The 144,179-nt window shown below is 45.7% G+C and overlaps 4 protein-coding genes across 7 annotated transcripts in view; 2 read left to right on the forward strand and 2 right to left on the reverse strand.

Moving 5' to 3' along the window:
* The first annotated feature begins 9,949 nt into the window (after positions 1–9,949).
* On the forward strand, positions 9,950–42,671 carry ercc3 (excision repair cross-complementation group 3). Its single transcript, XM_052014334.1, is given in 18 exon segments — positions 9,950–9,987; positions 13,985–14,193; positions 15,159–15,239; positions 15,241–15,396; positions 18,102–18,151; positions 26,217–26,358; positions 27,843–28,010; positions 29,627–29,831; positions 30,990–31,148; positions 31,151–31,257; positions 31,260–31,305; positions 34,539–34,723; positions 36,008–36,210; positions 38,619–38,715; positions 39,392–39,509; positions 39,785–39,903; positions 41,400–41,549; positions 42,158–42,671. Coding segments are annotated over 18 exon segments (2,349 nt in total). The 5' UTR covers positions 9,950–9,959; the 3' UTR covers positions 42,284–42,671.
* A 2,463-nt stretch (positions 42,672–45,134) lies between these two features.
* On the reverse strand, positions 45,135–52,091 carry pecr (peroxisomal trans-2-enoyl-CoA reductase). The gene is given in 9 exon segments (XM_052014886.1): positions 45,135–45,271; positions 47,414–47,434; positions 47,436–47,525; positions 48,238–48,303; positions 48,305–48,335; positions 48,615–48,696; positions 49,497–49,662; positions 50,794–50,927; positions 51,970–52,091. Coding segments are annotated over 9 exon segments (819 nt in total). The 5' UTR covers positions 52,082–52,091; the 3' UTR covers positions 45,135–45,154.
* A 5,286-nt stretch (positions 52,092–57,377) lies between these two features.
* LOC127569843 (glial fibrillary acidic protein-like) lies at positions 57,378–115,986 on the reverse strand. The gene is given in 10 exon segments (XM_052014820.1): positions 57,378–57,527; positions 58,875–58,943; positions 59,709–59,743; positions 64,173–64,233; positions 64,236–64,365; positions 70,125–70,211; positions 74,067–74,225; positions 86,050–86,145; positions 106,695–106,755; positions 115,320–115,986. Coding segments are annotated over 9 exon segments (975 nt in total). The 5' UTR covers positions 115,649–115,986; the 3' UTR covers positions 57,378–57,527; positions 58,875–58,926.
* A 14,538-nt stretch (positions 115,987–130,524) lies between these two features.
* Positions 130,525–144,179, forward strand: part of LOC127569523 (ATP-binding cassette sub-family B member 6-like) — a 549,089-nt gene continuing 535,434 nt past the window's right edge. For 3 of the 4 annotated variants that reach the window (XR_007956208.1, XM_052014249.1, XM_052014269.1), the window contains exons 1-2: positions 130,525–130,782; positions 133,155–133,686. Coding sequence is in view for 3 of the 4 variants with exons in the window: in XM_052014249.1 (XP_051870209.1) it covers positions 133,171–133,686 (516 nt within the window). In the remaining variant the exon portion in view is untranslated. Of the gene's footprint in view, positions 130,783–130,813; positions 130,973–133,154; positions 133,687–144,179 lie in introns of those variants that run through there. The other variant, XM_052014261.1, reaches the window with a different exon arrangement.

Consider the following 144,179-nt stretch of genomic DNA (forward strand, 5'->3'; position numbering starts at 1 on the left):
AGCTTCATCCACGTTGCTCTTTACCCCGCCCTTCAGTGTGTTAAGGTGCCACACCTTTGAAGAGCTGCCCTTCCGGGTGTGTCAGTGGTACGTTTGAGGATTCAGATGCACCTTAAGTGTAGAGGAGCACCTTGTGGAGCTCCTTCTGCTAGGGAGCCAATGCCGCCTCTGAGAACCTGTGATGGTCCAAATAGAAGGTACTTGGGCAACAAACTGTCTGCTGGAGGAGCTCAATGGGGCCAAGCATCAGGTTTCGACCCGCAGTGTCGACAATTCCTTCCCCCCCACAGACGCTGCTCGACCCGCTGAGTTCCTCCAGCAGATTGCTGCTACAGATTCCAGCATCTGCAGTCTCCGGTGTCTCCAGAAGGCACTCGGGGCTGTATTTCATGAAAAGGTACTGGCTCATGGATTTGTTTTCCTTCGCCTGCTTTGATAACCGGTACCTTGATTTCTTCTTGTTCTAGAGATTGTGCAATGTGAGTCTAGAGGCAGGAACATTTTGGGTTATTGCCCATTCCGAAGGGAGGTTATTGCAGATTGGAGTGGGGGTGCTGGGGGTGGTTACATTGGGGTACTTGGGGATTACTGGCTGTGACGTAATTGAGAAGGATAGTGAGAAGGATTGCCCCTGTTAGGATCTCACAATGATCAGGACAACTTTCCCCTTCTCTTCAATAAACATTCCAGTTCTACTGGGTTTCCTTGAATTGGTTCCTTCTCTTTCCCAACAACCCCCCCCCCCCACCCCACCATTCTCCCTTCTCCCCCCTCTCCCAAAAAAATGAATTATATTTAATTCAAATGTTTAGATTTAAGGCTGTTAGAAAATAGCACTTTTTTGTCATGGGGCGGTAAAGTTTGCAACGAAGGCACAGTGTAATTCTGGTACTGAAAGAGGCATCCTTCCAAGGGAAGGATAGTCAATTGTATTGTATCCTAGAGCCCATTCAATGAGTGCAACAGAAAAGTGTGTGCGTGTATGTGTGTGTTGTGTATGTCTGGAACTTACTGAGTGATCTCCGTGTATAATGGCTGTAGAGTCCATATGTCTCCATTCAATTAGTAGAGAGAGGATTTTTAGACAAGCCCTTGTCTAGCATGAGGGTGTGGCTCACAGTAATTTTTTTTTTCTTTTTTGTTCAATATGGACAGAAGTTTTGCCTCATGAGCTTGCAAATAAAACACAGGCTCAATCCAAATATTTTTCCCTTGACAAGGCGTAGGACAGGATGGGATGGTCTGATACACGGTGGCATTGAATGCACTGAGAGACCAGCTGTCAAACGCCACACATAAACAGTGTCAGGCCGGAATCCTTGGCTGGTTGTACATTTTGACTGTATTACATTTAATTGTATAGGTGTATAAAATGTTTGGGATTTTTATTTGTAATTATTCCCGATTGTATTTACCTTCACTGCTTTTATTGGTTCTTTGTACTTATTGTAAAAGAAAGCCATGTTTATATTCGGTTTGTTACCAATAATCTTGTTTCTATGAAATCTGTATATTGATGGTACACATTCTTGTTCCAGTCTGATTCTGCATGAGTTCAGTGGGACTAGTTCACAGGAGATTGCCTTTTATGTTAGTCCGTGCTATTGGTCCTAAGTGCACAGGTTACTGCTCTGAACTGGAACCATTCTGGTCAAAGAGTCCATGGTATTCAGCACTTTGCAGAGCATTAATAAAACTATTTATTTCACAGCTCTCTGCATTTATTTGCTTAATTGGCTTGTCTGTACAAGTTGTATTACCTTCTGGATCTGGGAATCAGCAAAGGGACAACAGCAGGAGGCAGCTATCACACCTGCTGCACCTTTCCTTTGGAACTGATTGTCCCTTAACTCCATCTAACCCTTCTTGACTCCCTATCCCATCAGAAATCCACAGTCCCTTTTTGTTATTGACCTACAGCCTCAACAGCAACTTGGGGGAGAACTCTGAATTTCCACTATTCTTCGTGTAAAGAAGTGCTTCCTGGCAGTATCCCTGAAGATCAGTCTTTTGCGTAGAGTGTTCTGGGAGGCAGCCCGAAGTGTCGCCACGCTTCTGGTGCCAACATAGCATGCCCACAACTTCCTAACCCGTACGTCTTTGGAATGTGGGAGGAAAACCAGAGCACCTGGAGGAAACCCACGCAGTCACGGGGAGAACATACAAACTCCTTACAGACGGCAGCCAGAATTGAACCTGGGTCGCTGGCTGCTGTAAAGCGTTACGCTAACCGCTACACTACCATGCCTGCCCATACCAAAGGCCTGGTGCTGATTTAAGACTACATCTCCTTGCCCTGTGGGACTCCTTCTTAGAGTCAGATTAATACAGCACAGAAACAGGGCCCTTTGGCCTGACTGGTCCATGCTGACCAATATGCCCATCTAAGCTAGTCGCATTTGCCCACGTTTGGCCCATAGCCTTCTAAACCTTTCCTATCCATGTACCTGTCCAAATGTATTTTAAATGTTAATGCACTGTACCTGCCTCAACCACTTCCTCTGGCAGCTTATTCCATGTACGTACTGCCCTCTGGGTGAAGAAGTTGCCCCTCAGGTCCCCTTTAAATCTTTCCCCTCTCACTTTAAACCCATGCCCTCTAGTTTTTGATTCCCCAACCCTGGGAAAAAGACTGAGTGTATTCACCCTGTTTCTGCCCCTCATGATTTTATACACCTCTATAAAGTCACTCATGAGTCTCCTCTGCTCCAAGCCTGCCCAACCTCTCCCGATAACTCAGGTCCTCTAGTCCTGACACCACATTCGTAAATCCTCTTTGCACTCTTTCCAGCTTAATGACATCTTTCCTACAACAGGGTGACCAAAATTGAACACAATGTCCCTCGTCATAAGAAATATTCCCTCCCTCTTTATATTCTATTAATCCCTTAAAACACCATAGTTACCTCGATTACTGCTGAATTAAATTCAGATATGGACTTCAAAGATAACTTCAACAACACCCATTTATTCCACATTTATTTTACCCGTCCAATCTTCTCTGATTGATCTGTTGATTAATTTCCTGCCTTTTGCCCAAAGTTATCTCAGCCAAGCCAACATTGTTCACGTGCAAAATGTACTGTATAACTGCAGTGTTAAATCATAGCAAGGAGGGGACTCCAACACAAATTAAATATCTGTCTCACCTTCACAGTTCCTGGTTAATATTGAGGCACCAGGATATATCTTCTGCTTTAGCTGCAGTCAAAAGTTGAGTTTATTGTCAGATGCACAAGTCCGTGTGTGCACAGGTGCAATGAAAACTTACTTGCAGCAGCATCACAGGCACAGAGCATCAGATAAGCAGCATTCACAAGAAAAACATAAACAAATTATACACAATTAGAACAAAAAAATACAAAGTCCATTTTAGTGCAAAGTGGTCATAATGTTGCTAAACCGTAGTGATTAGGGTTGTGCCATTTGGTACAAGAACCGAATGGTTGAAGGGAAGTAGCTGTTCCTGAACCTGGTGGTGTGGGGACTTCAGGCTTCTGTACCTCCTGCCCGATGGGAGCTGTGAGAAGATGGCATGAGATGCAATCATAAGGAAAGTGCGTCAGCGTCTTTACTTTCTTAGGAGGTTAAGGAGGTTCGGCTTGTCACTGAACACTCTAACAAACCACTACAGATGTACTGTTGAAAGTATCCTGATTGGTTGCATTGTGGTCTGGTACGGCAATTCGAATGCACAGGAACGTAAGAAGCTGCAGAGAGTAGTGGACTCTGCCTGACACATCAACGGGCACATCCCTCCCCACCATCAGGAGTATCTACAGGAGGCACTGCCTCAAGAAGGCAAAATCCATCATCAAAGATCCCCAAATTGCAGTTGTTTCGGACTGTTTTATCTCAAGTTTCTCTTTATTGGTGAGTACGGGTACCTGACCTTGAACCATCTCAATCAAGCAGAGTTTCTGAATATATTGTAAATCTGCTTTTACATAATTGTTGATTTATTACAAAGCCAGAGTGATATTGGTTAAACTAATATGGCTGCAAATGGGTTTACCACATCATTTTTTTCTCCATTTGTGAATGGCCACATTTCAAATAAATGAAAATGAGTTTAAAAAAAAATTACAGAGCTATTTTATATTAATCAGATGGGAAAAGGTAGCCTAGATGAGGAGTTTAATGGTGTTTTGGGGATAGAACAAGTTCTGGATCCAACCAGGGATCAGAATCAGGTTTATTATCACTTATGTTGTGAAATTTGTTGTGTATTGCAGCAGTACAGTGCAAAGACATAAAAATTACTATAAGTTACAAAATAAATAAATAGTGCAAAAGAGGAATAACGAGGTGGTGTTCATGGGTTCATGGACCGTTCAGAAATCTGATGGTGGAGGGGAAGAAGCTGTTCCTGAATCATTGAGTGTGGGTCTTCAGGCTCCTGTACCTCCTCCCCGATGGTAGTAACGAGAAGAGGGCATGTCCCGGATGGTGAGGATCCTCAGTGACGGATGCTGCCTTCTTGAGGCACCGCCTCTTGAAGATGTCCTCGATGGTGGGGAGGGTTGTGCTTGTGATGGAGCTGGCTGAGTCTACAACCCTCTGCAGCTTCTTTCGATCCTACACATTGGAGCCTCCATACCAGGCTCTGATGCAGCCAGTTAAAAAGCTTTCCACTGTACATCTATAGAAATTTGCAAGAGTCTTTGGTCACATACCAAATCTCCTCAAACTCCTAACAAAGTAGAGCTGCTAGCGTGCCTTCTTTGTGATTGCATCAATGTGTTGGGCCCAGGATGGATCCTCCGATCAGACTATCAGTCTTGTACAAGAGATGGGACTAATTAATCACCCCATCATGAAGATACTCAAGGATGCAGTGAACATATGATTGAATTTTACAGTTGGTTTGGTGTGAGAAGAACGTTTCCACCATTAGTCTTTTATACATTAGGGCAACGATAAGGATATGAAAGCCAAAGCAAACTGGCAAATAAGGTTGAGGGATACAGTAGGTCGGTCAGGTTGTATTGGGAGTGGATCTTTCACTTGCACAGGGTACATCTAATGGGAAAGAAAACTTTCAAGAGAAGGATCCATCTGTGGTTGACCGAAAAAAGTTAAAGGTGGTTTCAGACTTAAAGAGCCATATAATTGCACAAAGCTAGGTAACAGGTTAGAAAGATTGGAGAGATACGAACACAGCAACGGATAACAACATAAGAAAGAAAATGAGAGTAAGAGAAGATCGGCAACAGAGGCGGGGAAGAGGACCTACCCGGGCAGGTGCAGGAGGCGGTGAATATGTTGAGCGGGAGGCTGCAGCAAAGCCTACAGAGGGTGGGCAGAGCGAGGACAGAGGACAAATGAGGGAGAGAAGACCACTGGCGGAGTTTGGAGGTTCCCATCACACTTCGGAAAGGCAGGGAGGCAGCTGAACAGGTGACAGCAATAGGTGAGCGCTTCTACCTTTCTTTCCTACTTTCACTTCTGAAGTTAAAGATGGGGTTTCTGGGGTTGTAGTAGGTAGTAGACATTCTCTCTTCTCCCCCTCCATTGGGTAGAAGGTACAGAATCCTGAGGGCACGTACCACCAAGGCTCAAGGACAGCTTCTATCCCGCTGTTATAAGACTATTGAACAGTCCCTAGTACGATAAGGTGGGACTCTTGGCCTCACTACCTACCTCGCTATGGCCTTGCACCTTATTGTCTGCCTGCACTGCACTTTCTCTGTAACTTGTAACACTTTATTCTGCATTATGTTATTGTTTTGTAGAATATAGAACAGTACAGCTCAGGAACAGGCCCTTCGGCCCGCAATGTTGTGCCGAACCATTTACATTAGTATTAAATACCCAACTAAAACTAATCCCTTCTGCCTACACAATGGTCCCTCACATTCATGTGCCCATCTAAGAGCTTCTTGAATGCCCTATTGTATCTGCCTCCACCACAAACCCCAGGCAGCGCTATTACAGGCACCCACCACTCTGTGTAAAAAAAAAACTTGCCCTGCATATCTCCTCTGAACTTTCCCTTAAATGCATGCCCTCTGGTATTAGACATTTCAACCCTGGGGAAAAGATACTGGCTGTCTATCTATACCTCTTATAACCTTATAGACCTCTATCAGATCTCCCTCAGCCTCTGCCACTCCACAGAAAACAACACAAGTCTGTCCAACCTCTCCTCGTAGCACATGCCCTCTAATTCAGGCAGCATCCTGGTGAACCTCTTCTGCACCCTCTCTAAAGCCTCCACATCCTTCCTGTAATGGGGTGACCCATAAAAAACATTGAAGCAGAAAACGGAAATATACAAAAGACTGGAAAATGGTGAAAATTGTAAAACTTTTATGAAAGAATTCAACAGTGTTTCTCAACAATTTATAACATTATAACATAGAGCAGCAAGGAAAGGACTTAAGAAGGGGCTGAGTGAGAGCGAGAAGGGGACATGAAAAAGGCTTTGGCGAGTAGGGTTAAGGAGAATCCCAAGGTCTTTTTCTCGTACATGAAGAGCAGAAGGATGGCTAGAGTAAAGGTAGGTCCGATTAGAGACAAAGGTGGGAGGATGTGCCTGGAAGCTGTGGAAGTGGGTGAGGTTCTCAATGAACACTTCTCTGCAAGTATTCACCAAGGACAGGGACCTTGATGATGCTGAGGACAGTGTTGGTAAGGGTAATGTCTAGAGTACGTAGATATCAAGAAAGAGGATGTGTTGGAGCTGTTAGAAAATATTAGGACAGACAAGTCCCTGGGGCGTGACAGAATATTCCCCAGCCTGCTTCATGAGGCGAGGGAGGAGATTGCTGAACTGTTGGTTAGGACCTTTGAGTCCTCATTGGCCACGGGGATGGTACCGGAGGATTGGAGGGTGGCGAATGTTGTCCCCTTATTCAAAAGAGGTGGTAGGGATAGTCCAGGGAATTACAGACCAGTGAGCCTTACGTCTGTGGTGGGTAAGCTGTTGGAAAGGATTCAAAGAGATAGGATCTATGAGCATTTAGAGAATCATGGACTGATTAGGGACAGCCAGCATGGCTTTGTGAAGGGAAGATCTTGCCTCACAAGCCTGATAGGGTTCTTTGAGGAGGTGACCAGGAAGATTGATGAGGGTAGTGCAGTGGATGTGGTCTGCATGGATTTTAGTAAGGCGTTTAATAAGGTTCCACATGGTAGGCTTCTTCAGAAGGTCAGAGGCCAAGGGATCCAAGGAGGCTTGGCAGTGTGGATTCAGAATTAGAACCATAGAAAACTACAGCACAGAAAACAGGCCATACGGCCCTTCTAGTCTGTGCCGAAACATTATTCTGCTAGTCCCATCTACCTGCCCCCAGCCCATACCCCTCCAGACCACTTTTGTCCATATATCTATCCAATTTACTCTTAAAAGTTAAGAGCGAGCCCGCATTTACCACATCAGAGAGTGGTTGTGGATGGTTGTTTCTCAGATTCGAGGCCTGTGACTAGTGGTGTGCCTCAGGGATCTGTGTTGGGGCCATTGTTGTTTGTTGTATATATCAATGATCTAGACGATAATGTGGTAAATTGGATTAGTAATTTTGCGGATGACACTAAGATTGGAGGTGTAGTGGGCAGCGAGGAAGGCTTTCAAAGCTTGCAGAGGGATCTGGACCTAATGGAAAAATGGTCCAGAAAATGGCAGATGGAATTTAATGCAGACAAGTGTGAGGTGTTGCATTTTGGAAGGACAGATCAAGGGAGGACATACACAGTAAATGTTAGGGCACTGAGGAGTGCGGAGGAACAAAGGGATCTGGGAGTTCAGATACATAATTCCCTGAAAGTGGCGTCACAGGTAAACAGGGTTGTAGAAAAGGGGAAAGGTTTAGGGGGAACATTAGAGGGAACTTCTTCACTCAAAGAGTGGTGGGAGTGTGGAACGGGCTGCCATCTGATGTGGTAAATGTGGGCTCACTCTTAACTTTTAAGAGTAAATTGGATAGATACATGGACGAAAGAGGTCTGGAGGGGTATGGGCTGGGGGCAGGTAAATGGGACTAGCAGAATAATGTTTTGGCACAGACTAGAAGGGCTGAATGGCCTGTTTTCTGTGCTGTAGTTTTCTGTGGTTCTATGGTTGAGAAATGCGCAGTTGTACACTTTGGAAACAGAAATAAGCGGGCAGATTATTATCCAGAAGGAGAGAAAATTCAAAGTACAGAAGTACAAAGGGACTTGGGGGTACTCGTGCAGGATACCCTAAAGGTTAACCACCAGGTCGGATCAGCGGTAAGGAAAGCGAATGCTATATTGTCATTCATTTCGAGAGGTACAGTGTATAAAGGTAGGGAGGTGTTGATGAGGCTCTACAGGGTACTAGTGAGGCCTCATCTGGAATACTGTGTGCAGTTTTGGGCCCCATATCTTAGGAAAGATGTGCTGATGTTGGAGAGGGTTCAGAGGAGCTTTACGAGGATGATTCCCGGAATGAAAGGGCTTACGTATGATGAGCGTTTGTCGGCTCTTGGACTGTACTCACTGGAGTACAGAAAAATGAGAGGGGACCTCATAGAGACATTTAAAATGTTGAAAGCACTGGACAGAGTAGATGTGGCCAAGCTGTTTCCCTTGGTGGACGAGTCCAGGACCAGAGGGCACAATCTTAGAATTAGAGGGTACAGGTTTAAAACAGAGATGAGGAGAAATTTCTTTAGTCAGAGGGTGGCGAATTTGTGGAATTCCTTGCCAGGTACGGCAGTGGAGGCCAGATCATTGGAGGCGTTTAAGGAAGAGATAGATATCTAAATAGTCGGGGTATCAAGGGATATGGGGATAAGGCCAGAAACTGGGGTTAGAATAGTGTGTTTTATTTTCACCTGCCCCCCCCGCCCCCCCAAATTTCTCATTTCTTTTTCTTTTTTCCCTTTTCCTCGGAGCAGACCCGATGGGCCGAATGGCCTACTTCTGCTCCCTTGTCTTGTGACATGACGGTGGTGTCGTCAACTCCAGCCATGTGTTGATGATTGAAAGTAGACTGACAAAGCAGTAATTTCTTTTGGGCCTATCATTGTACATCTAATCCAATCCCCTGGGTGAACTTCTACAAACTTATGTCCTCTGAAAACTGATTTTCTTACAATTATGTTTTCTGTTGTACTACCTGTGTATCTGCATGGATGGTATGCACAATAAAGTTTTTCACTGTACCTTGTGACATTAAAAATAAACGAATTATTGAGAGCAAAGGAAGGTTCTGAGCCTAATCGGCACTGTAAATTAGAGGTAGTGACTAGTGTGCTTCATCCAAGGATGGGCCACGGCAGAAACAGCTCCTCTGTGGAATGCTCCTCAGAATGTAGACGAGTTCACAGGAACAGGCTCTTCGGCCCAGCATGTCCGTGCTGACCATGATGCCAATCTAACTAACCCCATCCGCCTGCTCTTGTGTTGACGTTCTGGTCCCACTGCGAGGAAGACCGAGGAAGTGTTGGGGCCATGATGCCGCTTCCCTTGGGTTTGGTTTGGATCCATCGCTTTGGATCACAGCTTGCAAACCATCACAAAGCAGACATGAGATGGGGTGGAATTTCTACAGACCACCAGATTCCAGCATAACAGAATCACAGAGCACTGAGACAGGCCCTTCGGCCCACCGAGTCCGTGCTGACTCATTTACACTGATCCCATTTTATTCCACCCCCCCCACATTCCCATCAACTCCCTCCAGGTTCTACCTCTCACCTACACACCAGGGGCAATTAACAGCAGCCAATCAACCCACCAACCTGCATGCCTTTGGGATGTGGGTGGTGGGTGGAAGCCCCGGCTCCCCGCCGCTCCCCGCTCAGAGCCGGTGGTGGGCATCGAACCCGCGGCGCTGGAGCTGCGGCGGCCCCGCCCACTCCCGCCCAGGGTCACGTGCCCTGCGGCAGCTCCCGCCCCGCCCTAGTCTCGCGATGTCTCGCCCAGCCCGCGCCTGAAGGCGGCTGGAAACACCGCGCATGCTCAGTGGCGTTGCTGCGGCTGCCGGCGCCATGGGCCGAAAGGACCGGGGGGAGCGAGGTGAGGCCCGGCCGCTGCCCCCCGCCCCCGGTACCCCGGCCCCCAGCGCCCCCGCCACCGGCCGATACCGCCCCACGGTACCGTCACCCACCGACAGTCATCGTCCCGCAGCCCCCGTTTACCGCCCGCAGAGCCCCCGGTCCCCAGTCCCTCCCCACTCCCTGGCTCCACTCTTTCCCCTCCTCCCCCCCTCCCCCCCTCCTCCCCCCTTCCCCCTCCCCCCCTCCTCCCCCCTCCCCCCCTCCTCCCCTCCCTCCTCCTCCCCCTCCCCTCCCCCCTCCCCCCCTCCTCCCCCTCCTCCCCCTCTCCCCTCCTCCCCCCTCCCCTCCCCCTCCTTCCCCTCCCCCCTCCGTCCCCCTCCTCCCCCCTCCTCCTCCCCCCTCTCCCCCCCATTCCCTCCCCCCTCTCCCCCCCTCCTCCCCTCCCCCCCTCCCCCCTCTCCCCCCATCCCCCCTCCCCCTCTCCCTCTCCCCCTCACCCTCTCCCCCCTCTCCCTCTCCCCCTCTCCCTCTCCCCCTCTCCCTCTCCCCCTCCCCCCTCTCCCTCTCCCCCTCTCCCCCTCCCCCCCCTCCCCCCCCCTCCCCCCCCTCCCCCTCTCTCCCCTCCCCCCCCCTCCCCCTCTCCCCCTCTCCCCCTCTCCCCCTCTCCCCCTCCCCCTCTCCCCCTCTCCCCCTCCCCCCCTCCCCCCTTCCCCTCCCCCCTCCCTACATCCCTACCCTCCCTCCCCCCTCTCCCTCCCTCCCCCCTCTCCCTCCCTCCCTCCCTCCCTCCCCCTCCCCTACCCTCCCTCCTCCCTACATCCCTATCCTCCCCTACCCTACCCCCCCTCCTCCCCCCTCTCCCCCCCTCCCCCATCCCAGGACCACGGGAGTCACCCTGTCCCATTCCAAGCTCCAGCATGACCGCCACCCTCCTCCCCATCCCTCTGCAGAGCCCACGCTCCGGGTCCGACCTGAATCTTCCCATCGCCCTGGTCTGATGTTGTTGCGTATGGAACAAGTGATGCCCCCTCTCCTCTCAGGATCTTTGGTCAGTGGTCGGTCTGGTTCCATGATACGAAAGTGCCTGTGCCTTGACTGGCGTCAGGTCCTGCTCACTGTCTGTCATTAGCTCCTGGTTAAATAATTAGTTCATTTTAAAATTCTCACGCATATTTTCAAACCCCTCCATGGATTCAACCCTCCTTTTCTCTGCGAGCTTTCCTAGACTATAATAACAGTACCATGTTATTAATTGGATTGAGCAGAATGAACAAGGATTTATGAAAGGAAAATCACATCTGCTGGACTTGTTTGAGGATGTGACCTGTAGATTATAGAGTCTCAGAGTAATATAGCACAGAAACAGGCCTTTCGGTCCAACTCATCCATGCCAGCCAAGATGCCCATCTATTGAGAGCATGGATTGTCATTATCAGTGATGGTGTGGGAGGGGAATTTGAAGTGACTGGCAACGGGGAGATGCAGATCGCGGTCACGGACAGAATGCAGGTGTTCTGCAAAGTGGTCACCTAGTCTGCGTTTGGTCTCACCAGTGTAGAGGAGGCCACACTTGGAACACCGAATGCAGTAGATGACATTAAAGGAGGTGCAGGTGAATCTCTGTCTCACCTGAAAGGACTGTTTAGGTCCATCTAAGATGCCCATCTAAACTGGTCCCATTTGGCCCACAATCTTCTAAACCTTTCCTATCTATGTACCTGTCCAAATGTCTTTTAAATGTTGTTATTGTGCTTGCCTCAACCACTTCCTCTGCCAGCAAGTTCCATGTATGCACCACCCCCCTGGGTGAAGAAGTTGCCCCTCAGGTCCCTTTTAAAATCTTTCTCCTCTCACCTTAAACCTATGCCCTCTAGTTTTTGATTCCCCAACCCTGGAATAAGGTGGAAGCAGTGGATGTGGTGTATCTGGGTTTTCAGATGACACACAGGAGTTTTGCCAACAAGGTATGAGCATGCGCAGTTGGGGGTTATATATTGGTGCGGATTGAGAATTGTTTAACAGATGGAAAACAAAGAATGGAAGTAAAATCATATTTCTCAGAGACTGTGACCGTGACAGTGGGTACTGCAGAATTGGTTCTTTGACGTCGACTGTTCAGAATCAGGTTTATTATCAATTATGTCTTATATGACATGAAATTTGTTGTTTTGTGGCAGCAGTAAAGTGCAAAGAGATAAAAATCACTATAAATTACAAAATACATAAATAGTGCAATAAAAGGAATAACGAGGTAGTATTCCTGGGTTCATGGACCGTTCAGAAATCTGATGGCGGAGGGGAAGAAGCTGTTCCAGAATCGTTGAGTTTAGGTCTTCAGGCTCCTGTACCTCTTCCCCGATGGTAGTAACGAGAAGAGGGCATGTCCCGGATGCTGAAAGGTCCTTAATGATGGATGCCGCCTTCTTGAGGCACCGCCTCTTGATGTTCTCGATGGTGGGAAGGGTTGTACCCGATTTCTCATCTGAGGGGACCAAATACCATTTTCTTGTTTTCTGATGAAACACAGATAGGAGGAATTGTGGGCTTAGACTAGAACGTAAAGAGGCTTCAAGAGAAGATAGGATGAACTGATTGGGTGGGTGAGAACATGGCATGCATTTTGCCGCACAAATCAGAAGAGCAGAATAATAGATAAATGGTGAGAGATTGGGTAGTGTTGATGTACAAAGGGAGTTAGTACATAGTCACTGAAAGCTGAGGTGCAATTGGAATTGGTTTATTATTGTCACGTGTACCGAGATACAGTGAAAAACGTTTTCCATGCCATCCATACAGATCATTTCATTGCAACAGTGCATTGAGGTAGTACAAGAGAAAACAATAACAGAATGCAGAATAAAGTTTTAGTTACAGAGAAAGTGCAGTGCAGGCAGACAATAAGGTGCAAGGTCATAACAACATAGATTGTGAGGTCAAGAGTTCATTTTATCATACTAGGGAACTGTTCAGTAGTTTTATAACAGCAGGATAGAAGCTGTTGCAACAAGTGAATAGGAAGGTAAATAGTGTCTTAGGCTTTATGATAAAGATTTGAATACAAGAGTAGGAAGGCTGGGGTATGGTGTACAGTTGGCCTTCTTACCTAAGAAAGAATATACTTGCTAAGGATTCCTTATTTCCCTAATGAGGAGAAATTGAGTAGGCTAGGGTTGTATTCTCGAGTTCAGAAGAGTGTTAGGAGATCCCATTGAAACTTAAAAAATTCTTACAGGACCTGGCAGACTGGATGCTTCCCCTGACTGAAGAGTCTAGAACCAGGGGTCACAATCTCAGGATAAGGGGTTGGCTGTCACTCTGAGTGAAGATATTTCTTCTCTCAGTCCTAGGGAGTGGTGAATCTTTGAAATCCTCTACCTCAGAGAGGCACCGAGTCATTCAGGCTGGGGGTCAGTAGATTTCTGGATATTTGGGGATTAACAGCAGTTAAAAGACATTTGGACAGGTAGATGGATATGAAATGTTTAGAGGGATATGGGTCAACTGCATGTAAAGGCTACTAGCTAAGATGGATATCTTAGTCGGTACGGACAAATTGGACCAAAGGGACTCTGTGACTATGAGATACATTCTTGCTAAGCAAGGATGTGAAAGGTTATTGTGGTACACAGGAATGCGTTGGGATTACAGTGAGACAAGCCATTATCTTTTTGAATGGCTGAGTGGACTAGAGGGGCTGAGTGGATATGGAGTTGTACATCAACGTGATCAGGTAAGGATGGTAGATTGCCTCCCTTGAATGAACCCAGTGATTTCTGTGCCCATCCATGTTCACATTCACCAGATTTATTTAATTAGCCGAATTTAAAACACCTCACCTACAATCCAGGTCTCTGAATCTTTGATCCTATAACATTATCTCTCTGCCATTTTTCTGGTGAAGTCTTATTATTTAGATGCTTTTGTTGTGGTTTACTGAACTGGTAATGTAAGCGCGATGTTACAGTGTATAAGTTTTGGAAATATGTAATCGGTTTTGTGGATTATTATTTCTCCAGAGAAGAGGAAGTCGAAGAAGCGGCGTAATGACGATGAGGAGGAGGAAGAGGATGACCTGGTGATGGGAGCAGACTCCGAAGAAGCTGTTCCGTCTGCGGCTGGCAAACAGGTGGAGCAGTCTGTAATTAAGGAGGATGAGTATGGAGCCAAGGACTACAGGACCCAGATGACTCTGAAGGATGACCATTCCTCCAGGCCCCTTTGGGTGGTAGGTCCCGGCACTGAACGGGGGTTTATTTGTATCCAGGCTCGTTATTGAATGTCTGAAGTAGTCTCAGTCACCAGGATAGTGCTGGGCTGACGACATCATGGTGCATCCCTGACGTTCTCAGTGCACCTATTGGGTGGGGGAAGGTGGGAATGATTTGGTTGAAATCCTTCTGCAGTCCATACCTCCGTGCTCGAGGACAGCTGAAAGCACGCGCCTGGGGGACGGCCAAAAGGCGCAGCACTGGGCTTCTATCTCGCTCTCACCCCCATTGTCCATGCTATTTAGTACATGCAAGGTCAGTGGGCGGGGAGGAATATATTGAGTCTATTTGAGTTTTCATGATTGAAGCCTGATAAATTTCAAAAGGGGAGTTTTTTGGAGCAGGTTCCATGATTTTGGAGCAACAAACAATCTGCTGGAAGAGCTCAGCCAGTCGAGCAAACACCTGTGGAGGGGAAAGGATTGTTGACATTTCAAGTCAAAAACCCTGCATCAGAATTGAGAGGGGAGGTCCCCCTCCCCACTCTCAGTCCCGGTGCAGGGTTTCGACCCTAAACATCGACAGTTCCTTTCCCCTCCACAGATGCTGCTCGACCCCCTGAATTCTTCCAGCAGATTGTTTCTTGCTCCAGATTCCAGTATCTGCATCTCATGCGTCTCTGTCTAACATGATTTAGGGTTACCAAAAAATTTGTTACACCCTTGATGCACAGTCATTAATGTATTGAAAAAGTGTCAGCTGTTACTTTCAAAATGGAATTGATGATTGCAAAAGGGAAAATTTGTAGAGCTAATGGGAAGAGAGCAAGAGAGGGAATAATTGAGAGATCTTTCAGGAGTCAGCACAAACTTGGGCTGAATGCTTCCTTCCTTGCAATGTGATTTACCGCTCATTTCTACGTTGAGTTGTCCATTTTGCTTGCCTTATTGCTTTGCTGAAATGTTTTATTTCATGTCCACAGGCTCCAGATGGACACATTTTCCTTGAAGCCTTCTCTCCAGTGTATAAGTATGCTCAGGACTTCCTGGTGGCCATCGCTGAGGCCTGTCTGCAGACCCACGCATACCCACGAGTACAAGCTGACCGCATACTCCCTGTACGCAGCTGTCAGTGTCGGCCTGCAAACGAGCGACATCATCGAGTATCTGCAGAAACTGAGCAAGACTTCCATTCCTGATGGGATCCTGCAGTTCATTAAGGTGACATTTTTCAAAACTTGTTTGTGTGATGTGGGGGCACTTGGCATTGTGTATTCAGTAAAGTCATGGAGTTATTAAGAACCTATCTGCTGCCTGCGTGTGCTCCTCCCCCTCCCCCCACCTTCTTATTCTGGCTTCTCCCCTCTTCCTTTCCAGTCCTGATGAAGGGTCTCATCCCGAAATGTTGACTGTTTATATCCCTCTATGGATGCTGCCTGATCTGCTGTGTTCCTCCAGCACTTTTTTTAAAAAATAAGATATCTTTATTACTCACATGTATTTCACAGTGTGTTTTGATGTACATCTTTTGCGTGGAGTGTTCTGGGGGCAGCCCGCAAGTGTTGCCATGCTTCTGGTGCCAACATAGCATGCCCACAACTTCCTAACCCCGTAGGATTAGGAGATGTGGGAGGAAACCAGAGCACCCGGAGGAAACCCATGCAGACACAGGGGAGAACGTACAAACTCCTTATAGACAGCGGTGGGAATTGAACGTGGGTCGCTGGCGCTGTGATAGTGTTACGCTAACTGCCACACTACCCTTACATATTTTACTCTCCCCACATTCCCATCAACGCCACCCCCCCCCCCCCCCCCCCCCCCCAAGATTAAAATTGGAATTGGGTTTATTATTGTCACATGTACCAAGATACAGTGAAAAACTTTGTTTTGCATGCCATCCATACACGTAATTTCAAAACATCAGCGCATTGAGGTAGTACAAGGGAAAAGCAATAACAGAATGCAGAATACAGTATTACAGTTACAGAGAAAGTGCAGGTAGACAATAAGGTGCAAGGGCCACAACGGAGATAACTTGTGAGGTCAGGAGTTCATCTTTAACATACGAGAGGTCCGTTCAAGAGCCTTAGAACAGCAGGATGGAAGCTGTCCTTGAGCCTGGTGTGCGTTTTCAAGCTTTTGTAGCTTCTGCTCGATGGAAGAAGAAAGAATGTCCAGGGTGGGTGGAGTCTTTGATTATGTTGGCTGCTTTTCCAAGGCAGTGAGAAGTGTAGACAAGAGTCCATGGAGGGGAGGCTGGTTTTTGTGATGGACTGAGCTGTGTCCACAACTCTCTGCAATTTCTTGCAGTGTCGGGCAAAGCAATTGCCATACTGAGCTGTGATGCATCCAGCTAGGGTGCTTTCTATGGTGCATCTATAAAAATTGGTGAGGGTCAACAGGAACGTGCTGAATTTCCTTAGCTTTCTGAGGAAGTAGGAAGTGCTGGTGAGATTTCTTGGCCATATATGGTTGGACCAGGACGAGCTATTGGTGATGCTTACACCTAGATTTTACCACTCACCACTAGGGATCATTTACAGTGGCCAATTAACCTACCAACCTGCTGGTCTTTGGGATAAGGGAGGAAGCTGGAGTACTGAGAAGAAACCCATGGGTCATGGAGAACGTGCAAACTCCACACAGATAGCACCGGAGGTCGGGATCGAACCTCAGTCCCTGGAGCTGTGAGGCAGTGGCTCTACCAGCTTGGCCAGTGCCAACCACTAAACATGCACTTACGATTGCTCCAAGGGCAGAGAGCAACATGTAGGCAGAATAACTGAGGACGAGAGCGTCCTCCTCTGAAAGGAACAAGTTGGCACAATTTAATTGTTTCATATTTCATCTGGTGCCTGTCCACAGATCACCATTGAATTCACTTTCAGATGTCATAGGGGGATCTGGTGACTCAGTCTCTAGATTGCAAATCCCCTACCAGATGTGTCTGTGTATTGTGCTTGTACAGGAGCCAGCGCAGGACCTCCTGTAAGCTTTTACTTATCTGATTATCTTAATGTACAATGCTGCAAGGTGCTCCATTGGGGTAAATATCAAAAGAAAATTGACAGGAAGCCAGAGGAGAAATTAGGACAGTGACCAAAAGCAAGCTCAAAGATTGGTTCTCAGAAGCATCTGAAAGAAGGGGAGAGAGATGGAGATACTCAGGAGGGAACTCCAGAATTTGTGACCTACACTGAAGGCATGGCGACCACCAGTAGCCCATCAGATCCGCCACCTAGTACATATCCCATATGCATGGGATCCAGGTTGAGCAGGTACCATCAGACAGAGGGAGATTTTTCTGGAACACCACCCCCAGAGCAAGATTCTTTCACTGTCCAGGTGAAAGTCGAGTTTATTGTCATCTGCACAAGTCCATGTGTGCACAACACAGAACATAGAACAGTACAGCACAATGTTGTGCCGACCTTTAAACCTCGCCTAAGACTATCTAACCCCTTCCTCCCACATATCCCCCTATTTTAAATTCCTCCATATGCTTATTTAGTAATCAAGTGCAATGAAAAACGTACTTACAGCAGCATCACGGGCACATAGCATCAGAGACACAACATTCACATGAAAAACAAATAAAACACAAATTATCCACAATTTTTACAAGAAAGGACACAATTAGAACAAAAAAATACAAAGTCCATTTTAGTGCAAAGAGGTCATAGTGTTGCTAAACTGTAGTGATTAGGGTTGTGCTGGTTGGTTCAAGAACCGAATGGTTGGAGGGAAGTAGCTGTTCCTGAACCTGGTGGTGTGGGACTTCAGGCTTCTGTACCTCCTGCCCGATGGGAGCTGTGAGAAGATGGCACGGCCCGGATGGTGTTGCTTTCTTGAGTGGAAAATAATTAAAATTATCTTCCAGTCTTCAAGTGAAGTGAGTGTGAATATTTTGTTTGTTCCCACAGCTCTGCACCGTTAGTTATGGGAAGTTGAAGTTGGTCCTTAAACACAACAGGTAGGGAAATTGATCATCATGTTCTGTTTGACTACTTGGTCAATGTGATCTTAATTTTTGAAGAAGTTAGAGAAGGCCCAGAGTTAGGTTCTTGGAGCATCCCAAATCACTTCACAACCAATGAAGTACTTCAGAAGTACAGTTACTGTTGTAGTGTAGCAAACTTGTTAGAAATCTCCCACTTACAGTCATGTTTTGATGGTTTTGGTCAAGGAATGAAGTCATTGAGGGGAAATCCTGTCTCCACTTTAGAGACTGCTATGGAATCTACCACATCTCATCCAAAAGTCTAGTTCATAGAGTCATACAGCACAGAAACAGGCCCATGTCGACCAAAATGCCCATCCAAGATAGTCCCATTTACCATCATTTGGCCCATAACCTTCTAAACCTTTCCTATCCATGTACCTGTTCAATTGTCTTTTAAATCTTGTTATTGTACCTGCCTCAACCACTTCCTCTGGCAGCTCATTCCACATAGATAAATGTGTGTGTAAAAAAAAAGTTGCCCTTCAAGTTCCTATTAAATCTTTCCCTTCTCATGTTATCTATGCCCCTCATGATTTTGTACACCTCTGAGATCACCTCTCAGTCTCCTACACACCAAGGAATAAAGTCCTGGCCTGTCCAACCTCACTTTATAACTCAGCCCCTCGAGTCCTGGCAACATCCTTGTAAATCTTTTCTGCACTCTTTCCAGTTTAATAACATCTTTCCTATAGCAGGACGATCAAAACTGAACACAGTACTCCAAATGCAACCTCACCAGTGTCCTGTACAGCCACACCATGACCTCCCAACTTTTATGCTCAGTTTCCTGACTTATGAAGGCCAGTGTGCCAAAAGCCTTCTTCACCACCCTTATCCTAGTTCGATTGGTAGCAAATATTCCTCTGAAAGTTGAAGTCACAGGACTCATATTATCCACGTGTATTACCAAGGGTGTGCTGCTTTGTTGGAGGGATTATTTTCAGGATGTGTTAATGAGCTGAGGCCTTGACTGCCATAGAACCATACAGCACAAAACAGGCTCTTTGGCCCACCATGTTGTGCCGTCCATCAAACCACCCTCACACTACCTAACCCCTTCCTCCCGCATATTCCCCCATCCCACACTCCTCTATATGCCTATCCAACAAGCTCTTGAACCTGTCCAGTGTATCTGCCTCCACCACCACCCCAGGCAGTGCATTCCATGCACCAACCACTCTCTGGGTGAAAAACCTCCCCCTGACATCTCCCCTGAACCTCCCACCCGTAAACTTAAAGCCATGCCCTCTCGTCTTGAGCATTGGTGCCCTGGGAAGGAGGCGCTGACTGTCTACTCTATCTATTCCTCTCAATATTTTATATACCTCTATCATGTCTCCACTCATCCTCCTCCTTTCCAGTGAATAAAGCCCTAGCACCTTAAGCCTCTCCTCATATTCAATACTCTCTAATCCAGGCAGCATCCTGGTAAATCTCCTCTGCACCCTCTCCAATGCCTCCACATCCTTCCGATAATGAGGCGACCAGAACTGAACACAGTACTCTAAGTGTGGCCTAACTAGAGTTTTGTAAAGCTGAATCATCACCTCGCGGCTCTTAAACTTAATCCAGTGATTTATGAAAGCCAACATCCCATTGGCCTTAACTGCTCTTTCCACCTGTGAGGCAACTTTCAATGAACTGTGAATATGAACCCCTAGATCCCTCTGCTCCTCCACACTGCCAAGTACCTTGCCATTTACCCAGTACTCTGCCCTGGAGTTTGTCCTTCCAAAGTGTACCACCTCACACTTCTCCGGATTGAACTCCATCTGCCACTGGTCAGCACAGCTCTGCATCCTATCAATATCCCTCTGTAAGCTCCGACAGCCCTCCACACTATCCACAACACTGCCGATCTTAGTGTCGTCCGCAAACTTACTAACCCAGCCCTCCACCCCCTCATCTAAGTCATCTATAAATATCACAAAAAGTAGAGGTCCCAGAACCGATCCCTGCGGGACGCCACTAGTCACTGCCTTCCAATCCGAGGGCACTCCTTCCACCACAACCCTCTGCTTTGTACAGGCAAGCCAATTCCTAATCCACACAGCCAAGCTTCCTTGGATCCCTTGGCCTCTGACCTTCTGAAGAAACCTACCATGAGGAACCTTATCAAACGCCTTACTAAAATCCATGTAAACCACATCCACTGCACTGCCCTCATCAATCCTCCTGGTCACCTCCTCAAAGAACTCTATCAGGCTTGTGAGGCAAGATCTTCCCTTCACAAAGCCATGTTGGCTGTCCCTAATCAGTCCATGATTCTCTAGGTGTTCATAAATCCTATCCCTTAGAATCCTTTCTAACAGCTTACCCACCACAGACGTGAGACTCACCGGTCTATAATTCCCTGGCCTATCCCTATTACCTTTTTTGAACAAGGGAACAACATTCGCAGCCCTCCAATCCTCTGGCACCATCCCCGTGGACAACGAGGACTCAAAGATCCTTACCAGCGGTTCAACAATCTCCTCCCTAGCCTCTCGAAGCAGCCTGGGGAAAATCCCGTCAGGCCCCGGAGATTTATCTGTCTTAATATTATTTAACAACTTCAACGCATCCTCTCTCTTGATATCTACAACCTCAAGAACATTACCCCTACCAGCGCACCCTTCTGCCTCATCAAGACCCCTCTCCCTGGTGAATACTGAAGAGAAGTAATCATTGAGAACTTCTCCCACTTCCGCCGCCTCCAGGCAAATTCTCCCACCTTTGTCCTTAATCGGACCTACCTTTACCCTAGCCATCCTCCTACCCTTCACGTACTTGAAAAAGGCCTTGGGATTTTCCTTAACCCTACTAGCCAACGCTTTTTCATGTCCCCTTCTAGCTCTCCTCAGCCCTTTCTTAAGTTCCTTCCTCGCTACCCTATATTCCTCACGGGCCCTGTCTGAACCTTGCTGCTTATACCTCACGTATGCAACCTTCTTCTCCCTAACAAGTCATTCCACCTCTCTCGTCACCCACGGTTCCTTCACCCTGCCATTCTTTCTCTGCCTCACCGGGACATATTTATCCCTAACATCCTGCATAAGATCCCTGAACATCAACCACATCTCCATGGTACATTTTCCTTCAAAAAGGATATCCCAATTTACACTCCCAAGTTCTCTCCTTATAGCCTCATAGTTCGCCCTTCCCCAATTAAATATCCTCTTGTCCTCTCTGCACCTGTCCCTGTCCATGACAATTTTAAAGGTTATGGAGCAATGGTCACTGTCTCCCAAATGCTCACCCACCAATAGATCCTTCACCTGCCCCGGTTCGTTTCCTAAAACTAGATCTAACATGGCATTCCCTCTAGTCGGCCTGTCAACATACTGCGTCAGGAATCTCTCCTGGACACATTTAACAAATTCCGTCCCATCTAAACCTTTGGCACTAAGCAGGTTCCAGTCTATATTTGGGAAGTTGAAGTCTCCCATTATAACAACCCTGTTATTTTTGCTTCTTTCCAAACACTGCCTGCCAATCTGCTCCTCTATATTTCTACTGCTACTGGGGGGCCTATAGAATACTCCTAGTAGAGTAACTGCTCCTTTCTTGTTCCTTAATTCCACCCATACAGACTCTAGAGATGATCCTTCTACAACATCCATCCTTTCCACAGCCGTAACAGTGTCCCTGACCAGTATCGCCACCCCTCCTCCTCTTCTCCCCCCTTCCCTATCCCTCTTAAAACACCGAAAACCAGGAATATTCAATATCCACTTCTCTCCTGACGTCAGCCACGTCTCAGTAATAGCCACGATATCATAGTCCCCCATACTTATCCAAGCCCTCAGTTCATCCCCCTTATTCCTGACACTTGCATTTAAGTAAACACACTTCAGTCCATCTACCTTACTACTTTCATAGCCTGTATTCTGCTTCTCCTTCCCCAAAGCCTCTCTACCTGTTTGATCTAACTTTTCCCCATCCCCTTCTTCCTCTGACCTACTCCTCCGGTTCCCTTCCCCCTCACAAATTAGTTTAAACCCTCCCGAACCACCCTAGCAAATCTTGCCGCAAGGATATTGGTCCCCTTCTGGTTCGGGTGTAACCCGTCCTCTCTGTACAGGTCCCACCTTCCCGAGAAGAGATCCCAATGATCCAGAAATCTAAAACCCTCCCTCCTGCACCAACTTCTCAGCCACGCATTGATCTGCCACCTCCTCCTATTCCTACCTTCACTATCGCGTGGCACCGGCAGCAATCCCGAGATTGCTACCCTTGAGGTCCTGTTCCTCAATTTTCTGCCTAGCTCCCTGAACTCACCCTTCAGGACCTCATCCCCCTTCCTACCTATGTCGTTGATGCCAACATGGACCACAACTTCTGGGCTGCTCTCCCTCCCACTCAAGAATCCTGTGGACCCGATCAGTGACATCCAGACCCTGGCACCTGGGAGGCAACATACCATCCGGGATTCATGCTCACTGCCACAGAGCCATCCTATCTGTTTCCCCTGACTATCAAGTCCCCTATCACTACCTACCGCATGTCTCTTTCCCCACCCTTCCCTTCTGAGCAGCAGTACCAGTCCCAGTGCCAGAGACCTGGTTACTGCAGCTAGGCCCCTGCAGGTCATCCCCCTCAACAGCTTCCAAGGCAGAAAACTTGTTACTGAGGGGAACAGCCTCCGGGGTTCCCTGCTCTGTCTGCCTGCCTGACTTCTTCTTCCTCTTCCCTCCCCTGACAGTCACCATTCTATCTGCCTCCTGAACCTCAGATGTACCTGCTCTAAGGGGGGGTGACTGCCTCCTGATGGACTGTGTCTACATAACTCTCTCCCTCCCTTATGCTGCGCAGTTTGTAGCTGGGGACTCCAGCTCATCAACTCTGAGCCAAAGTTCGTCCAGCTCAAGCACTTACTGCAGATGTGGCCATCTTGGACCGCAGCAAGGTCCACGAGTTCCCACATCAAACGGCTGCAGCACACCACCATGTCCTCCATCTGAGTACCTTTCTTTTTTCCCTAGTTAGTCCCACCTACAAATCTATAACGAACAACAGGTAAACCTTGCCTTTACCTACTTACCAGTTGCTTACCCTCCTTGCCCCTTCACGCCAAAGCCCCTTGAGCCAAAGCCCAGAACACTGCTGTCACTCACTCCGCTGCCCGCTCTATAGGCTGTTTGCTTTTTAAAATGTAAAAGACATCTCGGCAATGTTTCATTAAAACTGGCAATTCTCTTGGTGAGAAATAAAGGACTGCAGATGCTGGAATCTAGATGAAAAACAGCAGGCCAGGCAGGATCCGTGGAGAAAAGCAGGTGGTCAACATTTCGGGTCAGGACCCTTCTTCAGGACTGAAGATAGGAAAAGGGGAAGCCCAATATATAGGAGGGAAAAGCAGAGCAGTGATAGGTGGGCAGAAGAGGGGAGGCGGGGTGGGCACAGGGAGGTGACAGGTAGATGCAGATATGAGATAGTGATGGGCAGGTGCGGGGGAAGAGGGGAGAGCAGATCCACTGGGGGATGGATCAAAGGTAAGGAGGGAATAAGGGTGTAGAAAAAAGAGAGAGAGGCTAGGAAAGGGAAAGAAAGAAGAGGCACGGGTGGGGGTGGTGGTTTGTGGGGGTTACTTAAAGTGGGAGGATTCAATGTTCATGCTGTTAGGCTGCAAGGTTCCAAGATCGAAAATGAGGTGCTGTTCCTCCAGTTTGTGCTTGGACTTCTCCCGGCAGTGGGAGGAGGCGAAGACTGACATATCAGTGATGGTGTGGGAGGGGGAGTTGAAGTGACTGGCAACGGGGAGATAGAGATCGCAGTTACGCAGGTGTTCTGTGAAAGCGGTCACCTAGTCTGTGTTTGGTCTCACCAGTGTAGAGGAGGCCACACTTGGAGCACCGAATGCAGTAGATGATGTTAAGGGAGGTGCAGGTGAATCTCTGCCTCACCTGAAAGGACTGTTTGGGTCCCTGGATGGAGGTGGTGTAGGGGCAGGTGTCCACACCTATGGCGGGGGGCAGTGGAAAGTCCCTGGGGTGGGAGCAGGATGGGTGGGGGGGGGGGGGAGTGAACTAGGGAAGTCACAGAGAGAGTGGTCCCGCGAAAGGTAGAAAGGGGTGGGGAGGGGAAGACGTGCTTGGTGATGGGGTCCCGTTGGAGATGGCGGAAAGTGGCGGAGAATGGTGTGTTGGATACGTAGGCTGGTGGGATGAAATGTGGAGGACAAGGGGGACCCTATCCCTGTTGGGGATAGGGGTGGGGGTGAGAGCAGAGGTGTGGGAAATGGCAGAGATGTGGGTGCGAACTCCCTCGACCACAGCTGGGGGGAAGCCCCCAGTTAGAAAAGAAGTTGGACATCTCGGATGTCCTGGAGTGGAAAGCCTCGTCATGGGAGCAGATGCGCAGAAGTTGAGAAAAAGGGGATCTTGCTCTTGCAAGAGACAGAGTGGGAGGAGCTGTAATCGAGGTAGCTGTTGGGGGTCAGTGGGTTTGTAGAAGATGTCGGTGGATAAGGAACCTCCTGAGATGGAAAGATTGAGGAAGGGCGTGAGAGGTGTCAGAGATAGTCCAAGTGAATTGGAGAGCAGGGTGAAAATTTGTGGCGAAATTTATGAACCATGTCGAGTCCCGCACGGGTACAAGAGGTGGCACCAATGCAGTCATCGATATAGCAGAGAAAGAGTTGAGGAATGGGGCCGGAGAGACTGTTCACGTAGCCAATGAAGAGGCAGACATAGCTGGGCCCATGTGAGTGCCCATTGCTATGCCCTTGGTCTGTAGAAAGGGAGAGGAATCGAAAGTGAAGTTGTTTTGGGTGAGGACAAGTTCAGCCAGGTGGAGGAAAGTGTTAGTGGAAGGGGACTGGTTCTGTCTCTGGTCAAGAAAGAAGCAGTGGGCGGTGAGGCCATCATGATGGGGAATGGAGGTATATAGGGACTGGATGTCTGTGGAGAAGATGAGGTTGTGCATGCTGGAGAACTTAAACCTATGGAAGAGGTGGAGAGTGTGTGATATGTCACAGAAGTAGGTGGGAAGGGATTGGACTGGGGGGGACACGATAGTGTCCGGGTACAAGCTCCATGGGGCCAGGAGCATGCAAGAAATGATAGGTCTGCCAGGACAGTCCATCTTGTGGATTTTGGGGAGGAGGTAGAAGTGGGCCAGTCCTAGGTTGTAGTTGACCGTCTGCTTTTCTCCACGGATGCTGCCTGCATGCTGAGTTCCTCCAGCATCATCGTGTTTTTCCAATTTTCTTGGTGACCTGGCCTATGTTTATTTAATGATGAACTTCACCAAAATCACATTATCTCATCGCAGTTTGGAGCAGTGGTTTTCCTACATTAATACTGAGAACAATCCACACTAAATCTAAACCCATCCTATCTCTACCCTCAGAGAATGTGATGGACAGTGTAGAGGGAGCTTTATGTTGTATCAAACCCATGCAGTCCTTGCATGGGGAGTGTGTGATGGGACAGTGTATAGGGACCTTTACTCTGTATATAATCCAATCCTGCTCTAGCAGTGTTCAGTGGTGAAAAATTTGATTTTCTACCTCTGTTCCACCTTTCAGCCAAATCCAAGTTTATTTGCTATTTACTGGCCGATGTTCTGTTTTAGCCACAATCTTGTTAAGAGATGGAATTTGAGTCACTGGCCTATCCCTCATTCAATCTAATTTGGGAGGACTCTATATGAATCCTCATTGCATGGAGATACACGGCTGATGGAATGTTCAGGCAGGTGGTAGGATCCGAGGGCACAGCCTCAGAATAAAGGGACGTCTCTTTAAAGCTGAGGTGAGGAATTTCTTCAGCCAGAAGGTGATGAATCTATGGAATTTGCTGCCACAGAGGGCTGTGGAGGCCAAGTCGATAAGGCAGAGATTGATAGAGATAGACTTGGATTGGTTAAGGGTTACAGGGAGAAGGCAGGAGAATGGGGTTTAAAAAAACAGCCATGATTGAATAGTGGAGCAGACTCGATGGGCTGAATGGCCTAATTCTACTCCTATATCTTATGGTGCTGAGAGGCTGCTGGGCTGTTGCTCCATGCTGCAGTCACGTTCTGTGACTTGATTGAGCTCCTGTTCCTGCAGGTACTTTGTGGAGAGCACTCATCCGGACGTGATCCAGAAGGTGTTGCAGGACAAGGTCATAAAGCAGTGCCGGCTGCGGACAGGTGAAGGAGATGAGACTGAACTCATCATGGGCACCATCTCCAGTAAATCTGCCATGTTGGTAAGTGTCCTGAGCTCAAGGAATTGTGAACCCAGCCCAGTCCATCACGCAAACCAGCATCCCCTCCATTAACTCCGTCTACACTTCCTGCTGTCTCGGAAAAGCAACCAACATAATCAAGGACCCCGCCCACCCCAATCATTCTCTCTTCCCCCTCTCGTCAGGCAGAAGATATAAAAGTTTGAGAACACGTACCACTAGACTGAAGGACAGCTTCTATCCCGCTATCAGACACTTGAATGGACCCCTCATGCATTGAAAATGAACTCTTGATCTCCAAGTTTACCTCGTCGCGGCTGTTGCATTTTATTTGTCTACCTTCGTAGAACACTACAGCACAGAAAACAGGCCATTCGGCCCTTCTAGTCTGTGCCGAAACTTTATTTCGCTAGTCCCATTGACCTGCACCCAGTCCATAACCCTCCACTGCCCTTTCTCTGTAACTGTATCACTATATTCTGCATTGTTTTCTCTTTACTACCTCGATGTATTTATGTGTGACATGATCTGTCTGGATGGCATGCAAACAAAAGCCTTTCATTGTATCTCGGGACTCGTGGCAATGATAAACCAATAGTTCAGTCCCCTTTGGCTGCTCCTTCACTGCGAGAAGGTGATGGAGCAGAACAGACCAGAGCATGGCCCAGTTCATTTGAAAGTGCAGGGAAAGGTCACATTGTAAACCAGCCTCTCTTCCAACTTGCTAATAGTGTTCCTCAGCACTCTTTCAGTATAGGTTGGACACAAAGTAAAGCTCTCTCAGTACAGTCATACACTCCCAGCACAGGGACAGACACAGAATAAATTTCACTCTACACTGTCCCATCACATGGTTTAGACACAGAGTGAGCTCCTTCTACACTGTCCCATCACCTACTCCCAGGGCAGGGACAGCATGGGTTAGACACAGTAAATCTCTCTCTACACAGTCCTGTCACACACTCCCAGTGCAGGGACAACGTGATTTAGGCACAGAGTTGAGCTTCCTCTGCACTGAACTGTCAAGTGCTCTATGACAGGGATATGCCTTTGGCCTGGCATTTTTCAGTTTTTCCCTAGAACATTGCTGTGACGTTGCTCTGTGCCATTGCCAGCTGACTTTGAATTAAATGTTCTTGATAATGGGTGGCACAGTAGCGTAGCGGTTAGCACGATGCTATTACAGCGCCAGTGATCGGGGTTCAATTCCCGTCGCTGTCTGTAAGGAGTTTGTATGTTCGCCCGTGTCTGCGTGGGTTTCCTCCGGGTGCTCCGGTTTCCTCCCACATTCCAAAGATATACGGGTAGGTTAGTCTGGGTTTAAAATGGGCGGCGCGGACTCGTTGGGCCAGAAGGGCCTGTTACCACGCTGTAAATATAAAAAAAAATCTTCAGCCCATGACAAAGTTTGGTAAGAAAGCTTTTGTCTTGGTCTGAGCTCTCGGCAAGAGTCAGTGTTTTGGAATTCCTTCCTGGCCAAGTCACAATCAGCCGTCTTTCCACAGATGCCCAAATCCTCACAGAATAATGGGGCAGCCTCAACCTCGCGGAGTGGAGAGCCCGAGCCCCCTAAGGCTGATGTCCCCGCAGACCTGTTTGATTTCTACGAGCAGATGGATAAGGAAGAGGAAGAGGAGGAGGAGTTGCACACCGTCTCCTTTGAAGTCAAGCAGGTAACCAGCTCAGCTAATGAATCCAGCAGTTTAGGAGACACTTCTGTGGTGAGAATGTGTAACCCTCTACTACGAGCAGTTAGTTAGTTTAATTTACAACTTAGAATTTAACTAAGAACTTTAATGTAATACCTTTCGCAGTTTCAGTAAACGAGGAGGTGCAGTGGGGAGCAGGAGGTGCACCTTTGTGTCTCCATTGTGGTTTGAGATTCAGTGCAAGTTGTTTTTAAAAAGCTTAGAGAGTGCTGAAAGGCAGTTTTCAGTAATAAAGATTATTTATTACTTGATAGATTAGTTAGTTAAAAAAATAAATCAAACAAATGGAAAACTCAACTAACTGAGAGGTATTAAGCAACATTTAACACAGTATGATGGTGAAGCTGCACTGTATGAGTTGTAAGTTGCAGGAATTCTCTCCCTCAGGGCTGTGAATACTTTGTCATTGTGTGTGTTCAAAGCTGTAGCTGGTTGAATTTTGGATCCTTTGGAATTCAAAGGGTGATAGGATCAGAAAGTAAAATAGACTTGAGGTACAAGCTGACCTTATTGAATGGTTACTGCTGGTTTGAGTGGCCGAATGGCCGACTGTGTCCATTTTATGTTCATGAGGTCGAGGTGAATACTATGGATACGTATGGACACACACGCAGCACTTAGTTCGAATGACTTAGAACATATGACAGTACAGCACAATACAGGCCCTTTGGCCCACAATGCTATGCTGACCTTTAAACCTCACCTAAGACTATCGAACCCCTTCCTCCCACATATCCCTCTATTTTAAATTCCTCCATATGCTTATCTAGCAATCTCTTGAATTTGACCAATGTACCTGCCTCCACCAGCGCCCCAGGCAGCGCATTCCATGCCCCAACCACTCTCTGGGTAAAAAAAATCTTCCTTTGATATCTCCCTTGAACTTCCCACCCATTACTTTAAAGCCATGCCCTCTTGTATTGAGCATTGGTGCCCTGGGAAAGAGGCACTGGCTGTCCACTCTATCTATTCCTCTTAATATTTTGTACACCTCTATCATGTCTCCTCTCATCCTCCTCCTCTCCAAAGAGTCAAGCCCTAGCTCCCTTAGTCTCTCTTCATAATCCATACTCTCTAACCCAGGCAGCATCCTGGTAAATCTCCTCTGCACCCTTTCCAACGCCTCCACATCCTTCCTATAATGAGGCGACCAGAACTGGACACAGTACTCTAACACACTTGTTTCTGTGCCTGAACTTAAAGGTATCTCAATGGCCAATAAACCAAACTGGAGGCTTTCAGTTACATTTATACCATTAATGGTATCTGTGGAGGAACCCTGGCTCATTGAACCTGGGCAGTTGGTTTATTTAGTTTCAGGTTTTGGATATCTATATATTAATAATCAGCCTGTGTGTACTTTCCGCCCTGTTTTGCCACTTTAGATTCCACTGCCTGTGTTTACAATGGAAGGCACCAATGTAAATGTGTCAGATGGTGATTACAGCCAGGGGCTGTCTTCCAGTCGGCCCTGGGCAGCACTGGTCCCTGAGACGTGATGTGGACCTGTTTGTTTCCTTGTGCTCTGCACTTCCCCCGCCTGCTCGGGTGTCTGGTTTGAAACTGTTGCTTCCCCCCAGGAAATGATAGAGGAGCTGCAGAAACGCTGCATTCATATGGAGTACCCTTTACTGGCAGAGTACGACTTCAGGAATGACACCATCAACCCCGATGTCAACATCGACCTCAAACCCACGGCTGTGCTCCGGCCCTATCAGGAGAAGAGCCTCCGAAAGATGTTTGGGAACGGCCGGGCCAGGTCAGGAGTTATTGTCCTTCCCTGCGGTAGGTGACCAGATGTGGTGAGCATTTCATGTCTTAATGCTTGCTTCATACTTTAAGAGATTGCAATAGCGTTTTTAAATCAGGAGACCTCTGAAGAGCACTTATCTGAAAAGCTATGCTCAGTCTATAATAGTCTCAAGTTCAGTACATCTCTGGCACTGCAGTACAGCCTCAGTACCGCCCCCCCCCCCCACAGTGTGACCCTCCCTCAGTACCACCCCCCCACAGTGTGACCCTCCCTCAGTACCACCCCCCCCACAGTGTGACCCCCCTCAGTACCACCCCCCCCACATTGTGACCCCCCTCAGTACTGCCTCTCCCACAGTGACCCCCCTCAGTACCACTCCCCCACAGTGTGACCCCCCTCAGTACCACCCCCCACAGTGTGACCCCCCTCAGTACTGCCTCCCCCACAGTGACCTCCCTCAGTACCACTCCCCCACAGTGACCTCCCTCAGTACCACCCCCCCCCACAGTGTGACCCCCCTCAGTACTGCCTCTCCCACAGTGTGACCCCCTCAGTACCACCCCCCCACAGTGTGACCCCCCTCAGTACCACCCCCCACAGTGACCCCCCTCAGTACTGCCTCTCCCACAGTGACCCCCAGTACCACTCCCCCACAGTGACCTCCCTCAGTACCACCCCCCCACAGTGTGACACCCCTCAGTACTGCCTCTCCCACAGTGTGACCTCCCTCAGTACCACCCCCCCACAGTGTGACCCCCCTCAGTACCACCCCCCACAGTGTGACCCCCCTCAGTACTGCCTCTCCCACAGTGTGACCCCCCCTCAGTACTGCCCCTCCCACAGTGTGACCCCCCTCAGTACCGCCCCTCCCGTGGTGTGACCACCACCCCCCCCCCCCACCCCAGTACCACCCTTCCCATGGTGTGACCCCCCCCCCCCCCCCCCCCCCCCCCCCCCAGTACCGCCCCTCCTTCAGTACAACCGTCCATCAGACCTGCTCCCTTTCACCAGGCGGAGCTCCGTGCCCCATCAGTTCAAATCCAAACACTGCTTAAGGATTTGAATGAAGTAAATTGGGGGATCAAACAGCTGCCAGAATGTTGTGAAGTATGTTGAAGATGTCCCAGGGAAGGACGTGCACACATATGGAGCCTATATCTGATGATCTGTGTTGGGTTTGGTCTCCCCAGGTGCTGGCAAGTCCCTAGTGGGCGTGACGGCAGCCTGCACTGTGCGGAAGCGATGTCTGGTGCTCTGCACCTCGGCCGTGTCGGTGGAGCAGTGGAAGTCTCAGTTCAAAATGTGGTCGACCATCGACGACAGCCAGATCTGCCGCTTCACTTCGGATGCCAAGATAAGCCGATTGGCTGCTCCATCGCCATCAGCACTTACTCCATGTTGGGGCACACGACCAAGCGTTCCTGGGAAGCAGAGCGAGTGATGGAATGGCTGAAAAGCCCAGGAGTAGGGGACTGATGCTGCTGGATGAGGTGCACACCATTCCCGGTAATGCCCACCGCGCTGTGCAAGGACCTGTCAAAGCTTCGTTGTGCTGCACATCAATGTTAGACTCTTTGTCAGAGTAACTGAGAGCAAGATTCCAAACATAATACTGTGAATGGCCTGAGAATGTGTGATGAGACAGCACAGAGGGAGCTTTACTCTGTCCAACCCATGCTGTCCTTGTGCTGGGGGCAGAGTGAGCTCAGTATCCAACTGATCTGGTTCCACATCACCTTGCAGATTTCTGCCTCCGCCTCCCCCCACCTGACTACATCTGCCCCTCATCCCCTTCCTCACCTGGTTCCATCTATCTGCCTGCCAGCTCCTGCCTCACCCCTCCCTCTCCCTTCTTTATACTGGCTATCTCCCCTCTACACTATCAGTCCTGATGCAGGGTCTTGACCCGAAACATTGACTATCCCTCTGCCTCCACAGATACTACCCGAGAGTTCCTCCAGCAGTTTGTTTATTGCTCTGGAGTACAGCATCTGTAGTCTTTTGTGCCTCTTTGTGCCTTAATTGGTTTATTAATGTCACATGTACCGAGGTACAGTGAAAAAACTTGCCTTGCATACCATTCATACAATTTCATTACAGTGCATTGAGGTAGTACAAGGGAAAACAATAACAGAATGCAGAATAAAGTGTAACAGCTACAGAGAAAGTGCAGTGCAGGCAGACAATAAGGTGAAAAGTCACAACGAGGTAGATTGTTCATCTTATCGTACTAGGGAACCATTCGATAGTCTTATAACAGTAGGATAGAAGCTGTCCTTGAGCCTGGTGGTACGTGCTTTCAGGCTTTTGTATCTTCTGCCCGATGGGAGAAGGGAGAATGTCCAGGGTGGGTGGGTTCTTTGATTATGCTGGCTGCTTTAGAACATAGAACATTACAGAACAGTACAGGGCTGATGTTGTGCCGACATTTTATCCTGCTCTAATATCTATCTAACCCTTCCCTCCCACATAGCCCTCCATTTTTCTATCATTCATGTGTCTCTCAACTCTCTGTGTGGGGGGAGAAAAAACCTTGCCTCTGACATCCCCCTATACCTTCCTCCAATCACCTTAAAATAATGTCCCCTCGTGTTAGCCATTGTCACCCTGGGAAAAAGTCTCTGACTGTCCACTCAATCTATGCCTCTATCAAGTCACCTCTCACCCTCCTCCTCTCCAAAGAGAAGAGCCCTAGCTCACTCAACCTATCCTCATAAGATATGCTCTCCAATCCAAGCAGCATCCTGGTAAATCTCCTCTGCACCCTCTCTAAAGCTTCCACATCCTTCCTATAATGAGGCGACCAGAACTGAACACAATACACTAAGTGCGGTCTGATCAGAGTTCTATAGAGCTGCAACATCACCTCGTGACTCTTGAACTCAATACCCCAACTAATAAAGGCCAACACACCATATACCTTTGTAACAACCCTTTTGACCTGCACAGCAACCTTGAGGGATCTATGAACATGGACCCCAAGATCCCTCTGTTCCTCCACACTGCTAAGCGTCCTGCCATTAACTATGTACTCTGCCTTCAAATTTGATCTTCCAAAGTGTATCACTTCACACTTTTCCGGGTTGAATTCCATCTGCCACTTCTCAGCCCAGCTCTGCATCCTATCAACGTCCTGTTGTAACCTACAGCGACCATCTACACTATCTACAACACCACCAACCTTCGTGTCATCAGCAAACTTATTAACCCAACCTTCCACATCCTTATCCAATTAATTTATAAAAATCACAAAGAGCAGGGGTCCCAGAACAGATACCTGCGGAACACCACTGGTCACCGACCTCCAGGCAGAATATGCTCCATCTACCACTACCCTCTGTCTTCCTTAAGCGAGCCAATTCTGAATCCACACAGTCAAGTTTCTCTGGATTCCATGCCTCCCGACTTTCTGAATAAACTTTCCATGAGGAACTTTATCAAATGCCTTACTAAAATCCATGTACACCACATCCACTGCTCGACCTTCATCAATGTGCTTTGTCACATCCTCACAGAATTCAGTCAGGCTTGTGATGCACAACCTCCCCCTCACAAAGCCAGGCTGACTGCCCCTAATCAGCCTATGCTTCAAATGCCCCTGAATCCTGTCTCTAAGAATCTTCTCCAGTAACTTGCCCACCACTGGAGTAAGATTCACTGGTCTGTAATTCCCAGTGTTATCCCTACTCCCTTTCTTAAAGGAACAACATTTGCCACCCTCCAATCATCCGGCACTACTCCTGCATCCAGTGAGGACGGCAAGATCATCACCAAAGGAGCAGCAATCTCTTCCCTAGCTTCCCGTAATAACCTTGGATATATCCCATCTGGCCCCGGCGACTTATCTATCCTAATGTTTTTCGAAAGTTCCAGCACATCCTCTTTCCTCACGTCGACATGCCCTAGCGTATCAGCCTGTCGTACACCATGCTCACAAATGGCAAGGTCTCTCTCACTGGTGAATACTAAAGCGAGGTATTCATTAAGGACCTCCCCTACCTCTTCCGACTCCAGGCACATGTTTCCTCTTTTATCCCTGATCGGTCCTGCTCTCACTCCAATCATCTTCCTATTCTTCACATATGTGTAGAGTGCCTTGGGGTTTTCCTTAAGCTTACTCGCCAAGGACTTCTCATGCCCCCTTCTAGCTCTCCTAAGTCCATTCTTAAGCTCCCTCCTGGCTACCTTGTAACTTTCCAGAGCCCTGTCTGATCCTTGCTTTCTAAACCTCAGGTAAGCTTCTTTCTTCCTCTTGACAAGATATCCTACATCTTGTGTCAACCACGGTTCCTTCACTCTACCATCCTTACCCTGCCTCAATGGGACAAACCTATCCAGAGCCCCATGCAAGTATTCCTTAAACAACCTCCATATTTCTGCTCTGCACTTCTCCAAGAACATCTGTTCCCAACTTACGCTCCCAAGTTCCTGCCTAATAGCATCAGAATTCCCCCTCCCCGAATTGAATAATTTCCCATATCGTCTGCTCCTATCAGTTATGGGCACTGTCTCCAAAGTGCTCTCCCACTGAGAGATCTGCAACCTGATCAGGCTCATTCCCTAGTACCAGGTCCAGTCTGGCCTCTCTGTACATAAAATGTGTTGTAACCAGCACATTGTTCCTCGCTGACCCTTTGAAGCTTAATTTGTGAATGGATTCTTCAGTGTTGCTTTTATGTTGTTCGATGTGTACTTGGTGTTGTGGCGGTGGCAGTGATCCAGACCTGTGTTCTGTGCAGCGAAAATGTTCCGCCGTGTTCTCACCATCGTCCAGGCACATTGCAAGCTGGGGCTGACAGCCACCCTGGTCCGGGAAGATGACAAGATTGTGGACCTCAATTTCCTCATTGGGCCCAAACTCTTTGAAGCTAATTGGATGGAGCTCCAGAATAGTGGATATATTGCCAAGGTGCAGTGTGCTGAGGTGAGTATCACACAGAAGAGTAGGAGGCATCTGTATGGACCCATCTTGCAAGATATTACATCTGGTCATTTTCTCACGAGCTACAAGCTGCTTGTTTACCTCCCATGCCTCCACATGCAGCCTGGAACAGGACCAGCACTGTAACCAGTATATCACTGACCTCACAATCTGCTGCATTCCCTAGGACACCAGGCTCATCCAGCAAGATGGGCGAATGTCCAAACTAGTCGCAAATACACGTAATTGTTGCCAATTAAACCAAATTAATTGCAGCACAGGACAAACCACACCAGACAATGACTTTGCCTATTAACTGTATTTTTATATTAATTGCGATTAGTTCAAACAACTCAAGGTTCACTACATAGTACCAAGTAAAACTTTAGTTACACAGCAGTCCAGAGGTCATTAAGTCTATCATACACAATTTTTACAAGAAAGAACAGAATTAGAACAAAAAAAAGTCCATTTTAGTGCAAAGTGATCAAAGTGGTCACAGTGTTGCTAAGCTGTAGTGATTAGGGTTTTGCTAGTTGGTTTAAGAACTGAATGGTTGAAGGGAAGTAGCTGTTCCTGAACCTGGTGGTGTGGGACTTCACGCTTCTGTACCACCTGCCCGATGGGAGCTGTGAGATGGTGGTGGTGGGGGATCTTTGATGACGGATGTTGCCTTGTTGAGGCAGCACCTGTAGATACTACTGATGGTGGGGAGGGATGTGCCTGTGATGGATTGGGCACACTCACAAGGCTGACATTTGTTTTGGCCCTCTCCTGTTTGCCCTGAGGTACAGCTGGTGCCTGAATAAATGAATGCCTTGCTGGACTACATAAGTGAACAAAGGGACTGGAGTCACAGGGAGTCTGGGTAAGAATCCTGGTTCCCTTCCCGCTGGGTTGACATGTTAGGCTCATATAGGATTGATTGTTTTCTCAGCTCACCAGCTGGTGTGCACCCTATCTAGAATTCCCCTTCAGGGCACAAGATGGAGGAGAGTTACAGGGAATAAGGAGAGTCCACTGTTTTTGGGCAGTCTGGACAAGTTGTCCCATGCACTGAAGTAAACATTGAACCAGTTTGAGAAGTTCAGGATTTAGAGTTTTCAAGGCAGCTGCAGAGGCAGGAGGTTCTCCCAGTATCCGGGCGACGTTCCGTTTTATCCCAGCACTGAAACACGCTCTCTGTTCACAATCTGTGACGTGGTGTTGGGTGCCTTCAGTCTCTAGCTGAAGGTGTGTGGGAGAGGTCCTCGGGCACTGCCTTGATAATCCCTGTTTGTTGTGCAGGTCTGGTGCCCGATGTCGCCTGAATTTTACAGGGAGTACGTGGCAATTAAGACAAAGAAGCGGATGCTGCTGTACGTGATGAACCCCAACAAGTTCAGAGCTTGTCAATTCTTGATTCGTTTTCACGAGCGGAGGAATGATAAGATCATTGTGTTTGCAGACAACGTGTTTGCACTGAAGGAGTACGCAATCAGGCTAAACAAGTAAGGCATTTTCAACACCTTTTACACACCCGGCTTGCAGTGAAGCCAAGGTCAGTGAGAGTGGAGTTGGCTTCAGCAGGGTGTCAGATGTGACTGCGGTGCCTCTTGGCTGACAGAAGGTGATGGTGAGGTGCTGGGAAGGAAGGAAGCTGCCCCTGATTTATGAACACATGCACAGTGAGTGAGCTAGCACAAGCTTGGAGGGGTGAACTCCCCACTCTGCCCAGTGAACACATCATCACAACTCCCAAATCCTTGTCCGTTCTTCCTCGGATGTTCTCCCTGGTTTGTTTCCTCCGCTGCTGGAACCAGCTGCTCTGAATCCAGGTGCTTCTGGTGCTGGGTGAGGTGACGTGATCTCCCCGGGCAATTACACGGTGAACTCTCTATCACCTCAGGAGCTGCTGCTGTTTGAGTGCTTGGCCTTGCCCATGGTTCAGTTCTTTCAGCCCCTTGAGTCTCACTCTTATTATAGGAGCCATTTAGCACATAGAACAATACAGCACAGGAATGGGCCCTTCATTCCTTAGCAGTGTGGAGGAGCAGCGGGATCTCGAGGTCCGTATCCACAGATCCCTGAAAGTTGCCTCACAGGTGGATAGGGTAGTTAAGAAAGCTTATGGGGTGTTAGCTTTCATAAGTCGAGGGATCGAGTTTAAGAGCCGCGAGGTAATGATGCAGCTCTATAAAACTCTGGTTAGACCACACTTAGAGTACTGTGTCCAGTTCTGGTCGCCTCATTATCAGAAGGATGTGGAAGCGTTGGAAAGGGTGCAGAGGAGATTTACCAGGATGCTGCCTGGTTTAGAGAGTATGCATTATGAGGAGAGACTAAGGGAGCTAGGGCTTTACTCATTGGAGAGAAGGAGGATGAGAGGAGACATGATAGAGGTGTACAAAATATTAGGAGGAATAGATAGAGTGGACAGCCAGCGCCTCTTTCCCAGGGCACCAATGCTCAATACAAGAGGGCATGGCTTTAAAGTAATGGGTGGGAAGTTCAAGGGAGATATCAGAGGAAGGATTTTTACCCAGAGAGTGGTTGGGGCATGGAATGCGCTGCCTGGGGCAGTGGTGGAGGCAGGTACGTTGGTCAAATTCAAGAAATTGTTAGATAAGCATATGGAGGAATTTAAAATAGAGGGATATGTGGGAGGAAGGGTTTAGATAGTCTTAGGCGAGGTTTAAAGGTCGGCACAACATTGTGGGCCGAAGGTCCTGTATTGTGCTGTACTGTTCTATGTTCTATTCTGCCATGTCTGATGCCAATTTAAACTAATCCCATCTGCCTGCGTGTGGTCTATGTCCCTCCACTCCCTGCCTCTTCATGTGTCTGTCTAAATGACTCTTAAAACGCCAGTATCGTATCTGCCTCCACCACCACCCCTGGCAGCGTGTTCCAGGCACCCACCGCTCTCTGTGTAAAACAAAACCTTGCCTCGTACATCTCCTTTAAACTTTCCCCCTCTCATCTTAAACCTATACCTTCTCGTGTTTGATATTTTCACCCTGGGGAAAAGACTCTGACTGCCTACCATATCTGTGCCTCTCATAATTTTATAAACCTCCATCAGGTCTCCCTTCAGCTTCTGATGCTCTAGAGAAAACAATCCAAGTTTGTCCAACCTCTCCTTGCAGCTCATACCCTCTAATCCAGGCAGCACTCTGGGTAATCTCTTCTGCACCCTCTCCAAAGCCTTCACATCCTTCCTGTAGTGAGGCCACCAAAACTGCATGCAATACTCCAAATGTGGCCCACTAAGGATTTATGCAGCTGCATGATTTGCCAAATTTTAAACCTGACTTTTAAAGCCTTTTTAATGCCCAGGCCTGGATCCAGGCTTACTCCCTCTCACTGCAAGTTTCCTGTTCACCTGATAGCCATTGGTGTAATCCACTGATGCCCAACCAGTACCCAGAGGGAGGCAGATGCTGTGCACTGAATCCTTCCGGTCTGAGGCACCAGATAAATGGGAGGATAGCTTGGCCAGTGCAATAAAATTGAACGTCTCCTGTCCCTGAAAGTGATCACATCAGTGAGAGTATCCGTCAGTAAAAGTAGAAATGTTTCCCTGACACCTATCTGTACCGAGAGGTGATGCTGTCTGTCAGCCTGGAGGGGTGGGGTAAAGAATGGGGGCTTTAGTTGTGGTTAGTGGTGGGGAAGCATCAATGGCCCTGCATGTTAGGAACATTGACCAATAATTGCGTCACCTTTGATAATTGACTGGAAGATCTTACTGGGTTTGTACCGTGTAACTTTCTAGACTGTTCAGAGTGTGGAGTTTGGATTATACTCGGGGCGCCTCATGAAATGGCCTGTTCTGTGTAGTGGCTGGACTCTGGGGTTGTTGGTGGTTGCGTTGAGTTTTGATGTAACTGTTCATTGGAGGTTTCCTTCATTTCAGGCCTTACATTTATGGCCCCACATCCCAAGGGGAAAGGATGCAAATTCTGCAAAACTTCACTCACAACCCGAAGATCAACACCATCTTCATCTCCAAGGTAAATGGGAATTGTCTTATTATTCTCATGTGTACCGAGATGCAGTGAAAGGCTTCTGTTTGCGTGCCATCCAGACAGATCATTCCAAACATAAGTACATTGAGGTAGTACAAAAGGAAAACAGAATGCAGAATATAGAGTTACAGTTACCGAGAGAGTGCAGTGCAGGCAGACAAATAAAGTGCGAGGGCCGCGACGAGGTAGATTGAGAGATCAAGAGTTTGGCTTTTCACGTGAGAGGTTTGTTAAAGAGTCTTATAGAGGCTGTCCTTGAGCCTGGTGGTACGTGCTCTCAAGCTTTCTTATCTTCTGCCTGATGGGAGAGGGGAGAAGAGAGAATGTCCGGGTGGGAGGGGTCCTTGATTATGTTTTCTGCTTTCGCAAGTGATTGGAGAGGAGGCTGGTTTTTGTGATGGACTGGGGATCAGAAGCTCGATGGAATGAGCTGCTGCCTATCATTGGTAGGTGCTGTGTGCATGGTGTATTGGAGCCACTGATGGCGGGTGTTGGGCGTGGGTGGGGTGGGTTGGGCTGTACTGGTCCATGCTGGGTCAGCTCCTCTGTGCATTGCCTCGGCTGTGGTTGGAGCGGTGTGTGTGTGTGCGTGGGGGGGTGGTGGGGTGGTGGTGGTGGGAGACGGCAGGGACGGAGAGCTGACACTCTGATCACTCGGCAGGTGGGTGACACCTCGTTTGATCTCCCCGAGGCCAACGTGTTGATCCAGATCTCTTCACACGGAGGTTCCCGGAGGCAGGAAGCCCAACGATTGGGTAGAGTGCTGCGGGCAAAGAAAGGTGGGTGAGGATCCATGCAGTGAGTGGGGTGTGGGGTGCGGGGAGGCTGATGGGGGGGCGGGGTGTGGGTGCTCCCTGTCACAACTCTCCCCACTGAGCTTATATTTTTCACCAAATAAACCCTCCATGGTGGTGATGGACAAATTGGCCTCTGTTGGGATCTGTTTGACTCCATGATCCTAAATTACCTGTGAGTGCCAAAGCTGGATTGCGTTTTGTCTTCTCCGTGCAGCCTCTGACTCTCAAGCGGTGTTCGGTCCTTGCCTCTTTCACAGGGATGGTCGCTGAGGAATACAACGCGTTCTTCTACTCACTGGTGTCCCAGGATACCCAGGAGATGGCTTACTCTGCTAAAAGACAAAGGTTCCTGGTGGACCAGGGCTACAGCTTTAAGGTAAATTATACCGAGAGAGGGACAGAGTTGCCCTTGGAGTGGGGTAAGGGTTAAGCTCGGGCACCGTCTGTTACCTTTGAGGTAACAGGGCTTCCTCTTTTCCTATCTTCAGTCCTGAAAAAGGGTACTGACCCAAAACATTGACAGCCTGCTTTTCTCCACGGATGCTGCCTGGCCTGCTGAGTCCTCCTCACATCGTCGTGTTTTTCACCTGGAAATTTATCTACCTTCATACATTATAAGAAATTCAGCACCTTCTGTGCTGTAATGCAGACTATCCCCAGGACCTCCCCATTAAATGTCTGAAGGTCCGAAGTCTGCATATCCTTCTCCACGGTAAAAACAGAAGAGAAGTACTCTTTGAAGATCTCACCCATCTCCTGCGGCTCCGCACAAAGATGTCCACTTTGGTCTTTGAGGGGCTCTGTCCTCTCCCCAGTTACTCTTTTTCCCTTAATACACCCGTATACCTCACCGGATTAAACTCCACCTGCCATTTCTCCACCCAAATTGCCAAGTGGTCTGTCTCCTGCTGTATCCTTTGACAACCATCCTCGCCAGCCAAAACTCTACTGATTTTTGTGTCGTCTGCAAACTTACTATTCAGCCCACCTACATTTTCATCCAACAGAGGTCCCCAACACTGATCCTTGTGGAATACCACTGGTCACAGACCTCTCCACAGTCAGAAAAAACTCCCCTCCACCACCACCCTATCGAGTAGGCTCTTTCCACCTAGATTAGGAGAGATAAGTACGAGAGGACATGGCTTTAGGGTGAAAGGGGAAAGGTTTAGGGGGAACATTAGAGGGAACTTCTTCACTCAGAGAGTGGTGGGAGTGTGAAACGGGCTGCCATCTGCTGTGGTAAATGCGGGCTTACTCTTTAAGTTTTAAGAATAAATTGGATAGATACATGGACGGGAGAGGTCTGGAGGGTTATGGACTGGGTGCAGGTCAATGGGACTAGCAGAATAACGTTTTGGCACAGACTAGAAGGGCTGAATGGCCTGTTTTCTGTGTTGTAGTGTTCTATGGTTCTTCTATGACCAGCCCATTTTGTATCTAACTTACCAGCTCACTTAATCTTCTGGATCAGCCTACCACGAGGAACCTTGTCAGATGCTTTACTAAAGCCCATGTAGACAACATCCACTGCTCTCCCCTCATCGACCACTATCATCACCTCCTCTGTGGTGTCCCTGCCCTTCATTTGCTGAACAGCAGCTTGTTGTGCTATGGTAGCAGTGATGCCTCCAGGTCCGATCATACTCTCTCCTAGAGTTACTCTCACAGAGCACGAGACCCTGTGACCTGGAAACTGTGTCGGCCAGGGTGTACGGCCCTTTCACCACGGACAGAGCCGTCACCGGGTACTGGCGTGTGCTCGGTCTCTGGAATAGGAGGGGGTTTATGCCTGGGACTTTGCCTGTCACTGATGACCTGGAGTTACTGCCTCAGACTGAACGAGAACCGTGTGCCGCGCTGTCTCTGCAGGTGATCACGAAGCTGGCTGGGATGGACGAGGAAGATCTGTCCTTTGGTACCAAGGAGGAGCAGCAGCAGCTGCTGCAGAAGGTTCTCGCTGCCTCCGACCTGGATGCAGAGGAAGAGGTGGTGCTTGGGGAGTTCGGCTCCAAGGGACAGGTAAGGGGTCTGGTCCGAGCCCTGGGCTACTGCAGGAAATGGTGAAGCTACAGGAACAGCACCATGGTGCGGCAGGTAGTTCTACTGCCTCTCCACTCCGGAGACCCAGGTTCAGTCCCGACCTCGGGTGCTGTCTATGTGGAGTTTGCACGTTCTGCCTGTGACGGGTGCTCCGGTTTCCTCCCACATCCCAAAGACATGCGGGTCGGTGGGTTAATTAACCACTGTAAGTTGTCCCCCGTGTGTGGGTGAGGGGTAGAATCTCGGGGGGAGTTGATGGGAATGTGGGGGGAATAAAACGAGATCAGTGTAAATCGGTGTCTTATGGTCAGCATGAACTCAGTGGGCTGTGCTGTGTGTCTGCAGAGAGAGGACTGGCTGGGGCACTGAGCACACCTCAGCTCCGGGGGTGTGGCTGCTGACAGTGTGGATGAGAAGTGAGCAGATCCAATGTGTGAGCCTAGACCCAGGCTCCTCGTTCTGGGGTGAAGGTGTGGAGCCATGTCTTGATGCGTGAGGACCCAGCCCCAGAGATGGGCTGCTGCCCACTGCAGTGGTACCTCGTCCTCCCAGGCTCTCACCTTCCTCTGTTGCCTCTCCCTCCCCAGATCTCCCGGCGTGCCGGCACAATGAGCTCCATGTCCGGAGCGGACGATACCGTTTATCTGGAATACCAGCGGAGCAAGAGCCTCGGCAAGAACATCCACCCTCTCTTCAAACGCTTCCGGAAATGAGAGCGAGTGAACCGTGGGCCAACACTGGAGGTCAGGACAATGTTTTTCATGTTGAAAACCAGTGCACCGTTGTTTGGGGTATTTATTATCACTCTCAGTTGGAGAGAGGTTGGAATAAATAATTATTTTCTATTAAATGTCCATTTGTTACATTTAGAACACAGAACAGTGGGCCCACAATCTTGTACCAATTTTGATGCCAGTTTACACTAAATTTCCTCTTCCTGTGCATCGTCCATTTCCCTTCATCTATCTACAACCTCTTAAAGTCCACCAAACCGCCTGCTCCTACTGCTACCCCTGGTAACCCATTCCAGGCACCTACCACTATGCATAAAAAAACTTGCCCCTCACATCACCTTTAAACTACACCCCCCCTACCCACACCCCAACCTTAAAAGCATGTCCTGTGGTGTTTCAGAAGAGATTCTGCAATGTTGGAAATGTGGAGCAACACACAAAATGCTGGAGGAACTCACCAGGTCAGGCAGTGCCTAGGGAGGGAAATAAACAGCCGACATTTTGGGTCGAGACCCTTCACCTGGACTGGAGAGGAAGAGGGCAGAAGCCGGAATAAGGAGGTCAGGGAAGGAGCGCAGGTGAGTCCAGGTGAGGGGGGGAGGGAAGGTAGGTAGGTTGGGGGAGGGGGGAGATGTAAGAAGGTGAAAGGTAAAAGAGGCAAAGGGCTAAAGAAGAAGGAATCCGGTAGGAGAGGGCAGTGGACCATGGAATGATGGGGAATGGATGGGCAGGTTATGAGGGTGGGGGAAAGAGGGGAGGGGTTACTGGAATCGATGTTGAGGCCGTCAGGTTGGAGACTCCCAAGGCGGAATATGAGGTGTTGTTCCTCCAACCTGCGCTTGGCCTCAACGTGGCAGTGGACAAGGCCGTGGATGGACAGGTCAGTGTGGGAGTGGGATGTGGGATGTGGAATTGAAGTGGGTGGCCACCAGCAGGTCCCGGCTGTTGCGGTGGACGGAGCCAAGGTGCTCGACGAAGTGGTCACCCAGTCCGTGTCGGGTCCCACTGATGTAGAGGAGGCTGGTGTTTGACATTTCTACCCTGGGGAACAGATTCAGTCTACCCTATCTATGCCTCTCATAATTTTATAAACCTCTGTCAGGTCTCCCCTCAGCCTCTGACACTCCAAAGAAAACAACCCAAGTTTGTCCAACCTCTCCTTATAGCTCGTACCCTCTAATCCAGGCAGCATCCTGGTGAACCTCTTCTGCACCCTCTCCACAGTCTCCACATCCTTCCTGTAATGGGGCGACCAGAACTGCACACAGTACTCCAAGTGTGGTCTGACTAAAGTTTTACACAGCTGCAGCATGACTTCCTGACTCTTGTACTCAGCACCCCTACCAATGAAGGCAAGCGTGCCGCATGCCTTCTTTACCACCCTGTCCACTTGCATAGCCACTTGTTATTGGATCCTTGCTCCATCCCTGTTACAGTTCCTGCCCTCTGACTATTTGATGTGGGAGTACTCCACCAAGCTCGATGAGACAGTGTAAAGGGAGCAGTGTGTTAAAGAATCACTTCAGCTGATGGTGCTTTAATATTTTAAAAATAATTATTCCTTTATGAGTACATTATTCTTCAAGCCACAATCTGTGCAGTCGTTGTTCACTCTGGGCGGCCATCCGCTGCCTTGAAGGAACTCCTAGCACTGCTACATCTTTGAGGGTGGTTTTCCGGACAGAAAAGCAGCCATGAGGGCAGAACTCCTGCTTTCTGGAGCTGGCGGCCAGCGGTCGTGGTCTGAGGAGATGCAAACGCAACACCGTGAGTGGTGATAGAGTTGTACAGCACAGAAACAGGCTGTTCTGACCAGTGAGCACCCATCCAAGTTACTCCCCTTCTCCTAGCACTTGGCTCATGGCCTCTATCCCTGGGTGATTCACATGCTCCTCTGGACACACTATAGAGTAATAGAGCAATACAGCACAGATACAGGCCCTTCAGCCCAACCAGTCCATACTGACCACGGTGCCCACCCAGCTAGTCCCAATTTCCTGCGTTCGGCCCATATCCCTCCAAGCCCCGCCCCTCCATGTACCTATCCAAGTGCTTCTTAAATGATCCTGTTGTACCTGCTTCACCCACTTCCTCTGGCAGCTCGTTCCATATACTCACCGCCCTCTGCGTGAAAAAGTTGCCCCTCAGGTTCCTTTTAAATCTTTCCCCCTCACCCTAAACCTATGACCCCTAGTTTTGGACTCCCCCACCCTGGGGAAAAGACTGTTACCGTCCACCTTATCTCTGCCCCTCATCATTTTAAACATTTCTCTAAGGTCACCCTTCATTCTCCTACGTTCCAAGGAATAAAGACCCAGCCTGGCCAACCTCTCCCTGTAACTCAGGCCCTCGAGTCCTGGCAACATCCTCGTAAATCTCTGCACTCTTTCCAGTTTAACCACGGCTTTCCTATAACAGGGCGACCACAACTGTACACAGTGCTCCAAGTGGTGCCTCACCGACAATTTGTACAACTGCAACATAATGTCCCCACTCCTGTACTCAATGCCCTTAAATGCTGTCAGTGACTCTGCTTCCCCCACTCTCTCTGACAGTGTGTTCCAGGTACTCACCGCTCTCTGGGTGAAGAAGGTTCCCCTTGGATCTCCTCTGAATCTCCTTACCCTTACCCTAAATCTACAGCAAGCCTCTTCCACACCCTCTCCAAAGCCTCCACACCCTTCCTGTAGTGTGGTGACCAGAACTGCACACAATACTTTGACTTAACTAATGTTTTATACAGCTGTAATATGACTTCCCGACTTTTATGCAGGAGAGTGCTCTGCTATCCTGGTTTATGGTTCAGGAGGGAAGGGAAGAGTTTTTGAAGAGGGAGAGAAAGTCATGTCCTTACCAGGAATTTTCCCAGGGGCTCGAGTAGAGGCTCTGCCCTGCATCAACCTTCACTGTCTCGCCACTGATGAACGAGGCAGCCGGTGAAAGCAAGAAGCAACCACGGTGAGCGACCTGGAGTTGGGGAGAAAAGGCGGTCAGGTTATCAGTCGGCTAAAGAACCGGACACGGTCTAGATGTGAAATGGGTGACGGGGAGCATCCAATACCTGAAATTAGCTCTTCTCACCTCAGGACCTCCACAGGTCTGCAAGGTGCGATGCTTTGGCATTTGTTCACTGAGTGGTGCCAGCATTTATTTCAAAAATACTTCATAAAGATTGCAGAAGTATACAATACAGAATTAAAACAGAAAATTCTCTCAATGGTCAGCAGGTCAGACAGCGTCTGAGGAGAGAGAAACGGCCAATGTTTTGGGTCCAGGATTTTTTCATCAGGTCTGGGAAGGGGAGAAGCAAGTTAGTCTGGGTACCAGATAGGGTGGGGGAGGGGCTGGATGGAACAAGGGGAATATATCTGGTTGGGTGAGACCAGGTGACCAAATGTGGCAGTTATGGGATAGTTAAAATCAGTAAAATTCCCAAAGAATGGTCCTGGGCCTCAACTGTTATCTCTGTTTCTCTCTTCACAGATGCTGACTGACCCACTGAGTGTTTCCCAGCATTTTCTGGGGTTTCTTTTAGTTCAGGTTTTCAGCTTCTGCAGTTTTTTTAACATATATAACATTCACGGCTTATTTTTGGCAGAAGCCACCCGATTCCCATCACTTCAGAAACATACAGCACAATAGGCTCTTCGGCCCACAAAGCTATGCCGAACATGTCCCTACCTTAGAAATTACTAGGCTTACCCATGGCCCTCTATTTTTCTAAGCTCCATGTACCTATCTGAAAGTCAGACCCTATCACATCCACCGACGTTGCAGGCCAGCCCATGCCACACACTCACTACTCTGAGTAAAAAAAAAGTACCCCTGACATCTCCTGTACCTACTTCCCAGCACCTTAAACCTGTGTCCTCTTATGGCCACCATTTCAGCCCTGGGGAAAAGCCTCTGACTATCCACACGATCAATGCTTCTCATCATCTTATACACCTCTATCAGGTCACCCCCTCATCCTCCGTCACTCCAAGGAGAAAAGGCCGAGTTCCCTCAACCTGCTTTCATAAGGCATTGCTCCCCAATCCAGGCAACATCCTTGTAAATCTCTTCTGCACCCTTCTATGGCTTCCACATCTTTCCTGTAGTGAGGCGACCAGAACTGAGCACAATACTCCAAGTGGAGGTCTGACCAGGGTCCTATATAGCTGCAACATTACCTCTTGGCTCCTAAATTCAAATCCCCGATTGATGAAGGACAATACACCATATGTCTTCTTAACCACAGAGTCAACCTGTGCAGCTGCTTTGAGCGTCCTCTGGACTCGGACCCCAAGATCCCTCTGATCCTCCACACTGCCAAGAGTCCAACCATTAATACTATATTCTGCCACCATATTTGATCTACCAAAATGAACCACTTCACACTTATCTGGGTTGAACTCCATCTGCCACTTCTCAGCCCAGTTTTGTATCCTATGTCCCGCTGTAACCTCTGACAGCTCTCCACACTATCCACAACACCCCCAACCTCTGTGTCATCCACAATCTAAGACAGCTAACAAAGTAGCAAACAGTGTTGGCAGACGCCAGTTTTTCTGTCTCTTGAGCAAACTGTGTGGTGGCAGGAGGGTTTTAACCCAAGGTCCCTTCCTCCGAACCCTTTCCAGTGGCTGCTCCCACCACTGGGGCAGAGTCCCTGGACCTTTGTGCCAGGTTTGTAGCACCTGATCATGGACAACACCTTGTCCTGGAAGTCTGATTCTGGGCATTGTTCACTCAGTTGATGGGTCTTCATTTGTCACTAATTGCCCCTCAGCAGTGTATCTTACTGGGTGGTGTCAGGGGCCATGGTCTGGAGTACATGGAGATCACACCAGACAACGACAGCAGATTCCTCTCCTGAGGCTATCCAATGGTCATGTTTAATGCGTCTGGCTTATTATCTTTAGGAGCCTCTTTTCTTTTTCTCTCTCTCTCTCTCACGCGCACACACACACACCCCTACCTCCACGATTCACCAAGAGTTTCACAGTTGAAGCAGAATCCTTCAAGATGTAAAAGGGCAGTTGTTGGTAGTGAGGGGTGAATGCCAATACAGACAGGATGGACCTTAATGGTCTCTGGGGGCGACACAATCCAAACAATGGGCCTCACCTCCTCTGGAACACCCAGTCTCCTTGGCCGGGATTTTCGAGACGTAGTCTTTGAATATTTGGGGTCCCAGCTCCTTGTAGTTGGCCACAGCCGATTCTGAAAAAATAACTCCCTGTGAAGCAGAAAGGACTTCGAGTGAGGGGGTGTGGGAGGGGAACTGAATTTCCTTAAAACCCTTCAGCTTTCAGTGAGGGTTAGCAGAAAAGGTCAGAGAGGGCAGGAGCCCAGGAGAGTGTCAGAATCCAAGAGATAATGTGCTGTATCATCCAGGACCCAGTTCAGCTCTTGTCCAACGCCAGTATCGAGCTGACTCTCTGTACCCCAGTGATGGTCAGGAGCGGTGACTGGGTGTCAGCGGGTGAATCCTTGTTAGAACATCTCTGACCATCAGATTAACAGCTGTTTAAATAATCATGAATTACTTTAAAATAAAATTAGTTGAAAGCTCCTTAAAAGAACTAGAAATTGGAAACATAAGATGAACCAAAGAAAAATAAAACACTTGAAATGACCCAGCTTAAATGACTGAGGGTGAGCTGTCTGCAGAAACCTTCTGGTGAGGCCAACTGCTCAGCTCAGCACCTCGGTGTTCTGGCCCTGGACTTGGTTGTGGTGTATCCAGCAGATGAGATCGGACCTCCAGCTCGTCTCTGATTTGTGCACTGCAGGCTGGGGATGATCCGACTTGTGAGCAGAAATTTCAGCAAGGATTTACTGTAGAACAGCCAGCCAGAGGCAGATAGAGTTCGGCCGACAGAGAGGCACGGAGCCACACATAGATGGGTGTGGGGGGGTGGGGGGGTAAGGCAGGTGGTTGTACTCACCGGAGCCACAGAGTTCACCCGCACTCCACTGTCAGCCCACTCGATGGCCAGACTCTTGGTGAGATTGTTCCACAGCTGCTCTTGCAGCTCCTGTGTGTCTTGGGATGAACAAAATAAGACACGGTAAATATCAGCACCAAGGGGGTTGATTGATTGATATCAGCCCAGCAAGATCTCCCCCAGCCCAAGCTCACTGACTGCTGCCACGGTCCAGGACACTGACATACACTCAGAACAAAGGCAGCACAGATGAAATAAAGACAGGTCGGATGGCATCTGTGGAGGGATGGGGAACACTGCAGGTTGATGACCCTTCGACAGCGACCCGTGCACGCAGGGCACTGAGATGTAACCAGCCCTCCCTCAACCACACTCACGCCATTCCTGGGAATCCTTTCCACATGTCTGCCACGATGTTGACGATGGCCCCACCGTTCTCCTTCATCCAGGACCGATACACTGAAAGAGAGTAAAGCTGAAGGAGGGGGTGAAGGAAAGGAGAGACTGTTCCAATTCCTGATCCAAAGTTCTGACTTCAATGGCTTGAGCTCTACCCTGAGATAATGCAGAGAGTTGTGGACACAGCTCAGCACATCACGGAAACCAGCCTCCTCTCCGTGGACTCTGTCTATACTGCATCTGGGACATACTCTCTTCACCCCCCCCCCCCCAATCAGGCAGAAGATACAAAAGCCTGAAAGCACGTACCACCAGGCTCAAGGACAGCTTCTATCCCACTGTTATAAGACCATTGAATGGTCCCCTAGTACGATAAGATGGACCCTTGACCTCACAATCTACCTCCAGAACACTACACAAGAGATGCATTTCACTGTGTGTTTCGATGTACATGTGACGAATAAGATATCATCCTTATGGCCTTGCACCTTATTGTCTGCCTGCACTGCACTTTCTCTGTAGCACTTTCTCTGTAACACATTACTCTGCGTTCTGTTATTTTCCCTTGTACTACCTCAACACACTGATGTGATGAAATGATCTGTATGGATGGCAATGCAAACAAAATTTTTTCACTGTAGCTTGGTACATATGACAATAATAAACTAATTTACTGCGGGTCACGCCCTGAAACCGCTCTCCTGTAACAACCTTCCCCAATCGGTCCCTGTCTCATGCCCACACCCCATCCTTTCTCCACACCTCGATTCATATCCAGTCTGACAAACCACCACCTCCAATGCTCCCCCCACCTCACCCACTCCCCCTCAGCACCCCTTTCCTCTTCTCATTGCCTGTACCTTCCCGGGAACAGAGGAATGTTCCTGTCAGATTGGTGTCGATCACAGCATTCCAGCCTTTGGTGGTGATGTGTTCGGCGGGACTGATGAACTGACCCCCTCCATTATTGACCAGGTAATCAATCCGGCCGTGTAACTCCATGACCTTCTGCATCAAACTCCGCACCTGCCAGGAATAGAACATCAGAACGTGAACGGCTCAGTTAGACCCAACTCTTCAGCCATGAGGCAGTCCAGACCTGTGCAGAAAGACTTTTCAAGCATAGGCAAGTAACCAATAACATTGTGCAGACTTGTTCTTCTCCCAACAAGTGAGAGCCCAACTGCCTAGTATCCCACTATTGATGTTCTGGGGATCACCCTTCACCAGAAATTCAAGTGAACCAGCCATATAAACACATATAAAGACATCAGGGGTGTGGGGAGTGATGGTTGAGTGGGTGGGGTGATGTGTGGGTGGGGGGGAGCCATACAGAGGTGGTGAACACAACCCTGTCTTCATCAATGAAGCTGTAGAGATGATCGACATCTTCAAGTTCCATGGTATCCATATCACCAACAACTCCTCCCGGTCCCTCCACATTGATGCAGTGATCAAGACAGCACATCACCGCATGCACTTTCTCAGGTGTCTGAGAAGGTTCAGCTTGTCCATGAGGATTCTCTCAAACTTCTACAGATGCGCTATAGAAGGTATCCTGACGGGCTGCGTCTCAGCCTGGACGGCAACTGCTCTGCTCTGGACCAACGGAACCTGCAGAGAAACACCGCCCAGTCCATCACACCTTCCATCCAGTCCCTCTTCATGGTACGTTGATCAGGAAGGCTAATGGTATTGTCAGGGGTACCTGCCACCCTTCTGGGATAAGATACAGGAGCCTGAAAGCCCGGACGTCCAGAATCAAGAACAGCTTCTTCCCCACTGCTGTCAGACTCCTGAACCTGTCACCTCTCTCACACCCCCTTCCCACGTTCTTGGATTTAATTCTCCCTCTTCTGTTATTGCCACACTAGCATTTTTTTTGCACTACCTCAGATGTCACAATTCCTTGCAGCATTTGTTATCCTGTGCTTGATGTACTGAATGCTGCATTTATTACCATGCACACTGTTGACTCTGTGAGCTTCACCCAAACAAGGAATTTCATTGCACCCTGGTGTATGTACAAACTAATCTGAATTTGAGTGTCAGCGCTGACCATGATGCCAATCCCGTCTGCCTGCCCCTGGTCCATATCCTCCACTACCTGCCTGTTCCAATGTTACCGTGAGAATTGGAAATAAACGCGCTCCCTACTTCGTCCTCCTTACGGATGTTACACTGGATCGGCGTCACCTTCGCGGGATTGGACTCTGCCGGCGCCGCTGAAAGCTGCTCAGCTGCTTCTCTCAGTCGCTCGATGTTACGAGACGCAATCACCACATTACATTCTGCCGAGTGAACCGCGATCAGTTTACAGCAGCAGCGCCCGCCGGGTGACCCAGTGCACGGCAATGGGCGGTGCTGAGGGAGCGCCGCGCTATGGGGGTGCGGTGCTGAGGGAGCGCCGCGCTATGGGGGTGCGGTGCTGAGGGAGCGCCGCGCTATGGGAGGTGGCGGTGCTGAGGGAGCGCCACGCTATGGGGGTGCGGTTGCTGAGGGAGCGCCGCGCTATGGGGGTGCGGTGCTGAGGGAGCGCCGCGCTATGGGGTGCGGTGCTGAGGGAGCGCCGCGCTATGGGGTGCGGTGCTGAGGGAGCGCCGCGCTATGGGGTGCGGTGCTGAGGGAGCGCCGCGCTATGGGGGGGTGCGGTGCTGAGGGAGCGCCGCGCTATGGGGGTGCGGTGCTGAGGGAGCGCCGCGCTATGGGGGTGCGGTGCTGAGGGAGCGCCGCGCTATGGGGGGTGCGGTGCTGAGGGAGCGCCGCGCTATGGGAGGGGGCGGTGCTGAGGGAGCGCCGCGCTGTGGGGGGCGGTGCTGAGGGAGCGCCGCGCTATGGGAGGGGGCGGTGCTGAGGGAGCGCCGCGCTGTGGGAGGGGCGGTGCTGAGGGAGCGCCGCGCCATGGGGGGGGCGGTGCTGAGGGAGCGCCGCGCTATGGGGGGCGGTGCTGAGGGAGCGCCGCGCCATGGGGGGGGCGGTGCTGAGGGAGCGCCGCGCTATGGGAGGGGCGGTGCTGAGGGAGCGCCGCGCTGTGGGAGGGGGCGGTGCTGAGGGAGCGCCGCGCTGTGGGAGGGGCGGGGCCTGAGGGAGCGCCGCGCTGTGGGAGGGGGCGGGGCTGAGGGAGCGCCGCGCTATGGGGGGCGGTGCTGAGGGAGCGCCGCGCTATGGGGGGGCGGTGCTGAGGGAGCGCCGCGCCATGGGGGGGCGGTGCTGAGGGAGCGCCGCGCTATGGGGGGCGGTGCTGAGGGAGCGCCGCGCTGTGGGAGGGGGCGGGTCCCTAATTTCGGAGGTGAAGGGTCACAGTTAACGGCCTCCGACCCCGGAGCCCCGCACCTGACGCCAGCAGCTCGGCGGCCACGGCGGCACCGATGCCGCTCCCGCCGCCCGTCACCACCGCCGCCCGGCCCCGGAGCAGCGCCGCCCGCCACAGCCCGCGCACCGCCATCTCCGCCCCACGTGACGGCGGGTCACATGGCCGAGCCACGTGTCACCCCCGCTGATGGCGTCACCTGTTCCTGGGGGATTCCCTCTGGTGAGGTCACAGGTCACCCTGTAACTAGGGATTCCCTCTGGTGAGGTCACTGGTCACCCTGTAACTCTGCTGAGGTCACAGGTCACCCTGTAACTAGGGATTCCCTCTGGTGAGGTCACAGGTCACCCTGCCAACTAGGGATTCCCTCTGGTGAGGTCACAGGTCACCCTGTAACTAGGGATTCCCTCTGGCGAGGTCACAGGTCACCCTGTAACTAGGGATTCCCCCAGGTGAGGTCACAGGTCACCCTGCAACTAGGGATTCCCTCTGGCGAGGTCACAGGTCACCCTGTAACTAGGGATTCCCCCAGGTGAGGTCACAGTGCATGGGGAAGCAGTTTGCTGGAGAGGACCAGCCTCCGAGGTCCTGGAGTCACGGAGACCGCAGATGCTGGAATCTGGAGCTCAGGTCAAAGGGGAAAGGAATTGTCGACATTTTGGGTCGAGGTACTGCGCGCCTTCACCAGACTCTTTGTTGCTGGTGTTTTTAATCCCTTTCCTATCATCCTCTGGTACATCAACCCTTTTCTGCCTTCATCAATGGCATGGACCTGTATTTAAGGATGGTGGAGCAGAAACCCTCATGGCATTTAAAGATGCCTGGATGACAATATGAAAAGCATAACCTGCAAAGCCATGCACCAGAGCTGAGAGTAACACAAATAGTAGACATGATGGTCTGAGTAACCTCCTTCTGTTGCCTGAAATATCCAATTGCCTAATAATGGCTCTATTCAATTTACGCATGAATAACAACTATTTCCAGATTATTTAGCATCATTTGGAAAATTCATCTGGCCACTTCTGGTCTTAAGCCACCCTTATGACCCTGATAAATTCTCTATGAAAAGGGCCACACATGTTGTTATCCCCCATGCTACGTGCCACTTCTGGACCATTGTACAGTACTTGCCCACTTTGTTCGGGGGGAGGGGTAGGTGGTGGGGGGGGGGGAAGACCCCATTACTGGGCATATTCAGAACAACACACTTGTTTGGGCCTGCAAGGTAAATAAAATCCATCCTTGTGCCCAGCGCTGCACTGACCTCAACAACTGCCCTGCACCCCGCCCCACCCCTCCCTCGCACAATGTACATCTGGTCTCCCGATTACACCCACATTTCCCAGCTGGGAATTACTGGCCTCCTGGGTCAAGCTCAAGAGAGACAGGACTGAGCAAAAATATGCAATGCAGGGTCTCAGATACAAATGAACTTTGAAGTAGTGGGATAACTGAAACACTCATTGTCCAATCTCTTCGGCACTAGAATTTTTTGCCATAGTAATCCAGGACCTCTCCCACAGAAGTGATGCAGTCACGCAGTGACAGCCTTGATCTTGGCAGCAGAGACATACACTCCCGGAATCAGACCTGCAGCGTCTCCTGTCTGCACACTCTCAAGCATTAGGGCACCTCCTCCTGACAAATGTTTTCCACGTACCCTGAGGAACTCAGCGGGTCAGGCAGCATCTGTGGAGGGAAATAAACAATTGACGTTTCTGGTCGAGACCCTTCATCAGGACTGGAAAGGAAGAGGACAGAAGCCCCCACCTCCTTCCCTTTATTCCATGGTCTACTGTATTGGTTTATTATTGTCACTTGTACCGAGGTACAGTGAAAAACTTTTTGCACACCGATCGTACAGGTCAATTCATTACACAGTGCAAATACATTTAGTTAGTACAGAGTGCATTGAGGTAGTACAGGTAAAAAAAAAACAATAACAGGAATACAGAGTAAAGTGCCACAGCTACAGGGAAGTGCAGTGCAGGTATACAATGAGGTGGCAAGGTCACAACAACGTAGATTGTGAGGTCAAGAATCCATCTCAACGTTTAAGGGAACTCTTCAATAGTCTTATCACCGTGGGATAGAAGCTGTCTTTTGACCCTGGTGGTACGTGCCCTCATGCTCCTGTATCTTCTGCCTGATGGGAGAGGAGAGAAGAGAGAATGACCCAGGTGGGTGGGGTCTTTGATTATGCTGCCTGCTACACCAAGGCAGCGAGAGGTAAAGACAGAGTCCCGATGGAAGGGAGGCTGGTTTCTGTGACGTGCTGGGCTGTGTCCACAACTCTCTGCAGTTCCTTGCAGTCCCAAGCAGAGCAGTTGCTGTACCAAGCTGTGATACATCCAGATAGGATGTTTTCTATGGTGCATCGATAAAAGTTGGAGTGTCTCCTCTCTTACCAGATTCCTTCTTCTTCTACCTATCACCTCTCAGCTTATTACATCTCCCCCCCCCTCCCCCACACGCCCACCTACTCTCCCCTCCGACCTGGAGTCACCCATCACCTGCCAGCCTGTGCTCCTCCCCCTCCCCTGACCTCCTTATTCTGGCTTCTGCCCTCTTCCTTTCCAGTCCGGATGAAGGGTCTGGATGAAGGATAAAAACGTCGACTTTATTTCCCTCCATAGATGCTGCCTGACCCGCTGAGTTCCTCCAGCATTTTGTGTGTTGCTCCAGATTCCAGCATCTGCAGAATCTTTTGTGTTTCCACATATCTTTCTTGGTGATTCAGTGCATTGATGCCAGCTGATGCCCTGAAACCTATAATTCAATTTATAACGTCACCCTGCATAAGCAGCATTAAACATCATGGAATTTTCAAATGACAGATGAGGAGCATTCAATGAGACATGTCATGCCTCTGCTTATTGGGCTAGTAAGTAAAATTTATCAAATCTCTGCTAGGAGACAGAAAAAGTAGGGCATTTGTCAACTTGTGTCTGCTCTGCTATTCTATAAGATAATGTTTCATTCTTTTTAACCTCAGCCTCTTTCCTCCAACCCCCTTTTAAAAATTCATTTTTGGGATCTGGATATCGCTGGCAAGACCAGCAATTATTGTTCATTCCTAACTGGCCTTGAGAAGATGGTTTGATTAACTTCTTGTACCACAAGCAGTCCTTCTTGTGAAGGCACTCCCACAGTGCTGTTGGGGAGGGGAGTTCTGGGATTTAGTCCCAGTGACGATGAAGGTCAGCAATATATTTGCAGTCAGGATGGTGTGCAGCATGGTGGGGAACACGAAGGTGGTGATGTTTCTATGCTTTAGGGTTAGGTTCCTGCTGCGTGGAATACATGACAATAGAGGCTGTGCATTTGCAGTGATGTTGGAGTAGCTTTTTGCGTTCGGTACACACTGCAGGGATTGTGGGCCAATGGTGGAGGGGATTAATGTTTAGGGTGGTGGATTTGGTGCCAACCAAGTGGGCTGCTTTGTCTTGACGTAGCCCATCCCTTTTGTACAGGTCATACCTTCCCCAGAAGAGATCCTAATGATCCACAAATATGAAACCCTGCCCCCTGTATTAATTCGTCAGCCACACATTCATCTGCCAAATCAACCTATTCTTACCCTCACTGGCACATGACACAGGCAGCAATCCAGAGATGACTATCCTTGAGGTCCTGCTTTTCAGCTTCCTACCTAGCTCCCTATATTCCCTCTTCAGGACCTCATCCTTTTCCTACCTACATCATTGGTACCAATGTATACCATGACTTCTGGCTGCTCACCCTCCTTTAGAATGCTGTGGACCAGATCTGAGACATCCCTGACCCTGGCACCTGAGGCAACATACCATCTGGGAGTCTCTTTCACAGCCATAGAATCTCCTGTCTCTTCCCCTAACTGTAGAGTCCCCTATCACTATTGCTCTCCTCTTCTCCCCTTCCCTTCTGAGCCACACAGAGCCAGGCTCAGTGCCAGCGACCCCAACAGTATACAAAGCGGTATACCTGTTATCGAGGGGAACGGCCACAGGAGTACTCTGCACTACCTGCCTATTCCCTTCCCCTCTCCTGACAGTTACTTAGCTACCTGCCTCCTGCAACTTAGGTGTGGCTACCTCACTGTATCTTTTATCTATCACCTCCTCATTCTCCTGCAGATGCATCCAGCTGTAGCTCCAGTTCCCTAACACAGTCTGTAAGGAGCTGCAGCTGGATGCACCCACCCCCCCCCCCAGATGTAGCTGTCAGGGAGACTTGAGATCTCCCACATCTGGCAGGAAGAACACACCACTGATTCATTGTCACTACTTTAGCTAGGCCCCAGCCCATCCACTCTAACACTGGTCCACTCCACTTGACCCTACCTTTTTATTAGTTGTTGCCAATTGGCTAATTTCCCACTCAATTATCACCTAACAATTCACAGCTGTGGCACTTATGTTGTCTGGAAATACCTGGAGAAGAACTGGGTCCCGACACTCATCTCTTTACATGGCTCCCAATTCTCACACTGAGAGTCCCACTTCTCAGTCCAAGTCATGGAAGTACCTGGAAACTCAATCTTCTTTTCTGTCTTCTAGAGGTGCTGACATGAGGGAGATGTGCATTATCTTATTACACATGGAAAAGTGCAGTTTTGATTTCCTCATTTAATAAAATCTACTTGCGTTGGAAGCAATGTGGAGGAAGTTGACTGGATTGATTCCTGGATGAAGGGATTGTTTTACGAGGTAAGGTTGAGCAAAATGGTTGTAATCTCTTTGAATTTAGAAGAATGACAACTGCCCATATTGAGTCGAATACAATTCTCTGGGTATAATAGGTCAGATGCTGAGATGGGGGAATCTAGAGGGCCGAGTCTCAGGACAAAGGGTCACTTATTGACTGAGATGAGGAGGAATTTTTCTCAGAGGCTCACAAATCTTGGAAATACTCTACCCTGGAGAGTAGTGGAGCAGAGTCATTAAATGTATTCAGTGACAAGGCAGGTAGATTATTAGATAAATCAAAGGACAGATCAGGTTTAAGAGCATGGTTTAATCAAGCTTCTGTTTCTCTGTTCTTATCCTGTGTTGTCTGGCATAAATGATGGGATGTTTGCTGAATTAAGAATCTGCCTTGATTCTTAATTCAGCAAACATCAAACACCAAAGAAAACTTGAAGAGGTGGGATTACCTAGGTTCTGCTTATTGAGAACATGTGGTTATGTTTGCCACCAGAAACAGAAAGTTTGTAAGTTAAATTTTTGGTTAACTGTGCATCATGTCAATTTTTCAAAATTATAAATACATCAGCAATTGTCCTAAATCTCAAGAATGTATTTCTAGTAAACACAAACAATAAAGCTCAAAAGGCACTTCCATTAAAATTTATTTCCCAGACATATGCATGTGAAATTCATGTGCCTAATAGCAGAATGAGTGATTTTTAACTCACATTTACTCAAATAATCTAAAAGTGCAACATCTCTATTTTCTGGTGTGGTATTTAAGGTTAGAGCTCTTCCCGTAAAATGTAAGTGAGAACGTGGAGGTGATGGGACTCGGATCTGCCATCATTTATTATGTCCAGCCCACTCCCGTCTTAGTCTTGATCAAGGGCACACAAATCTTCATTTTCCTGTAGAAAATAATTGGATTGAAGAAATTATCAACAATTGCAGAAAATTTTAGTCTACATTTCAACTTTCTCTGAATCTATGCCTCCATCTTGTCCACTATATCTTCTTCAAAACAACACAATGTTGTCTTGAAAAAGCTTTCAAAACTTTTTCTTGAGGGATAGTAAATTTTAAGTCAGGATGGTGTGTGATTGGTGGCAGTAATCCATGCACTCATTGCTCTTGCCCTTCAAGGTGATCCAGGTTGCAAGTTTAAGAGGTGCTGCTGAAGAAGCCTTGGTGAGTTACCAGTGGATTTAATGGACAGTACACACTGCAGCCATAGTGTACCAACAAGAAACTGAATATTTAAGTGGAGTTCAGGATATTTCATTAAGTCTTTGGAGACCTTAATATACTACAGGTCTACGATGTTGTGTTGAACTATGCATTCTTTGAACTCTGAGAGAATGGAAGGGAATAGGGCAGGCATCGGTAATGTAGCGGTTAGCGTAACACTATTACAGCGCCAGCGACCCAGGTTAAATTCCGGCTGCTGTCTGTAAGGAGTTTGTACGTTCTCCCGTGTCTGCGTGGGTCTCCTCCAGGTGCTCCGGTTTCCTCCCACATTCCAAAGACGTAGGGGTTAGGAAGTTGTGGGCGTGCTATGTTGGCACCAAAATTAACCTTTGAGAAAGGATGGAAATAATGCAATGCCATATGTTTCCACATGGGGGCTCCAGGAAGGTGGGAACCCAGGAAGAGCTCAGAATTGCTTTTTTCCTGTCCTGTCTAAACTTCTGCTCACAAGCCTCTCCCTTATATCAATGGTAGCCTATTTTAGAGTGAAACAGGGAAAGGTGTTTGCTCCAAGACTGCCCGACAGCCTCCTGATATGTTTCTGATAAGCTCAGATGAACTTGGGCTTAGCTTCAATTCTGAGTCTGGAGTACTTCATCCATTCAAAGAAAATAGAACTGCTATAACAAGTCCTTTCCTATTTTAAATATCTCCACCAGATCACTCTCATTTACCTAGTCAAGTGAATACAAGTTGTTTACTTAATGCTGGTGAATGTGCACTGTTATCTTTAGACTAACAGAATGTCATTAAGAGTTAAATAACTGTAAATCAAAATTAATGTCAGCACAGTTGACACAAACAAATTCCTCTCTGGAATCCACTGAGTATGTTACCTTTCCTGTTATGAGTTATAGCTCAAAAATTGGATGCATCTTCTCACAGTCAGATCTGTAGCCACCTTTATGTCTATGCCAGGGTTTGGCCACCACTAATCTTTCTGTAACCATTGTTAAACAAAAAAATTTCTACTCCAGGTTTTTAAATTTATATAATCTTAATCTTACCTCAGATTCCTTGTCTTCATCAGATGAAGACATTATGCATGCCTCACTGGTATCATCTCGTCTCCTCTTCTAAAACAAAAGCAATTATTATTAGTATTAGGTTTAAGTAAAACTTGTTTAAGATATAGAAATGTGTACCTGGTTTCTAGATTCGGAATTCAGCCAGCCAACTTTGCCAAGAGTTGCTCTATAAGCTTCATGGATTTCAAAAGTACTACTTGGTTAAGAAGATTTGAGTACTTTGTGACAATTCATGAGGTGGAAATTCTTTCGCACAGGTGCAATGCTCTTGTTCCCCAAATAAAGGGATCAGGGCCGGGGGAACATATAAACAACTTGTATGTGAATGTAGGAGGAATGATTGGTAAGTTTGTAGATGACATAAAAATTGGCAGTGATGTAGATAGTGTGGAAGGTTGCCTAAGGCTATAGCTGGATATAGATAAAATGGGAAGTTGAGCACCTGAACAGGCAAGATATAGGATGTGGACCTAATATGGGCAAATGGAATTCGTGTAGGCCAGCATGGATGTATGGGCCAAAGGGCCTGTTTCTGTGCTGGATGCCTCTATACTATGTTTTGTTGTGGGTATAAAAGCTAAACTTACACTTGGGTTTGTGGGCAACACAGTAAGGAAGTGGTCATGTGGGCAATACTCCTTATTCTGTTTGTCATCACCAGCTGTCTCAATGAACATTGTCTCTTGCTAGTTTCTTCCTCACAATTTAACTAGAGTCTGGGTTAATTCCAGAAGGATGTGGCACAAACCGAGAATACAAAGTTAGCATAGTCCACAATACTAACAACATCAAATGGACTGAAGGTATACGCACCTTTATCAGTTATAGACGGCTGAGTTGAGTAGTCCCTAGAAAGCAATTAAATAGTAAATTTTATTTTGTTTCATTATGAATTCTAGGTTTTCTTTTTCTCCTTCTAACTGTTACTTCATCACACCACAAGCAACCCTAGCAATTTGTCAAGGGATCTCTAACTACCCAAATTATACTCACTTTCTTATCTAGGATAGACTCAGGCCAATTCCTATTTTCAACCACAGTCAGCAGCAAGCAAAAAGGTTTAAGTAGAGCCCTGCAACTAGAATTTAGTTACATCTTTTTTATAAAAACTCAAGATACACAGCTGAAAGATCATCAAACTGAAACACTGTTTCTCTCTGGAATGGAAATAGAGTCAGTATCGACTCTAAATGGACCAAACTGCCTCCATTCTATGTTGCAAGAAATACAAAATATGAATGCATCAATTATGAATGTGAACAGGCTCCAGAAGTGGAAAAGTCAGGATCATTGTACCTGGCAGCATTGGAAGGATCTGAAACAAATATATGTAAGAAAATAAAAGATTGATATACATCACATCAGACACCAATGTCGACAGGAAGCTGACTGGTTAGTGAGCATCACTGTTCTCTAAATCAGGGCAGTGACTTTAATAAAAAAAAAGCTTGATAAATGCCTGCTATTGTTAGCAAATTCATAATTGAAATAATAATTGAATTAAACAAACCAATTTTAATTGATTAGATAAGGCTATGACCAATTGTAGGAAATTTGACTGTGCGATTGGTATTGGTTTATTATTGTCACTTGTATCAAAGTACAGTGAAAAACTTGTCTTACAAACCGATTGTACAGGTCAATTCATTACACAGTGCAGTTACATTGAGTTAGTACAGAGTGCATTGATGTAGTACAGGTAAAAACAGTAACAGTACAGAGTACTGCTAGTATTAAATTGCTAGTAGTGAAGAAAGCTGTAGATTGCAGGATGGTACCAATGGATTAGTTAATTGGTAATTGGTTTCATTATTGTCACGTACTGAGATACAGTGATAAGTTTTGTTTTGCATGCATCCATACAGATCATTTTCAAAACGTAAGTACATTTGAGGTAGTACAAAGGGAAAAGCAATAACAGAATGCAGAACATAGTGTTACAGTTACAGAGAAAGTGCAGTGCAGATAAGGTGCAAGGGCCATGATGAGGTACATTGTGAAGTCAAGAGTTCATCTTTATCATACCAGAGGTCTGTCCAATAGTCATATAAACAGCGGGATAGAAGCTGTCCTTGCGCCTGGTGGTGCGTGTTTTCAAGCTTTCGTTTCTTCTGCCCAGGGGAGGGAGGAGGAGAGATGGGCTCAATCCAGAGCAGTATGAATACCTGGATATGCTACATCCTACAAAGCTACTTTTAAGAACTGGGGCTAGGTTAGTCTGAAGAGCTCCTTCTCAGCTAGCATAGTGGGCTCATTTTGAAATATTAATTCCTATAATTCTACGATGAATTGCCCAATTGGGATATGGTCGTCGTTTTATATGTTCTATTAGTCCACCCATCACTTACGGAGATATCGTCCATTTCCACCCGATTCCCTGTAGTCCAATCAGTGGATCCCATCTCAATGTACAATGTCTTGGTTGGAAACTATCTTGGTTGGCAATTCTCAACCAAGGCATTGCACCCACATTATTGTTGCTTGCAGGCAGATAGCGTATAATCTGAGGGGCTGTAAATTGAACCAAATCATCACATATCCCACTTCCAACCTAATGACGGAGTGAAGATCATTGATGAAACTAATGAAGAATGGTTTGGACTTACAGCCTTGCCCTAACGAACACCTGCAGTGATGTCCTGGGCCACTGCCGTCAGCTACAATCATCTGCCATTATGCTAGGAATGATTGCAATTTACAGATTTTTTTCCTCATTTCACTGACTTCAATTTTTATTGCATTTTGTTGCTGTCAAACTCAATTAAATGCAGCCAAAATGTCAAAGAGAATTATTTACACCTCACCCATGGACTTCAACACTTTTGTCATGCTTGGACCAAAGGCTGTAAGGAGGTCTGGAGCTAGGATACCTTAGTAGAACCTAAACGTTACTGAGGCATTTTAAAACTGATTCTACTCAGATTTTTCATGCTGGTTTTAACCCTCCCCTCTATTCTTTAATCTAATTTTATATGATTGATGTGCTTCCAGATTATGAGAGTTATTCATTGCTAGTTCAGTTGGCCTGTAAATTAACCAAAGGAATATAAACATCAACATTTAATTCCGTAAATGCACTTATTGTGTAACCTTAATGTTCATATTCTGAGATTTAGGTATTGCTGGCAGGCCGTAATTTATTCTCTGTCCAAGTTGAGAAGAGGTGGTGTGCCACCTTTTTGCATTGTTGCTGTTTATGCTTCTGGAATGCTGTGAGATAGGAACTTGTAGGATTTTGTCTTATTGACAATGAAGTAACCATGACAGTTGCTCGTGTCAGAATTACATAGAACAGTACAGCACTGGACAAACCATTCTGCCCACAATGTTGTGCCGATAATGATGCCAATTAATACTTGTGGGCTGCCCCCAGCACATTCTCAGTAACGCAAAAAGACTCATTTCACGGTGTGTTTTGATGTACAACGTGACTCATAAATAAATATCTTATCTTATACTATATGTTCTCTTCCTGTGTATCATCCACATCCCTCCATTTCCTTCATATTCATGTGTTTATCTAAAGCCTCTTAAACTCCACCAAACTGCCTGCTTCCCTTACTACCCTGGTAACCATTCCAGGCGCCCACCACTCTCTGCATCGCCTTTAAACTTCCCCCCTCTAACCTTAAAAGCATGTCCTCTGGTGCTTGACATTCTAGCCTGTGGAAAAAGATTCTGAGTGTCTACCCTATCTATGCCTCTCATAATTTAAACAACCTCTATCAGGTCTCCTCTCAGCTTCCGACGCTCTAGGGAGAACAACCCAAGTTTGTCCAACCTCTCCTTATAGCTCAAACACTCTAATCCAGGCTCAATCGTGGTAAATTGTTGTGTTGAATTTTAGAAGGGAACTTGGAGGTGATTATATTCCCATGGTACTGCTAACTTTAGCTATATGGGTGATAGATGTTGCACTTTGGGAGTTAACATCAAAAGCCTTGACAAACTCTACTGTTTTCTGTAGATATGGCCCACTACAGCTAAAGAGACTATGTGATGGAAGGAGGTTTAAGTCAATGGTTGGGATGCCAGTCAAATGAATTGCTCTAATAAAAAAAAAACCTTCTACAGATGTTTGGCAGATCAGGCAGCATCAATGCAAAGAGAAACAGTCAACCATTTCACCTTTGAGTTGAAGCATTAACTCTGTTTCTCACTCTGTAAGTGCAGCCTGCTGTGCTGAGTAATCCAGCATTTTCTGGTTATATTTCAGATTTTCAGCATCTCTAGTAGTTTGCTTTTAGATTGCTAGTGGAGCAGCAAACTGTTGCTCCAGATTTCACCATCTGCAGCTTCTTGTGTCTGGCTTTGTTTCGAACCGTGTTGAGACTTGAGTGTTGTTGGAGTAGCAGCCATCTGAGCCAGTGGGCACCACACCATTGAATTCCTTCCTTCCTCGTACTTTGGGAAGTCAGAAGATGAATCACAGCCCTGCCTTTCATCTGTTCTAAATGCTTTGGCATTTACATGGCTGTTCCAGTTGAAATTCTGATCTATTCCTGACAACTTAGTTGTTGACAGTGTAAGGGACTTGTAGGTGGTAATGTCAAGGAATATCAAGAGTGGATTGTTAGGATTCTTCTTGTTGGAGGTACTGGTTGCCTGACTGTGTTGGTGTTACCCAAGTCTTGCTGCATGTGGCCATGGTGTGCATCATTATCTGACAAACTATGAATGGAATGAAACATTTTGTATTCATCAGTGAACAACTACACTCTAACCCTGCAAATACCTTTGATAAGGCAGCTGAAGATACTTGTATCTGTAAAACTGTCTTGAGCAATTTCCTTACACTGAAATGATTTACCTACTACTACTCAGCTTTGGGTCAGTCACTAGAGAGGTTTCCTGTAATCCCCATGGATTCAGGGTTCTTCTAAGGGAATTATTGTCACTGTCTATTGGAGCAGGAAAAGGTCATATTGCCCTTGAGCCTGTCTCACTATTCAGTAAGATCGCCTTTGATTTGGTTTTGAGTTTTATCTCCATATTCCTGCCTGTTCCAATTAACTACTGATTCCCTGTAGTCCGAAAATCTATTTGTCTCAGTCATGAATATATTCAATGATTTAGTCTCCACAGCTCTCAAGGATAAAGAATTCCAAAAGATTCATGACCCTCTTCATCACCAGCTGAGCTGTTCAGCAGTTTCTGACACGTGCTCTGTATATTTGTTTCAGATTACAAAGAGATTTCTTTCACAATTTCAAAAGAAAATAACAGAATAAATTCCAGATAATGTAATTTCGTAGACCTACTAAAGACGATACTGACCTTGCTTTCTTTTCCACTTGACACAGTAAATTTTTGTAAGTGGCGATCTCTTGCTCAAGCTGTGTCTTACATTTAATAGCTCCTGATATTCATTTGTGTGACGGACAATCCTTTTTTCCAGTACTTTACTGCATTCTCTCTGTCTGTATATATCTTTGTCCTTTTCTATCAGTGAATTCTTCATTAGTTCATCCTTTAAGAAGACAGTAATTTCATACACACCAGTTGCAAACATGTTATACATGTTTAAACAGCTATGCTATTACAAACATCTTATTAAACTCTGCAGAAAAAATATGAGATTAAGTTCATTCAACTGCTTTTAATTGAATACCAATGGCAAAAAGAAATCAATACAGATGCATGGCTTAGTAGCACCTGGACAGACTGAAACCCTCAAGAGCAAAAATGCCTTGTATTTACATATAGTCCCTTTTAAAATAGCAAAAAAAAAATCCAGGATGCTTTAGAGGAGCATGATAAAACAAAATTTAACTCTGCATCACATAAAATATTAGATAAGATTTCTTTATTAGTCACATGTACATCGAAACACACGGTGAAATGCATCTTTGCGTAGAATGTTCTGGGGACAGCCCGTAAGTGTCGCCACACTTCCAGCGCTAACATAACATGCCCACAACTTCCTAACCCATACGTCTTTGGAATGTGGGAGGAAACTGGGGCACCCGGAGGAAACCCATGCAGTAATGGGGAGAACGTACAAACTAGTTACAGACAGCGGCCGGAATTGAACCCAAGTCGCTGGCACTGTAGTGGTGTTAGGCTAACCACTACACTACCGTGCCAGATGACCAAAACCTTTGTCAAAGAGGTATATTTTAAGCAATTATTTTAAGAGGAAATTCCAGAGTTATAGTGCCAAGTTGGTTGAAGGCATTGCTGCTGATTGTTGTGTGACTAAATTGGAATTAGTTTATTATTGTCACATGTACAGAGGTACAGTGGAAAAACTTGTCTTGCATACTGTTCATACTGATCTGCACTCATTACACAGTGCATTGAGGACGTACAAGATAAAACAATAACAGAATGCAGAATAAAGTGTAACAGCTACAGAGAAAGTGGCAGTGCAGGCAGACAATAAGGTGCAAGTTCATAACGGTAGATGTGAGGTCAAGGGTGCATCTTAACGTACTAGGGAACCATCAATAGTCTTATAACAGCGGGATAGAAGCTGTCCTTGAGCCTAGTGGTACGTGCTTTCAGACTTCTGTCCAATGGGAGAGGGGAGAAGAGACAATGTCCGGGGTAGTTGGGGTCTTTGACTATGCTTGCTGCTTCACTGAGACAGCGAAGTAGAGACAGAGTCCATGGAGGGGAGGCAGGTTTCCGTAAGGTGCTGAGCTGTGTCTACAATTCCCTGCAGTTTCTTGCGGTCATGGGCAGAACAGTTGCCGTACTGAGCCATGATGCATCCAGATAGGATGCTTTCTATTGTGCATCAATAAAAATTGATGAGGGTCGACAGGAACATGCCAAATTTCTTTAGCCTCCTGAGGAAGTATAGGAGCTGGTGAGCTTTCTTGGCCGTGGTCGGACCAGCACAGAACTTGAAGCTCTCAACCGTCTTGACCTCAGCACTGTTAATGTAGACAGGAGCATGTGCACTTTCCCCCCTTACTGAAGTCAATGACCAGCTCTTTTGTTTTGGTGACATTGAGGGAAGGGTTGTTGTCATGACACCATGCCACAGCTCTCTATCTCCTTCCTGTACTCCAACTCATTGTTATTTGAGATATGGCCCAGTACAGTGGTATCATCTACAAACTTGTTGATAGAGTTAGAGCAGAATCTGGCCATGCAGTCATGAATATATAGGGAGTAGAGTAGAGGGCTGAGGATGCAGCCTGGTGGGGCGCCAGTGTTGAGAATAATCATGGTGGAGGTGTTGCTGCCTATCCTCACTGACTGCGATCTATTGGTCAGGAAGTCAAGGATCCAGTTGCAAAGGGATGTGTTGAGTCCCAAGTCTTAGAGTTTGGTGATGAGTTTGCTTGGAATTATAATATTGAAGGTGGAGCTGTAGTCAATAAACAATAGTCTAACATAGGTGTCTTTACTGTCCAGATGATCCAGAGACGTGTGGGGCCAGGGAGATGCCATCCACCTGTTTCGGTGGTAGGTGAATTGCAGTGGGTTGAGGTTGTCTGAGAGGCTGGAGTTAATGTGTGCCATGACCAGCCTCTCGAGCACTTCATGATGGTGGATGTCAGAGCCACCAGGCAAGAGTCATTAAGGTACGTTACCTTGTTTTTCTTAGGTACCAGGATGACAGTGGTCTTCTTAAAACAGGTGGGAACCTCGATCGAAGGAGGGAGAGGTTAAAAATGTCTGCAAATACCCCCGCCAGCTGATCTGCACAGGAAAATTCAGCAATGATCAAAGGAAAAACTGGAGGAGTGTAGATATGCAGGAGAGCTCTTGGACCAAAGGAGATGGCGGAGACAGGATGGCCCAAAGGGATTTAAAAGCAATCCTTCAGAATTTTAAAACAGAGCTATTGCTTAATCAGGTGGTGATAGTAATGTACAGTGATAATGGAGTGTTTCAGGTTCAGATAGATGAAATCCATGAAGTCAGACGATATTACAATGGAACTAAGTGATTTAGTGATGGCATATAGCATCATCCTGGGAAAATTATGACACCAGTTTCAAACAGACTGGTTCAGTTTCAGATAGAAGCCAGGAAGGGATGAAGCTGACTAGGGAACAGAGTTTACAAGAGACTTAAGACAATGTCTTTATTTAGCTGGAGGTAATTTTTACTCATTACCTCCAGCTAAATAAAGACCGTGGAGGATGATGCTGAATTAGATCTGGGGTTTGTCAGTGTAAATGTCAATAATCTTGTTGATGTTGTTGAAGGGCAACATGTAAATCAGGAATTAAAAGGAGACAAAGGATTGATCCATAGAAAACACGAGAAATAACAATGTGGGCACGGGAAAAGCATGAGAAATAGGAGCAGGAGTAGCTCTCATGACACTTTGAACCTGTTCTACCATTCAGTAAGATCATCACTGATTTGGATTTGACCTTCTCTACTTTCCCACCAGTTCATTAACCCTCAATTCCCCTGCGTCCAGAAATCTTTCAGATTCAACCTTGAATATATTCAATGACTCAGTCTCCACTGCTCTTTGGGTTCAAGAATTCAAAAATACTCATGGGTCTCTGAGAGAAAGAAATTCTTCATCTCCATCTTACAGCCTACCCGTTACTTTAAAAACTATGTCATTTAGTTCAGATGTACCCAACAGGGGAAATGTCTTTTCAGCATTTACTTTGTCAAACCCCATAAGAATCTTACATATTTCATCTCTCATTTTATTCTTTCAACAAGTTTAGGACCAATTCGCATCAATCCCTTCGTCCCAGGAATCAGCCTGGTGACCCTTTTCTGTACTACCTTCAATGCTAGCACAAGCTTCCTTATATACGGAGAGCAAAACAAGACAGCACTCCAAGTGCGTTCTCACCAGCATCCTGTGAACATAGAACAGCCCTTCGGCCCACGATGTTGTGCCAAACTAATTAAATTAGTAATTAAATGCCCAACTAAACTAATCCCTTCTGCCTACTCAATGTTCATATCCATCCATTTCCTGCGCATTTATGTGCCTATCTAAAAGCCTCTTGAACGCCTCTATTGTACTTGCCTCCACCACCACCCCTGGCAGTGCACTCCAGGCACCCACCACTCTGTGTAAAACCTTGCCCGGCACATCTCCTCTGAACTTACACTCTCTCTCACCTGAAGTGCATGCCCTCTGGTATTAGACATTTCAACCCTGGGAAAAAGATACCAGCTGCCTACTATACCTATGCCTCTCATAATCTTATTAACCTCTATCAGATTTCCCCTCAGGGAGTTATGGACTTGGACCCCAAGATCCCTCTGCACATCAACATTATTAAGGGTCTTGCCATTAACAGTGTACTGTCCCTTTATATTTAATCTCCCAAAGTGCAACACTTCACATCTGCCTGAGTTAAATGCCATCTGCCATTTCCCTGCCCATATCTGCAACTGATCTATATCCCGCTGTATCCTTTGGCAGTCTTCTATGCTATCCACAACAGCACCAAACCCTATGGAACACCACTAGTCACACAAAGAGCTTCAGCCAGAATAAGTCCGATTGACCACTACCCTCTGTCTTCTAATAAGCAAGCCAGTTCTGAATCCAAATAACTAATTCACCGTGGATCCCATGCATCTTATCTTCTGGATGAGCCTCCCATGAGGAACCTTGTCAAACACCTTACTAAAATCCATGTAGACAACATCCACAGCTCTACTTTCATCAATCACCTTCGTCACCTGCTCGAAAAACTCAATCAAGTTAGTAGGAAACAACTTGCCCTGCACAAAGCCACACTGACTGTCCCTAATTAGGCCATGGTTTTCCAAATGGTCGTAAGTCCTATCCCTAAGAATCCTCTCCAGTAACTTCCCTAACACTGACGTGAGACTCACTGGTCTATAGTTTCCAGGATTATCCCTATTTCCCTTTTTGAATAATGGAACAACATTAGCTACTCACCAGTCCTCCAAGACCTCACCTGTGGCTAGAGAGGACACGAAGATCTTGGTCAAGGCCCCAGCAATCTCATCTCTTACCTATCTCAGATATCCCATCAGGCCCTGGGGACTTATCCACCTTAATGTTCTTTAAGAGACCCAACACTAACTCCTTTATCACAAAATGCCCCAGCATATTAACACATTCCACACTGATCTCCCTATCCTCCATGTCCTTCTCCTTGGTAAATACTGATGCAAAGTACTCATTTAGGACCTCTCCCACATCTTCCGTCTCCAAGCACATGTTCCCTCCTTTATCCTCGAGTGGTCCTACCCACACCCTAGTTACCCTCTTGGTCTTGACGTATGTATAGAATGCCTTGGGATTCTCTTTAATCCTTCTTGCCAAGGACTTTTCATGGCCCCTTCTGGCTCTCCTAATTCCTTTCTTCTTTTCTGGTTTCTTTATAATCCTCAAGGACTTTGTTTGATTTTGGCTTCCTAAACCTTGCATACACTTCCTTGACTAAATTCACCACCTCTCTTATCATCCAAGGTTCCCTTACCTTGCTATCCTTGTCCTTCCTTCTTACTGGAACATACCTGTCCTGCACTCTGCAGTTGGTCTTTAAACACCCTCCACGTCAGATGTGGACGCCCAGAAACCGCTGTTCCCAATAAACTCTCCCTAGTTCCCGCCTAATACTCTCATAATTTGCCTTGCTCCAATTTAATACTCTCCTGCAAGGTCCATACTTATCCTTATCTATAGCTATCTTAAAACTTAAGGAGTTGTGGTCACTGTTCCCTAACTGTTCTCCCACCAAAAGGTCATCACCTGGCCCGGCTTATTACAACCCCTCCTCTTGTACTATCTACATATAGATTTAAGAACCTCTCCTGGATGCACCTAACAAATTCTGCCCCATCTAAACCTCTTGCACTAAGGAGGTCCCAGTCTATATTAGGGAAGTTGAAGTCACCCACTACAACGACCCAGGTTCCTTAATAATCAAGAGAGACACAAAAGACTGCAGATGCTGGAATCTGGAAGAACAAACAAACAATCTGCTGAGCTCAGCGAGTCAAGCATCCTGAATTGTCAACATTTTGGGTTGGAACCCTGTGTCTGGACTGAGAGTGAAGAAATCCATGCCACAAAGGTCACTAGTTCATTGCAGGCAGCTTTTTTTTGAGGTCAGTAATGCACTTTGCTGATGATCCCAAAATCCAGGTCAATAAACCAAACAAAATGAGAGGCAATCCATCAATTTACCTGGGAAACAAAGTGATCTAGAAATAAGGTATTTACTTTAATTCAACCATGTTACAATAAGCTATAAGCTTGAGAAAATAAAGTCAGTATATAGTTGAAATAACAACTGACAAGATACTTACTTTTAATTTTAGCTCATTCATCTCTTTGCGATAGCACTCAAGTTCCTTCTTGGCATTTTCCAATGCTTTACTGTTTGCTTCCTCAAACTGTGAAAGTGATGAAAGTAAATTAGACACAAGTGCCTGAAAAGGTGCAATAAATGTGTGACACAATGTAAGCCAAAACATGTTTTTGTAGACACACATGAAAATGCCAACTGTATATGAACTAAAGTTTGCTTACTGGAGTATCAATGTTTTGGCCTCTCATTCTGATTGCCTGATTGGTTACCAGTCGACTCATGCAGCAACTCAGTTCTGTGTGTTTGATTGTATAGCCTTTTCTTCGCACTGCTCTGATTTCTACTGCAAAATGACCTCATCTTATATTGGCTAGGACAAAAAACAAACTGCTAGAGGAACTGAGCATGTCATGCAGCATCTGTGGAGGCAAAGGGATGATTGAAATTTTGGGTCAAGACCCTGCATCAGGACAGTGTAGGAACTCAACCTGAAATGCCGACCATCCCTTTCCCTCCACGGATGCTGCTTGACCCACTCTGTCCCTCCAGCAGAATGCAATACTTGATCTCCTATTAGGGAACCAGGCAGGTCAGGTGACAGAATTATGTGTAGGTGAGCATTTTGGGTCCAGTGACCATAATGCGATTAGTTTCAAGATAATTACGGATAAGGAGAGGTCTGGTCCTCGAGTGGAGGTTCTAAATTGGAGAAAGGCCAATTTTGTGGAAATGAGAAAGGATCTAGGTAGGGTGGATTGGGATAAGTTATTTTCTGGAAAGCCTTCAAAGACGAAATTTTGAGAGTGCAGTTTGTATGTCCCTATCAGGATTAAAGGCAAGGGTAACGAGCATAGGGAACCTTGGTTTTCAAGGGATATTGGTGAGCTGGTTAAGAAAAAGAGAGAGGTGTATAGCAGGTATTGGTGATTAGGAACGGATGAGGTACTTGAAGAGTATAGGAAATGTAAGAAAATACTAAAAAAGGAAATCAGAAAGGCAAAAAGAAGACATGAGGCTGCTTTGGCAGATAATGTGAAGGTAAACCCAAAGGGTTTCTACAGGTATATTGAGAGCAAAAGGATAGTAAGAGACAGAATTGGTCCCCTAGAAGATCAGGGTGGTCGTATATGTGTGGAGCCTCAGGAGATGGGGGAGGTCTTAAACAGTTTTTTTTGCATCAGTATTTACACAGGAAACTGGCATCGTGGATATGGAAGGAAGGGAAACAAGTACTAGTGTCATGGAACATATAGAGATTAAAAAGGAGGAGGTACTTGATGCTTTACAGCGAATAAAGGTAGATAAATCCCCAGGGCCTGACAAGATATTTCCTCGGACCTTGAGGGAGACTAGTGTAGAAATTGCAGGGGCCCTGGTAGATATATTTAAAATGTCCTTAGCCATGGGTGCGGTGCCGGAGGATAGCTCATGTTGTTCCATTGTTTAAGAAAGGCTCGAAGAGTAAACCAGGTAATTACAGGCCAGTGAGCCTGACATCAGTAGTGGGTAAATTATTGGAAGGTGTTCTGAGAGATAGGACATATAAGTCTTTGGACAGCCAAGGGTTGATTAAGGATAGTCAGCATGGCTTTGTGCGTGGTAGATCGTGTTTAACGAATCTTGTGGAGTTTTTTTGAGGAGGTCACTAAGAAAGTAGATGAAGGTAAGGCTGTGGATGTTGTCTACATGGACTTTAGTAAGGCCTTTGACAAGGTCCCACATGGGAGATTAGTTCAGAAGGTTCAGTCAATGGGTATCCATGGAAAGGTTGTAAACTGGATTTGAAATTGGCTGAGTGGGAGAAGACAGAGAGTGGTTGTGGATGGTTGTTTCTCAGATTGGAGGCCTGTGACTAGTGGTGTGCCTCAGGGATCTGTGTTGGGGCCATTGTTGTTTGTTGTATATATCAATGATCTAGAAGATAATGTGGTAAATTGGATTAGTAATTTTGCGGATGACACTAAGATTGGAGGTGTAGTGGGCAGCGAGGAAGGCTTTCAAAGCTTGCAGAGGGATCTGGACCTAATGGAAAAATGGTCCAGAAAATGGCAGATGGAATTTAATGCAGACAAGTGTGAGGTGTTGCATTTTGGAAGGACAGATCAAGGGAGGACATACACAGTAAATGGTAGGGCACTGAGGAGTGCGGAGGAACAAAGGGATCTGGGAGTTCAGATACATTATTCCCTGAAAGTAGAGTCACAGGTAGACAGGGTTGTAGAAAAGGCTTTTGGCATCCTGACATTTATAAATCAAAGTATTGAGTATAGGAGTTGGAATGTTTTGGTGAGGTTGTATGAGTCATTGGTGAGACCAAATTTAGAATATTGTGTGCAGTTCTGGTCGCCGAACTACAGGAAGGATGTCAATAAGACTGAAAGAGTGCAGAAGAGATTTACAAGAATGTTGCCGGGTCTTCAGGAGTTGAATTACAGGGAAAGATTGAGCATGTTAGGACTTTATTCCTTGGAGAGGAGAAGAATGAAGGGGAGATATGATAGAGGCTTACAAAATGATGAGGGGCATAGATAGAGTTAATACAAGTAGGCTCTTTCCACCTAGATTAGGAGAGATAAGTACGAGAGGACATGGCTTTAGGGTGAAAGGGGAAACGTTTAGGGGGAACATTAGAGGGAACTTCTTCACTCAAAGAGTGGTAGGAGTGTGGAATGGGCTGCCATCTGATGTGGTAAATGCAGGCTCGCTCTAAACTGTTGAGTAAATTGGATAGATATATGGATGAGAGAGGTCTGGAGGGGTATGGGCTGGAGGCAGGTAGATGGCACTAGCAGAATAATGTTTTGGCACAGACTAGAAGGGCCGAATGGCCTGTTTTCTGTGCTGTTGTTTTCTATGGTTCTAGCAGTTTGTTTTTATGCTCTAGATTCCAGTAGCTTCAGTCTCTTGTGGCTCACATTGATTAAGGACCACTCAGAACACGGAAATGATTGTGAGGGATTGGGGATGGGGCATGGTACATGATATAGCAAAGTCATGAGCCCTCCCTTGCATCTTCCCTTCATTCCACAGCAGCTTTTTATATAACAGCTGCTATGGAGTGTCTACATTACGGCTCTGACATACTTCTCATGAGCTCTAGTGGCGACAATGTGGCAGCTTCAATCTCTGTCAGCTCTCGTAGTAAATCGTAGAGGTTGCATTTTAGGTCCCAACTCCCCAAAGCCTTGGCATAAGTCAGGAGTGTGATGGAACATTCTCTAGCTAGCGAGATTAGTGCAGTTCAAACAACATCAAGATGCCTGTCTCAAGAAGTTGGGCCTGGGGGAGGTACTGAAGCAGTAGTGGCCCTGCTGATCTCCTGGAACCTTAAGGACCTTCTCAGTGCCAACAAAAATAAAGTGACTCTGTACGAAGTTAGGAGAGGCCTGTTCACTATGACAGCCCTAAAATCCATTTGGCACTCTGTCAGCAGAATGATCCTTCAAAATTTTGAGGTCTACTACTTTGTGGATTTTGGACCAGAAATTCTATCCATGCATTTGCCAAATCTATGTGGGTGGTAAACTGGGAGTTGCCCAGTACTCTCTGAATTGGTCCAAAGAAATCATGACCACTGAAATAAAGAATATGATATTTGATAGGGAATGGTCTACCAAGCAGAACTTCCTAACTGGACAGGGTCAGCAACCTTTATTTTGGGCAAATATGCTGCAATACACCAGTACAGCAAATGCACTTGAATTTTGGTTCATTTTTCATTATTTTTGTGCCTGTTTAGAGGTAGCTGGTACATAATCTGTCTAATGTATTCTGTTAATGGCTTTGGCATAAGTCAGATCTGGAAATATGTTACTGAATTCATACTATATGTGGGAAGGGTAATTATATTTAATTAATTATTGACAGCCAATAACTGCAAAAAGTACATTTCTATACACAGTAAAAGTGCAATGATTATTAAGCAACTTTATAAATATACCTTCTGCTTATATTTGTCCATATCCTCTTTATTTCTCTTAGCAAGCTGTTCATATTCAGCATGAATCTCTTTAAGAGCTTGTTCTAGATCTGCTCTGTGTGTGTCTCCCTGTTCAAGGTTTTGTATGTGGTCCACCTTCTTCTGCCAATAAATGCGTTCCTGTGAAAAAAATACGTACGTAGTATCCCAGACGGACATGAAGCCTGCACTCAATGAGCTATACTCCGTGGTCATCAAGCTTGAGACAGGATATCCTGAGGCCCCTTTCATCATTGCAGGGGACTTCAATCGGGCCAACCTCAAGAGTGTGTTACCAAAATACTATCAGCACATCTCCTGCTCCACCAGGGGCCCAAACACCCCTGACCATTGCTATACAACCATCAAAGATGTCTTCTGAGTCACACCTCGTCCTCACTTTGGTAAATTGGACCACCAGGCTGTGCTCCTCCTCCCTGCATACAAACAGAAACTGAAACAGGAGGATCCAGTACAGGGAGTCGTGCAGTGCTGGTCTGAGGATACAGATTAGCTTCTACGTGGCTGCTTTGAGTCACTGGACTGGTCCATGTTCAAAGACTCAGCTGCCAGCCTAGATGAATATGTCCCCACCATCATAGACTTTATCAGCAAGTGTGTTGAGGACTGTGTACCAAAGAGGACAATATGGGTGTTCCCAAACCGGAAACCATGGATGAACCGGGAGATCCACTCCCTAATGAAGTCACAAATCTGGTGATCCTGACATGTACAAGAAATCGAGATATGATCTCAGGAAAGCTATCAGGAATGCCAAAAGTCAATACCGGTTCAAAATAGAGTCCCAGACCAGCCGTCAGTTATGGCAGGGCTTACATGCAATAAACGGGCTACAATATGAAGTTGGGCTGCATAGTTAACAACAGCGCATCCCTTCCTGATGAGCTTAATGCATTCTATGTGCACTTTTCAACAGAAGGGAAGTGGACTGTCACCACCCACCCTGATAGCCTCCAATGCAACTGAACCCATGGTCACCATCGAGGACCAAGATCAGTCTTCCGGAGAGTGAACCCGAGGAAAGCATCTGGCTCAGATGGTGTCCCTGGCTGAGTGCTCAGATCTTGTGCTGATCAGCTGGTGCGAGTATTTGCAGACACATTTAACCTCTCCCTGCTTCAATCTCAGGTTCCCACCTGTTTCAAGAAGACCACTATTTTCCCGGTACTAAAGAAAAGCAAGGTAATGTGCCTTAATGATTACTGGCCAGTGGCTCTGACATCCACCACCATGGAGTGCTTTGAGAGGCTGGTCATGGCACGCATCAACTCTAGCCTCCCAGACAACCTCGACCCACTGCAATTCACCTACCACCGAAACTGGAGCATCTGCACAGTAAAGACACCTACGTCAGACCATTGTTTATTGACTACAGCTCCGCCTTCAATACTATAATTCCAAGCAAACACATTACCAAACTCCGAGACCTAGGACTCAACACCTTCCTCTGTAACTGGATCCTTGACTTTCTGACCAACAGACTGCAATCAGTGAGGATAGGCAGCAATACCTCCAGCAGGATTACACTCAACACTGGTGCCCCACAAGGCTATGTCCTCAGCCCTCTACTCCCTATATACTCATGACTGTCTGCCCAGATTCTGCTCTAACTCCATCTACAAATTTGCAAATGATACCACTGTACTGGGCCGTATCTCAAATAATGATGAATCGGAGTACAGGAAAGAGACAGAGAGCTGAGTGACATGGTGTCATGACAACAACCTTTCCCTCAATGTCAGCAAAACAAAAGAGCTTGGTCATTGACTTCAGGAAAGGGGGGCGGTGTACATACACCTGTCTACATCAATGGTGCTGAGGTCGAGAGGGTTGAGAGCTTCAAGTTCCTCGGAGTGAACATCACCAATAGCCTGTCCTGGTCCAACCACGTAGATGTCACAGCCAAGAAAGCTCACCAGCACCTCTACTTCCCTCAGGAAGCTAAAGAAATTTGGCACGTCCCCTTTGACACTCACCAACATTTATCAATACACCATAGAAAGCATCCTATCTGGATGCATCACAGCTTGGTACAGCAACTGCTCTGCCCATGACTGCAAGAAACTGAAGAGAGTTGTGGACACAGCCCAGCACGTCATGGAAACCAGCCTGTCTTCCATGGACTCTGTCTATACCTCTCGCTGCCTTGGTGAAGCAGCCAGCATAATTGAAGACCCCAACCACCCAGAACATTCTCTCTTCTCTCCTCTCCCATCAGGCAGAAGATACAGGAGCCTGTCTATACTCTCTCGCTGCCTTGGTGAAGCAGCCAGCATAACTGAAGACCCCAACCACCCAGAACATTCTCTCTTCTCTCCTCTCCCATCAGGCAGAAGATACAGGAGCCTGAGGGCACATACTGAGGAAGTAAAGGGTTAACAAACTGTGCCTCACTGTGACTACACATATAACTGATGGAAAAATACCTTGCAAGCAAGAGCACGCAAGCTACTGACTCATGGATAAGCGATAATTACTGTGTCCGGAACCTTGGTTGCAGGCCAGTTATGAGGGTGATACCTGTCTTTGAATCTCTTGATTATAACTCAATTATGTTGGACAATAGGTGCGATGCCTGTCTTTAATCTCTGAGGCCTGACCGAAACTCGCGGCGCCCGCATTCATTAAGTGTGCATGATATCTGTATAAATTTCTGTCTGCTCCTTTGTACGAGAGAGACCTCGGGAAGTGACTCTCAACGAGTGCTGAAGAGACCTCTCCTTAGCGGTATACTGCTAATAAACGTGTTTTATCGAATCGACCTGTTGGCACTGTGTTACTTTGCAGTGGACAGAAGTGGGAACTTAAAATCGGGACGACAATACCACCAGGCTCAAGGACAGCTTCTATCCCACAGTGATAAGACTATTGAACGGTTCCCTTGTATGTTGAGATGGACCCTTGACCTCACAATCTACGTTGTTGTGAACTTGCACCTTATGTCTACCTGCAATGCACTTCCCTGTAGCTGTGACACTTTTGAGATGGACCCTTGACCTCACAATCTACGTTGTTGTGAACTTGCACCTTATTGTCTACCTGCAATGCACTTCCCTGTAGCTGTGACACTTTACTCTGAATTCTGTTATTGCTTTTTTTTGCCTGTACTACCTCAATGCACTCTGTACTAACATTGGTCAGGAAATGCCCTGGAGTATTGTGTTTAGTTCTGGTTGCCACACTACAGAAAGGATGTGGTAGTATTGGAAAGAATGCACAAGAGATTCACCAGGATGTTGCCTGCAATGGAGGACTTTACCTATAAGGAAAGATTGCCATAGGCTGGGTTTATTCTCACTTGGGAGTCATAAAATTATGGAGCAGAGAAACAGCTCGTAGACACAACTCGTCCATGCCAACCAAGGTGCCTGATCTAGTCCAATTTTCCTGTATTTGGCCCATATCCCTCTGAACCTTTCCTGTCCATGTCTTTTAAATGTTGTAATTGTACCTGTCTCTACCACTTTCTCTGGAAGCTCGTTCCATATACCCACCACCTTCCGAGTGGAACAGCTTGCCCCTCATGTCCCTTTTTAAATATTTCCCCTCTCACCGTAAATGTATTCCCTCTAGTTTTAGACTCCCCTACCCTGGGGAAAAAGACCATGACCATCCACCTTATCTCTACCCCTCATGATTTTATAAACCTCTGTCAAGTCACTCCTCAGCCTCAGTGCCTCCAGGGAAAACCCTGCAGGTCAAGAGGGTTGAGAGCTTCAAGTTCCTAGGAGAGAACATCACTAATAGCCTGTCCCGGTCTAACCACGTAGATGCCACGGCCAAGAAAGTTCACCCGCACCTCTACTTCCTCTGGAGGCTAAAGAAATTTGGCATGTCTCCCTTAACACTCACCAACTTTTATTGATGCATTATAGAAAGCATCTTATCTGGGTGCATTGCGGCTTGGTATGGCAACTGCTTTGCCCAGGACCGCAAGAAACTGCAGAGAGTTGTGGACATACATCACATCACGGAAACCAGCCTCCCCTCCATGGACAATATTTTGTACAGCTGCAACATGGCATCCCAACTCTTGCACTCCACGTTAAGTCTTTCCTGCCCGAGAAAGATCCATTTTTTCTAACTGTCTTCTAGGAGATTACCATAGAACATCTGTAACCTGGAGCTTTGAAAAGAGGAGAGTCTCTGTGCTTGTGAGTTTCACCTTGCAGGAGTCTAAAAGAAGCACATTTGCAAATTGTTAATTGTTGTTTGGCTAAATGACAGCAACCAATAAAAAGGTTGGGTCAAGCAGAGCGGCCATTTTGGAGTGGACCAGTGTTGCAGTGGGGAACTGAGGCTTTGGCGAGAGGAGGTAGGAGGCCAAGGCAAGTCTCTGGTAAGTTTCTTTCTTTCTTTGATTTTTCCTTTACTGCCAGGCAATAGTTAGAATGGCTCCAGGGCGAGTGGTGTGTTCATCTTGTGAGATGTGGGAGTTCTAGGAGACCTCCAGTCACCCTGATAGCTACATCTGCACTGTGCCTCCAGCTGCAGCTCCTTACAGACCGTGTTAGGGAACTTGAGCTGCAGCTGGACGACCTTCGGCTCCTACAGGAGAAAGAGGAGTTCATAGAGAAGAGCTAAAGGAAGGCAGTCATTCCTAAGCTGCAGGAGGCAGGTAGCTGGGTGACTGTCAGGAGAAAAACAGGAGAACAAGGAGCCTGGTTGTGTGGCACAGAAGGAAAGGGTAGAGGAGAGCAGTAGTGATAGGGGATTCAATAGTAATGGGGGCACACAGGAGATTCTGTGGACATGAAAGAGACTCCCGGATGATATGTTGCCTCCCAGGTGCCAGGGTCTGGGACTCTCGGATCTAGTCAACAGCATTTCTGAAGGGGGGGAGTGTGAACAGCCAGAAGTCATGGTACATACTGGTACCAATGACATAGGTAGGAAAAGGGATGAGGTCCTGAAGAGGGAATATAGGGAGCTAGGTAGGAAGCTGAAAAAGCAGGATCTCAAGGGTAGTAATCTCTGGATTGCTGCCTGTGCCACATGCCAGTGAGGGTAAGAACAGGTTGATTTGGCAGATGAATGCATGGCTGAGGAGTTAGTACAAGGGGCAGGGTTTCAGATTTGTGGATCATTGGGATCTCTTCTGGGGAAGGTATGACTTGTATAAAGGGGATGGGTTACACCTGAACTGGAGGGGGACGAATATTCTTGCGGGCAGGTTTGGTAGCGCTGTTGTGGAGGGTTTAAGCCAGTGTGGTAGAGGGATTAGAACCCAAGTGATAGGTCAGAGGTTGGTGCATTTAGTGTTCAAGTAGAAGCAGCATGTAGAAAGACTGCGAGGAAGGATAGGCAGTTGATAGGGCAAAACTGCAGTCAGTTGGACAGGCTGAAGTGTGTCTACTTTAATGTGAGAAGTATCAGGAACAAGGGTGATAAACTTAGATCATGTAAGTACATGGAACTACGACGTTGTGGCCTTTACAGAGACTTGGCTGTCATAAGGGCAGGAATGGCTGCTGGATATTCCGGGGTTTAGATGTTCCAAAAGGGACAGGGGCGGAGGTAAAAGAGGTGGGGGAGTGGCTTTGCTGATCAAGGACAGTATCACAGCTGTAGAAAGGGAGGGCGTCCTGGAGGTATCGTCTACTGAGTCAGTGTGGGTGGAAGTCAGAAAAAGGAAGGGAGCAATCACTCTATTGGGAGTATTCTACAGAACCCCCAATAGCAGCAGAGACTGAGAAGCAGATCAGGAGGCAGATTTTGGAAAGGTGTAAAAATAACAGGGTTGTTGTCATGGATGATTTCAACTTCCCTTATATTGATTAGCACCTCCTTAGTGTAAAGGGGATAGATGGGGCAGTTTGTTGGGAGTGTCCAGGAAGGATTCCTGACACAGTATGTGGATAGGCAGACTAGAGAAGAGGCCATACTGGACCTGGTACTAGGCAATGAGCCTGATCAGGGTTCAGATCTCTTGGTGGGAGAGCATTTTGGAGACAGTGACCATAACTCCTTGACCTTTACCATAGCAGACAATATGGGAAAGTATTTAATTGGGGGAGGGGGAAGTAAGATGCTATTAGACAGGAACTTGGGAGCGTAACTTGGGAACAGATGTTCTTGGGGAAGTGCACAGCAGAAATGTGGAGGTTGTTTCGGGAGTACTTGCATGGGCTTCTGGATAAGTTTGTCCAAATAAGGGAGGGTAAGGATGGTAGAGTGAAGGAACCATGGTTGACAAAAGACATAAAATATCTTGTCAAGAGGAAGAAAGAAACCTACCTAAGGTTTAGAAAGCAAGGATCAGACAGGGCTCTGGAGAATTACAAGGTAGCCAAAAGGGAGCTTAAGAATGGACTTAGCAGAGCTATAAGGGGGCATGAGAAGGCCTTGGCGAATAAGATTAAGGAAAACCTCAAGGCATTTTACATGTATGTGAAGAATAGGAGGATGACTAGAGTGAGGGTAGGACTGATCAAGGATAAAAGAGAAAACATGTGCCTGGAGTCGGAAGGGGTAGGGGAGGTCCTTAATGAATACTTTGCTTCGGTATTCACCAGTGAGAGAGACCTTCATGTGAGCATGGCGTACAACAGGCTGATATGCTATGGCATGTCAACGTGAAGAAAGAGGATGTGCTGGAACTTTTGAAAAACATTAGGGCAGATAAGTCACCAGGGCCGGACGGGATATATCCAAGGTTATTACGGCAAGCGAGGGAAGGGCGCCTTTGGCGATGATCTTAGCGTCCTCACTAGCCACAGGGGTAGTGCCAGATGATTGGAGGTTGCAAATGTTGTTCCTTTGTTTAAAATAGGGATAACCCTGGGAATTACAGACCAGTGAGTCTTACTTTAATGGTGGGCAAGTTACTGGAGAAGATTCTTAGAGACAGGATTTACAGGCATTTGAAGCATAGGCTGTTTAAGGGCAGTCAGTATGGCTTTGTGAGGGGCAGGTCATGCCTCACAAGCCTGATTGATTTCTTTGAGGATGTGACAAAGCACATTGATGAAGGTAGAGCGGTGGATGTGGTGTACATGGATTTTAGTAAGGCGTTTGATCAGGTTCCTCATGGAAGGCTCATTCAGAATGGCAGGACTCTTAGCAGTGTGGAGGCCACGTCCACAGATCCCTCAAGGTTGCCGCGCAGGTTGAAAGGGTTGTTAAGAAGGCATATAGTGTGTCGGTCTTCATTAGTTGGGGTATTGAATTTAAGAGCCACCAGGTAATGTTGCAGCTCTATAAAACTCTGGTTAGACCACACTCGGAGTATTGTGTTCATTTCTGGTTGCCTCACTATAGAAAGCATATGGAAGCTTTAGAGAGGGTGCAGAAGAGATTTACCAGGATGTTGCCTGGATTGGAGAGCATGTCTTATGAGGATAGGTTGAATGAGCTAGGGATTTTCTCTTTGGAGCGAAGGAGGATGAGAGGTGACTTGATAGAGGTGTACAAGATGATGAGGCATAGATCGAGTGTACAGTCAAAGACTTTTTCCCAGGGTGAAAATGGCTAACATGAGGAGGCATTATTTTAAGGTGACTGGAGGAAGGTATGGGGGGGATGTCAGAAGCAAGATTTTTTACACAAAGAGTGGTGGGTGTGTGGAACACACTGCCGGCAGAGGTGGTGGAGGCAGATACATTAGGAACATTTAAGAGACTCTTAGATACCCACATGAATGATAGAGAAATGGAGAGCTATGTTGGAGGGAAGGGTTAAATAGTTCTTGAAGTAGGATAAAAAAAATTGGCACAACATCATGGCTTGAAGGATCTGTACTGTGCTGTAATGTTCTATGTTCATGTTAACACACTTCCCCCAATAGCATTACCTTATATCTTGTAGCCCTTTATGTAGCATCTTAATGAATGCCTTCTGGAAATTCAAATACAGAACATCTACAGGTTCCCCTCTCATGACTCTGCTTATTTATTATATCCTTGAAGAACTTTAGCAAATTTGTCAAACCTGATTTCCTTTCCATAAAACCATGTTGGTATGAATGCATTAAGCCTTTTTAAATGTCTAGCTACTTCTCCCTTGATTTTAAACTCCAGCAGCCTCTGAACAACAGATGTTAAGCTAATTAGCCTATAGTTTTTTGCTTTTTGTCTTACTCCTTTCTTAAACAAATGCATCACGTTCATGGTTTTCCAGTCTGCTGATACACTCTTGGAACCGAGTGAGTTTTGAAAAACTTCAGCCAGCAGATCTGCTATCTTTTAAAACTCAAATGCAGGCCACCAGGTACTGCTGAGTTGTCTGCCTTCAGTCTCATTAGTTTTTTTTCGATATTTTGTCCCTCATGGTTGGGATTATTACACATTCTTCCTTCCTATTTGGAAACAGTCTATCTATTATCCTTAGAATATTTGCACTGTAAAGACTGGTGCAAAGAACTGGTTTAAATTACCTATCATTTTCTTAATTCCAATTATTAATTCCCCAGTCTCACTCTCTGTGGGTCCTACACTTAACTATCCTCTTCCTCTTTTGTCTCTTGTGTCCTTTATCCTCGTGTCTTTTCCTTTTATATATGCATTGAAGCTGTAGCTGTCTGTTTTGATAATACTTACCATTTAGTCTCATAATTAATTTTCTCCCTCCTTATTAGCTTTTTAGTGCTCCACTGCTGGTTCCTGAAACATTCCCATTTCTCTGGTCCTGTGCTATCTTGGTCATGCTGCAACCACATCTCTATATAGCTATTAAATCAAACTTACTTACTTCTATTTGTGTCATCAACTCATCTATCTTGTGACAAGTCCTATAAGCATTCAGATAAAGGATCTAAAGCTTTAATTTTATACAAATTATTAAATCTGGTTACAACTTCTGCCACACATTATTGCTTCCATTTGCTGACGCTTCTTAAGAGTCATCACAGAAACAGCCCCATCGACCCAACTCGTCAAGGTATCAAGTTTGCAGATGATACCACTATAGAGGGCTATATCTCAAATAATGATGAGTCGGAGTACAAGAAGGAGTTAGAGAGCTGAGTGACATGGTGTCATGACAACAACCTTTCCCTCAATGTCAGCAAAACAAAAGAGTTGGTGCTTCTGTCTACATCAACAGTGCTGAGGTCGAGAGGGTTAACAGCTTCAAGTTCCTTAGAGTTAACATCACCAATAACCTGTCCTGGTCCAACCATGTAGACTCCACGGCCAAGAAAGCTCACCGTGAGCCTCTACTTCCACAGGAGGCTGAAGAAATTTGGCATGTCCCCCTTTACACTCACTAACTTTTATCAATGCACCATAGAAAGCATCTTATCTGGATGCACCACAGCTTGGTATGGCAACTGCTCTGCCCAGGACATCAAGCCCAGCACATCATGGCAACCAGCCTCCCCTCCATGGACTCTGTCTACAGTTCTTATGGCCTCAGAAAAAATCCAGCATAATTGAAGACCTCACCCACCCCAGAAATCTCTCTTCTCCCCTCTCTCATTGGGCAGAAGATACATAAGCCTGAAAGCACGTACCACCAGGCTCAAGGATAGCTTCTGTCCCACTGTATAAGACTATTGAACAGTTCCCTAGTATGATAAAATGGACTCTTGACCTCACAATCTACCTCGTTATGACCTTGCACCTTATTGTCTACCTGCACTGCACTTTCTCTGTGGCTGTGACACTTTACTCTGCATTCTGTATTGTTTTACCTTGTACTACCTCAATGCACTGTGTAATGAATTGATCTGTATGAACCCTATGAAGACAAGTTTTTCACTGTACTTTGGTACAAATGACAATAATAAACCAATTTCAATTGTCCATGCCAACTAAAATGTCTACTCCCAGTGTGGTCTCAACAACAACTTGTACAGTTGTACCATGATATCCCAACTCCTAAGCTCAATGCCCTGACTGAGAAGGCAAGTGTGCCAAATGCCTTTCACCACTCTATCTGATTTTCTCACGTGTTGATTTTCATTCACTCCTTCGCTACCCAGTGCCACTGCACTCCCATTTCTTTTTGATTTATTAAACATCCCAACACTTGCCCCTCCCCCACCCCTCTAATTAGTTCAAACCTAGTCAAAAATAAAACAGAAAATGCTGGTAATACACATCTATGAGAAAAGAAGCAGAGTTAATGTTTGAAGACCTTTAGTGAGAACTGGTAAGGAGACACAAGAAGCCCATTAAACTGCAGGGAGGATTAATAAGGGGGGGGGGGGCAAAATGCCTCTGATAGGGTAAATCCAGTGTGACCACAGGATAAACTGTAAACAAGATCATGTGCTCAATGAGTGAATGGGAGCAGTTAGAGAGTGAGAACATAGACAAAATAATGTAAGAGATGAGAAATTCTGAGCAAGAAGATATGCCTGGCAGGTTAAGCTGGGCATGTCCTCCACTTCCAGAGGGGGAAGAAAGCCAAGCTGAGCCAATATCGCAATGACGACTGATAGATTGGAGAAGTCAAGTTGCCTGAAGCTGGAGAACTCTATCTCATCCAAAAGGCTGTAATGTGCTCAGATGGAAAATGAGGTGCTGTTCCTCAAGCTTGCGTTGTACAGTACAGGAGGCCACAGACCAATAGGTCAGGTGGGATAGAGAATTGAAGTGCCAGGCAACAGGAAGCACAGGGTTGTCCTTGCTCTGAAAAGCAGCCACCTGTTCATTGTGGAGAAGACCACATCTAATGCAATACACTAAACGAATTGCTGCTTCACCTGGAAAGGCTGTTTGGGCCCTTGGATGGCGGAAAGGGAAGAGGTGAAAAGACGTGTGTTGCATCGTCTGATATTGCAAGGGAAAGTGCCGTAAGAAAGTGGATGGTTGGGAGGAATGGAACGTGATTTCTGTCTTGACTCTCTTGCCTTATTCTGCCTCAGTAGCTTCTGTTTTGTTGCTTGTCTTTGATAAGATGTTGACCAAAGCCCACTTCCAAAGCCACATCTCTTTCCTTAGCAAATGTCCCCGGTTCCAACTCATCCCACATGGATTCCAACTGAAATTCTGCCCTTCACAACTCAGACCCGCCCAGGATCACAGTCACTGCCCAGTCAATAACCCTGGTTATGTGATTCACCAGGACACTTGGTTCAAATGGTTCCAACAGCTCTCTCTTCCCTCTGTACAAATCTGCCAATTTGCACGTGGCTCAGGTGATAATCCTGAGATTATTATCTTTACAGTTCTGCTTTTTAATTTTCTATGATCTGCTCATAATCCCCCAGCAAATCTTCCTTCCTAGTCCTAGCTATTTTGTCAGTGCCTATGTGGACTACAACAACTGGACACTCTCCATGTAGCTCTCCAGCTCAGAAGAGCTGTCCTGAATCCTGGAACCGGGCAGGCAACACGGCCTTTAAGATTGTCTTTGCAGCAGGGAGAGTAGCTATTCCCCTAACAATTCTATTCTCTATGAGTACAACATTTTTCATTTCTCCTACAACTACAGTTCTACGGACAGTTTATAAGTCCTTCCTGCAGTCCCCAACTCCCTCTGAATAGGGAACAAGAATCTCATACCTGTTAGACAAGGGTGAGGCTGAGGCTCCTTCAGAGCTACCCTATGGATACCTCTACTCTGTTGCAGCCACATCCTTCAGTCCCTTATCAATGACCATATTCAAAGTAAGTAGCTAAGAAATATGACTGCTTCCTGGAACACAAGATAACGTCATTGCTGAGCTGAACTTCAACATATCTCAGGGTTTTGTTTAAACCTTTGTGAGTTCTCAAACAATAGTTTGCAAGGCCATTGGATGTATTGCTTCATCCTATCAGCTGCACTATTTGGAATTTGTAACAGGCAGTTTTAGTAACTAGCCTTTGCATCAACAGATAACTTACAACACCTTTAACTCTTTAGCACTGAGAAATTATTTGAAAAATTTTACAAAGATATAAAATCCAGAAATCATTTGTTCCCCAATCTTTTAAGGGATAAACATTAACTATATGATTTAGCATACATCCTTACAAAATTCAGCAGGTGAAACCACTTTCTTCATTGTACTCACCTGATCACGTATGTCTTCCAGTTGTGATAGTTGTATTTCCATAAGTTTAACCTTACGTTGAAGTTTATCTACTGCAACATTGGTTTCATCGGTTTTCTGAAAGTTCAATTTTATAGTATCAGTTCACTTCAACTGAAAGAGGACAAAGACAGAAACAGCCTTGAAGTTAATTTTCTGTCTTTGGAAAATAAACATTTTAATTATAGTGATAAGACCTATAAATTCTTTTAGGTGGTTCAATGCTAGAAATTTGATCTAAGATCAGTCCTTTTGGACAAGGGGCATGAAATTTGCAAAAATAGTGCGAGATTCATTTGCAAAAGGCATGGGCCACACACACACACACCAACCACCCCCCCCCCCCCCCCCCCCCCCCACACCCACCCTAAAGAAGGCACTGCTTAAGGGAACCTTTTCTTGCTTTATGGTTTGGATCCTGCAGCAGGGAACTACGGCTTTATTTATAGTTTGCTTTCCCTCTTCTCTACTGGACCTGAGATCTGATAAGGCTCTTGCCATTGCCACCAGAACACTGATCCACCTTTCCCAGTTTAATCACACGTCATTTTTCATGCCCTAATCCAATTGTGTCTGCAATCCTTCTTCTCCAACCTAATTGCATTCCATCCTTCTCTGATTCAATTCTGTCTCTGACCCAATTTGCCCAACCTGATTGCAACCCTAATGCTCCCATACCAACCTAATCCTGTCCCGTTCCTAAATACTATTAGCATCTTTTGCATAACAATTAATAATATAATGTGCAGGTATGTTAGGAACCCCTAGAGAAAGCTAAATTGGACACCTGTGGAGGAAGTGTGCTGGCAACACAGCGAGTAATTAATTCACATGAATTTGACCTAGCACAGGTTAACACATTAAATTCGAACCTTGACCTCATGATATCATGATTTCTCCTACTACTCAGGACTAGCCATACTGTTGCTGACTCTGGTGAACATTCATGGGATCTAATTCTCTGAGTGGCTACCATCAATTGAAAGTAGATGCTGATTGTAGCTAAGTTTGTATGTCTTAATAAGGAAATATGTTTTATCCGTGACTAACGGTAGAAATCATTGTAAAGGTTTACCAAGCTTAGTGAAGGCTACAGTAGAGCATGGATGACAGTGGGCATCCCAACTTTCAAATGCAGCTCTGGAGGCCTTGTCCAACAAGATGGTGAGGAAAGTGGTCTTTCACCAGACAGTTGCAGGAAGGCCTCCAGATTGTTTTGTGGTAGTAAAAAAAAGGATTGCTAATGAGGTCAATGGCAGGAGTGAGGCCCAACGACAAGGATGTTGTGTTGCAAAAAGTTGAATGACCTAGCATGTGGTCAAAGACAGTGACTACATCATCAAAAACCACATAAAAGATGCCTATAACTAATCTAGCAACATTCTCTATTACTTGGGGCTCTAAAATTCGTAGGCCCCACCATCTCATCACAAAGCTTTCAAGTTTTATACCCACATCTCACAGCTTCTATCAAATTTCAGCAGTTCAAATATAGCAGGCGTATCCACGTTGCAAGACATGCATTAGCATACTGCTCTCTCACTTATCAGGAAGGACAGCATACAATAGCAGAGCAAGGTTGGGTTTGAGGATAGTGGCTGATTGCCCAGGCCATTATCTTACTGGCTGTGGAAGATGGAGTGATAATCTTTACTGAAGTGGCTATCACAGAATCATTACCAGTGGAGACATGGAGAGTAGCATAAATCACTGTTTTTCATACCTGATCCCTCTTCTTACCTCCCATTTACCCCTTAATCTCTTCAGATGTACAAGTAGCACATGGCTTTTATCTTGGTCCCCTCCCGTAACCTTACCCTCTTGTTTTTTTTAATTAGCCAAATATGTTCCACTAGGACAGACGGCAATCAAGCCAGAGAACAAAGAATGTATCCTTCCTTTTATCTGATACCCCCAGTCACAAGCTCAGATACTGCCACAATGAAGGTGGCTTAGAGATTGGATCTGCATAGGACAGCATGGTAGCGTGGCGGTTAGCGCGACACTATTACAGCGCCAGCGATCGGGGTTCGATTCCTGTCGCTGTCTGTAAGGAGTTTGTATGTTCTCCCGTGTCTGCGTGGGTTTCCTCCGGGTGCTCCGGTTTTCTCCCACATTCCAAAGACGTACAGGCAGGCTAATATAGGTTTAAAATGGGCGGCGCGGACTCGTTGGGCCAGAAGGGCCTGCTACCATGCTGTAAATAAAATTTAAATTTAAAGAATTTTTTTAAAAATTTAAAAATATGGTCAGTAAACAGGCATGAGCAGAGAAGAGGGAAATGGTATTCTGGGTGTCAGTTTCTTGGAGGATGAAGTTACACATTAGTTCTTCTCCAGAGGAATCAGATGAACAAGACAACCCTTTCATTCCCAAAAATCGATCTAGTGATGCAAGTCTGAACTGCCTCCAATGTAGGTACATCAAATAAAGCAACCAAAACTGTACACAGTACATCTAGTGTAGTCTTACCTCGGTCCTGTACAGCTGTACCAAGAGTTCCCTACTTTTGTACTCCATCCCTCTTGCAATATAGACAAACAACAGTGCTTTTAATGATTTTCTGTACCTGCATGCCAACTTTGTGTGTTTTCTGTACAACGGCATCCAGATCCTTATGTATAACATTTTTCAGTCTTGTTCCATTTAAACAACATGCTGCTTTACTATACTTCCAACCAAAGTGGCTATCCTCATAGAACATTACAGAACAGTACAGGCCCTTCAGCCCACGATGTTGTGCCGACATTTTATCCTGCTCCAAGATCTATTTAACCCTTCCCTCACACATAGCGCTTCATTTTTCTATCATTCATGTGCCTATCTAACAGTTTCTTAAATGTCCCTAATCTATCTGCCTCCTCCACCTCTGGCGGCAGTGCGTTCCACGCACCCACCACTCTTTGTATATAAAACAAAACAACCTGACATTCCACCCCCTCCCATACCTTCCTCCAATTGCCTTAAAATTACACCCCCTCGTGTTAGCCATATTCGCCCTGGGAAAAAAGTCTCTGACAGTCCACTCGATCCATGCCTCTTATCATCTTGTACACCTCTATCAAGTCACTTCTCATCCTTCTTCTTTCCAAAGAGAAAAGTCCAAGCTCACTCAACCTATCTTCATAAGACGTGCTCTCCAATCCAGGCAACATCCTGGTAAATCTCCTCTGCACCCTCTCTAAAGCTTCTACATCCTTCCTATAATGAAACGACCAGAACGGAACACAATACTCCGTGTGGTCTAACCAGAGTTTTATAGACCTGCAACGTTACCTGGCAGCTCTTGAACTCAATACCCGGACTAATGAAGGCCAAACCACCATATGCCTTCTTAACAACCCTATCAACCTGTGTGGCAACCTTGAGGGATCTATGGATGTGGACCCCAAGATCCCTCTGTTCCTCCACACTGCTAAGAGTCCTGCATTTAACCTTGTATTCTGCCTTCAAATTCGATCTTCCAAAGTGTATCACTTCACACTTTTCTGGGTTGAACTCCATCTGCCATTCCTCAGCCCAGCTCTGCATCCTATCAATGTCCTGGTGTAACATACAGCAAACCTACACTATCCACAACACCACCAACATTTGTGTCATCTGCAAACTTACCCTTCCACATTTTCATCCAAGTCATTTATAAAAATCACAAAGAGCAGGGGTCCCAGAACAGATCCCTGCAGAACACCAATGGTCACTGACCTCTAGGCAAAATACGCTTCATTTACCACCACCCTCTTCTACCTTATGTGTTTGTATTCATGAGCAAAGGATTTCAAAGTGTCATTAAGGATGTTGCATTTTTCCAAGGACGTTTTGAGCATATCCTTGAATTTTTTTTCCTCTTTCTACCTCTGGTAATCTGTTCCTGTGATAGAGCTCAGAACACAGTCTATTTCAGAAGTCCACTTTTGCAAATGCAAACAATTTGACCCAATCAAGAGAGCTGACAATGTGTAGGTAGGACCTCAATGTTGGGGATGTTGACCTGGGAGAGAGAGTGGTGTTGGTTTGCTTATCCTTCGAGTGAAATTATAGGATTTTGTAGACACAGCATTGGTAATATCTTTTTAGTGTGTTGAGGTGCCTGTTGCCATTCATGCAGGTCTCAGGCGCATACTTCTCAGAGCAGGGGTCACCGTTGCCTAGTACATTATCAGTTTTGCATTTGATTTTGACCAAAGGCAGTGCTGGTGTATTGAAGGTGATGGTGAATGTCTACTTTCACTGAGATATAGCTCCTGAGATACGAAATGTGTATGCTTTTAGGGTCTTGCCAGAAACTTTTATTGTCAGAGAGCAGTGTGGTGGAAAGAGAGACAGCTGATGGAGGACATTTGTCTTCTGGGTGTTAAAAGATAAGGCCCAGCCTCAGCAAATTAGTTAATATGGGCAGACACAAATATAGTCTGCATATGCAACTCGACTACCGAGGTTTGGGTGACCTTGGTTCTGGGTGTGTAGTTCTTGTAGGTTGAACAGTTTCTAACTAGTTCTGAAGATTAGTGCCACTCCAAAGAGAAACTTGTTGGAGGTAAGATGCAACATTGCGGCGAGAAAGCTGAAAGTGTCACAGCAATGACATAGCCTTGTTTGACACTTGTCTTCACTAAGATCAATTCTATTGTAGACACAGTAGGAATCATGCTTTGCATATCATATAACAAATGTAAAAAGGTCATGAATTTCAATGGCTGCTGAATTTGACATGGATGTTCCACAGTCCCTTGGTTGGTTGAGTGAAAGGCTTTACTTAGGTTGAGAAAGGCCATACATCATGGTTGGTGCCTGGTCCCTGAATTTTTCTTGGAGTTGTGTGGTGAGGTTCAAAATGCTGCAATGCAGTGAGATTATTTCCTCTGGGTGTGGAGTTTAGAACCAGGGGTCTCAGTCTCATAATATACAGTATGCCATCTAGAACATGAAAGAAACTTCTTATAAGAGATAGCTTTATTAGTCACATGCACATCGAAACACAGTGAAATATATCTTTTGCACAGTGTTCTGGGGGCAGCCCGCAAGTGTCGCCACGCTTCCGGCGCCAATATAGCATGCCCACAACTTCCTAACCTGTATGTCTTTGGAATGTGGGAGGAAACCAGAGCACCTGGAGGAAACGCACACAGACATGGAGAGAACATACAAACTCCAAATAGAAGGTGGTGAATCTTTGGAATTCTCTGCTCTGGAGCACTGTGGAGGCTCAGTGAATTCATTCAAAACAGAGATCAATAGATTTCTGAATATTAAGGGAATTAAGGGATAGGGAGATAGTGTAGGAAAACAAGTGCTATGTTAGAAGGTGGCTGGCTAAATGGTGCAGGGGGCAGGGTTTTTAAGTTCTTGGATCATTGGAACCTTTTCTGGGGAAGAGGTGACCTGTACAAGAGGGAGGGGTTGTACCTGAACTGGAGGGGAAACCAATATCCTGGCAGGGAGGTTTGTTAATGCCACTGGGGAAGATTTTAAACTAGCTTTGCAGGGGGATGGGAACCAGAAAAACAGGTCAGTAAGTGAGGGAACAGGCAGGAGGGCTGATGTCAGGGTATGTAGTATTAAGCAGATTCCTGACAACAGATGTGATGGGATGAATGGTTTGAAGTGTTTGGACTTGAATGCTCAGAGTATTATGGGCAAGAGTGATGCACTTACAGCATGGATCAGTACATGGAATTATGATGTTGTGGCCAATACAGAGACTTGGTTGAGGGAGGGACAGGAATGGGTGATCAATGTACAAGGGTGTTGAAGTTTTAAGAAGAATGGGTGGGGGGGGGTGGTAAAAGAGGGGAGGAGTTGCAGTACTAATTAGAGATAATGTATTAGCTGCACTCTGGGGAAACATAATGGAGGGCTCAGATACAGAGTCTACATGGGTAGAAATCAGGAATAGGAAGGGTGCAATCACTCTCTTGCGGGTGTACTATAGACCTCCCAATAGCCACTGGGACATTGAGGAAAGGATATGCAAACAGATTAGGGAAATGTGTAAAAATTACAGGGTTGTGGACATGGGAGACTTAACTTCCCTGATATAAATTGGGACTTTTTTTTAGTGCAAAGGGGTTAGATGGGGGCAGAATTTGTTAGGTGTATCCAGGAGGGGTTCCTAAATAAATATGTTGACAGTCCAACAAGCAGAGAGGCTATTCTGGACCTGGTGTTGGGTAATGAGCCTGGCCAGGTGACTCACCTATCAGTGGGTGAGCAATTGGGGAACAGTGACCACAGCTCAGTAACTTTCAGGATAGCTATAAGGATAGGTATGGGGCTAAGAAGAGGGTTTTAATTTGGAGCAGGGCTAATTATGAAGGCATAAGGCAGGAACTAGGTAGAGTAAACTGGGAAAACCTTTTTGCTGGCAAGTCCATATCGAGCATATGGAAAGCGTTTAAGGATCAAATACACAGGGTACAGGATAGGTATGTCCCGATTAAAAGGAAGGACATTAATGGGAAAATAAGGGAACCTTGGATGTCCAGAGAAGTAATGAACTTAGTCCAGAAGAAAAAGGACAAGTATGTAGAGCTTCAGAAGTTAGGATCAGACTGCGCACGTGAGGACTATAGAGAAGCTAGAAATTAACTCAAGAAAGGAATTAGGAAAGCCAGGAGGGGCCATGAAAAGTCCTTAGCTAGTAGGATCCAAGGGCATTCTATACCTACATCAGGACTAAGAGGAAAATAGGGAAAGGGTAGGACCACTTAAGGATGAAGAAGGGAATCTATGTTTGGATGCAGAGGATGTGGGTGAGGTTCTGAATGAGTATTTCTCTTCAGTATTTACCCAGGAACGGGAAATGCAGGACGCAGAAATTAGAACTGAGGTTGGAAACATGCTAGGGCATTTAGAGGTCAAGGAGGAGGTAGTGTTAGGTTTCCTGAACAGTATTAAGACCATAAGACAGAAGTTGGCCATTTGGCCCATCGAGTCTGCTCCACCATTCTATCATGAGCTGATCCATTCTCCCATTTAGCCCCACTTCCCTGCCTTCTCACCATAACCTTTGATGCCCTGGCTACTCAGATACCTATCAATCTCTGCCTTAAATACACTCAATGACTTTGCCTCCACAGCTACCCGTGGCAACAAATTCCACAGATTCACCACTTTCTGGCTAAAGAAATTTCTCCTCACCTCTGTTCTGAATGGGCACCCTTCAATCCTGAAGTCGTTCCCTCTTGTAGTGGATTCCCCTACCATGGGAAACAACTTTGCCACATCTTTTGAACAGGCCTTTTAACATTTGAAATGTTTCTATGAGGTCCCCCCTCATTCTTCTGAACTCCAAGGAGTACAGCCCAAGAATTGTCAAATGTTCCTGATATTTTAACCCTCTCATTCCTCAAATCATTCTAGTGAATCTTCTCTGAACCCCCTCCAACGTCAGCACATCCTTTCTTAAGGAAGGAACCCAAAACTGCACACAGTACTCCAAGTGAGGACTTACCAATGCCTTACAGAGCCTCAACATCACGTCCCTGCTCTTATATTCTATTCCTCTAGAAATGAATGCCAACATTGCATTTGCCTTCTTCACCACCGACTCAACCTGGAGGTTAACTTTTAGGGTATCCTGCACGAGGACTCCCAAGTCCTTTTGCATCTCTGAAATTTGAATTTTCTCCCTATTTAAATAATAGTCTGCCCATTTATTTCTTCTACCAAAGTGCATGACCTTACACTTTCCAACACTGTATTTCATTTGCTGCCACTTTGCCCATTCTCCTAGTCTACCCAAGTCTCTCTGCAGACTGTTTCTTCAACACTACCCGCCCCTCCACCTATCTTTGTATCATCAACTTACTTGGGCTGGAGGCCTGTGAGTAGTGGTGTTCCACAGGGATCTGTGCTGGGACCTCTGCTGTTTGTAATGTACATAAATGACCTGGATGAGTATGTTGATGGATGGGTTAGTAAGTTTTCATACGATACCAAGATTGGTGGAGTTGTGAATAGTGTAGAAGACTGGCAACAGATACAGAGTGATATAGATCTGTTGCAGATGTGGGCAGAGAAATGGCAGATGGAGTTTAACCCTGATAAATGTGAGGTGTTGCATCTTGGTAGGACTAATGTCAAGAGGCAGTACACTCTTAAGAACAGAGAGACCTTGGGGTGCAAGTCCATGACTCATTGAAAGTGGCTACACAGGTAGACAGGGTGGTTAAGAAGGCTTATGGAATGCTTACATTTATTAATTGGGGTACTGAGTATAGGAGTCAAGAAATTATAATGCATCTCTATAAAACTCTGGTTAGGCCACATTTAGAGTATTGCATGCAATTCTGGTCACCTCACTATAGGAAGGATGTTGAGGCTTTAGAGAGGGTGCTGAGGAGGTTTACTAGGATGCTGCCTGGATTAGAGGGCATGTGCTTTCAGGAAAGACTGGACAGACTTGGGCTCTTTTCTCTGGAGCGGCGGAGGCTGAGGGGTGATCTGTTGGAAGTGTATAAAATTATGAGGGGCATAGATATGGTAGACAAGCAATATCTTTTTCCCATTATTGAGCAATCCAATACCAGAGGGCATGCATTTAAGGTGAGAGGGGGTAGGTTCAGAAGAGACATGAGGGGTACATTTTTGTTTACTGAGAGTGGGGGATGCCTGGAATACGTTGCCTGATAGGGTGGTGGAGGCAAATTCATAGGGGGTTTTTAAGGGGGGCTTGGATGGGCACATGAATGAGATGAAAAGAGGGATATGGGCATCCTGTAGGTAGGAGGGAATAGCTATGTCAGCACAACATTGTGGGCCGAAGGGCCTGTTCTGTGCTATACTGTTCCATGTTCTAAGGTCAATTATGATCTTGATGAATCGTGCAGCAGAACGCAAAAACAGACTGATTTCTGGAGTAGACAAACATATGGCATGCAATTTAATACGGAGAAGTGCAATAATGCAACTTGGTAAGAAGAAGAGATAACATGATATAAAGGAAACAATCACAAAGGGGAGTGCTTGGACTGGGAAATGAGAAAACATGTTAGTTTTCAGCAGCAGAGCTGGGGAGGAATGGTAGAAAAAAGGGAATATCTTTGATTAGCTGAGATCAAATGACAATGTGGCAGATAAAAAAAGGCTGTGGAAGCTAGTTTTGGTCAACACCTTACCTAAGACTAGAAGATAAAGAGAAACATTTGAAGGTGAAGAAGGCAAAAGAGATAGATGGAAGTCTTGTCAAGAAGCAGAAGAGAACTTCTTTCAGGCTGGAGTTCTTAGAAGAGAAGTGGCAATAATTTTCAACAGTAAATGGAAATCAAAAAATTGCAGATGCTGGAAATCTGAAATAACACAGTGCTGGTCAGGCAAGTGTAGATAGAGCAACAATTTTCTGTATGCTAGAGGAATCATGGTGTATGGGGGGTAGGGCAGGAAAATGGTGCTGAGGTAGAAGTTGAGCCATGAACTTTATGAAGGGCTGGATGGCCCACTCCTGCTCTTATTTCTCATGTTCTACTTTTGACCTCTGAACTTGGTATTGGTTTATTATTGTCACTTGTACCGAGGTACAGTGAAAAACTTGTCTCACAAACCAATCATACAGGTCAATTCATCACACAGTGCAGTTACATTGAGTTAGTACAGAGTGCATTGATGTAGTACAGGTAAAAACAGTAACAGTACAGAGTAAAGTGTCACTGCTACAGAGAAAGTACAGTGCAATAAGGTGCAAGGTCACAACAAGGTAGATCGTGAGGTCATAGTCCATCTCATTGTATAAGGGAACTGTTCAATAGTCTTATCACAGTGGAAGCTGTCCTTAAGTCTGGTGGTACGTGCCCTCAGGCTCCTGTATCTTCTACCCGATGGAAGAGGAGAGAAGAGAGAATGTCCCGGGTGGGTGGGGTCTTTAATTATGCTGGCTGCTACACCAAGACAACGAGAGGTAAACACTCTAAGGAGGGGAGGCTGGTGTCCGTGATGCGCTGGGCTGTGTCCACAACTCTCTGCAGTTTCTTGCAGTCCTGGGCGGAGCAGTTGCTGTACCAAGCCATGATACATCCAGATAGGATGCTTTCTATGGTGCACAGAAAATGGAAAATGGAATGCTTTGGAAAATGGGTGAAGGCCTTAAAAACTGTACAGAGAGAATGGTTCTAGCATTTAGAGACAAGTCAAAGAGAAAAACTGGTATTGTTCTTTTTGGAACAGGGAAGACAGAGGAGATGCAATGAGTTATTTAAAATAATGAGATCTCATCAGGTTCAAATTGAGAACAAGTTACAGTAAAACAATGATCCACTATCCGACTACTTGGAAGTCCTGATGGTTCGGCATCTGGGTCACCAAGTGACGTTTGCTGCACTCCTTTTGGAATCACCAGGGCACCAATACCTGTGCTCCCTTCCTATTCACTGGGTCCCCAGTTCCTGCACTCCCTTTCAAATACCAGGACCACTGTTCCCACTCTCCCTTTCGCTCACTGGGTCCAAGATCCTATGCTTCCTTGAAACTCATCTCGTTCCATTTCTTGTGCTCTTTTGAAACTTACTAGGAGCTTTGTTTCCTATATTTCCTTTAAACTCACCAGGTTCAATAGAACATTTATCATTCTACCGCATAATACCTTAAAAGTGAAATAATAGTGTAGGCACAAGAGACTGCAGATGCTGGAATATGGAGCAACAAACAATCTGCTGGAGAAACTCAGTGGATCGAGCAGCATTTGTGGGAGGAAAGGAAATGTCAATGTTTCGGGTTGAAACCCTGTTGACCTGAAACATCAACAATTCCTTTCCTGACATAGATGCTGCTCAATCCAGAGTTCCTCCAGCAGATTGTTTGTTGAGTTAATAATCTGTTCAAGTATTAATATCATCTAATAGTCTACAAAATCCAGCAACACAAGCCCCAAGTGTGTTGGATTAATGGAGCTTTACAGTACATACAGATTTAAAACAATTATTGAAAGGACTAAAGATGACATGAGGAAAAACAATTTTGCGCAAAAATTAATTGGCATCTGCATTGCTGCGCCTGGCAGGTTGATTCAATTATGGCTTTTAAGTGGGAATTTTATCAGTAATTGGAATAAAAAAAATACACAGGGCTACATTGCACACATTGAAGTTCTAGGAAGGCGTAAATCGTACCTAAAGTATATCTGGTTTCCACAAGAAATTGAACATGTGAATTTAGAGGAGGAGAAGGTACTCATCCCCTTGAACCTGCTCCACCATTCAATAAGATCATGGCTGATCTGACTGAAATCTCAGTTCCACATTCTCATTCACTCCAGGTAACAAAGAACCATACAGCCCCTTTGGCCCACCATTTCCATGCTGACTATCAAGTACTCATCTATACTAATCCTGTTTACCAGCACCTGGTCCATAGCCTTCTATGCTTTGGCAATACAAGGGAACCATGACAATGCAAGGTAGTTTTTCATCCTATTGTTTATTAAGAAACTATCTAGCTGTGTCTTAAGCATGTTCAAAAACTGAATACACTGCCTTTTGAGGAAGAGAGTTCCAAACACTGACCAACCCCCAGAGAAAAAAAATTCACCCCATCCCCGACTTCAACAGGTAAACCATATTTTTAAACAGTAATCCCTAAGGAGAATTGTCCTTTCCACATCCACCCTGTCAAGTCCCCTCAGAATCTTGTGTTTCTCACTCACCTCTCACTGTTCTAATGTGCAGAGAATGTAAATCCACCCTACTCAACCTTTCCTCACAAAAATCAAGGAGTTCAAATGAGTAATGCTCTGTGGTCCAATTTCATGGCCATCATATCTTAACCAATTATTCACCCCACCCTATATTCTTGTTTAACAGAAATCAATTCATCTTAACTGAATTTTTACCTGTTTGGTTGAAGAAGTGTCACCAGGCATCATCCCTGAATTTTGAATTTTAATATTATTTGATTGCTCATTCTGCATTCCACCACGAGAGAATAATTTCTCACCACTTACCCTTTCATTTGTTATGGACTCAGTGAAAGTCCCTTTAAGATAGAGAGTGTGTGTGTATGTGTGTGTGGGGCGTGCTTACGTCAATAGAAGATAAAGGACGTAATGACGTTGTTGAAGAAGAAGAAGAAGAGAGAGAGAGAAGGGAGAGAGACACCAGCCTGCTTGTTTTCTCTATCGATGGATGAGAAACAATAACTGTGTTTGCCACTGAAATCCATGTATGGAAGTTGGAAGTAATCCGGTGGAGTTCACTTTGTTGTTGACCTGTAGAAGGAAACAGGTATTTGTGTGTGGACGACCACGGTTCGGATGCTTTTCGGGGTGAGGAAGTCACTACCGAGTAAACACTGAAGTGTCGTTTGGGTTCCATCGTGGAACATTTGGATTTCGTATGTACTCTCTCTATGTTTTTCTACATCTATATCTTATCTTCAGACAACGGTGGTTGTTGAAGAAGCCCTTGCTCATGTTTCACCTTATGGCTTGCGGAACTGAACTTTAAGAACCATTCAGGAACTGGGAGTTTTGGACTTTGTCACACACACACACGACAAGTTTAGTTTTGGGGTTAACGTTCGAGGTTTAACATTCTTGAATTCTAACATACTAACATTTTTACTTTTATTTTACGTATTATCATAAGTAGTGATTAATAAAATAGTTTTTAACACTGAATCATGCTCAGTGTGTTTCTTTTGTTGCTGGTTCATGACACATTACATTAAAGGGCTTTTATCACCCCTTATTTCCCTGTACATAGAAGAATACAAACTCCATCTTTTCAACACACCCTTAGAATTTGAGTCCAAATAGATTAGGGATCAATAAGTAAAGATTTACAAGCCATTGGAAATACGATGTAGTTAACAGAAATAAAAGCAAAACACTGCAATTTCTGGAGGAATAGAAAAGAGAAACAGACATTTTGTTAAATTATTTACAAGTTAGGGCTTGAGTTACAAGGAGAGACTGGATAGGCCTTGTAGAGGTATATAAGATCATGAAGGGCATAGATAAGGTGAATGGTCACAGTCTTTTTCTCAGGGTAGGGGAGTCTAAGATAAGACAAGATATCTTTAGTCACATGTACATCGAAACACACAGTGAAATGCATCTTTTGCATAGAATATTGGGGGCAGCCCACAAATGTCGCCATGCTTCTGGCGCCAACATAGCATACCCACAACTTCCTAACCCATATGTCTTTGGAATGTGGAGCACCCAGAGGAAACCCATGCAGACACAGGGAGAACGTACAAGCTCCTTACAGACAGTGGCCGAAATTGAACCAGGTTGCTGGCGCTGTAATAGCATTATGCTAACTGCTACACTACCGTCTAAAATAGAGGGCACAGATTTAAGGTAAGGGGGAAGAATTTAAAAGGAATCTGAAGGGCAAGTTTTTCCACATAGAGGGTGGTGGGTATGTAGAATGAGTTGCAAGAAGCTGTAGAGGTGGATACAATTACAATGTACAAGCTTCAAAACCTGGGTCTCTGTACTTCTCTCTGCAACTGGATCCTCGACTTCCTCATTGGGAGACCACTGTCAGTGCAGATCAGTAATAACATCTCCTCCTCGCTGACAATCAACACAGGCACACCTCAAGATGCGTGCTTAGCCCAATGCTCTACTCTCTCTACAGTCATGACTGTGTGGCAAGGCACAATTCAAACAATATCTATAAATTCGCCAATGACACCACTGTTGTTGGCAGAATCTCAGATGGCGATGAGGTGGTGTACAGGAGTGAGATAGATCTGCTGGTTGAGTGGTATCACAACAGCATCCTCACACTTCAACATCAGCATGACCAAGGAATTGATTGTGGACTTGAAGGGGAAGTCAGGAGAACACACACCAGTCTTCATTGAGGGGTCAGCGGTGGAAAGGGTGAGCATCTTCAAGTTAAACGATACAGGCCCTTCAGCCCACCATAGTTCCTGGGTGTCAACATCTCAGAGGAACTATCTTGGGCCCCACACATTGATGCAATCATGAAGGCAGCACGCCAGTGGCTCTACTTCATTAGGAGTTTGAGGAGATTAGGTATGTCAACAAAGACTCTTGCAAATTTCTACAGATGTATGATGGAGAGCATTCTGACTGGTTGCATCACTGCCTGGTACAGAGGCTCCAATGTGCAGGATTGAAAGAGGCTGTAGAGGGTTGTAGACTCAGCCAGCTCCATCATGGGCACAACCCTCCCCGCCGTTAAGGACATCTTCAAGAGGCAGTGACTGAAGAATGTGGCATCCATAAGGACCCTCACCATCTGGGACATGCCCTCTTCACGTTACTACCATTGGGGAAGAGGTACAGGAGCCTGAAGACCCACACTCAACATTTCAGGAACACCTTCTTCCCCTCCGCCATCAGATTTCCAAATGGTCCATGAACACTACCTCGTTATTCCTCTTTTGTACTATTTATTTATTTTTGTAACTTCTTATAGTAATTTATGTCTTGCACTGTACTGCTGCTGCAAAACAACAAATTTCATGACATATGTCAGTGATAATAAACCTGATTCTGATTCTGGGGGCCTTAAAAGACATTGGTACAGAGACAAGGATCGAAAAGGTTTAGAGGGATAAGGGCTAAACGCAGGCAAATGGGACTAGTTCAGGCAGGAGCACAAGTTGGGCTGAAGAGCTTGTTTCCATGCTGTATGACTCTGAGAACTATCATTTGATCTCACTTTTAATGCTCTATCTTATTAATACCAAAGCTACTTTGAAATATGTCCCTGGAGGACATAAAACTGTTTCTGAACAAAACTACTTGGAAGATCTATGCTGTTTAAATGAAACACAGCACTTTTTGGTGATAATCTGTCATGCACCAAGGAGTATTGGATGATCTCAATGTACATGATCTGATCTATAATGCCTTAATTGCTCAGTTCTGAAGTTGAGACACAGATTTTGTATCTTCTGGCCCCATATTTCTATATGCAAAGATTCTTGTTTATAGACCTTTTAAAATTATAACTACTTCTACCATAAGGTTACAGGCAAATCAGATCTAAAATAAAATCAACCACAAAATTGTTAAGCTGTTCAGATGCTTGACTTGGATTCTTGTAATTATCCTTAAGTATTTCATATTCTCCTTAGTTCCATCTGGAGTTACTTGTTTTTTTTCCATATTTAGAAAGCTAGAATTTTAGGAAACTGAAGCAGGTTAGGTTATTGTTACATTACTAAAGTATAATAGTATGGAGCAAACGTTCGCTCAACATATCTCATAAGGCACTGAAAATTCACTATCTTATCGCCTAAAACCAGATCTACTTAAATGGTTCATGCTGAGCAATTAATCTGCATTCTGCACTACTCTATGGGATGCAAGAAAGTTTACAATCTTCCTTAAAAATACAGCATTTTGTAGCGCTGCAGTCTTTAATTTTTTTACATTTAAATCAGCTTCTCACCCTCCTTTCTCAATGAAAACAGCACCAACATGCTTCAATAAAATACAACCACAATTTTTCCAAGTTTCATTTTTGCTCTCCTCTGTATCTTCTTCAATGTGCTAAGTCTTTTAACACAACAGCAGCTGATGTCCATGCCTACAAGCAGTACAACCTGGATAACATTGAAATATAGGCTGATGAGTAACAAGTAACATTTGTGTCAAGTACTAGGCAATGTCCATCTCCAAGAGCAGCGAATCTAACCACCTTCTTTTGACATTCTCATCCCTGAATCTTCTACTGTGAACATCTTGCATGGGTGAAGGTACAGGCAGGAGGTACCACTCGCCCAAAACTCAATGAAAAATTATTGTGGCTGCAGGGCACGTACAGTCAGAGACAGGGTTTTCTGCTGCAAATGACTCACCATCTAACATCTCAAAGCCGTCAACAAAGCACAAGACAGGGGTGTTGCTGAATACTCTGATTACCCAAGGCAAAGCAGTCCAATTGATTATCAACCATCTAGCACACTAAACATTCCTTCCCAATACTCTACGTGTGGCCTAACCAGAGCTTTAAGATTTAGCACAACTTCCCTACTTTTTTTTTTAATTTGGTCACTATACTCATGAAGCCCAAAATCCCACAAACTCTCAGTGTGATCCAACCACAAAATGCATTCAATTTCTGGCAAAGGCTCCCTCAATAGCAACCTCCAAATCAATAACCTCTGTTACCAAAAAGGGAAAAGATACAAGTATTTTAGAACGCCGCCACCTCCAGTTTCTGACATATACCATCACTTCAAAATATATTACCGTTCCTTCACTGTTGTGGGTCAAAATCCAGGATTTCCCTCCCTAATGGCACTAGTTTCACCACAAAGTCTGCAGAGGCTCAGGAAGGGGGCTTGCCAAACTTTCTTAAATGAGATTAAGGTTGGGTATAAGACACATAACTGCATTCTATTATTGCTTTTCCCTTGTACTACCTCGAAGTACTGATGTGATGAAAAGATCTGTATGGATGGCATACAAAACAAAGTTTCTTCAGTGTACCTCGGTACATGTGAGAATAATAAACCAATTTGAACAATTTACCAACTTAACTTGACATTTGCCACCCCATCCAGTGAAAGAATGATTTTCAACAGAAAATTCCTTTTGGGTTCTCAAATCCACCCAACAATACAGGCACAGTAGGGTAGCGGTTAGCGTAACACATCACAGCGCCAGCGACCTGGGTTCAATTTGACCACTGTCTATAAGGAGTTTGTACGTTCTCCTCGTGACTGCGTGGGTTTCCTCTGAGTGCTCCAGTTTCCTCCCACATTCCAAAGACATACGGTGAGGAAGTTGTGGGCCTGCTATGTTGTTGGCGCCGGAAGCATGGCGACACTTGCAGGCTGCCCCCAGAACATTCTACGCATTTCACTGGGTGTTTTGATGTACAAGTGACCAATAAAGAAATCTTATCTCATCATAGCTTTAATTAAGCCCTACTTAAGCATATCATAACCATCATATGTAGTTATATAGTCCATTGTAGCTCTCTCTAGAGCAATCCAGTCAATCCCACTCACCTAAGCTATTCCCATATCCCTGCAAATTTATTTCCCTCAACAGCTCGTTCAATTTCCTATTAAAATTATTGGTCATCTCTATCCTTGCAGGCAGTAAGCTCCAGACCATAATCATTTTTTTCTTCCTCATACACCAATCCTTTATCTATCATCCAAAATCTTAACCTGGTGTCTCCGAGTCTTTTACAATCTAAGTGGAACAAGTTTACCTTGTCCACCTTATATTGGTACCAATGACATAGGTAGGGAAAGGAATGAGGTCCTGAAGAGACTATAGAAAATTAGGAAGGAAGTTGAGAAGCAGGACCTCAAAGGTAGTAATTTCCGGATTACTGCCTGTGCTAAGCGACAGTGGGTATAGGAACAGAATGAGGAGGAGGTTAAATGCATGGCTGAGAGATTGGAGTAAGGAGCAGGGATTCAGTTTTCTGGATCATTGGGGCCTCTTTTGGGGCAGGTATGACTTGCTCAAAGAGGACGGGTTGCACTTGAATCCCAGGGGGACCAACATACTGGCAGGGAGGTTTGCTTAGCCTGCTGGGGAGAGTTTAAACTAGAATTGTTGGGGGGGGGTGGGATCTCTATTGGAGACACAGGGGAGGAGGTGTTTGGCTCTCGAGTGGAGGAGGCTAGTAGTGGGTGCCGTGGGCAAGTGAGAGAAGGGATGTGTTCGGACAGGCTTGAGATGTGTCTATTTTAACGCAAGGAGTGTTGTGAACAAAGTGGATGAGCTTAGAGCTTGGATCGATACTTGGAGCTATGATGTGGTGGCCATTATGGAGACTTGGATGGCTCCAGAGCTGGAATGGTTGATTCAAGTGCCGGGTTTTAGATGTTTCAGGAAGAACAGGGAGGGAGGCAAGAGAGGTGGGGGAGTGGCACTGTTGATCAGAGATAGTGTCACTGCTGCGGAAAAGGTGGACGTTGTGGAGGGAATGTTTATGGAGTCTCTGTGGGTGGAGGTTAGGAACAGGAAGGGGTCGATAACTGTGCTGGGTGTTTTTTTTATATATAGGCCACCCAATAGTGACAGGGTTATTGAGGAGCAGATAGGGAAGCAGATCCTGGAAAGGTGTGAGAACAACAGAATTGTGGTGATGGGGGATTTTAATTTCCCAAACATCGACTGGCATCTCCAGACAGTGAGGGGATTAGATAGGGTGGAGTTTGTTAGGTGTGTTCAGGAAGGGTTCTTAACACAGTATGTAGATAGACCTACAAGAGGAGAGGCTGTGCTTGATTTGATATTGGGAACTGAACCTGGTCAGGTGTCAGATCTCTCAGTGGGTGAACATTTTGGTGATAGTGATCTTAATTCCATCTCCTTTACGTTAGCACTGGAGAGGGATAGGAACAGACAGGCTAGGAAGGTGTTCACTTGGAGTAAAGGGAATTATGAGGCTCTCAGGCAGGAAATTGGAAGATTAAATTGGGAACAGATGTTCTCTGGGAAAAGTACAGAAGATATGTGGCAAATATTCAGGGGATATTTGTGTGGAGCTCTGAACAGACATGTTCTGATGAGACAGGGGAGTCATGATAGGATACAGGAACCGTGGTGTACAAAGGCTATAATAAATCTAGTCAAAAGGAAAAGAAGAGCATACAAAAGGTACAGAGAGCTAGGTAATGTGAGAGATCTGGAGGAGTTCAAGGCTAAAAGGAAGGAACTTAAGAAAGAGATTAGGAGAGCCAGAAGGGGACATGAGAAGGCCTTGGTGGGCAGGATCAAGGAAAACCCCAAGGTATTCTACAGATATGTGAAGAGTAAGAGGATAAGACGTGAAAGGATAGGGCCTATCAAATGCAGCAATGGGAAAGTGTGTATGGATCCAGAAGAAATAGCGGAGGTACTTAATGAATACTTTACGTCAGTATTCACCACGGAAAAAGATCTGGGTGATTGTAGTGGGGACTTGCAGTGGCCTGAGAAGCTTGAGCATGTAGATATTAGAAAAGAGGTGGCGCTGAAACTTTTGGAAAGCATCAAGTTAGATAAGTCGCTGGGATCGGATGAAATGTACCCCAGGTTGCTGTGGGAGGCGAGGGAGGAGATTGCGGAACCTCTGACGATGGTCTTTGTGTCATCCATGGAGACGGGAGATGTTTCTGGAAGATTGGAGGGTTGCAGATGTTGTTCCCTTATTCAAGAAGGGGAGTAGGGATAGCCCAGGAAATCATAGACCGGTGAGTCTTACCTCAGTGGTTGGTAAGCTGATGGAGAAGATCCTGAGAGGCAGGATTTATCAACATTTGGAGAGGTATAATATGATTAGGAATAGTCAGCATGGCTTTGTCAAGGGCAGGTCCTGCCTTACGAGCCTGACTGAATTTCTTGAGGATGTGAATAAGCACATCGATGAAGGGAGAGCAGTGGACGTTGTGTATATGGATTTCAGCAAGGCGTTTCATAAGGTACCCCATGCGAGGCTTATTGAGAAAGTAAGGAGGCATGGGATCCAAGGGGACATTGCAGTGTGGATCCAGAACTGGCTGGCCCACAGAAGGAAAAGAGTGGTTGTTGAAGGGTCGTATTCTGAGTGGAGGTCAGTGACCAGTGGTGTACCTCAGGGATCTGTACTGGGACCCTTACTATTTGTGATTTTTATAAATGATCTGGATGAGGAAGTAGAGGGGTGGGTTAGTAAGTTTGCAGATGACACAAAGGTTGGGGGTGTTGTGAATAGTTTGGAGGGTTGTCAGAGGTTACAGAAGGATATAGATAGGATGCAGAGTTTGACTGAGAAGTGGCAGATGCAGTTCAACCCAGATAAGTGTGAAGTGGTTCATTTTGGTAGGTCAAATATGATGGCAGAATATAGTCTTAATGGTAGGACTCTTGGCAGTGTGGAGGATCAGAGGGATCTTGGGGTCCGAGTCCATAGGACACTCAAAGCGGCTGCACAGGTTGACTCTGTGGTTAAGGTGGCATATGGTGTATTGTCCTTCATCAATCGTGGAATTGAATTTAGGAGCCGGGAGGTATTGTTACAGCTATATAGGACCCTGGTCAGACCCCACTTGGAGTACGGTACTCAGTTCTGGTCGCCTCACTACAGGAAGGATGTGGAAGCCATAGAGAGGGTGCAGAGGAGATTTACAAGGATGCTGCCTGGATTGGGGAGCATGCCTTATGAAAGCAGGTTGAGGGAACTCGGCCTTTTCTCCTTGGAGCGAAGGAGGATGAGGGGGTCCTGATAGAGGTGTATAAGATGATGAGAGGCACTGATCATGTGGATAGTCAGAGTCTTTTTCCCAGGGCTGAAATGGTTGCCACAAGAGGACACAGGTTTAAGGTGCTGGGGAGTAGGTATAGAGGAGATGTCAGGGGTAAGATTTTTTACTCAGAGAGTGGTGAGTGCGTGGAATGGGCTGCTGGCAACGGTGGTGGAGGCGGATATGATAGGGTCTTTTAAGAGACTGTTGGATAGGTACATGGAGATGAGAAAAATAGAGGGCTATGGGTAAGCCTAGTAATTTCTCGGGTAGGGACATGTTTGGCACAGCTTTGTGGGCCGAAGGGCCTGAATTGTGCTGTAGGTTTTCTATGTTTCTAATATAAAATACATCAAGAGTAGGGGAAAATCTGTCTCATTAGTTGGACAGCAGATGGCTTGTGGATGATAAAAAAAATTGAATACTCATTCCCTATATAAAGTATTGAACAAACAATAAGTATTAAGGAGTTCACTTGCCTTTCTTAAATCTTCATAATCTTTTTCAGCCTCCTTTCTTAATTGAATCTCTTTTTCTAATCTGCAATAAGAATAAAATTACAAAAGCAAAATACTGAAAATGCTGGAAATCTGAAAGAAAAACAAATTTTTGAAAATATTCATCAGGCCAGTCAACATTTGTGGAGAAAAACAGTTAGTTTTTCAGGTCAATGACTTTACATCATAATATCACCAAACTGAAACATCAACTGTTTCTCTTTTCACTGATGCTGCTTGACCTGCAAAGCATTTCCTGAATTTGTTTTATTATTGTACTTGTTTATGTGTTATGTAAATTATGCATTTCAGGTTTTAATTTTGATATATTATATAAAATTACAGCACTAAAACAATATACAATATCTAGCACCCAAGCAAAAAATGCAGATATGATTTCAGTCCATGTAATTAATCAAGTAACACTATTTGTTTACCATCTTGCCACATACAGTATTAAATAAGACCAGATGAGTTTTTACTATAGTACTTCCTAAAGAATCTCCAGGCAAAATAACTAGTCAACCATTCATATACTGTCATGACGTCACGAGGACGTTCCTCTGGTCTAGGACTATATTTGCCGAAGTGAAGATGTTAGTTGTGAATGGTAATGTGAGAGCCTGGCAGATATCTTGAAATGCTAATGTTTCAGGCATATCAACCCATGTCTAATATTATTCAAAACCAAATAAGGTAGCATTGCAGATTTGATTTGATCAATTAATTGTGGGGTTGCTTAGCTCTATCTCCAGCATGCTGTTTCAACTGTTTAGTATGCATATGGTTCTGCACTATAACTTCACCAAGGCTGGGCCTCATTTTCTGTACATGTGCTGCTGCTTCTGGAATGTGCTTCTATAATCATCACTGAACCAAGTATGATCCCCTTGCTTAATGATCATGGTGGAGTAAGGGCCATGATAAATGACTAAGTATCTCATATGTATCCAATATTGAAATATTTGATCTGTTCTGAATTTGACCCATTTACTGTACATAATATACAGAAGGTATCCCTGGTATGATGGTGAAACAATGTCTCTCCAAGTACAGCACTCCTACCACTATAGCGATGAAAAATGCATTAATAATAGGTAGTGATCAGGTTCAGTAGGCCTTTCTCTCATGTTGATTCTCTCACCAGTTGTTTCAAGTGCAGTGTGACACTGTGGATGTGGACTCAGCCAACTCGGTCAGTGATGGTGCTACAGAGCAACTTGTGATGATGGAAAATGAAATCACCCATCCAGAGTACATTCCTTACAGAGTCATAGAGCACTACAGCACAGAAACAGGCCCTTCAGCCCATCTAGTCCATGCCAGCCTGGTTTTTTGCCTCGTCCCATCTACCTGCACCCAGACCACAGCCCCCACACCTCTCTCATTCACATATCTATCCAAACCTCTCTTAAATGTTACAATTGAACCCGCATCCACCACTTCCGCTGGCAGCTCATTCCACACTCGCACCACTTTGAGTGAAGTAGTTCCCCTCAGATTCCCCTTAAATATTTCACCTTTCACCCTAAACCTATGATCTCTAGTTCTAGCCTCACCCAACCTGAGGGGAAAAAGCCTGCAAGCATTCACCCTATCTATACTCCTAATAATTTTGTATACTTCTGTAAGATCTCCCCTCATTCTCCTGCACTCCAGAGAATAAAGTCCTAACCTCTTCAACCTATCCCTGTAACTCAGGTCCTCAAGTCCGGGCAACATCTGTGTAAATTTTCTCTGCACTCTTTCAAGCTTATTGATATCTTTCCTGTAGGTAGGTGACCAGAACTGCACACAATACTCTGAATTTGGCCTCATCAACATCTTGTACAACTTCAACATAACATCCCAACTTCTGTACTCAATGCTCTGATTTATGAAGGCCAATGTGCCAAAAGCTCTCTTTACGACCCTATCTACCTGTGATGCCACTTTCAAGGAATTATGGATCTGTATTCCCAGGTCCCTTTATCTATCGCACACCTCAGTGCCCTACCATTGTCTTACCCTGGTTTGTCCTCCTAAGGTTCATCACCTCACACTTGGTGTGATTGCATTAGTGTAGCGGTTAGCATAACACTATTACAGCACCAGCGACCCAGGTTCAATTTCAGCCGCTGTCTGTAAGGAGTTGGTACGTTCTCCCCGTGTGTCTGCGTGAGTTTCCTCCAGGTGCTCCGGTTTCCTCCCACATTCCAAAGACGCATGGGTTAGGAAGTTGTGGGCATGATATGTTGGCGCCAGAAGCGTGATGACACTTGCGGGCTGCCCCCAGAACACTCTACGCAAAAGATGCATTTCACCGTGTTTCAATGTACATGTGAGTAATAAAGATATCTTATCTAAATACTATCTGCCATTTTTCAGCCCATTTTTCCAGCTGGTCCAGATCATTTTGCAAGCTTTGACAGCCTTCTTTGCTGTCCACTACACCCCCAATCCTGGTGTCATCTGCAAATTTGCTGATCCAGTTTATCACATTATCATCTAAATCATTAATATAGATGATAAACAACAACGGACCCAGCATCAATCCCTGCGGCACACCACTAGTCACAGGCCTCCAATCAGAGAGACAACCATCTACTAACACTCTTTAGCTTCTGCCGCTAAGCCACCATTGAATCCAATTGACTACTTCATCTTGAACGCTAAGCAACTTAACCTTCTGGAGCAGACTCCCATGCGGGACTTTGTCAAAGGACTCGCTAAAGTCCATGTAGACGATGTCCACCGCCTTCCCTTCATCAACCTTCCTGGTAACCTCCCCAAAAAACTCTATTAGATTGGTTAGACATGACCTGCTACGCACAAAGCCATGTTGACTATCCCTAATCAGGCCCTGTCTATCCAAATACTTATATATCCTGTCCCTCAGAATACCTTCCAATAATTTACCCACGACTGACATCAGGTTCACTTGCCTATGATTTCCCATCATATTCTTAGAGCCTTTCTTAAACAACGGAACAACATTAGCTGTCCTCCAGCACCTCACCCGAGGCCAAGGACGTTCTAAATATCTCTGCCAAGGCCCCTGCCATTTCTGCACTAGCCTCCCACAAGGTCCAAGGGGACACCTTGTCAGGGCCTCCAGATTTATCCACCCTAATTTGACACCCAAGACAGCAAGCACCTCCTCTTCCGTAATCCGGATACAGTCCATGACCTCACCACTCTTTTGCCTCAGTTCTATAGACTCTGTGTCTGTCTCCCAAGTAAACACAGATGCAAAAAATCCATTTAAAATCTCCCCCATCTCTTTCAGCTCCACGCAAAGATGACCACGCTGATCTTCAAGGAGGACCAATTTTGTCCCTTGCTATCCTTTTGCTCTTAATATAACCCTTTGGATTCGCTTTCACCTTGTCTGCCAGAGCAACCTCATGTCCTCTTTTAGCCCTCCTGATTGCTCTCTTAAGTGTTCTCTCGCATTTCTTCTAGTCAAGTGCCTCATTTGATCCTAATTGCCTATACCTGATATGCACCTCCTTTTTCTTTACCAGGGCCTCAATATCCCTCAATAACCAAGGTTCCCTAAATTACCAGGCTTACCCATAGTCCTCTATTTTTCTCAGCTCCGTATACCTATCCAAAAGTCTCTTAAAAGACCCTATCGTATCTGTCTCCACCACCGTTGCCAGCAGCCCATTCCACGCACTCACCACTCTCTGAGTAAAAAAAAAAGCTTACCCCTGACATCTCCTCTGTACCTACTTCCTAGCACTTTAAACCTGTGTCCTCTTGTGGCAACCATTTCAGCCCTGGAAAAAAGCCTCTGACTATCCACACGATCAATGCCTCTCATCATCTTATACACCTCCATAGAACAATACAGCACAATACAGGCCCTTCGGCCCACCACGTTGTACCGACCAAACCACACCTAAGACTATCAAACTCCTTCCTCCCACATATCCCTCTATCTTAAATTCCTCCATATGCTTATCTAACAATCTCTCGAACTTGACCAATGTATCAGCCTCCACCGCCACCCCAGGCAGCGCATTCCATGCACCAACCACTCTCTGGGTGAAAAACCTGCCTCTGACATCTCCCTTGAACTTCCCACCCATTACAAAACTCTGTGATCTAACCAGAGTTTTGTAAAGCTGCATCATTACTTCGCGGCTCTTAAACTCGATCCCACGACTTATGAAAGCTAACATCCCATAAGCTTTCTTAACTACCCTATCCACCTGAGAGGCAACTTTCAGTGATCTGTGAATATGAACCCCCAGATCCCTCTGTTCCTCCACACTGCCCAGAATCCTGCTATTTACCTTGTACTCTGCCTTGGGGTTTGTCCTTCCAAAGTGTACCACCTCACACTTCTCCAGATTGAACTCCATCTGCCACTTGTCAGCCCAGCTCTGCATCCTATCAATATCCCTCTGTAAGCTTCGACCCACAACACCACCGAACTTTGTGTCATCTGCAAACTTGCTAACCCACCCTTCCACCCCCTCATCTAAGTCATTAATAAATATCACAAAAAGTAGAAGTCCCAGTACTGATCCCTGTGGGACACCACTAGTCACAGCCCTCCAATCCGAATTCACTCCCTCCATCACAACCCTCTGCTTTCTACAGGCAAATCAATTCTGAATCCACACAGCCAAGCCTCCCTGGATCCCTTGGCCTCTGACCTTCTGAAGAAGCCTACCATGCGGAACCTTGTCAAACACCTTACTAAAATCCATTTGACAGGCGTTTGACAAGGTTCCGCATGGTACCTTTTTCCTTTTGTACTACCTCAATGTACTTGTGTTTGGAATGACCTGGATGGAATGCAAAACAAAGCTTATCAATGTATCTCAGTACATGTGACAATAAACCAATTACCAATTCATCTCCAGATCTGTCTGATGGTATGCTTTTGTTTTCTTAAGCAAACTTTCAGAACACAAGCAAAAGTTCATGACACATTTGCATCAGTAATGATTCAGCATTATTATACCTGTTCCAACAACTCTGATGCAATTTTATTAGTGTGGCATCCAAACAGCATTGCTGAGTCAATGTTGTCTCAACTTATAGCTTTTAAATATCGTTAAATTATTGTTACTTATGTTAATTTATTTGGGAAATGGAATATGTATTTACAAATGAGATGCTGAAAGAGCAGAGGAGTGAAGGGCTGGGAAAAGGAGGACAAGAACGTAAAGGTAGGAATAGGCAATTCAGCCTCCGGACCCTGCTCTGCCATTCAGTAAAATAATGGACAATCTGCCTTACTGCCATTTTCCTGCACTAACTGCACTTTCATTGATTCCCTCTATATCCAAAAGTAGAAATAAAGAAAATGGGAGCAGGAGTGAGCTATTACATCAGCTCTGGCATTCAATATGATCATGCCTGATTCTCTATTGTAGTATCAGATTTATACTCTCTTGCCATGCCACAGGTGCCTCCTCCTTCTACATATTATGTGACTTGGCTTCAGCAGCTTTCTGTGGTAGAGAGTTCCACAGGTTTTCCAGCCTCTGAATGAAGAAATTTCTCATCTCAATTCTATTCACATTCTATCTGAATATCTATTCACTTTGACTAACTATATTCCCCTGAAACCCCTCTGCTTATATGTAGGATGAATGATTCTACAGTTAAAATTTTGCTAATTCAGCTGGCTTGCGACTTTGGTGGTGCTGGACTGGCAGATTTTCAAAACTATTGGGTGTTATTGTTAATACCCCAACATACTATGGATTCACTTTTTTAATAAGATGTTACATGGTTGGATAATCAGTAATCCTGGGAACCTGGTGGGTTAAAGTTTGCAGTGAATGAGGCCCTAGTGAGATTTAAGGGAACACAGGAAACAAGATCTCAGTGACCCAGACACAGAACTACCACAATTTCTGAAAAATTTGATAGCAGATTGTCAGAGTTTTGCCATATTCAGTTCCAATTGGTAATTTTTCTGAGATTGAACATTTTTAAACAGGTAATTTTATTTCTGTTCTAAATGGCTACAGATCAAATCTCATGTAGTCAAGGGCATGGCAGACTGTGCCTCACTTATGAATGTTTTCTTGACTTGGCTGCTGTCCAATATTATTTCTGCAAGTTGCATGATTTTTTTATCATAGAATCAAAATCGTAGAACAGTACAGCACAATACAGGCCCTTCGGCCCACAATGTTGTGCTGACCTTTAAACCTCACCTAAGACTATCTAACCCCTTCCTACCACATATCCCTCTATTTTAAATTCCTCCATATGCTTATCTAGCAATCTCTTGAATGTGACCAATGTGCCTGCCTTCACCACTGCCCCAGGCAGCGCATTCCATGCCCCAACCACTCTCTGGGTAAAAAAACCTCCCTCCGATATCTCCCTTGAACTTCCCACCCATTACTTTAAAGCCATGCCCTCTTGTATTGAGCATTGATGCCCTGGGAAAGAGGCGCTGGCTGTCTACTATATCTATTCCTCTTAATATTTTGTATACCTCTATCATGTCTCCTCTCATCCTCCCTTCTTTCCAAAGAGTAAAGCCCTAGCTCCCTTAGTCTCTCCTCATAATGCTTTCTAAACCAACCAGGCAGCATCCTAGTAAATCTGCTCTGCACCCTTTCCAACGCTTCCACATCCTTCCTATAATTAATGTATCTCTGTGACATAGTGAACCTATTGCAACGTCTTGAGCTCTTCCTCCAGAGATTCCAATCCACTCTAGGCTAACCTACGTTTTCTTTGCCATACAGTGTTCCTCCTTGCAGTTCTCTTGAACCAGGCAGGAGCATTCCCTTTTGTAAAAGAAATAGCTGCAGAAAGTCGTTTCATCTCTGTTTTGAGGGCAACTTGTTCATATTGACTCCTCTTTGAAATATAGCTTATAAGAAAGTGACAGTCTTCCCCTAATGTTGCAAGGCAAAGGAATGGATGATTGAACTAAAAATCTGGAGAAAATAGACGAGCAGAAAGCTGATGAAGGGAAGGGTGATATCAATAATTGAAAATTAAAATACAGTGTATCTGAAATGAAAAACAAAGTTCTGTATTGGAAATATGCAATGGGGTAGAAAGCATTTATGGAGAGGAAGACAAAGAGTGTGAAACAATGTCACATTAATGGTGCAGATTTCCCACTCCACTACCCTGAAGTCACTGGTCTGCTGCACTCTGAACCACTCTTTTACTCCCAACATGATCTGGGGTAAGTCTTCCACTGGAAGGCCTGGCTCCTAACTCATTGACATGGCCCAAGCAGCACAGGACCTCATCCACTGCTAGTGTTTGCCTGCACTCATTGATGTCCTTATCTGTTGGAGTTCTTTTTAGTATTGAACATCCACCCCACCCTGTAATTTGATCTCCCTACTATCCACTTTGCCAAGACCTTTCATCATTTGATACCATTATCAAATCTCCCCTCATCCTTCTCTAAAGAAAATAATCACAGTCTCCCTAATCTATCATGTAACGGTAGTGTCCATCCCAGAAACCATTCTGGTAAATCTGGACCCTCTAATGCCCTTGAATCTGACGATGAGGTGATCAGAATCGAGGACAATACTTCCGTTGAGGTTGGACAAAGCATTTTGGACCAGTATTTCATAAAAAATTTGGCATGGCTTCCCTGCTTTTAGACTCTGTGGATAAGGCCCAGAATTGTGTATGCCTTATTAACTGCATCTTCAACCTGCTCTACCAACTGTGAACAGTATCCTTAATTCTATATTGCCTCTCCTCATTGTTCCTACCAAACTGCATCATCTTGCAATTCTCCACGTTTGCCGATTCCACCAACCTCTATATTCCACTATAACTTATCGATGGCCTTTTCACTGTTCACAATCCTGATAAGTTTTATGCCATCTGCAAAAATAGAAATTGTGTCTTGTACCAAAAATCTAGGTCATTAACATAGATTAAAAAAATGCAAGGGATCCAAAATTAATACATGGGAAATTCAGTTCCAATTGGTAATTTTTTTAAGATTGAACATTTTACTTATAAGTGCCTCACTTATGAATGTTGTCTTGATTTGACTGCTGTCCAATATTAATCCTGCAAGTTACATAATTTTTTTAAATCATGGAATCAAAATTATAGAACCATAGAAATCATAGCCCTTTGGCCCACCATGTTGTGCCAACCTTCAAACCACACCTAAGATTATCTCAACCCTTCCTCCCACATATCTCTCTAAAATTCCTCCATGTGCTTATCTAACAATCTCTTGAACTTGACCAACGTATCAGCCTCCACCACCACCCCAGGCAGCACATTCCATGGACAACCACACTCTGGGTAAAAAACCTCCCTCTGACATCTCCCTTGAACTTCCCACCCATTACCTTAAAGCCATGCCCTCTTGTATTGAGCACTGGTGCCCTGGGAAAGAGGCGCTGGCTGTCCACTCTATCTATTCCTCTTAATATTTTGTGCACCTCTATCACGTCTCCCCTCATCCTCCCTCTCGCCAATGTGTAAAGCCCTAGCTCCCTTAGTCTCTCCTCATAATGCATACTCTCTAAACCAGGCAGCATCCTGGTAAATCTCCTCTGCACCCTTTCCAACGCCTCCACATCCTTCCTATAATGAGGCGAGGGTTTTCTGAGGGTGGGGGTCGGCGCGGTGCCCATCTCACCCCCTCACCTCTTCTTGTACTTCTCCTTGTCCGCCTTGAGGCAGTTGAGCTCCTTCTGCTGCTCCTCCAGCCGGCACTTGAGGTCGTTCCTCGCCTTCTGGAAGATGGCCTCGGAGCGGCAGGACTCGTCCTTCTCGGCGTTCTTGAGCTCGGCCAGCAGCTCCTTGTTGCGGCGCATGAGGCTGAGGATGGTGTTGTTGATGTACTTGGCGAAGCGGTCGTTGAGGTCCTTGAAGCGCTCCTTGCCCTCCTCCAGGCCATCGTGCAGCTCCTTCTCCACCTGCTCGCCGCTCTTGTCGGGGTAAGTGGCGACGGGCCGCTGGCAGGACGGGTGCATGGCTGGGCGGGTGCCGCACAGCCGGCGTCGCCCTCGCCTCGGGGGGTGGAGGGGGGGATCTGTTCCTACTCCGGGTCGCTGTCAGGGGCGAGGGAGGGAGCGGGGCCACGGTTCAATCCCTCGCCAGTTTGTTGGCGCCTCCCGGCGCTGGCCGACACGGGAGGAGGAGGGGGGGGGTAAAGCCTCTCACTCACACAGACCACACCCGCGCTCCTCACGCCGACCGTTCCGACGCCGTCTGTTTACTTTCGTCGGTGCGGAGCCGTTAAACGCCGCCGCCTCCGGCTGAAGGCCGCGCGCCCAACCGCCGGGCGCACGCGCCTCAGCGCTCCCGCCACCCCGAGCCGCCGCCCCTCCTGCGCATGCGCCTCACCACTCCCGCCGAGCCGCCGCCCCTCCTGCGCATGCGCCGACCGCCACCCCGCCAAGCCGCCTCCCCTCCTGCGCATGCGCCTCACCACTCCCGCCAAGCCGCCTCCCTCCTGCGCATGCGCCCACTGCCACCCCGCCAAGCCGCCTCCCCTCCTGCGCATGCGCCTCACCACCCCCCGCCACCCCGAGCCGCCGCCCCTCCTGCGCATGCGCCTCACCACCCCTCCGCCACCCCGAGCCGCCGCCCCTCCTGCGCATGCGCCCACCGCCTTGCGCTTTGGCGCCTAATTCCCCCCCCCCCCCCCCCCTCTCTCGGAGTCCGACGCCGACGTTGTTTTATCCTTCAAAATAAACGAGTCGTCGTATCTTGTGCGTGATGGGCGGGAGAACTCTTGCTGTGGTTAATGCAGTAGCGCTGGGTCAGTTTTTTTAAAAAAAAATTATTTTCGATAATTCGAGTCCATCGCCAGGGCGCCTCATGCGGGGTGAAAGGCCTGGCCCGTCGAAATGACCGCAATTCCCTTCGTAAAGCTCTGTAATGTTATATTGTGCAGTGCCTGTTGTAAATCATTGCTATACCTTTGTGTCCCATTGGCACCCTCCCGTCGGTGGTGGCGGCTGGAGGAGTCGGCCAGCGTACCTCAGTACATCACCACAGGATTGGAGCTGTAATCAGCATCTGCATTCGAATGATCACACCGAGTCCCATGCCGGTGACTGCAAGAAATTGGAATAGAACATAGAAAACCTACAGCACGATTCAGGCCCTTCGGCCCAAAAAGTTGTGCCGAACATGTCCCTACCCTAGAAATTACTAGGCTTACCCACAGCCCTCTATTTTACTCAGCTCCATGTACCTATCCAACAGTCTCGTAAAAGACCCCATTGTATCCGCCTCCACCACCGTTGCCGGCAGCCCATTCCACACACTCACCACACTGAGTAAAAAACTTACCCCTGACATCTCCTCTGTACCTACTCCCCAGCACCTTAAACCTGTGTCCTCTTGTGGCCACCATTTCAGCCCTGGGAAAAAGCCTCTGACTATCCACATGATCAATGCCTCTCATCATCTTATACACCTCTATCAGGTCCCCCCTCATCCTCTGTCGCTCCAAGGAGAAAAGGCCGAGTTCCCTCAACCTGCTTTCATAAGGCCTGCTCCATATTCCAGGCAACATCCTTGTAAATCTCCTCTGCACCCTCTCTATGGCTTCCACATCCTTCCTGTAGTGAGGCGACCAGAACTGAGCACCGTACTCCAAGTGGGGTCTGACCAGGGTCCGATATAGCTGCAACATTACCTCTCAGCTCCTAAATTCAATTCAGTAAGAGTAAATCATTCGGCCTCTCGAGTCTGTAACACCATTCAAGAAAATTATGGCTGATCTTTGTCTACTTTCCCACCTTATCCCCATATCCACCTTATCCCCATAACTCGTGATTCTTCTCCTGATTAAAAACCTGTCCGCCTCAGCTTTTAATATATTCACCAATTCAGCCTCCATGACTTTCTGAGGCAAGGAATTTCAAAACCTCACAACTGGCTGAGAGAAGAAACCCTTCCTCAACTCAGTCTTAAAATGGTAATCTCTATTCTGAGTCCGTACCCTCTCGTCTTAGGCTCTCCCACGTGGGAAACATCTTCCCAGCATTGACCTTGTCAAGACATAAAAGAATTTTATATATTTCAATACGATCACCTCTCATTCTTAAAAACTACAATGAGTACAGATCATACCTGTATAACCTTAACTCATAAGGCAATCCCTCCATACCCGGGGTCTTCCTGGAAAACCTCTGAACCACTCCCATTGATAACATACCTTTCTTTAAATAAGCAGGATGAATCCCAATCCTGTTAAATAGTGCCCTCTCATTCTTCTCACAGTCATATATGGAAATTATTCAAGTATGGAAGGTCAATGGCACTGCCATCAAGCAGTACTTATTCACAAATCATCTCTTGCTTACCAGTCCCCAGTTTGGGTTTTACCAGAACCACTTGGCTCCAGACTTTTGGTCCAAATGTACACCAAGGAACTGAATCCTGCAGGTGAGGGAGACTGCCTTTGATATCAAGGCAGAAATTGATTGAATATGAAATCAAGGAGCCCTAGTAAAAATGGACAATGGGCATCATACAAAAATGCTCCAATCAATGGAGTCATACTTTGCACAAAAACACAATCTACATCCCAAGGGCAATTTGAGATAGGTAAGAACTGCTGGCCTTGCTAGTGATGCCCAGATCTTGAAAAAAATGATAAAGTCATTTCCATTAGCATGGTCAAGGTGCTGTTCTTCAAAGATTACATTGGGCCTCATTGCAACAGTAGTGGAGATCACAGACAATTGTCAATGGACTGGAAAAAGAACTGAGGGAAGGGACCAAGTAGGACTGAAACAAAGACTGTTCTACATATCCCACAAAAAAACAGGCCTGGCTTGGGTCCTTGTGAGTTCTCATAGGTACCATACCTTTGATCTGGAGAAAGTGTTTGGAGTTATTCAGTGTGAGAATGTGTTCAGCCAGGCAAGTTAGTGGAGGAAACTTAAGCAGGGACCCAACAAGTTGCCATGTTGCAACTGTGCAAGTCGTCATGTTGCAACTGTCCTAGTTGTTGGTGAGTCCACACTTGCATCTGTTTTATGTATTATGCGCATCTGTTTGCCAACTGTAGAAAGGATGTCATTAAGCTGGAAACGGTACAGAAAAGACTCACAAGGATGTAACTGGGAATGGAGGGCTTGAGTTATAAGGATATACAATAGCAATGTTTAAGAGGCATTTAGACAGGCACATGAACAGATGGGGAATGGAGGGATATAGACCATATGCAGGCAGATGGGATTAGTTAGATTGACATCATGGTCAATACAGACATGGTGGGCCGAAGGGCCAGTTCCTGTGCTGTACTGTTGTGTGAGATGCTGGATAGGCTGGGACTTTTTCCCCCTGGAGCATAAGAGTCTGAGGGTGACCTTACAGAGATATATAAAATCATGAGGGGCTTAAGTTAGGGTGGATGGCAGTTTTTATTTCCCAGCGTAGGGGAGTCTAAAACTAGAGGGCAGAGATTTAAGGTGAGAGGGGAAAGGTTTAAAAAGGACCTGAGGGGCAACTTTTTCACACAGAGGCTGGTGGGTGTATGGAACAAGCTGCCAGAGGAAGCTGTAGAAGCGGGTTCAATTACAATGTTTAAAATACATTTAGACAGGTACATGGATAGAAAGGTTTAGAGGGGTATGGACCGAACACAGGCAAATGGGACCAGCTCAGATAGACATTTTGGTCGGCATGGACAAGTTGGCCAAAGGGCCTGTTTCCGTGCTTTAGAACTCTATGACACTAACACTCTTAAGTTTTCTCACCAGCACACTCATCTGGCTGAACTGCTGAGTGTTTCCAGCATTTTCTATTTTTATTTCAGCTTTGAGCATCTTTGGTTCTTTTGATTATCATTTATTGCTGAAGTCACTGCTTCTCTTCCAGGAATGTCACCCTGGCATGGTAGTGTAGCGGTTAGTGTAACGCTATTACAGTGCCAGCGATCCGGGTTCAATTCCCACCGCTGTCTGTAAGGAGTTTGTATGTTCTCCCCGTGTCTGCATGGCTTTCCTCCGGGTGCTCCGGTTTCCTCCCACGTTCCAAAGATGTACGGATTAGGAGCTGTGGGCATGCTATGTTGGCGCCGGACGCGTGGCGACACTTGCAGGCTGTCCCCCAGAACACTCTACACAAAAGATGCATTTCACTGTGTGTTTTGATGTACATGTGACTAATAAAGAAATCTTATGAAGAAAGTCTCCTCCCCTCTTCGGCAGGATTTCTGTTTGTCACTTCTACTTTCTTCATCATCTTTTTGTTTGTATTGTCGTCTTTGATAAGACATTGTACAACTAGGCATGTCTCATCGCCTATATATCACAACTTCTTATGTTCCTTTGGACATACTCTCACTCTAAACTGTCATCATTTCATAACTTTTGTTCATTTTCACTCTGCGATTGCTTTAGTGTGAAAGGCATAGAGGGGATGTAATTTTTAAAATGTGCTTCGGAGAGTTTTTTGCACCAGTATGTAGAAAGTGCTACGATAGAAGGGGCAATACTGGAACTCTTAGGGAATGTGGTGGTTGAAGTATCAGTAGGTGAGCATTTTGGAGCTAATAACCATAACTGGAGGTTTCAAGGTAGTTCAGTAAATGGATAAGGATGGTCTGAAAATTATAGTACTTAATTGAGAAAAGCCTGATTTCAATATTTTAAGACAGGATTTTGCAAGAGTAGACAGAAAGCAGTGACTTGCAAGTATGTCTATATTGGGCAAGTGGGAATAATTCCAGAGGACTAAGGCGAGATCTTAAGTGACTACTTGTCTGAATTCACTAAGGAGAAGGGTGTTGTAGTTAGAGCCATAGAGTTATACAGCACAGAAACAGGCCCTTCTGCCCAACTCATCCATGCCAAACAAGATGTCTGTCTGGGCTAGTCCCATTGGCTTGCATTTGGTCCATAGCCCTCTGAACCTTTTCTATCCATGTATCTGTCAAAATATATTTTAAACATTGTAATTGTACCCACCTCTACAGCTTCCTGTGGCAGTTCATTCCATACACCCACCACCTGCTGTGAAAAAGTTGCCCCTCAGGTTCCTTTTACATCTACCCACTCACCTTAAATGTCCTCTGGTTTTAGACTCCCCACCCTGGGAAAAAGACTGTGACCATCCACCTTATCTATGCCCCTTATTTTATATACCTCTGTAAAGTCACCCCTCAGCCTCTTACGCTCCAGAGAAAAATGTCCTAGCCTATCCAGCCTCTTAAAATTCAAGCCCTCTGATCAGGGTAACATCGTCCTGAATCTTTTCTGCACCTTTTCCAGTTTAATGATGTCCTTCCTGTACCTGGGTAACCAGAACTGCACACAATACTCCAAATGGGGTCTCACCAATGACTTGTACAGTTGCAACATTATGTCTCAACTCTTGTACTCAATGCCCTGACAGATAAAGGCAAGTGTGCCAAAAGCTGCCTTCACTGCCCTGTCTACCTTAGCTGGCACTTTTAGGGAACTGTGTACCTGTTTCCCTAAGTCTCTGCAACACTCAAACTTGTCTGAGTTAAATTCCATCTGCCATTTGTTGGCCCACTTCCCCAGTTCATCTAGATCCCGTTGTAATCTTAGATAACCTTCTTCACTGTCCACTACACCACCAATTTTGGTGTCATTTGCAAACTTACTAACCATGTTAACAAGATTGTCATCCAAGTCATTAATATAGATGACAAACAACAGTGGACCCAGCACCAATCGCTGTGGCACACCACTGGTCAGAGGCCTCCAATCTGAATAACAATCCTCCCGCTTTCTCCTTCCACCAAGCCAATTTTGTATCCAATTGGCTAGCTCACGCTGGATCCCATGTGATCTAACCTTCCAGACTAGCCTACCGTGTGGGACCTTGTTAAAGGCCTTGCTGAAGTCCATGTAGACGTTTACCACCCTGCCTTCGTCAATCTTCTTCATCACCTCTTGAGAAAACTCAATCAAATTTGTGAGGCATGATTTCCCATGCACAAAGCCATGCTAACTATCCCTTATCAGTCCTTGCCTTTCCAAATGCTGGTAGATCCTGTCCCTCAGAATCCTCTCCAATAACTTTCCACCATTGATGTTAGGCTCACTGGCTGGAGTTCCCTGGCTTCTGCTTGTAGCCCTTCTTAAATAAAGGCACATTATTCACCATCCAGTCTTCAGGTACCTCAACCCATGGCTAAAGATGAAGCAAATATCCTTGGAATTTCTTCCCTACTTTCCTAAGATGTCCTAGGATACATTTGATCAGGCCTGGGGATATATCCACCTTAATATGCCTCAAGACCACCAACCACGTTGGAGAATTAAGGGGGAATTCTGGAACATTAAAGAGGAGGGGGGTGGGTTAGATGACTTAGCAGGCTTTAAAATGAATAAGTCCCAAGGGCCAGATGAGATGTATCCCAGGCTGTTATGGGAGGCAAAGGAGGAGATTGCTGGGGCTCTGACAGATTTTTAAATTTTTGTTGGTGGAGGTGAGGTGCCAGATGAATGGAGGAAAGTAAATGTATCATTCTTCCAGGGACAAGCCAGGTAATTGCAGGCCTGCAAGTCTAGCATCAATGATATAGAAGTTATCAGACATCATTATGAGGGACAAGATTAGTCTACATTTGGATAGGCAGGGATTAATCTAAGATAAATTAGCATGGTTTTGTTAGGGGGATATCCTGTCTGACCAACTTGTTTGAATTTTGCTTAGAGGTAAAAAAAATGTATTGGTGAGAGCAGTGCAGTTGATGTAGTCTACATGGACTTCATTAAAGCTTTTGACAAGATCATAAGGGAAACTGGTCAATAAGGTTAGAACCCGTGGGATCCAGAACATGTTGGCAAATTGAACCTAAAATTGGCTTGGTATTAGGAGGCAGAAGTAACAGCGGAAGGGCTGTTTTTGTGATTGTAAGCCAATGAAATACAACAGGAATTTGAGCTGGAACTCCTACATTAATGCTATGGATATGACTATAGATATAAGTGCATGATTAGTAAATGTGCAGATGACATGGAAATTGATGGCTTATTTCATAGTGAGAAGGATAGTAAGGCTACAGGATGATATTGATGTCAGTAAGAGGGGCAGAACAATGGCAGATGGAATTTAATCCTGATAGGTGCAAGGTGATGCACTTTTGGAGGATTAATAAGGATAGAACATACACAATGATCCCTCAGGAGTATTGAAGAATAGAGGGACCTTGATGTATGAGTGCAAGGATCCTTGAAGATAGCAGTATAGTTGATAAAGTGGTGAAGAAGTCAAATGAGATAGTTGTCATTAGCTGGGGCATAAAACATAAGAACAGAGAGGTTATGGTACAACTTCATAAAATATTGGTTTGGCCACAGTTGGAGTACTGAGTATATTTCTGGTCACCACACTCTAAGAAGGACATGATCACACTGGAGAGGTTGCAAAGGAGATTCACTAGGATGTTGCCTGGGAAGGAGTGTTTCAGTTATGAGGAGGCTGGGTTTGTTTTCCTTGGAGCAGAGCAGGCTGAGGGAGGAGCTGATAGGTGTACAAAATTATGAGATGTAGATAGGACAGATAGTAGAAAACTTTTCTCCATAGCAGATGTGTCTAAAACTAGATGGCATACGTTTAGGATAAGGAGTGAAAGGTTTAGAGGAAATCTGAGGAAGAATTTTTTCATCAATGGGTGGTTGGAGTGCATTGCCAGAGTGGGTGGTAGAGACAGTATCTCGTCAAGCCCTTGAATCACCAAGGCATAGAAGGCTGCAGACCAAGTGCTGGTAAATGGAAATAGCATTACATAGAACAGTCCTGCACTGGAATAGGCCCTTTGGCCATGATACCCATTTAAATTGCACAACTGCCTGCACATGGTCTACATCCCTCCATTCCATGCCTATTCATGTGTCTGTCTAAATGCCTCTTGTCTCGTAAATCTTCTTTAAATTTTCTCCCTCTCACCTTAAACCCATGCCTTCTAGTTTTTGACATTTCGACCCTGGGAAAAATTCTCTGACTATCTACGCCTCTCATAATTTTATATACTTCTATCAGGTTGCCCCTCAGCCTCTGACGCTCCAGAGGAAACAATCCAAGATTGCCCAATTTCTGCCTATAGCCGATACTTTCTAATGCAGGCAACATCCTGGTGAACTTCTCCCGCAACTCTCCAAAAGTTCAACCTCCTTCCTGTAATGTGGAAACCAGAACGGCACACAGTACTCCAAATGTGGCCTGACCAAAGTTTTGTACAGCTGCAACATGACTTCCCAACCTTTATACTCAACACCCTGACCAATGAAGGCAAGTATACCGTACACCTTCTTTAATACCTCAAGATCCCTATGCACATTAATGCTCCTGAGGGTCCTGCCATTTACTATATGCTTTCTTCTGACATTTGACCTGCCAAAGAGCAACTCCTTACACTTGTCCAGATTAAACTCCATTTGCCATTTCTCTGCCCATATTTCCAACTAGTCTATATCCTTGTGAATGCTTTGACGACCTTCCTCACTTCCCACACTCCACCAATTTTTGTGTCATCTGCAAACTTACTAATCAGCCAACTGACAGTTTCGTCCATGAAAAACACTATGATGCTGGAGGAACTCAGCAGGCCAGGCAACGTCCATGGAGAAAAGTAGGCAGTCAATGTTTGGGGTCAGGACCCTTCTTCGGGACTGAAGATTTTTCCCTCTCAACCCCATTCTCCTGCCTTCTCCCTGTAACTTTTGACGCCCTTACTAATCAAGAACCTATCAAGCTTTAAATACACCCAATGACTTGGCCTCAATAGCCATCCATACCAATGAATTCCATAGATTCGCCACCTTCTGGCTGAAGAAATTCCTCCTCAGCTCAGTTCTAAAGGGACATCCTTCTATTCTGAGGCTGTGCCTTCTGGTGCTAGACTCTCCCACTGATGGAAGCATCCTCTCCACGTCCACTCTATCCAGGCCTTTTGATATTCGGTAGGTATACACTCTACACTCCTATGGTTCTACACTCCTCAGCTGGGGAAACATCCTCTCTATGTCCAACCTGTCAAACCCTGTGATACTAGAGGACTGCAGATGCTGGAATCTAGATGTAAAAACGAGATAGGGTGCTATGTGGGAGGGAAGGGTCAGATAGATCTTAGAGCAGGATAAAATGTCGGCACAACATTGTGGGCCGAAGGGCCTGTAATGGCCTGTAGAGTTCTATGTTCTATATTAAGCTGCTGGAGGAACTCAGCAGGCCAGGCAGGATCCATGGAGAAAAGCAGGCAGTCAATGTTTCGGGTCAGGACCCTTCTTCAGGACTGAAGGTAGGAAAAGGGGAAGCCCAATATATAGGAGGGAAAAGCAGAGCAGTGATAGGTGGACAAAAGAGGGGAGGTGGGATGGACACAAGGTGGTGATAGGTAGATGCAGGTAAGAGACAGGTGCAAGGGAGAAGGAGAGAGTAGATCCACTGGGGGATGGGTCAAAGGTAATGAGGAAAAAAGGGGGGTAGAAAGAGAGAGGCTAGGAAAGGGAAGAAAAGAAGAGGCGTGGTTGGGAGGGTGAGCATTGTGGGGATTACTTAAAGTGCGAGAATTCAATGTTCATGCTGTTAGGCTGCAAGGTTCCAAGATGGAAAATGAGGTGCTGTTCCTCCAGTTTGCTCTTGGAATTCTCCTGGCAGTGGAGCAGGCCGAGGACTGACATATCAGTGATAGTGTGGGAGGGGGAGTTGATGTTACTGGCAACAGGGAGATGCAGATTGCGGTTATGCGAAATGGTCACCTAGTCTGCATTTGGTCTCACCGAGATGTGGGTGTGAGCTCTCTTAACCACAGTAGGGGGAAAGCCATGATTAGTAAAGAAGTTGGACATCTCGGATGTCTTGGAGTGGAAAGCCTCATCATGGGAGCAGATGCAGCGGTGGCGGAGAAGTTGAGAAAAGGGGATCACGTCTTTGCAAGGGACAGGGTGGAAGGAGCTGTAATCGAGGTAGCTGTGGGCATCAGTGGGTTTGTAGAAGATGTCGGTGGATAAGGAATCTCCTGAGATGGAGATGGAAAGATCGAGGAAGGAGTGAGAGGTGTCAGAGATAGTCCAAGTGAATTGGAGAGCAGGGTGAAAATTTCTGGCAAAATTCATGAAACTGTCGAGTTCCGCGTGGGTGCAAGAGGTGGCACCATTGCAGCCGTCGATATAGCAGAGAAAGAGTTGAGGAATGGGGCTGGAGTAGGCTTGGAACAGAGACTGTTCAACGTAGCCAATGAAGAGGCAGACATAGCTGGATCCGATGCAAGTGCCCATTGCTATGCCCTTGGTCTGTAGAAAGTGAGAGAAATCGAAAGTGAAGTTGTTTTGGGTGAGGACAAGTTCAGCCAGGTGGAGGAAAGTGTTAGTGGAAGAGGACTGGTTCTGTCTCTGGTTAAGAAAGGGTTGTGGTCGAGAGAGCTCGCACCCACATCTCTGCCATTTCTTGCACCTCTGCTCTCACCCCCAGCCCTCCCAGATCCAACAGGGACAGGGTCCCCCTTGTCCTCACATTCCATCCTACCAGCCTACATATCCAACAGATTATTCCCCGCCACTTCCACCATCTCCAATGGGACCCCACCACCAAGCATATCTTCCCCTCCCCATCCCTTTCTGCCTTTCGCAGGGACCGCTCCCTCTGCAACTCCCTAGTTCACTCCTCCCCCCTCCATCCATCCCGTGCCCACTCTGGGAACTTTCTATTGCCCCTGTAGGTGCAACATCTGCCCCTATACCACCTCCATCCAGGGACCCAAACAGTCCTTTCAGGTGTGACAGAGATTTACCTGCACCTCCCTGAATATCATCTACTGCATTCAGTGCTCCAAGTGTGGCTTCCTCTACATTGGTGAGACCAAACGCAAGACTGGGTGACCATTTTGCAGAACACCAGTGCTCTGTCCATAACCGCAACCTGCATCTCCCCGTTGCCGGTCACTTCAACACCCCCTCCCACACTATCACTGATACGTCAGTCCTCGGCCTCCTCCACTGCCGGGAGAATTCCAAGCACAAACTGGAGGAAAAGCACCTCATTTTCAGCCTAATGGCATGAACATTGAATTCTCCCACTTTAAGTAATCACCACAACACCCCCCGCCCAACCATGCCTCTTTTCTTCCCTTTCCTGGCCTCTCTTTTTTTAACCCCTCCTTTTCCCTCCTTACCTTTGAACCATCTCCCGGTGGATCTGCTCTCCCATCCACCCCCGCACCTGCCTATCACTATCTCTTACCTGCATCCACCTATCACCACCTTGTGCCCACCCCGCTTCCCCTCTTTTGTCCATCTATCACTGTTCTGCTTTTCCCTCCTATATATTGGTCTTCCCCTTTTCCTATCTTCAGTCCCGAAGAAGGGTCCTGACCCCAAACATTGACCGCCTGCTTTTCTCCACAGATGCTGCCTGGCCTGCTGAGTTCCTCCAGCATGAGTGTTTTTCATCTAGATTCCAGTATCTGCAGTCCTTTGTTTCTCGACATTTTCTTCCAAATCATTTATTATATCACAAACAACAGAGGACCCAGCATCGATCCCTGCAGAACACCACTGGTCACAGAACTTTAGTCAGAGTAACACCCACTACCACTAGCTTCTGTCTTCTATGGCCAAGCCAATTTTATATCCAATTTAACTCACAATGGATCCCATGTGATTTAATATTCTGGAATAGCCTACCATAGGGACCTTGTCAAAAACTTTACTAAAGTCCATGTAGACAACATCCGTTGACTGCGACAGGTGACAGATCTATCGGTGGGTGAGCATTTGGGGAACAGTGACCATTGCTCCATAACCTTTAGAATTGTCATGGACAGGGATAGGAGCAAAGAGGACGGGAAGATATTTAATTGGCGAAAGGTGAGTTATGAGGCTATAAGGCGAGAACTTGGGAGTGTAAATTGGGATGACATTTTTGAAGGGAAATGTACTATGGAGAGGTAGTCGATGTTCAGGGATCTTTTGCAGGATGTTAGGGATAAATTTGTCCCGGTGAGACAGAGAAAGAATGGTAGGGTGAAGGAACTGTGGGTGATGAGAGAGGTGGAATAACTAGTTAAGAAGAAGAAGGCAGCATACATAAGGTGTAAGCAGCAAGGATTGGACAGGGTTCGTGAGGAATATAGAGTAGCAAAGAAGGAACATAAGAAAGGGCTGAGGAGAGCGAGAAGGGGACATGAAAAGGCTTTGGCGAGTAGGGTTAAGGAGAATACCAAGGTCTTTTTTCTTGTATGTGAAGAGCAGAAGGATGGCTAGAGTAAAGGTAGGTCCGATTAAAAACAAAGGTGGGAGGATGTGCCTGGAAGCTGTGGAAGTGGGTGAGGTTCTCAATGAATACTTCTCTTCAGTATTCACCAAGGAGAGGGGTCTTGATGATGCTGAGGACAGTGTTGGTGAGGGTAATGTTCTAGAGTATGTAGATATTGAGAGAGAATGTGTTGGAGCTGTTAGAAAATATTAGGACAGATAAGTCCCCGGGGCCTGACGGAATATTCCCCAGGCTGCTTCGTGAGGTGAGGGAGGAGATTGCTGAACCATTGGTTAGGATCTTTGAGTCCTCGTTGTCCACGGGGATGGTACCGGAGGATTGGAGGGTGGCGAATGTTGTCCCCTTATTCAAGAAAGGTAGTAGGAATAGTCCAGGGAATTACAGGCCGGTGAGCCTTACGTCTGTGGTGGGTCAGCTGTTAGAAAGGATTCTAAGAGATTAGATCTGTGAGCATTTAGAGAATCATGGACTGATTAGGGACAGCCAGCATGGCTTTGTGAAGGGAAGATCTTGCCTCACAAGCCTGATAGGGTTCTTTGAGGAGGTAACCAGGAAGACTGATGAGGGTAGTGCAGTGGATGTGGTCTACATGGACTTTAGTAAGGCGTTTGACAAGGTTCCGCATGGTAGGCTTCTTCAGAAGATCAGAGGCCAAGGGATCCAGGGAGGCTTGGCTGTGTGGATTCAGAATTGGCTTGCCTGTAGAAAGCAGAGGGTTGTGGTGGAGGGAGTGCATTCGGATTGGAGGGCCATGACTAGTCGTGTCCCACAGGGATAGGTTCTGGGACCTCTACTTTTTGTGATATTTATTAACGCCTTAGATGAGGGGGTGGAAGGCTGGGTTAGCAAGTTTGCAGATGACACAAAGATCGGTGGTGTTGTGGATAGTGTGAGGGCTGTCGAAGCTTGCAGAGGGATATTGATAGGATGCAGAGCTGGGCTGAGAAGTGGCAGATGGAGTTCAATCCAGAGAAGTGTGAGGTGGTACACTTTGGAAGGACAAACTCCAAGGCAGAATACAAGGTAAATGGCAGGATTCTGGGTGGTGTGGAGGAGCAGAGGGATCTGGGGGTTCATATCCACAGATCACTGAAAGTCGCCTCACAGGTAGATAGGGCAGTTAAGAAAGCTTATGGGATGTTAGTTTTCATAAATAGGGGGATCGAGTTTAAGAGCCGAGAAGTGATGATGCAGCTTTACAAAACTCTGGTTAGGCCACACTTAGAGTACTGTGTCCAGTTCTGGTCGCCTCATTATAGGAAGGATGTGGAGGCGTTGGAAAGGGTGCAGAGGAGACTTACCGGGATGCTGCCTGGATTAGAGATTATGGATTATGAGGAGAGACTAAAGGAGCTAGGGTTGTTCTCATTGGAGAGGAGGAGGATGAGGGGAGACATGATAGAGGTATACAAGATATTGAGAGGAACAGTTAGAGTGGACAGTCAGCGTCTCTTTTCCCAGGGCACCAATGGTCAAAACGAGGACATGGCTACATGGCTTTAAAGTAATGGGTGGGAAGTTAAAGGGAGATGTCAAAGGGAGGTTTTTCACCAAGAGAGTGGTTGGTGCATGGAATGCGCTGCCTGGGGTGGTGGTGGAGGCTGATACATTGGACAAGTTCAAGAGATTGTTAGATAAGCATATGGAGGAATTTAAATTAGAGGGATATGTGGGAGGAAGGGATTAGATAGTCCTAGGTGTGGTTTGAAGGGTGGCACAACATGGTGGGCTGAAGGGCCTGTATTGTGCTGTATTGTTCTATGGTTCTATAGTTCATCAATCATCTTCATCAAAAAACTCCATCGTTTGTAAGACATGACCTTCCACAAAGCCATGATGACTATACCTAATCAAGTCTTTGTGTTTTTTCAGATGCGAGTCAATCCTATCCCTAAGAGTCTTTTCCAATAATTTCCCTACCACTGTTACAAAGCTCATCAGCTTTTAATTTTGTGGTTTGTCCCTATTGAACGGTTCCCTTACACGATGAGATGGACTCTGACCTCACGATCTACCTTGTTGTGACCTTGCACCTTATTGCACTTCACTTTCTCTGTAGCTGTGACACTTTACTCTGTACTGTTATTGTTTTTACCTGTACTACATCAATGCACTCTGTACTAACTCAATGTGACTGCACTGTGTAATGAATTGACCTGTACGATCAGTATGCAAGACAAGTTTTTCACTGTACCTTGGTACAAGTGACAATAATAAACCAAACCAAACCTATTGACCTTCTTAAACAGAGGTCAATGCTGGCTATTCTCCAGTCCTCTGGGACCTTACCTGTGGTTAAAGAGGATGCAAAGATCTCTGTCAATGCCCCAGCAGTCTCCTTTCTTACCCCTTTCAATAACGTGGGATAGAGCCCATCAGGCCCTGGGAACTTATCTACCCTATTGTTCTTCAAGAGACCCAACACCATTTTGACATTAGCAAATCCCTGCTTGATCTCACTATCCTCCAAGTCTTTCTCTGTTTCTGTGTTCTGTGACTCTGTGATAAATATGTGGCAACAAGAACATTTCGCTGGTTGGACAGATTTGAACGCCCTAGGCAATTTGGCGGCGCTATATAACATTGATTTGTGTTAAAATGTCGTGTTGCAGGTCGGAAGCTTATTTCAGTGGCACTCCAGAAACGTGATGATACAACAGAGTCCTTGGATGCAGCAAAGGTTGAGATAGCCTATGTACAACTGGAGACTTTGAGCCGCCGTACAATTCGTCGGGCGACTGGACTCCGAGACCGCGACTGAGCAGTGCATTGATGGCAAAGTGGCGGCTGGCTGAGGAGCTGCGTTACTGAGTGTGTCGGTCACCGAGTACCGAATTGGGGTGGCATTTTTTTCGGCGTTTACCCCCTCCAAGTTTTCTGAGAAAACATAAAGGTGAGCGAAGCCTGTGCGTTGGAGGTAGGAGAGCTGGGAGCACGGGGTGAAAGGAGACGCTGAGCTGTTATTACTACCCTCATTTTGTTTGAAGTGTTGTTCGCCTCTGCATTTCTGAAATCAAAGAGACTGAGTTCAAGCCTGAAGCGACTGCATTCGGTTCGGTGCATGCCTATTTGCATTCGGTTCGGTGAGTGTGGAGAGTTGTTTGGCTCAGCTGATCGTGACACTGACAGCACCGTATTAAGTATGAGACCTTACATAACTTCAAAGCGCCACATGTATAATGATCAAATGTGCAACGTCATGGAGCCAAATATCAGAATGACATTGGGGAGCCTTATGATTGGTGGCCTGACTTTCCAGTTTGTACATTTGTCACTGTACACTAATGCTGTCTGGTAACCCAGATTAAGATTTCTTGTTTGCCCGGCCCTGCCTTGTGTGTTTCAGATCTCCAGTCTGTGGCCCTCCTAATCTTTCTGTTGCTGCTTATCACTGCCCCCCATTTTTCCAGCGTTTCGGTTGTGCCCTTGAACCTAATTGATAATAGCACGTCCGATGTGCTTACATTAATGTTGATCGCTGACTCATTATGCACACTTGGATGGCTTTTCTTATGAACATTACTCCCTCAATGCATGTCCATTTTTTAAAACTGTAGAACCAGTAGGCAAGGGTTGATTGGGAGATGCTGTTAGCAGATAAAGGGGTGTCTGGCAAGTGGCATGCTTTTAAACGTGAGGTAGGAAGAGTTGAGGGCCAACACGTTCCTGTTAGAATGAAGGGCAAGGCTGGCAGGATAAGGAAACCATAGACCATAAGACAAAGGAGCAGAAGTCAGCGATTCAGCCCATCGAGTCTGCTCCACCATTCTATCATGAGCTGATCCATTTCTCCCATTTTGCCCCACTCCCCTGCCTTCTCACCATAACCTTTGATGCCCAGGCTACTCAGATACCTATCAATCTCTGCCTTAAATACACCCAATGATTTTGCCTCCACAGCCGCCTGTGGCAACAAATTCCACAGGAACCCTGGCTGATGAGGGATATAGGGGCTCTGGTCAGGAGAAAGGAGCACATGTCAGGTATAGTAAGCTGGGATCAAGTGAATCCCTTGAAGAGTATCTGGAATGTAGGACGTTGTGGGAAGCAAGGGAAGAAATTGCTGAGGCCCTGGCAGAGATTTTTATATCTTCATTAGCCACGGTTGAGGTACCGGAAGACTGCAGGCATCTTCTGCTGTGGGGGAAACTCGGTTCACAGCTGCATTTCTGACTTGCGATCTGTTCACAGGTTCCCTGCCGTAACCTGGGGAATGACCTGTGGTTGGTTTATTCCAGATACAGTTGCATGAGTTTGAATCCCACAGGGGCAGCTGGGAAATTTAAGTTCAAGCAATTAATTACACCTGGTTTACCAGGGGGGAGAAACCTAGTCTCAATAATGTAATCGATTATCCTGAAAACTCATCTGGTTCACTAATGTTGAACGGGAAAGGAAATTTTGTGTTCTCATCAGGTCTGGCCTAACATTGACTCCAGGCTCATTGGTGTGACTGACTTAGACTACCTCTACCTCAGTGGTAATTATGGACAGATAATAAATGCTAGCATGAAAAAGTTTTTTAAAAAAACTGAAGATGTTAAGGATAGTAATAAATTAAGAGATTTACAATGTTGATTTTAAAAAAAAACAGCAAAGCTGCGGTTTGAAGCAGTTTTAAAAATCATCAAAATTGACCAACCAAAGGATGAACAGGGAGAAAATAGAGTAAACTGGCAAGAAATACACTCTGAGAGCTTTTACAGAAATGCAAAAAAAATGAGGTGTATGAAATTAACCATGGTCCTGAAGACGGGAGAAATGACAGTGGGGTATGATGGTAAGGAAATGGCAGAAATGTTAAACAAGTATATTATAACTTGCGCAATGTACTGTGGGAGGGACCAAAGGTCTAAAGAGTGATGATATTAAATAATTTTAATAAAGTTAAAGTTTGCGAGATGCTTATGGGATTTAAAGGCACTGACTGTCCTGGATATGTTTTGGGAACAAGCAATTGGACAGGAAAGAATGTAAAAGTTCAACCATGAACTTATTGAATAGTGGAGCAGGATTTTAGGAGCCAACTGAGCCATTTCTTATGTTCTTGAACTTCATCACTTTTAGATTTTAGACTCGTGCCACAAGCCTGCACCCAGGGTTATGAATCATGTTGTGGAGGAATAATTGGTTATTGTAACAATAGCATGTAAAGTATGTTTACTCACAGATGAATACTGGTTGAGTTAGTATTATATACATAGCTGTTTTTGTTGGCTATTGCAATAATAATTTACATTCTGAATTTGTTCTTTTATTTCACAGCTGACCATTCGAAACAATGGTTGTTCTTGAAGGGTACTGTGAAGGCAATGCATCCCTGTCAGAAGTATGGATTCAACAAGGATTATTCCCATGTTTTTATTTCACACTTGTTCCAACAGTTCTTTTGAGCATTGCCTTACTCCTTGGTGCACTACAGTGTGCTTGTTACAATATATATGGCACTACTATGGAGCCAAAATATGTACCTAGTTCCCGTCTCTTCCTTCTTCAGTTGTTCCTAACAATAATCCTGCTGCTGCAGTTTGGAACATATATCCTTTGGCAGGTCTTTGGCTTGGGGACAGTCTATGGATACATGATTCTATATCCATGCCTATCTCTAGTTGGATGGGCATGTACCATCTTACTACTACACCTGGAGCGCAACAGGGTGATGGTGCGGGACAGAACACGTGGTCATGGGACCATTCTACTACTTTTCTGGGCCCTGGGATTTGCAGCGGAGAATCTGGCATTTGTGTCGTGGAAAAGTCCTCTGTGGTGGTGGTCACTGGGCAATACTGACCAGAAGGTAGGTTCTGGCAATATCACGTAATATGAAGGTAAAAGTGAATTAAGTGTTTAGATTTGACCTCGGCAAAGTTCCTCACAGATCCATAGAAGATTAATTGCTAACATACCTGTAATTTGGCTATTTATTGGGTCCGACGGCATCTAATGGGTTAATTGTTTTAGCTTGGGGATTTCTTTTGTATCAGACCATGCTTTGTTAACAGAGGCACAACAGACTGCAGATGCTGGAATCCAGAGCAAAAAACAATCTGCTGGAGGAACTCAGTGGGTCAGGCAGCCTCTGTGGAGGAAAATGGTCAGTCAACATTTTGTGTCAACACCCTTCATCTCCAGGTGAAGGACCTCGACACGAAATGTTGACTGTCCATCTCCCTCCACATATGCTGCCTGACACGCTCAGTTCCTCCAGCAGATTGTTTGTTGCTCATGCCTTGTTAACGTTCCACTTGTTGACCATGTCAGTGAAGGACCATGAAGACCAGCCATCAGAATTGGGTGATATGAAGCAAGGTTAGGGATATGTGGGAATATTTAATGAGGGCAACACTAATGGGGGATGAGGAGTAGAATGCCTGGCGTACAGAAGACCCAGAATTTCCTTTTGTAGCTGGAGGTTCCAACTTGTTTGTAGACCATAAAGCAAAAGTTTTTATTTTTGGGGAAAAAAAAAGCTAAAATTTGCCACTGCCATCCTGTATCCTTGTGGAAGATTGAAACAAACAAGAGCCTTGAGGGCTAAATGTGGAGTCGACATTTCCCCTTGGTGTCTTGATAAGATATCTTTATTAGTCACGTGTACATCGAAACACACAGTGAAATGCATCTTTTGCGTAGAGTGTTCTGGGGGCAGCCCACAACTTCCGGCGCCAACATAGCATTCCCACAACTTCCTAACCTGTACGTCTTTGGAATGTGGGAGGAAACCGGAGCACCTGGAGGAAACCCATGCAGGCACAAGGAGAACGTACAAACTGCTTACAGGCAGTGGCTGGAATTGAACCCGAGTCGCTAGCACTGTAAAGTGTTACGCTAACCGCTACACCCTTTGGGGTTGGCCATTTAGGGCTGAGATGAGGAGAAATGTTTACAGCTGGAGGGTGGCATTCACTACCCAAGACATGGATCGTGTACAGGCAGAAGGATTTGGTTTAATTTGACATCATGCTCGGCATAGACATTGTGGGCCGAGGGGCCTGTTCCACTCTTGTAATACTCTATTTATGAGAGCTAGGCAGGGTTAACCACTGAGTAAAATTTAAGACTGAGTTCAAATAAATTTTTAAGAAGTTAAGCACATCAAGAGACATGGAGTTAGTGCAGGAAAATGTGCTGGGGTAAAAGATCAGCTATGATCCTATTGGATGTAGGAGCAGACAATAGGGGCCTATTCCTACTTCTTTTTCTCGTCTTCTTGTCCCTTTGTCTCTGGATGATTGTATGAAAGAGTAAGAAGTAAATGAATATCAATGAAGGGCTAAAGACAATTTTTGGGGGGGGGCTCAGAATAATGGTTTTCCAAGTTCCAAAGTAATCAGATACCTGAATTAAGCACTAATTAGAAGTAGATTTTATTGTCCACCTTTTACAAAAAATGGTTTTTAATCAGTCAAACAATTCTTTAATATCATTACAGTCAAAGGTTTGTTTACTGCTGCTTCCAAGGCCCTTCCTGTCCAATGTACTATTGCATAATGTGCATCCTGTGCTTTTCCTTTTGTACTACTTTAGTGTACTTGTGTTTGGAATGACCTGGATGGAATGCAAAACAAAGCTTACCACTGCATCTCAGTACATGTGACAATAAACCAATTACCAATTAAAAATTCATCTCCGGATTTGTCTGATGGTATGCTTTTGCTTTCTTAAGCAAACTCTCAGAACACAAGCAAAAGTTCATGACACATTTGCATCAGTAATGATTCAGCATTTTTATACCTGTTCCAACAACTCTGATGCAATTTTATTATTGTGGCATCCAAACAGCATTGCTGAGTCACTGTTGTCTCAACTTACAGCTTTCAAATATTGTTAAGTTATTGTTACTTATTTTAATTTATTTGGGAAATGGAATATGTATTTAAAAAAGAGATGCTGAAAGAGCAGAGGAGTGAAGAGCTGGGAAAAAGAGGACAAGAACGTAAAGGTAGGAATAGGCAATTCAGCCTCCGGACCCTGCTCTGCCATTCAGTAAAATAATGGACAATCTGCCTTACTGCCATTTTCCTGCACTAACTGCACTTTCATTGATTCCCTCTATATCCAAAAGTAGAAATAAAGAAAATGGGAGCAGGAGTGAGCTATTACATCAGCTCTGGCATTCAATATGATCATGCCTGATTCTCTATTGTAGTATCAGATTTATACTCTCTTGCCATGCCACAGGTCCCTCCTCCTTCTACATATTATGTGACTTGGCTTCAGCAGCTTTCTGTGGTAGAGAGTTCCACAGGTTTTCCAGCCTCTGAATGAAGAAATTTCTCATCTCAATTCTATTCACATTCTATCTGAATATCTATTCACTTTGACTAACTATATTCCCCTGAAACCCCTCTGCTTATATGTAGGATGAATGATTCTACAGTTTAAAATTTTGCTAATTCAGCTGGCTTGCGACTTTGGTGGTGCGGGACTGGTAGATTTTCAGGACTATTGGGTGTTATTGTTAATATCCCAACATACTATGGATTCACTTTTTTAATAAGATGTTACATGGTTGGATAATCAATAATCCTGGGAACCTGGTGGGTTAAAGTTTGCAGTGAATGAGGCCCTAGTGAGATTTAAGGGAACACAGGAAACAAGATCTCAGTGACCCAGACACAGAACTACCACAATTTCTGAAAAATTTGATAGCAGATTGTCAGAGTTTTGCCATATTCAGTTCCAATTGGTAATTTTTCTGAGATTGAACATTTTTAAACAGGTAATTTTATTTCTGTTCTAAATGGCTACAGATCAAATCTCATGTAGTCAAGGGCATGGCAGACTGTGCCTCACTTATGAATGTTTTCTTGACTTGGCTGCTGTCCAATATTATTTCTGCAAGTTGCATGATTTTTTTTATCATAGAATCAAAATCGTAGAACAGTACAGCACAATACAGGTCCTTCGGCCCACAATGTTGTGCTGACCTTTAAACCTCACCTAAGACTATCTAACCCCTTCCTACCACATATCCCTCTATTTTAAATTCCTCCATATGCTTATCTAGCAATCTCTTGAACTTGACCAATGTGCCTGCCTTCACCACTGCCCCGGGCAGCGCATTCCATGCCCCAACCACTCTCTGGGTAAAAAAACCTCCCTCCGATATCTCCCTTGAACTTCCCACCCATTACTTTAAAGCCATGCCCTCTTGTATTGAGCATTGATGCCCTGGGAAAGAGGCGCTGGCTGTCTACTATATCTATTCCTCTTAATTTTTTGTATACCTCTATCATGTCTCCTCTCATCCTCCCTTCTCTCCAAAGAGTAAAGCCCTAGCTCCCTTAGTCTCTCCTCATAATGCTTTCTAAACCAACCAGGCAGCATCCTAGTAAATCTGCTCTGCACCCTTTCCAACGCTTCCACATCCTTCCTATAATTAATGTATCTCTGTGACACAGTGAACCTATTGCAATGTCTTGAGCTCTTCCTCCAGAGATTCCACTCCACTCTAGGCTAACCTATGTTTTCTTTGCCATACAGTGTTCCTCCTTGCAGTTCTCTTGGACCAGGCAGGAGCATTCCCTTTTGTAAAAGAAATAGCTGCAGAAAGTGGTTTCATCTCTGTTTTGAGGGCAACTTGTTCATATTGACTCCTCTTTGAAATATAGCTTATAAGAAAGTGACAGTCTTCCCCTAATGTTGCAAGGCAAAGGAGTGGATGATTGAACTAAAAATCTGGAGAAAATAGACGAGCAGAAAGCTGATGAAGAGAAGGGTGATATCAATAATTGAAAATTAAAATACAGTGTATCTGAAATGAAAAACAAAGTTCTGTATTGGAAATATGCAATGGGGTAGAAAGCATTTATGGAGAGGAAGACAAGGAGTGTGAAACAATGTCACATTAATGGTGCAGATTTCCCACTCCACTACCCTGAAATCACTGGTCTGCTGCACTCTGAACCACTCTTTTACTCCCAACATGATCTGGGGTAAGTCTTCCACTGGAAGGCCTGGCTGCTAACTCATTGACATAGCCCAAGCAGCACAGGACCTCATCCACTGCTAGTGTTTGCCTGCACTCATTGATGTCCTTATCTGTTGGAGTTCTTTTTGGTATTGAACATCCACCCCACCCTGTAATTTGATCTCCCTACTATCCACTTTGCCAAGGCCTTTCATCATTTGATACCGTTATCAAATCTCCCCTCATCCTTCTCTAAAGAAAATAATCACAGTCTCCCTAATCTATCATGTAACCATTCTGGTAAATCTGGACCCTCTAATGCCCTTGAATCCGATGATGAGGTGATCAGAATCGAGGACGATACTTCCGTTGAGGTTGGACAAAGCATTTTGGACCAGTATTTCATAAAAAATTTGGCATGGCTTCCCTGCTTTTAGACTCTGGATAAGGCCCAGAATTGTGTATGCCTTATTAACTGCATCCTCAACCTGCTCTACCAATTGTGAACAGTATCCTTAATTCTATATTGCCTCTTCTCATTGTTCCTACCAAACTGCATCATCTTGCAATTCTCCATGTTTGCCGATTCCACCAACCTCTTTATATTCCACTATAACTTATCAATGGCCTTTTCACTGTTCACAATCCTGATAAGTTTTATGCCATCTGCAAAAATAGAAATTGTGTCTTGTACCAAAAATCTAGGTCATTAACATAGATAAAAAATGCAAGGGATCCAAAATTAATACATGGGAAATTATACTATTTAACTACCTGGAGTCCATAAAGCAACCATTTGCTGCAAGCCTCTGTCTGTTATATGGCCAACTTCTTATCCATGCTATCAGTGGTCCTTTTTATGCTACATACTTCATCTTTGACAGTAAGCCTGCCATGCAACATTTTATCAAAAGCATTCTGGATGTCCATGTTAAACCACCTTGATTGCAATACCCAGATCCAACGATGCATCTTCTGATGAAACATTAACAGTTTCTGTTTCTATAGATGCAGCCTGACCTGCTGAGTATTTTCAGCATTTTCTGTTTTTATTTTGTGCTTCTTTCTTCAATGGACACATTTTAGAAACTCTTCACCCTCTCTGCCCGTAACATTATTATTATCCCAGTTTACATTAAGGTTAGTATAATCAAAGTCCCCTATTATACCTATCCTCCATTTTGTTCACTTCTCTGCAATCCCCCTGCATGTTTGCTCCTCTGTATCTCTCCCAGCACATCACCTCTCCATGGACTCTGTCTACACTTCTCACTACTTCAGTAAAGCTGCCAGCGTAATCAAAGACCCCACCCACCATAGACATTCTCTCTTCTCCCCCCTCCCATTGGGCAGAAGATACAAAAGCCTGAAAGCACGTACCACCAAGCTCAAGGACAGCCTCTATACTGTTGTTATAGGACTATTGAATGGTTCCCTAGTACGATAAAATGGACTCTTGACCTCACAATCTACCTTGTTATGACCTTACACCTTATTGTCTGCCTGCACTGCTCTTTCTCTGTGGCCGTTACATTTTATTCTGCATTCTGTTACTGTTTTGTTGTACTACCTCAATGCACTGTGTAATGAATTGATCTGTATGAACGGTAGGCAAGATGAGCTTTTCACAGTACCTTGGTACATGTGACAATAATAAACCAATTTCATTAGTTGGTGACCTGTAGAATATACCCAGCAGTCTAATTTTCCCTTTACTGTTTCTTAGTTCTAACCAAGCAGGTTCTGTCTTTGACCCCTCCGTGCTTTCCTTTCTCTCAAGCACTAATATTCTCTTTAAGCAACATTGCTGCCCCTCTTCATTCCTTTCCTTATCCTTCCTGAACAATATTTAATACCCAGTCCTGCTCCTTTCTAAGTCATTTTTTTTTTCTTATTGCCACCGCATCATATTTCCATGTGGCAATCTGTGCCTCTGGTTCACTTATTTTCTATATATTCATATGCATGCACTGTAAAACAAGTTCAGCTTTATATTTCCATTTTTCATTGGTTCTAGCGAAATCCTTGTGCTTACCTAATCTTCCCCATTTTTTTTTCATTTCCAGAATTTTTTTTCTCTCCTTTTAAAGGGGATTCCATTATTGTTGCTATCACGAATATTAGACTGACTCATCTACAATTCACTGGGCACGTTTTTATCCTCATTGTGTATGGGTATCACAGCAGCTATCCCTCAGTTCGCTGATGCTATGGCTTTTTATAACAAATTATTAAATATGTGTAGTACATCCTTGCATTCTTTTAAAATATATGAATTTATGGATGATCCAGTTTGATTAGTTTATTTAATATCCTTTTTTTCTTTGCTTTAGAACACAGAACAATACAGCACAGCAACAGGTCCTTAGACCCACAATGTCTGTGTCCAACATGATGCCAAATTAAACTAATTCCTTCTGCCTGTATATGATCTATATCCCTCCATTCCCTACATATTCATGAGCCTATCTAAAAGCCTCTTAAACACCACTATTGTATCTGCTTCCACCACTACCCCTAGCAACGTGTTCCAGGCACCTACCACTCTCTGTGTATTTAAAAAAAATAAAAAGAAACTTTCCCTACACATCTCCTTTGAGTGTTCTCCCTCTCACCTTAAACCTATGCCCTCTAGATTCTGGTTGTCTAACCCATCTGACTCTTTATAATTTTAAAAACTTCTATCAGGTCTCTCCTCAGCCTCCGACACTTCAGAGAAAACAACCCAAGTTTGTCCAACCTGTCGTTGTTGCTCATGCCAAACCCTTAACGTCCTTCCTGTAATGGGGTGACCAGAATTGCACACAATATTCCAAGCACGGCCTAACCAAAGTTTTATATAACTGCAACATGACTTCCTGATTCTTATACTCAATCCCCTGACCAATGAGGGCAAACATACCATGTGCTGCCTTTACCACCCTATCTACTTGTTTTTCCACTTTCAGTGAGCTGTGGACTTGGACCCCAAGATCAATGCTGTTAAAGGTCCATTTACTGTATACTTTCCCCTTACATTTTGCCTCCCAAAGTGCAACATTGCATACTTGCCTGAATTAAACATTACACAGGGGGTGGTGGGTGCCTGGAATGCTCTGCCGGGGTGGTAGTGGAGGCAGATACGATAGAAGCATTTAAGAGGCTCTTAGATAGGCCGTTAAAATGCAGGGAAGAGGGATATGGACCATGTGCAGATAGAAGGGATTAGGTGTCAATAGCCTAATTAGTTCAGCACAACATCATGGGCTAAGGGGCCTGTTCTATAAATTCCATCTGCCATTTCTCCACCCACATTGGTAGCTGATGTACTATATATTCTGCTGTGCCCTTTGACACTGTAAGCACTGCAACCACCAATCTTTGTGTCGTCTGCAAACTTATTAGATAGATATTTATTTATTAGTCACATGTACATCGAAACACAGTGAAATGCATCTTTTGTGTAGAGTGTTACTGGGGCAGCCTGCAAGTGTCGCCATGCTTCCGGCACCAACGTAGCATGCCCACAGCTCCTAACCTTGTATGTCTTTGGAATGTGGGAGGAAACCGGAGCACCCCAAGGAAACCCACACAGACACGGGGAGAACGTACAAACTCCTTGCAGACAGTGGCAGAATTGAACCTGGGTCACTAGCGCTGTAATAGCGTTACACTAACCACTTCACTACCATGCAACCAACCCATCTACATTTTCATCCAAGTCATTGATATATATTGCAAACAGCGAGAGGTCCGATCCCTGTGGAACATTGCTAGTCACAGATTTCCAGCCAGAATAACACCTACCACTACATTCAGTCTTCTGCAGGCAAGAAAATTCTGCATCCAAACTGCAAAGTCACCATGGATCATGTACATTTTAATCTTTTGGTAAATTGGTTTATTATTGTCACATGTACTGAATTACGGTGAAAAACATTGTTTTGCATGCCATCCACACAGATCATTTCATTACACAATGCATTGAAGTAGCACAAGGGAAAACAATAACAGATGCAGAATAAACTAACAGTTACAGAGAAAATGCAATGTAGTTAGACAATAAGGTGTTGGCTGCTTTACAGAGGCAGTGAGAAGTATAGACAGAGTGCATGGAGGGGAGGCCATGAGCCTACCATGAGGGACCTTGTCAAATGCTTTGCTAAAGTTTATGTAGACAATGTCCACTGCCCTACCCTCACCAATCATCTTTGTCACCGCCTCAAAAAAAACTCAATCAAGTTTGTAAGGTGTGACCTACGCCTCACAAAGCCATGCTGACTGTCCATAATTAGCCCATGGTTTTTCCAGATGTGAGTAAATCCTATCCCTAAAATCCTCTCCAATAGCTTCCCTATCACTGATGTGAGGCTCACTGGCCTATAATTCCCTAAGTTATTCCTATTTCCCTTCTTAAACAAAGGAACGACATTGGCTATTCTCCAGTCCTCTGGAACCTCGTTTGTGGCTGGAGGGGATATAAAGATCTTGTAAAAGGCCCCAGCAATTTCCTCTCCTGCCTCTCAATAACCTGGAATAGACCCCATCAGGCCTTGGGGACTTATCCACCTCAGTACTCTTCAAGAGATCCACCACCAAGATTGAATGGTTCCCTTATAGGATGAGATGGGCTATGACCTCACGATCTACCTTGTGACCTTGCACCTTATTGCACTGCACTTTCTCTGTAGCTGTGACACTTTACTCTGTACTGTTATTGTTTTTACCTGTACTACCTCAATGCACTCCGTACTAACTTAATGTAACTGCACTGTGTAATGAATTGACCTGTACGATCGGTACGCAAGACAAGTTTTTCACTGTACCTCGGTACATGACAATAAAAAACCAATACCAATAAACCAATACCACCTCCTTCTTGATCTTAAAATGTCCTAGTGTATTAGTATATGCAAAGTACTCATTTAGTGCCTTGCCCACATCCTCTGACTCCAGCATAAATTGCCTCCTTTATCCTTGAGTGGTCCTACCCTTTCCCTGGCAACATGGGTTCAATTCCTGTCACTGTCTGTAAGGAGTTTGTACGTTCTCCCCGTGTCTCTGTGGGTTTCCTCCGGGTGCTCCGGTTTCCTCCCACATTCCAAACACATACGGGTTAGGAAGTTGTGGGCACGCTGTGTTGGCGCCGGAAGCGTGACGACACTTGCGGGCTACCCCCAGAACACACTACACAAAAGATGCATTTCACTATGTGTTTCAATATACATGTGACCGGTAAAGATATCTTATTGCATGTGTATAAAATGCCTTAAGATTCTCTTTAATCCTACTTGCCAAAGATGTTTCATGGCCTCTTCTAATTCCCTGCTTGAATTCTGTCTTGGTTTCTTTATAATCATCAAAGGCCCTGTCCGATTTCAGCTTCAGCACTCTTATTTCGATACTCATTTCATTATCTAATGTCATGTCCATTGATTCTAACTCCGGCAAATCCTGAAGTAAAATAATGATTTTGTATTTCTGTCATTATTGATGGTCTTCTAAAATCAGGAAACTGCAGATGTTGGAAATGTGAAATAAAAACACAACAATGCTGGAAATAGTCAGCAAGTCAGGCATCTTGTGTGGAGATAGTCAGCAGGTTGGGCATCTTCTGTGGAGAGTGAAGCAGTCAACATTTTAGATTGTTGTCCTCAACATTTTCTGTTTTCGTTACTTATAACATTGTCCTGTTTAAGCTTCAGTTCCCATTCCCAACTTTTTTATTTGGTATTGATTTGCCTTTAAAATATTTTACTATTTTGTTTTATGTTGCTTGTTAATTTTAATTTCATGGTTCCTCTCATTTACTTGGACCCTGTGGCGACTCACCGTTTAGTCGGTCGAACCGGCTCGGCAGTCGGGTCGAGCGGCGTCGGAGCGACGAGGCCCAAGATGGCGGTGGGCCTCGTCTTTCCCGAGCGACGGGGAGAACCCGCGCGCGAAAGTCTTGATGACGTAGTACTTACGTCATTGCTGGTTGGATTGGGCGGGAACGGTCTCCCTTAAAGGGCCCGCGCAAGGCGGGAAAATAAACTAGTTCTTGTTCGACAATCCTCCGACTAGCGTCTTGTTTTATTTCGCGGTAGCAACCGCTACATTGGTGACCCCGACGGTCCAAACGGATTTTGGACCCGCGCAATGGCCGACAGCGCAGCAGCCAACGCAGTGGCCCTCGAGCTGCCCACCTTTTGGACACTTCGGCCCAGCGTCTGGTTTGACCAGGCCGAAGCACAATTCCATCTTCGGCAGATCACCTCCGACTCCACGAAGTACTACCATGTGGTTAGCTCTCTGGACCAAGAGACAGCTGCCCAGGTTGGAGACTCCATCCAGTCGCCTCCGGAGGAAGATAAGTACCCGGCTTTCAAAGACCTTTTGATTTGGACCTTCGGCCT

The sequence above is a fragment of the Pristis pectinata genome, chromosome 1, assembly GCF_009764475.1.
Source record: "Pristis pectinata isolate sPriPec2 chromosome 1, sPriPec2.1.pri, whole genome shotgun sequence".
NCBI lineage: Eukaryota > Metazoa > Chordata > Chondrichthyes > Rhinopristiformes > Pristidae > Pristis > Pristis pectinata.